The sequence below is a fragment of the Artemia sp. Qi Xiang Cuo genome, chromosome 11, assembly GCF_049724085.1.
Source record: "Artemia sp. Qi Xiang Cuo chromosome 11, ASM4972408v1, whole genome shotgun sequence".
NCBI lineage: Eukaryota > Metazoa > Arthropoda > Branchiopoda > Anostraca > Artemiidae > Artemia > Artemia sp. Qi Xiang Cuo.
Window position 1 is genome coordinate 29,822,537 of NC_142804.1, and position 144,179 is coordinate 29,966,715.

Here is a 144,179-nt window from a genome sequence, read left to right on the forward strand (position 1 = left end):
TGAAGAATTAATTACAAGTTGTAATTACACTGGCTTCCTTAGAAGTTTTTAACAGAATTTGTTGGCAATTTCATTTTCTGCTCAACTAACAAGGAAAATTTGATTGGAAAACAAGCCCTTATAGCAAAACAATATGTGTCCTGCTTGCTCTCCTATTAAACTGATAGCAAAACAAATTTAAACTTTATTTTGGCAAAGAAAAAGAAGTAAATGTAAGGTTATTACCTTGATGCAAAGAAAACAAAATGTATGATTGCAGGACAGTTCAACAGGATGTGAACAAGGTAAAAGGCATACTGGACACTCGTCTGACATTTCTGGAAAAAGAAAATTAAATTAGTTTAACTTCGATAGTTCAAACATAGAAAAACTATAACTTAACTTATAAGTACAAGTATGAACAGTCCTATGCCTGGATTGGGAAAGACACCCCAAATCTTTAATTTGGTAGGTTCAAACTCCCTCTTCTCAACTGTAAAATAGGTACTGTGGAAATCATTGCATCTTTGAGTGCAGCATCCAATCTACACGGAAAAAAGGGTTCAACTTACTTTTTGCAATGGATTAGGTCCCAGAAGCTAGTATTCTACTCCAAAATCCCGGTGGAGTGCAAATCTTTCCAAAGGTATTGAAACTGAAATACTTGTCTGTTGAAGAAGTCAAATGAACTTCTAATCAAACATTAGTTAAAATAAGAAAATTAAATAAGAGGGCTAAACAGTTTTAACTCAAACCCCCACAACTAAAACAGAAGAACCAACTGAAATCTTCAACAGTTTCCCTTTTTTAAATCTCACAAACAATAAATGCAAGTTGTTTTCTTATTTACTTACTAAGGTCATGGATATCCTCATGGGATGCTTTGGGGTCAGAACTCCTGCCAACTCATACACAAGAATTTGGTATATTGCTCTATCTGATGTAGTGTGTGATAATTGATCAATCTTGACATTTCTAATGTTTTTGTTCATTGTTTTCATGGCCTGGCTCCATAAAAAGGGCATGGAGAAATCATTCAATAACAATATTTGGGAGACAGTTTGAACCCATTTGCTGGACATGGCTAAACCAGTATTGTTTTGTTTCTTGATTCTGTTGAGAGTGATTTGAGCAGACTCAAGTCTTTGGTGTACTTCCATATTCAAGATACAGTCTGTGTATTTGATTCTTTTAATGTTATGGAAACATTGTATCTTAAATGCTAGAAGTTTCCTTTTGATGTTAGTTTTGAGTGTCACTGTGTCACCATAGATGCATGAGGATGACTAGGCTGTGGAATATGCACTGGTCTAGTTTGTTGGATAGATGATTATTTTTGAGAGTTTGGCTACTCTTTGGAAGCTAGAACAAACAAGTGTAAGTTGTTATTTTATATCAGAGGTATGGTAATCAGAGGAGTGTAGGCCACCTAGGTACAAGAGGTAGTCCACCATTTCAACTGGTTGTATGTCTACACTGCTAATGGGGGATTACCTAGTTTATGTCTTGTAGCTACCACAACTTTGGTCTTATTGAAATTGATCTCCATCCCAAACACCTTAGCAGCATTGAAAAGTTATTCAGCTTGTGCCACCAGTTCTTGTGATGAGTTAGCTAACTTACCTATATCATATGTGTAGGCAAGATTTTCTATCAACAGCCCTTCTATTTTAGCACCACATACCAAACATACCAGTGATATGTTGGCATTTTGAAAGGGGTTGAAGAGGCATGGTAAAAAGATGCAACACTGGAGTGCTCCTGACAGAGTTATGAACTCTTCTGACAACCTGTCAGAAGTTTTACTTGGCCTAAAAGCTGGTCATAATAACTCCTGATGATTTGGACTATTTCATCAGGAATTCACTAGAGAAGGAGAATATGCCACAGTGATTTGTCCCACTTCAGGTTAGATAACTGTTAAAAAACAACAAATAGTTGGTAGAGTTCTTGGTTGAATTTGTAGCATTGTTCCATGTGTTGTTGAACAACAAATATTGGGTTGATTGTGGATCTGGAAGGTCAAAAGCCACCCTGATGTTTTCCTATGGTAATATCCATAATTATTGATATTGGTTGGATAAGACTTTTTTCAGAGCATGTGGCTGGTGGTTTGTGAGGCTAATTGGACAAGAATTTCAGCATTCCTTTTTCAATCCCCATTTTTTATGAATAGGGACAATGGCTGCCTTCCTCTGTTGATGGGCATAAAACTAGTTTTGCACATGGCAGGCACAATGATAGGGTACAGGTCAGTCACAGTATACAATACACTGTTAATGACTTCAATAGTCAACTCAATCTGGGTTATGGGCCTTTTTTTAATTGAACAACTTTATTGCTGATTGGGTTTCCAACTAGAACAGGGGTCTAAGTTCTTGTTTGGATGAGGGGAATCTGGTCAATATTTTGGGATAAGCTGCAACAGGGGGTTTGAGTTTGTCTTTAAAGAAATCTGTCTATCTTTCAAGTTTTGTTTTTGAATTGGTAATCCTTATTCTATCTTTGTCCAGGATAACAGATATTTGTAGATTTTTTTTTGAACTCAATTCAAATGCTGTTCTAAAAATTGCTGTTCTGTTTCATCATGATTTTTAAGAGAGGTGGTTTCTTGGCTAAATGAGAGGTGGTAGCACACCACTCCTTTGTACCATCTTGCAGAAGCTGTTGTCCATAATTCTGGATATCCTGCCCTTCTATAGAGAATTCACATTCTGGCCATGTACAATGCCATTCCTAGTTTTCTTTGACAAGAACTGCAAATGAGAAAAACTTAAATCCTAGTTCTTGGATTTCAAATCAACAGTTGGTTGGGTTACAATTCTAGACAAGCTACTTTTTGCTATCTTGGAAATTGGTTGGATAGGAAAATTAAACTTTCATGAAATGGATCTACAGACTAAAGTATGTCCCACAAAGGTATTTTGAAGCACCTACATCCTCTCCTTCTCCCTACAGAGACAACTGATCTTTGGTGACCTTAAAAATCTTTGTGTTATAAAAGTGAAACCTTTAAAATAGATCTTCTGCTTAAATGAAGCACAAGAAAAGTATTTTCAGCTTAACAACTTTGCTCAATCTAAACTTTTTTTTACATATTTATTCAGCTATATTATTAAGCTCATTTACAATCAGTTGTTTTGTTTGTTGATGTATATCATTTTTGTATTGGTAAAATTCTACTTCAGCTAGTTTTGGCTATCTTGGAAAGGGGTTAGGTTAGGAAAATGAAATTCTACTTTAGAGCTGCTTTTGGCTATCTTGGAAAGGGGCTATGTTAGGAAAATAAAATTTTTAGGGATGGGTCTATAAGTTAAAATACGTCCTGGGAAGGTATTTCGAAGTACCTACCACCACTCCTTCACCCTCTAGATGTTCCTGACCTTTTAAAATCTGTGTTATAAAAGTGAAACCTTGCAAAATAGATCTTCTGCTTAACTAAAGAACAACAAAATTGTTTTTAGTTTCACAACTTTGTTCAATCCTAATTTATAAGGTTTTAAAGATATGAAAACACATTTCCTAAATGGTAGTATTATTAGTAAAAATGGTGGGAGCAGTGACAATGTTAAAAGTAGAATAGCCAAGGTTCAGGGTGTTTTTTCACAGTTAAAAAAAGTTTTAAAGAATAGAAAGATAAGTTTGTAAACCAAGATTAGAATATTAGAAGCTACAGTGATGACAGTGGTCAAATACGGCTCTGAAGCATGGGTGCTCCAAAAAGAAGATGAAGATTTGCTAGATGTTTTCCAAAGAAATTGCTTAAGGATTGTTCTGGGTACCTGGCTGACTGACTGTATTTCAAACAATAAGCTGTATGAAAAATGTGGTTCAATACCACTCTCTAGGGCTATAATGAAAGAAAGGTTGAGGTAGGTAGGGCACATTGTGCAGATGTAGGATGACAGATTGCCAAAGATTGTTCTTTTCAGCCAATCATTTAGGGCTAAATGGAAAGCATGTCATCCTTGTCTGGGGTGGAAGGACATCATAAAGAAAGATTTAAAGGAAATGGGAACATTGTGGGAGGGTGTATAAAGGGAGGCTTTGAATAGATTGGGATGGAGGAGGAGCATGCATAGCTGTGTTGGCCCCAGGCAGCTTGGTGCTGTAGCAAGTTGTTAGTACTAGTAGTAGTTTCCTAAATTTTGAAAAAAATGATATGGCTTAAAATTCTGCTCAAATAATAGGAATTGCATTTTCAGGACTAAAGCCAGAGGAAAAGAAACTAATAATTGAAAATTAAGGTAAAATGTTGTTTTGTCAAAATTTCAATAACTATAGACCTGTCATGTAGGCAATTTTCAGGACCCTCTAGAGGGAGAAGGGGTGGATGTAGGTACTTCAAAATACCTTCCCATGACATAGGCTACTTTAGCCTGTGGACCCATCCCTGAAAGTTTCATTTTCCTAACCTAACTCCTTTCCAAGATAGCTGAAAGTAGCTATAGTAGAATTTTAGGTAAATTTTTACCAAATCATATTATTGACTAAAAAATAAAGTGAATATACCACTTGATGCCTTTTGGTAAAGTTCTATGAAATCATATTATTGAGTTAGGACTAAAGTGAATACACTATTTGATGCCTTTTTTATGCTGATTACAAATACAATAAGCATTTCTATCGGAAATGAATTTCAGCCCCCCCCCTATATAGGCCAATTCAGGGTTAGGTTAGGTATAGCATATATAGGAGGGGGGCTGAAATTCATTTCCGATAGAAATGCTTATTATATTTGTAATCAGCATCAAAAAAGACATTGAATGGTGTATTCACTTTAGTCCTAACTCAATAATATGATTTTGTAGAACTTATTTGCCTTTTTTTATGCTCTTTCCAAATATAATAATCATTCTTGTCAGAAATGAATTTTAACCCCACCCCTATATAGGCTATACCAATTCAGGGTGTATATTTACACATTAGGGGGGGGGTGTTGGCAAATTTTATTTCAGATGTAAATGGGAGGTAAGTTTAAACTTTACCCCCACCCCCCTAATGTGCAAATATATACCCTGAATTGGTATATTGGGGTGGGAGGAAAATTTATTTCTGACAAAAATGATAATTATATTTGTAAAGAGCATAAAAAAAGGCAGGTCAATATCTACCAAATCATATTATTGAGTTAGGATTAAAATGAATATACCATTCGATGCCTGTTTTTATACTGATTATGAATATAATCAGCATTTCTATCGGAAATGAGTTTCAGCCCCCCCCCTATATAGGCTATACCTAACCCAACCTAACCTAACCCTGAATTGGCATAGCCTATATAGGGGGGTACTGAAATTCATTTCCGATAGAAATGCTTATTATATTTGTAATCAGCATAAAAAAAGGCATCAAATGGTGTATTCACTTTAGTCCTAACTCAATAGGCCTAATATGATTTGGTAGATATTGACCAAATAGGCATCAAGTGGTAAATTCACTTTATTTGTAAGTAAATAATATGATTTGGCAAAAATTTACCAAATTTTCCCAAAATAGGGCCTAATGTCAATTAAAAAAGAGTCTACATAAATAAAATAGAAAATCAGCATAGGGCTATATTTAGTCCAATTTCCGTGGTAGCAACCATTTTACCAATCCCAGTAGACCTAGCAAAATTAGGCTGGATGTCTTAGAAACTGCAAATCCTTAAATAAATATTTTATTCTTCTTCTTATTCTACTATTCAATTCTATTATTAACCTACTATCTAATTCTCCTATTCTTCTATCATTAAATTCCTTAGAGCCTTCTGTTTCTTCTGCTAATAAGTGATCCATAATGTTTTACTGCGTCACTAGCGATCACCGTTTTGGATAAGAATCGTGAATGGAATGTAATATTTGAGAGTATTATATAGTAGAAATATGATATATGAATAATATTACATGCAAGGTATATATTAGGTATAGATAGTATGAGAATTAACTGTGAATGAGATTTATAAGGCAAGCCTCTGGTTATATCCACCGGGTTTGACGTCAATACTCACTCAATATATCCACCAGGGTGACCCAAGACATTTGGAACTTGGTTGAAGTCTAAGCCAGGGTTGCCACCCGGTGAGAAGAAAATCAATAGATACTTGAAACAAAGTCACTAAATCAGCACATAAATCACTAGATTATTGACCAGAAATCACTAGAATTTTAAAACTCGTTATCATTGTAATTAATAACTGTTTCGTTTCTTTAAAATGTTCTATTCAGGCACACCTACGGGAAGAAGGTTAAATTTCCCCCTAGATGTGGAAAAATACCTTTAGGTTTAGATTTTATTTTTCTCAAGCGAAATTACCTTTAAAATTATTATGTAGAGAATGGAACAAAATCCTTGCTTCCTCCCTTGTGCCGAATTGACACCAGCGACAATTTTGAAAATAGCCTTTATATAATTCGATGGAAAAAATGTGTCCCACTCTTTACAAATTTCGATAAGCATTGATCTTATTGCTTCTTAAAAATAAAAAGGGTTTTTAATTATACGGAAGACACCCAAGAAATAAAGTTATGTTAATCCTAATGAAATATGCCAAAATATGATGAAAATATAATACTTTAGTTTGTATAATAATATAATTTGGGCCATATAGTTGCACATTAGGGGGACGTGGAGGTAAAATAACTTGACCTAATCTTATCCCCGCTCTCCTAATGTACAAATATACAGCCCAAGTTATACAAGTCCAATGCATTCTGTCACCCGTTATTTGTCTTTGTGGCTATGAAACTGGTTTTTATAAATCGTATCCTTATTATCCTTAGCACACTTCCATCCCAAGACCTATCCTCAGTCGCTGCGTGGGTCATGTTAAGTCTAAAGATATAGTTTTGGAACCTTTCAACTATGCTAAACAAAATGGCTATCTCAAATTTTTGATCGAACAATTTTGGGAAAAAAAGGGACGTGACAGGGGGGGCCAGTAGCCGTCCGATCTTTTTGGTGAAATAAAAGGGACACCAGAAATTTTAATTTACGTTCAAATGCACCCTCTCCCGATGTTCTAAAACCGTTGGTTCGATACGATCACCTCTGGGAAAAAAATTAGCATGCATCCATGCAATTTCTTCTGGCAAATAATACAAAATTCAACACTTTTGCAGATAGGGGCTTGAAATCTCTATAGTTGGACTCGCTGATACCCGAATCTAATGGTTTAATTTTAATTAAAATTCTTTAAGTTTTAGTGGGTGTTTCCTTCCTCTTTCGAAAATCAGGCAAATTTTCACAGTTTCTTAGCCTTTTATGGGTTAAAACTAAGCTTAATGAGTCTTATAAATAAGCCGATGATGTATTGATTGATTTCAAAATTCTGTTTCTAGAATTTCAGTTACTATTGAGCCTCGTAGCTCCAGTCCTACAGTTCGTTGCCACAAACTGTTTGATATATTAGCAGATAAATCCAAAAACTTAAAGAAGTACCTTAATTACCTTAATTCGCACTTCGGAGCGATTAAGGTCCATACAGGATCTGTTGTGCTCCGGGAAAAGGATGTTATCTGCGCTTATTAGGTGTTTTAGTTACAAATAAGAGAATTCGGAGAATTATTGGAGTTTTGATTAGACATTAGAAGTAGAAATTAAGTTCTTTAGACCATTCCCAGAGTTGATACCTCTCCCTTTACTCACAACCGACTTCAATAATCAAACTACAATCGATTTAATCTATGTATTTATATTACAAATCCCATTATAAAAAGCACTAGGTACTATTTTTTTCAATGATTTCTTTTTTCATTTAGAAAATCACATTAAATGTATACCTACCTTCTTATTTTTCAATTACTCTATTACTGTTCTATTTGCAGATGCAGAGGGTGTATTCATATCCACCATTACACTCCACTTTAAAAGATTTTAACAGAAGAAAATCTGATTTAGAACTGATAGATTACAGAGAAAAAAACAACAACATAAATATGCAGATAAAAGTTCGACCTGAGCAAATGTTGTAAAATAGGAAGTATAAAACATTTTCGCAATTTTGCGATTAACTAGTTCGCCTATTAGCTTGATGATAAGGCTCTGGGGTTATATTTGATATAGACATATGGTGGGAAATCGGAAGTTTCAAAGGCAGTATATTTGCATAAATGCTAATATGGAACATATTAGGAACTGTAGTTAATCACTTTTTGTGTTTTTTTTATTAGTTGCTTCCTATATGCTTTATTCGACTGAATTATGATTATACGCGCTATATCGTGAAAAATCACTAAATTTAGCAAAAAAACACTAGTTTTAGAACGAAAATCACTATAAATCACTAGCTAGAAAAAAATCACTAGGCAACTTAAAAATCACTAGAAATAGTGATAAGTCACTAGGGGTGGCAATCCTTGTCTAGGCTCAAGTAGAGGTATGCTCATGCCTAAACAAAGCTTGAAGCATTTTGTCACTCTCAAAGAAGAAACAATTGACCCCGATTAATCTGGTCGACTCCCTAGATATCACTTGGTCTCCTCAAAAAGTCCTGTTCCATGAGCTAAGTCACGAGCCTAAAATATTGATTTACAACTTGGCTCACAAGGGTGCAAAGACTAAAGGGTGACGTCAGGCAGAGGTGCAGTCAAAGGTGAGGAGAGGTATTTTCTCCCAAATTTCCAAGATTTTGGTGCGAAGCGCAGACACCTTGGAATTTGGGTGATGTTTTTAATTTAATTTAGCCTCTGTGTCAGCATTTGTTGGCACACTGGACAATTTTATCGGCAAATTCTTCATACATCCCCCTCCCTCTTCCAAACTCAAAATCAAGCTGCTTCCCTGACGCTAGGTGTATACTCGAGGGTGCCTTCGGGTCTGTTGAAGACGAACAATGAAATAAAAAACAACACAGAAATAAGAGGGATGGAATCCAATGTACAACACAATGCTTTACGACCGAGTAGTTGAAGTCTGCTATGTATTTTTGTCATGAAATAGTTGGTACATTTTCTAAGAACAAGATTCTTGTGAAGAGTTCCGTTTGCAAAGCTTGGGACTTACGACCAGAATATTGAAATTCTAATTTCAGACTGACCCTCCTCTCACGAAAAATTTCTCAAGGGTTTACGTATGGCAGCTGATCTTCTTTCATAAATGTGGAGAACAAGAACCAGAAGGTTAATTTCCATCTTGTAACGGTATCAAAATTCAAAACCTCAACCCTTCCAAATTAAAGTTACCCATGTAAAATAGAATCACCCAAAATATGAACCTAAAAATTCAAGTAACCCAGAGATCGAGTAAGGCTTGATCGTGCAATTTAAAAAGTAGCAAACAAATGTATCTTGATTGAATAAACTTTGTATAATCTTTCCCACAGCAAATGTAGAAGCAATAAATAAATCTATCTTGAAGCACAAGGACAAAGTGTCACAAAAATATGCAATAACTATCAGGGTGACCAAATGTTGCGCGACAGGCGACCAACAATGTAGTTTAAATTTAGGAGCTTGAATCTCCAAACTGTCAAGAGAAGGTAGAATTTATTGGACAAAAAAATAGCCACGAGAAATACAAAGTATTTTCATGTAATATAGTTACATTGTTCTGAAACTAAGTTTAGATTTAGGTATTCCAATATAACTAAGTTGTATTGTCCCACAACGAGTTTCACCATGATAAATTATAAGCCGTCTGGAAACTGAGGTACAAGTTGTTAGCAATAAATTTACAAAAGTAATACAATAGTGGTCAGAAAAAATTCCAAAATGAAATCTCATAGCTATAAATCGTGTGAAAGTTCAAGCAGCCAATTGGTGTATTCCCTGTCCAGTAAGAATATAGGACACACTATTTGACCAATAGGTCCAATGTAACATACTTTTTAGCAACGCCTTAATATGACCTCTGACGAAATTGGATAGTATAGTTAGTTAGGACTCGGCAAGTTCGAGTCAGTCTAGAGCAGTTTTCTGAGAGTTCTTGACCAAACGTATGTAAGTTTAAAGTGAATCTATTATCAGCCCATTTGACAATTTTGAAAATATTATGTGAGTTCTTTACCATGTTCAACCCAATTTTTGAACTTGTATTTTAAATAAGACCCGCGTTGGTATATATATCTCAGTATATAATTTTATCAAAGTGCCTATGACACTAAATTGAAGCGTAGATTATCCGATATTCCTGATCCAGTTTTTGTATCGCAAATGTGAGTAAAAATAAATACATTACTTTCTTATGTTTGATTCTCGTCCTTGTGTCTTTGTGTCTCCAACCGCTCTCTAGGGAACCTGAATCCTTTTAATCTGATTTCAACTCAGTATGGCCATTAACATACGCTCCCCGATTGACCCGCTGTTTTAATCCCCCGTCACACGAAGTTTCCCCTCAAACTATGGTATAAAGTTTACATAACCTCACCACAAAGAAATAAAACCCCCTGTTTGAAAACACAAAATAAAATCCCCCCATTTGAATTGGCTAATATAACCCCCCCCCACCCCCCCCCCATTAGAATTGATGCGGCTCTGTTTAACGGAGTAAAACACAGAAACAAAATTTTCCCTTAGAAAAAAAGGGAAGTGATATATATATAAATTATTGAGAAATACTACGCATAGAGAAAGTGCAATATTTTGTTAGACCTAAGCTCCCCTAAGATAGTAACAAAAAACACTCCTAAGAAAGAGATAAGAATTATAATCCCCCCATAAGCCAAGTGAAACTTGAAGGTGTAAAATTGAAGTTCTGTCAAAAAAAACCTTAAGTGCCGAATTTATAGTGTTTTTGAAATAATTACCAGTATGTCGTTAGATCCAAACAAACAATTGTTAAAACAAAAACTTATTGCTAAAACAGTGGAAATTTTAAAATCCCTTCCATCATACAATGGAGATTCAGACGTAGATGAATTTAGTATACAATTAAACCAATTCGTAGAAGTAACCCAAACGGACTTAAAATCATTGGTGGGCATTCTGTTAATGAGACTAAAAGGGCAAGCGTTAACATTTTTAAAACAAATAAAGAACACCATAGGGGAAGATAACAACCTCCCAATAAACTCCATAGAGAAATTACTAAAAGCGTTCCGAGAAAGTTTCGTTGAGACCAGTTCAATACACAAATTAAAGCACGGTACAGTATGTTTTGATGAAACGCAGAATGTAAGGGAACACCTATGCATAATGTAATGGTATCTATAGAGGCAAACTATAGGAAAGAATCTGGTAGCTTATATGATAAAATTGTGCTAAACGCTTTCTTACAGGGACTGAGCCCTAAACTATACCGAATGATAATATCTAAGAATATTCAAACATTAGAATTAGCAGTTCAAGAAGTAGAAAGAATGGTTGAAATCGACACGACTGTGGCGAACCACAATAAGTCAAGAATAAATAATGTAGGAGAATCAATGCCGGGACGATCACGAGAAATCTTACCCGCATTTTTCTCAAGAGATAATTCCTCAAAACCGAATCAAAATAGATCCTCAACCTCTACCAGGCAAATAACTGTGCGTTTCGTACCCACAAACACGAAAAGCTACGTAAATAACCCCAAATTGTATGCTACGCTTGTAATAAACAAGGGCATATTGCCAGGGAATGCCGTACTAGAAACAACTATGCACCAGCAACCCCCAGTTTTAATAACCGTTTGTTCGGGATAACAAACTTAAATTCCAATGGGTCAGGAAGCTATATGAGTAACCCCCCACGCCTGCCATGTTTCCGCAACCCCTACCAACAGGGATTGGAGTATGCAAATCTTCCCCCCAACAGACAAAATAATTATTGGTTTCCCAACCCAAATACGCGGCAAAACATGTACCAGTTTAATTCACGGGCAGTGTATCCTACAAGATTTAATAGGAATATAATAGGATTTTCACTTTACTGAAAAAATATAAATGTTTTTACTTTTATAACTTTAATAAATAAAATAATATTAACATTTTGATTACTACATATCAGTATATGTATATTAAACTGACAGTGCAAATTCATTTGTATTTTCTTAACTAAAGTGCAAATTATGTTCTGACTTTGGGAAGGCATATGGGCTTTGACCCCAACTTATGTTAATTTCTGCTCGTTTTGCGTTTGACTCGGTTATCTATTGTAATTTCTGTTCGTTTTGGGTTTCATTTATTAATCAATGCTGATTTGTGGTAGTTTCACGCTTGGTAGATTATTTGATTTGAATTTTGCTCATTTTTGGTTTCATGGAGCTCTTTAATTTTCTTTGTAAAAACTTATTTTTTGGAAACAGTTTTTTTAATTAATTTCTGTTCGTTTTATATAGAAAACCCAGAGGGTAGAAGCAGAACAAGAATTGTCCAACCCCTCCCCCAAAAACCTGGTGCCATCCCGTAGCCGACGGAAGAACGAATATGCACCAATTACTTCGGAGGCGATCGAAACTCCTAGATGCTGCTGCACAATTGATAAAAGAAAGATTGAAAATCTAAAACATGATAGAAGTCACGCTCAAACCTCTTAGTAAAGTTAAGGCCTCCAAGGAAAAAATAAACAAGGAAATAAATAAAATCCTCTTGGCAAAAAAAATAAATAACCTAATCGAGACTGAATTTATGGATTGCAAAGAACAGGGTTCAAGAATACAGAATGAAATAGAATTAGTGAGCGACGCCAAGTTTTTTAAACGATCACGATCACTTTGATAAACTTTAAAAAATATTGTGTTATTAGATGCAAGAAATCGGTAGAAAAGTGAAAGAACATAAGGCCAATACTGTTGTAATTGCCAAAGCCCTAGTACGAAAAGTACTGGTGCCAGAACAAATCGAGCTCCTGAATCTACAGCATGAATATGACCGTTTAAAAGCACAAAAAGAAATAATCAAACTAAGACAGGAAAGCCTAGAAATAGAGTTAGAAGAAAAGAAAACAGAAATCAACAGAGAATTGCAAAAACGAAGAGAATTTTGTTCAAACTTAGAGAAAAGGGTGGAAACCTTATTTACAATTGAAGTCAATATACCCCTCAGCCCACAACTGGAAAATATTCTTGCTAACACATATAACAAAAGACCACCACAACCCCCATATTTTACGATCCCCAATCAGGCTCAGTATCCCCTTATAAACCCCCAAACGGAATCTACTCAACAAAACCCTCCAACCTATGTTAGCATGACTGCTAGAACCCAATACCCCACTACCCAAGTAAATGATGCAACTGGTCAAGGCCCCTCAAAGATCTCTCCACCACAAGGAACGCCCAAAGTTCAGCCGTTACCCTCCGATACAGAAAACTAAGAAAATATTGAGCACGGCAGCTCTTTAATTAAAAAAAAGGTAAAATTCTTTTTTCTCGCTTAAATACCTAAACAAAAAAAAATAATTTTTTTTTTACAAGTATAGTATAATAAATTGTGCAAAAACGGGGTATAACGGTAATCAAATACCTCGTGCGAGATCACGTTAAAATACAGAACTCATATTTGCATGGTGTCGGCAGTCATATGGGACGTTAAACTAAAAAGCTTACATTATTGCTAACGCCATAGCAAACAATGTTTAATACTTTTAATGCTCTTCATTTCTTTCCTGGTTCCTTAAATAATCTCGTCTATACCCGCATTTGAAGAGGAGTAGAATAAAATACTGCATTTTAGATTCTACCGTAGAAGCTAAAGTATAATTGGAGCAGCTGTCCTAGTTTTGTCTGTCCCAGTTAGCCCCTGGAGTAGGTAGATATGTGGTTAGTTAGGGCTCTCCATGCATTGAAATATAATTAAACTCAGGACAAGCTTTTGATCGTAGTCGAGATATTCAAAATGTGGATCTAAAGAAACTCTTTTAGTATTTCGAGGTTTGATATATTTCGGCTGGAAAATCATCTTCTGCAAAGGTGACTCATTAATCTTAAGTACCAAAGGGTATATTCGAACTAAAGATTTTATTGATGTAGCTACTACTTTAAAACATATCGGAGCGTCATTGCCTTGTTAGTGGCAATGTTAAAAAAAAATTAACCCTGTGTTAGTAGTTAATTTTATCTGATGTCTTACCCAAATTCGGAAAACTGCACGCGATCAACATAATCGAACATTTTATTATAGAATATCCTAACTTTTTTCTTTTACCTTCATCATAAGATTAAATTAGTACTTTTATTATTACCAAGGAGCCTTCTTTTAAAATACTAAACACAGTTAATCCATTAGATTTGATCGTACTCAGAGACAATGTACCGAGATTACTTTCAAGATTTCCAATACCATTTTGACAATAGGTCAAAAGTAAAACCGTAATTTAGCAATATTTTTTTATCATTATTAGTATTATCACAATAGCGAATCATAAGAGACGCAGTGTTTAATTGCTCAAATAATTCATAACCACTCCTCACTATAAAACTCGAAAGAGAAAGCAGGCTTTGGTGCAAATAGCAACCAAAAGTACTCTTTCAAGCATAAAGAAAAATTCAGCTGAACGAAAAACCCCTACGGACTGCCTTAATCACCCCCCTCCCCATAAACTAAATAGACAAACAACATTTTGGCTTTCCCTAAAGCCACACCTTTCCCTTTCGATCTTGTTAATTTGAAACGTAATTCAAATAAACCCATGCGAAATATTGGTTCGACTAACCAACATTAGCGTATACAGAAAAAATGAACCGCAAGTCAATCGATTTATCGGCGTATTTCTTCTCCTAAACTTCAAAAAAAACTTTCCCTTCTACCTTGCACTTGCAACATGAACGATTGGATTAATTGACCTGTGTACTGTTTCATGTTCTGAATTATTTTAATATTCTTATTAATAAGTAATCTGTTTGCCTAAAAACAAACAAAATATGAGCAAATAATTCATTATTCTAAAATGCCCATTAAGTACCAATAATAGAAATGCCAATTTCAGCGAATAAGAGGAAACTGCCCATGAAAAAAATGAGAAAATTAGAAAAGTTTTATAGTCTTAGTCTATTGATCCCTTTGGTTTGATGTATTCTTTTGTGTGGAATAATCCAACGTTAGTTCACATACCTTTTAAGTCAAGTGCGACAATCACCTTGAATAGAAATTTTTCGACAACCAGTCCTCGCAATCTAGCAACTAATCACGTGTTACTCGTGAAAAATAGACAGTTTTGAAAAACAAGAAAAAAGGGAACCTGCCGTAAGTCCAAAAGTACATGAAATTAGCTATCAAAGTTCCAAAAAATTGTATCTTTGAGTCACAAATAAGATAGAACTATAGCAAAAAATAATGAATCGAAAATTGTAGCATTTAAGACACAAGTTTGGCCCGTAAACTTAACCAGTAGGAAAAATCATAGCTAAAAAATATAAATAACCGGTAAAAAATAACCCGTAGAATGCGTAGAAACCTAGAGGAAGTAAACCATAATGCAGTAATTATTATGCTGGATATCATAAAAACAAAATAAATGTACAAATATAATCTTAGTTTTCCAAAGAACGCATTGGAAACCAGTAATAGACATACCGACACAAGCGAGTCGCGAGCCCCTTGTCAATAAATGGTCAATTGTAACAATGATAAGCCTAATATCTTCAAAGGTAGGAAGAACCCCTCCCCCTTCGTTAACGAGAATTTCCGAAACTAAATCCGCGCTATGGTTCTCACGACTGCAGAATAATGTCGTGATTTTAGCCTAATTCTCGAGTGATTGTGTAAAAAAAACGTAATCTAAATTCTGTATGTCTTCGCAAAAAATACGGGTTCTGCAAGGTATATTGTTAAGGCAGGTAGGTGGAAATTGGACAAATATAAGCCTGCCAATACGCAGACTAATAACCCAAATCAAGTGCGGAATAGCATGATGAAATAAAAATAAACAATTCTCCAAAATATTGCCGTAGTTCATAAAATTGAAATCAAGGACACGATATTGAATAATGTGCACTAGCCTTATGAGTTGATCGCGGCACGCGTTGCTCGCCAAATCATGTTCCCTCAAAGGAGGAGCGTAACGTAATCAACTATATGTTATCCATGAAAATTCAGTTTTACACAAATATATGCTATTTAAGAGTCCAAGACACTATGTATTCATTAGGGCACTCATAAGTTTGAACTAAGACTGAGAAAAATGAAACAGACATTTATAAGAAAGTATGAGTGACCCAAAAGTATTTTCTAATACAATTGAACAATAAGGGAAGCCTTAAATTACGAAGATTTGATGAATACATGAATAGATGACACCCTTTTGATGTCCTATAACCAACACCTAAATTCAAGCTTTCTCCCTTGTTCAAAAAAGTGTTTGAATATAACCTGCATTAGAATGTACCACGATAAATCTAAATATCGCAAGAACTTTCTCTTCAAGACAAACCCCTGTAAAATACTAAGCAAGGAAAAAAATATATACAATATTTAGGGTAAATAATAGTTTGAACCTTAGGGACTGAATTGGTTCAAAAATCAGAACGAGTCTGCCCCAAGACCATTTCAACGCTCCAATAACGTCAAACTTAAAAAATATCACGATAAAACTCAAAAAAGTAACAAAGAATATAGGGGATATTGTACTTAGATCTAAGAATCCCCCCCTAGTCGCGGGGCACCTTTTCTGCCACGAAACCAGAGTAGTGAAATCGGACAGATTCCTTTCAGAAATGTAATTAGTCGAGACATGGTACTAATTGAATGATTTACAAATAAAAGGGAAGAGGATAGTAGAATTAGAAAATGTGACAAATCTAAGTCTTGTGTAAACAAGACTAGCCCACGCTAAACAAAATAAGAACTCCAGTTACGCAGGCTAATTTTATGCTTAAAATAATATAGGGCCAATAAATTTTTATGCCTTACTCCATGCGTCCATTCAAAGGAGGTAGGCTACCTATTATCCATGCAAAATTTTAGGTAATATCGTACCTCTGCCATGTGACACTATCTCTGCCACAAAAGCAGAATAAGCCGACACATTAAATATTGATACGGTTTTTAATTCGTTTGAACTGGAAAATTTATTCTTTATTAACTAGCTTTCGTATTCCATCAATTTTTTTTGCGCATTTCTGAAATAGCCTAAAATAAAGAGTTTATCCCTACATATTGTAATGGTATTGTTTGAATAAACGTCAATGAGCAGCTTTTTATTCGTGCTAACTTAAAAATTAGCCATCAAAATAGGCAATTAAGGAAGAATAGCCTTCAATATAGGATAAGCTAACTCCCTTTAAAATAATCAAGTGCGAGACTGAGGAAATAAATTAATAAGTAATTTAATAGCAGGAAATTATGATATAAAAAAAGAAAAAAAACCTTTAGGTAAAGCTGACTAAACTATAACAATAAATGAAAATGCTTAACAATTTGACGGCTTACTGTTTTCTTGTAATAAGTATTAAGGCCTTAGTTTTCTGGGGTCTTAGAAGATAAGTTTGTATTTTCAAACTTCTGTCGTGAGGAAATTTGGTTATGTTGGGAGGATACGTGACAACTATTTGTGCTTAAAAAATTGTTGGGTGTGAGGAGCCACCAATTATTCTTATTGGGCATGGAAAAAGGGATTGAATGCCAACACTTATTTCTGAATAAAAATTTTTTTTAGCTTTTTTAAATTCGTTGTCGATTCCTGCGTTAACTGAATCCAGCTCTTTCAGAAATATGCCGTTTTTTTGTTGATTTTGCGTTTGCATTTACTCAATACAATACAGTACAGACGCAAGAATCAACAGAAAATAAGGCTCTATACTAATTTATCACGACTATAACTGTGATCGGCCCAAGCCCAACACTAACTTTTACCATACTTAAGTTGATAAATATGACAAAACCGCACTTAATCGGTAAATTTTTACATGAGTACCATATAATATTGTCGGGAATAGAGAACTTTTCCGTCACAAAATTTAAGATAATCAAACGAACGGTCAAATGAACAAAAATATTAATTTATGCCTCCGTAAAAAGTACTACAATTCTCTCTTTAACAATTTACGCTCGAGAACCCACTCAAAACTAAGTAAAAAGACACTTTTAGCTAAAAATAAGTACAGATATTCCTCACACTCCGGGAAGTAATAACAATAAAAATTTTTTTGCTCTCGATAAGTAGTGAAAGCTCAATATACACGGCGAAACTCTTATAGAACAAAATAACCAAACAATCAGCAAAAAACCCAGTGAAATACATGGAAATCGACACAAGATAACTTATTCAAAATATCCATTGCAAATAAATTGAGACTCATGACAATGGACTGACCCCCAGTCATGTTAAGTTGTGGCCAAGGGTTTGCGTGGTCTCTGTTGTCCCACTACATTAACACTTGGTCCTCGTCTTCCTTTGAGAAACAACTATACAAATACGAGACGTGATTACATAACAAGGAATCGCTTAGCAAGGGATTATAACCGTAGTTTGACAAGATTTTTTTTTAAACAGATGGACTCTCAGTTATGGGAAGCCATGGCAGATGGGAATGGTGAATGCTGCCAATATTCCGTTCCCATTCCCATTTGGCCCTAGCTCTCTATGAAAAACAACTATCCAACTAGGAGATGTGATCGATGAATAATCAAGATTTATAAACTCTAGTTATATGAACGAACCCTAAGTCGTGGGGAGCCGTTGGGCAGCTGTCGTGACCTTTGGTGCGTTTTATCCCATCGGTCATCACGGTCTGCCCAAGGAACTCTCATGAGAAAATCAACTCATCCCTCTATGAAGAGTGACCCGCAAGAATTACCGTACATTACCCCTACCATTAGAAAAATCACTTTAACAAAAGTAACCACACGGAAGGAATCCGGAACGAAAATAGACAAAAAGTTTGAGTCGTGGGGAATGCATTGGCAGGGCGCGGGAACACAGTCTGATTATTTTGTGGTCAGCGCCGTGCCCAATTAATTTCCTTACGAAGAATAACTTGTACAGGAAAAGGAACCCAAGAATACCAGGAAAAATTAAATAACATAAAATTAAAAAGACCAAATAAACAGCTATTATTTATGATAAACAGCATTAAATTGAAAGTGCATAGCTATTACGTAATCATTACTATACCCTAAACTACTATAACTTAACATAATTATTTTTTTTAAATTGAAAATATATTACTATTATGTAACCAATTACTATCCGTTAACTACGGTAACCTATCGCAAACCTTATTAAATGAAGGGTATACAGCTATTACGTAAATACTTTTATTCCACAAAATATTGTAACTCAAAATAATTGTTATTAAGCTAAAAGTCTACAGCTGTAAGTGATCATCCCAGGTTATAACAAATCCGAAATCTATAGAGTTAATTCATAATACACAATAAGGTGTACCAACGGAAAAAAAACGTCCATAAAAGTAAGAAAACAAAAATGATTTTTTTTTACAAACCTTTCCCTTTCACCTCAAATATCTTAACCTATAGCAGTTCCTATTAAATATTAAACATTATATAATGACAAATTTGCAGATACCGGTACGCGAGTAGCCGTCAACCACTGTTTAAGTGAAACGTCGAAACAAGCGACTATATGGTACGTTGCTAACATTAACAAAAAATCTAAAATAATAAATCCAAAAAAAGCAAACTTGATGAGATTCCCGAGCCAGCCACAATTAAGTAATTGTAGCCTGGCAAATGCAACGTCATGGAAACTCAAGAAATAGCCAAGTGCAAGGTGGCACTGGTGAACAAGTAGTTCAACCTCGACCTGAAGTTGCCTTACATTCCATTCAAAAGTAAATATTCATTATTGGTTAATATGGAGCCTTAGAAGTATCGAATTATGTCGAAAAAACAAAAACCCGAGTATGAGGAAGAACCGGCGGAAAAGTAGTTTGATCTCAACCTAGACTAACAATAGATGTAACTAATCTTGAATAAAAGTAATTAGACAAATACCAATTGTAAAAACCATACATTTCAGAGTAATGAGAAGGGTAATTTTTGATGCACAGTTTGTAATTATCAAGCATGTAAGAGAAAATGTATTATACTCTGCAGCAATCCTTATTGTGAATAAATCAGAGGAAGAAGTTTTTGCGAAGAGGTAGAACGTCAATTATGATTTAAGGAAATATAACGCAGATTCGTATTGTTTTCGACTATGATTGTCAAATGCACCCAAATATTGTCCCGCGAAAGGAAAATTGGGATAAAATATAACGGGAGAAAGGGCAAGTACCTTCAATATATTCAACATGAGATAGGAAGCTTTCAAATACAACATAAAATTCGGTACTGGTTTGTTAAAGGTCCGTGTCAGACTGATTTATTGCTTCCAGACAAATGCAAAAAAAAAATGTGTTACAAGATTGAGAAAAATCCAAACTGCGTAAAATATCAAGGTCAACATGACCCACTCCAAGAGATAAGATATTATAAACAATACCTCTACAACCCAAAAAGCGTAAGATATAGTGCGAAAAGAAAAAAAATTATCGTTAAAAGAAAAAAACCAATGATTCAAAATTAAATGCAACGAAAAATTAGTAATACCTTCGCTATTGAAATAATTTTGTGCTGCACAAATCAAAGTCAGTCCACACACCCCTTAAGTGAAACGTGACATTCATCTTGAATGATGCTATCCGAAATAATTATCCTCTCACACTTAAAAATAAGTCGTACGTAGTCAGTGCGTGCATTACGAGACGCAAACTATAGTAGTTCAAGGGTATGATACTAATAGCAAGAAGAAAAACTCAGAGAATGAGAAAAAAGAAAAATACGTACCCGAGAAATGTTGGACAATTGACGGCAAATATACGTGTGCCAGACTGGCCATGGCCGACGAGCCAACCAAAGATTACGTCGAATCATTACCTGAACTAAATGAGAAAAACACCTTAAGAGTAACAATTCACCAGTCCTTGTTAATATTGTATAGGCAGAGACTACAAGCATTATTCGAATTGTTCAATACAGAAATACAAAAAGTTAAAACAAAGTACCACAAGAATCTTCGAGGTATTTTTTCGAAAAAGCAAATACCACAGGTCTACTAGTCTAATAACAATTGTAGGAGAATTGGCTTCACGCTTATTTGGGCTATCAACAGAAGAAGACCTGGATATCCTAAGGGAAAACGTGAGAAAACTAAATAACGCTATGAACGTGACCTTATATGTCAAAAAAATACAAGCCAGCATAGCCAATTATCAGAGAGACAAAATTGAGGCAATTTCAAAGAAAATCTCAAAGACAGTAAATATAATGAATTATTTGAAGAACGAGGTAGATCGCGTGATATCAGATTCGAGCCTCACCATGGTATCACTCGACATAGTGACAATGTCGTTACTTAACCTAGCAACTGATGTTAGCAAATTTGAATTCGTGTAATTTGCCCTTACTGGAGGAACCCTATCCTACGACCTAGTAGATCCTTCGAACCTAAAAAGCATCTTAGACGAAATAAAACACATCTAACATTCGGTCTACATCTACCCACAGAACCAAAAGTAGCAAGCCTATTCCACTATTACACCAAGCTAAAGGTTCACATCACGGAAATAAACGAACAACTATTTGTAGTAGTAACAATTTCATTAAATAAATCAGCAATCCATATATGCCTTATATAAAAATTCTACATTTCCAGCCAATATAGGCAAATCCAATTCATTTATGACTATCACACCCGAAGCGGAATACTTGCTAGTCAATCAAGATAGAAGGAAATATACCTTAGCCAACCCACAGGACCTTAAGGAATGTGTAGCATTCAAAAATCTAGTATGTCAACTAACCCTGCCTATTTACAATGTGAAATCTGGATCCTGTATGTTAGATATATTTTTAACAGAAACCCAACAGGAAGAAATTCCCAATTCGTGCGAAGCGTTAGTAGGAAGTAAAAAACGAGAGATATTCATTCATCTTAGAAATGATCTGTGGCTATTTTCAGTTCCAAAGGAAACAATTGGGACCATATCATGTTATAATAACCCAGGAAGAATCAATCCAAGTTACAGAACCGAATTACTACTACAAGACGTGGGAACAGTAACCATAAAACAAGGGTGTCGATTAGTAGCCAGAGAAGCCACAGCACAAACACCATTGATAACCACAAGCACGAATATAATAAGTCCTAAGATAATCGATTTCGAACCGGTCAACTTATCGTACACCTTTCCAAATATTAATAATGAGAAAGTAACATCCACAATATGGTCAAAAATATAGAATGTCAATGGAATTTTACAGCTTGCACAAAAAAGAAAAGCTTTAGAGTCCCAAATTCCGCTATTCTCTAACGAATACCAAAAATTTACATATGTGGAAAGTAGATACGGACTATTTTCCAACAAATTTTTGGTTGAACATACTCTTAACAATAATTTATGATTATTATTCATGATTTTTCTGACTATAAGAATGCTATTAACCCTGGATTACGGAAAAATTATTAGAACACGTAGAAAAAGAGTAAAGACAGATCACATCGAGTCGAGTGAGATGCAAAACCTAAACCCGGAACTCCTTGATAACTCTTAAGCCAAAAAATAAGGGAGGACATGATCGAGCGAATGGGAGTGAAGGTCCTCATTCGTGCCATGTCCAGTCCCACCTTTCTAATTATTGTTTGCGTGAACCCATGCAGCTGTAACGATAAGATATGCATTTCATAGGCAGCACGGATGCGCGTAAACAGTAAAGGCTTGAAAATTTATAGTAAATTAAGACCTCTCATAAAACCCTGTAGCCTACCTCATGTTTAGTTAGATTGTTGAAAATTAAATGCAAAAATAGTTGAGAGTTGATTAAAATTTAAAATGTATTAAACGATGAAACGTGTGCTGAAATATATATATATATATATATATATATATATATATATATATATATATATATATATATATATATATATATATATATATATATATATATATATATATATATATATATATATATATATATATATATATATATATATATATATATATATATATATATATATATATATATATATATATATATATATATATATATATATATATATATATATATATATATATATATATATATATATATATATATATATATATATATATATATATATAAGTATTATTCTTGGAATTTTCGTATTATATTATTTTGTTATACTTAATCATTTTTCTTATGATTACTGAGCTAGTCTCACAGTAATCCAGTGTCGCTGCAATATGCAAAAAAAGCATTAAAATTGCTTTTATTTGTTTTATATTTAAATTTAACTTTACTCATATTAATTTGATATCGTTATTGTGATTAATCACGACTATTACTTCAAATAATAGTCCCTTTACAATATTCTATAACTTATGTACTATTGCCTAATGTGTTTTGATTTCCGTAATCGTAAAGAGCATATGATTCTGCCGAGATATTTATATTCTAGGAAGCGGAGTAATAAGTGGAAATCCAATCATGGTATACCAGCACGCTACACTAATACAGCCTAGTAGATTCTACACTCATCATTCATCAACCACGGATAAGTACTACAAAGGATATCCCTGAAGACGATACCCTGATGTCAATCCCAGTTACCAAAACCTAGTGTCAGGTAACTCTACCTCAAGAAATATCGTCAAACAGGAAACCCCCATATATATATATTAATCGACGATTATCTAGAGAACCACCCCGACCCAAGCATGTCGTAAAACTGCAAAAAAATCTGTCAAATAACTACCCTTAGACGGCAAGGTCCCAAACATTAAATACCAAAGACCAAGAATAATCCTGAAGGTTAATCCCTCAATGATTATGTATCTTAAACCCCAAGTCAAAGACAATAAGTTGATACGAAATTCCATATTTAAGTCTTGACCCTACCCAATCATTATTAGAAGTCGCAAAAACAAACCAGCTTCCATAAAAAGAAGAGCTAAACATGAACAATTTTGTGGGAAACATAAACTGTCCTTGCTAAATTTTCCCGAAATGAGGTGTCCAGAAAAGAGACCAAACCCAGTTATTATAATTATAATCCCAGTGATTAATCCCTTAATGATTGTGTATCATTGAATCAGGAATCAAAGACAATGCGTTGAACCAAGACCCTAGGATCAAGTTTTGATCCAACAGTGAATAATTACCTTTACATGTCGTAACCCAGCCCTTTATTCAAATAAAAGAAGGACCGAACGTGAACAATTTACGGGAAGCATGAACTGTACGAGTATTAGATTTTAGCGAGGATAAAAGTGCCCAAGAAGAGATACCCAGCCCAGCTATTAGGATACCCATTTCATGTAATCAATACCCCACGGTATATGTACCTTGTAAATATGTCAACGACTCTATAACACCAAACCCTCGTATATGATGCAAAAAACGACGCACGGACAATTTTGTGCAAGAAGTCGAACTTATGAACATCTTAAAATGTTTATCCTAAGCAATAAGTGCCAAAAAGTGAAACACCAGGAAGAAAAACCATAAACAATTAGCCGACTCAGTAATTAATTCAACGGAAGCCCAAAATAAAGTGACAACGTATGTGAGCATTAAAGAGACACGTAGAATGATGAAGTAATTGTGAAATCTTATGTATCTAACATGTAACTTTAATGAATATTGAGAAACTTTTCATAGAACAGTTGAAACAAATGCAAGCCACATTATTCCAGTGTTTGCAATCAGATGTTAAATTAAAATCGATAAATCTGTGAAATTCTTTTCTTTGAAAGTTGTTTTAATCCATATATGTTAGTGTGTTAAAAAATTAGATGTAATAATCTGCTCTTAGAAGTTAGTTGTTTATAGTATCCTTAAAGCTTCAGGTGGAAGCAATATATAGAATTAGAAATAATGAATGCATAATTTCAATATAAGTATTATATCAGGTAGTAGAATAGTAAAGCGTCAGGTGGAAATATTATATAGAATTAGAAATAGTGAACGTGTAATTTCAATTTACGGGATACATAAACTGTACGCGTATTAGATTTTCCCGAGGATAAAACTGCCCAAAAAGAGATACCCAGCCCAGCTATTAGCATACCCATTTCCTGTAATTATTTCCCAAAGGTATATGTACCCAGTAAATATATCAACGACTCTATAACACCATACCCTCGTATATGATGCAAAAAACGACGCACGGACAATTTTGTGCAAGAAGTCGAACTTATGAACATCTTAAAATGCTTATCCTAAGCAATAAGTGCCAAAAAAGAAACACCATGAAGACAAACCATAAACAATTAGCCGACTCAGTAATTAATTCAACGGAAGCCCAAAATAAAGTGACAACGTATGTGAGTATTATAGACACGTAGAATGATGAAGTAAGTGTGAAATCTTATGTATCTAACATGTAACTTTAATGAATACTGAGAAACTTTTCATAAAACAGATTAAACAAGTGCAAGGTACATTATTCCAGTGTTGCAATCAGATGTTAAATTAAAATCGATCAATTTGTTAAATTTGTTTCTTTGAAAGTTGTTTTAATCCATATATGTCAGTGTGTTAAAAAAGAAGATGTAATAATATGCTCTTAGAAGTCAGTTGCTTACAGTATCCGTAAAGCGTCAGGTGGAAGCAATATGTAGAATTAGAAATAATGAACGCATAATTTCATTATTAGTATTATATCAGGTAGTAGAATAGTAAAGCGTCAGGTGGAAATATTATATAAAATTAGAAATAGTGAATGTGTAATTTCGTTCTTTATATCATATCAGGCAGTGGAGTAATTGTCTTATCAGAAACAAGACGATTGAATCATATAGAAATATTTGCATATTAGGTGAAGCTATTTTCAGTGTTAGGTGGAGGAAAGTAATATTTACATACTTAATCATATAATCAAATGCATTAGTCAGTAGAAAGTCTTTGGCCCTTTCGTCAAATAGAGTGAATAGGTGATGGATCTTTAAGTAATGTTTTAATATATATAGTCACATAAAGCAATCAGGAATACGAAAAAAAATATACGTCTTACTAAATATGAGTTAATTAAAATAATAAGTGCCGAATTTTAAAAATTAACAATGATAAAAACGAGATCAAAATTCAAAAAAATAAAAAGATAAGTAGTAAACACAACGATGAGGACATCGTTAACAATGGGAAGGATGATATTTAACGGAATCAAAATTCAAAACCTCAAACCTTCCAAATTAAAGTTACCCATGTAAAATAGAATCACCCAAAATATGAACCTAAAAGTTTAAGTAACCCAAAGATCGAGTAAGGCTTGATCGTGCAATTTAAAAAGTAGCAAACAAATGTATCTTGATTGAATAAACTTTGTATAATCTTTCCCACAGCAAATGTAGTAGCAATAAATAAATCTATCTTGAAGTAGAAGGACAGAACGTCACAAAAATATGCAAAAAATATCAGTGTCACCAAATGTTACGTGACAGGTGATCATCAATGTAGTTTAATTTTAAGAGCTTGAATCTCCAAACTGTCAAGAGTAAGTAGAATTTATTGGACAAAAAAATAGCCACAAGAGATACAAAGTATTTTCATGTAATGTAGTTACATTATTCCGAGACTAAGTTTAGAGTTAGGTATTCCAATGTAATCAAGTTTTTTCGTCCCACAACAAGTTTCATCGTGATAAATTATAATCCGCCTGGAAACCAAGTGAAATGGCATTAGATATAAATTTACAAAAGTTATAACTTGGTTGTCAAGAAAAATTCCAGAGTGAAATCTCATAGCTATAAATCGTGTGAAAGTACAAGTAGCCATTTGGTGTATTCCCTGTCCAGTAAGAATATAGGACACACTATTTGACCAATAAATCCAATATAACATACTTTTTAGCAACGCCTTAATGTAACCTCTGGTGAAATTGGAGAGTATAGTTTGTTAGGACTTGGCAATTTCGAGTCAGTCTAGAGGAGTTTTCTGATAGTTCTTGACCAGACACATTTAAGTTTAAAGCGAATCTCTTATCAGCCCATTTGACAGTTTTTACAATATTATGTGAGTCCTTTACCATGTTTAACCCAATTTTTGAACTTGTATTTTAAATAAGACCCGCGTTGGAATATATATATATATCAGTGTATAATTTTATCAAAGTTCCTATGACAGTAAATTGAAGCGCAGATTATCCGATATTCCTGATCCAGTTTTTGTATCGCAAATGTGGGTAAAAATAAATACATTACTTTCTTATTTTTGGTTTTTCATGTTATTATTTCTCAAGATAATTAGTCCTTGTGTCTCCAACCGCTCTCTAGGGAACCTGAATCCTTTTAATCTGATTTCGACTCAGTATGGCCATTAACATACGCTCCCCGCTTGACCCGCTGTTTTAATCCCCCGTCACTTTAAGTTCCCCCTCAAACTATGGTATAAAGTTTGCATAACCTCACCACAAAGAAATAAAATCCCCCCGTTTGAAAACACAAAATAAAATCCCCCCATTTGAATTGGCTAATCTAACCCCCCCCCCTCTAGAATCTTATACTTGTAGTTTATCACTTCATCTCGTTGTTTTTTGATTCTGGAGGAGCTTCATTAAACTGAAAAATGCCTTAACTGTTGAGTTCCTCTAACTTTCTTGCACCTGAAAAATCCGCGATCTGGATTTTCATGGTTGTAAAATCTAAATGAAAGAGACAATCCTGATGGCTCACAGTGACGTTTATATGTGCTAGTTGGGATTACACGTATTTGATTTCAGTTTGTCACACATCTCAGCAAGCTTTCCCATTGTAAAGAGGATTGCTTAGGTGTAAACTCAGTTCTTGTGGTTTGTGCTGTTGTCAATCTCAACACATCTATTTTGTTTTTAGCGTAAATTATTGGGGTTATGTTAATAAACGATAGGGCTCCTGGATAGAGTGCCGTGGTAAAAGCAGGATAGAGTGCCCTGGTAAAAGCATTCATAAAATATATTTATTTTAACCGTATAACGGCTATAAAGAGACTAATTTAATATAAATTCGGACCCTATATGATTCACAGCTTTCCTGAAAATTAACAAAAGTTGTCTTTACATAGTAAACAAATGGATATATTTATTATTAAAACGAAAACAAAATCAAACATCCCCAACTTTAAACGATAAAATTTCTTTGAGCACTATTTTAAGAGTCTCTCTTGAGGATTTGCTTTCAATACCAATTGAGTTTCCTCCACTCGAAATATTTGATTCCAGTCGAGATTCGAGCCATTTGGATGCAACCGATGATAATTTTGCTTCATTTGACTTCCAAGCCTCTTCTAGATCAAATAGCTCAACTGCTGGTGGGTCAAAACTAATGAAAGGAGGAGGAAATACCTGAAATAATGAAAAAGATTTTCAAACTCATACTATATCTCTCTATTCACTTATGTAATAATCAGTGACGACTTTAGCCAATATACTGTGTTCAGGGTCGATAAAACTATTGCGGACTGACGGGGATAAATCTGGAGAGAAGGAGGAAAGAGGGGTATAAATAGTGAACCGAAGATAAATTGAGCTGCCTGTTTTACGGCTCAGAATTATTGTTACAACACCTTCCTCTGTCCTTAACAAATTATGGGAAAAGGTAATAAATTTGAAAATTTTTGGGTTTTCCAAGGAAGGTAACACTTCACCTGAATTTAATATTTTCGCCTACTTTCCCATGTCTAGTAAAATAATTCGATTTCCCTTATTTAGGTTCTAGCTCAGAAAAGAGAGGACTTTAAAGCCAGATGACGCTTTCAATTTATTTTATTTCCTTCTTTTTACTTATGACATGTTAAGTTGATAGAAAAAGTTAATACGATTTAGTCGGAACAATAAAAAACAAAAGTAATTTAAGTGTGAATTATAAGATAACATGGCCAAGATTGTAAAAAATAAAAGATTTCGTTGGTGGAAGGCATTTGGCCCCAGTTATGTACATGCTTGAAAGCAGAAAATCTAAATAAGCGTTTTGGATGTATCTTAGGTGAAATTTTGGGTTATTATCATTAATTCATATCTAACCTAGGTGCCTAGACAGGGATAGACCGAGTATGAACTCACCCCTTCCTTAAAGACAAGAGTGTGTAAAAATGGCAAAATCTTACAATATTCTGGGTAAAATACGAGAGTTGTGGAAGTGCTTTTTACCCTTTGCCCCTATCCCAACTAGAAATAAGGGTAAATCCCCTGTCCTCCCTTGGAAAATTTTTATTGAGCGTCCCTGTCTCTAGTATATTCTATTTAATACAAGAAGCACTTCATGCACTATTCTGTTCAACCTTAAAATGATTTAGATTTCCCCGAACCTGCTTTAACGGATATATTTGAAGGTAAACATCTCTCCACGGCTGAATAAATAATATTAGGCATAAAAAGGTTCTTGATATCTGACTTAACATTGCTTAATAACTGTAATCCACTTTTATTGCGTTTTGGTTACCTGTTAGAATAAAGTATCACATAAGGAATCCAATATGCTCATCTAAATGCGAGAAAAAATTTCTTTTCATATACAAACTGCACAAGGGAATACTTTGCTCTACATTTAGAAAGAAATTACGTTGATAAAAAATGGAAGATTTATTTTCAATGGATAATTTACTTTCTACAAAGGTAACTAGCATACAAGGTAAGGATTTTAGAATATAATTTTTATCAATTTTACTAAAGTAGATCGTTGGGCTGTTGGATATATTGGAAAATGTCTGTTTTACCAACCAAAGGCGGCTTTGATAATTAAAAGTACGAAATATACCATTTGGGTTGAAAATGAGTTATGTATGTGCCATGGGTAAACTAAGCACGAGGAATTGAATTTTTCCGTCAGAATTTCCCTATCTTGTACCGTCGCGAGGATAAAAAGAGACATAAGCCTCTAAGTGGCGTGTACATCTTTTGTATCAGGTCTTCTTGCAATTCAGAATGACAGAAGTGCATTATGTTATGAAGCCATAACATGGGGACCTGGCATTTGTGTCCTCTTTTGTCAAGGAAAAACGAGACATACGCTATAAAATGGAATAATTTTGAATTCGGTCAGAATACTTAGATTTAATTTATACCACTGAAAAAGGTATAAGAAGTTGGTTTAGAATATGTTCCTTTTATCCCCATTAGACTCATTCTTCAGAGCGACCATAACCGATAAACTTTTTTCCGTTTTTTGGCTCTCCTGAAAAGTTACAAAAATGGCTTATTTTGCACTTTTAATTATCACGGGCGAGGGTTTGAAAGATCTGAGCTGAGAATTTTTATCCACAACCCTGCTTTTCGCACCCTATTATTGACCGGATTTCTTTAGAGAAAACAAACAAAGTTAATCATCCTAGTACGGGGGGATCTAAAAAACTTTGGACGTTAGATGTCTTCACTTGTAGTTTGTCATGTCTTTTGCTAACTTTCTCTCTCTTTTTAGTAATACCATTACTATTATCTATTGCAAATGCGCTCAATTTGACTAACCATGTCATCTAATAGTGCTTTGTTGCCTTAGCTAAAATCACGTCGTTTACAGAAAAAAACGGTCTAAATAAATTTCAGTTAAGGAGAAAAATTAAGCACACGGAAAAATCATTTTTGGAAAGTTGCGAAATTTCGGCATGGTTTAGTGGAAAAGAAACTTACAGCCATTTGAAGCGGTGGAAGTGGTATATCAAATTTTGGTGGTATAATCCTCAGCATTTCATGAACGACGCCTATATCTTCATAAGTTCTCAGCACTTCAGGAAGAAGGTTAGTATCCAGTGAATAAAACTTCGTATCAAATAATTCCATATAGTCTGCTGGAAGAGGCTCTGATTGGCTAAGTACCACTTTGGGCTCTTCTGCTAGGGAAACAACATCAGGGGCTGAAACATATTCTGTTACCTGAAATGAAGCACAATATGTATGTATGTATACATACTGGTAATTTGTCTCCAAATTATCGTGATAATTTGGATCCTCGGTTGACAATCCAGATTGTAATTATTGCATTTTCTGTGACAATCTTCTGTGTCACATTCTATAATTACAAGTAGAGTAGAAATTAACTCTTACCTTACGGCCATTTATTTTTGAATAAATACAGTAAAAGAAAAATTATCTAAAACAAGCAAACAAGGGAAAAATCCAGAAACAATATATGACAAGGATAACGCCATCGCAGAAAGTGTCATAATTTGAAAATAAAAAGTTGAAAGTGTCATAATTGGTAAGAAGTCCAGTCTTGCCAAACTCTGCTTAAAAAATTATTTTAAATTTCATTTTGATGAAAACCAATAAAGTTCCTTTCTAAATAAGTTCGGTACTGAACAAGAAATAATTAACTAATTCGCCTCACTAAAAATTATCTTACCATTTGACTAAGTAAGACATATTTTATTAATAAAAATTACCGATCATCACCAACATGTATATATTCTCATATGATTTAAAATGACAGATCTGCTACCCGTCCCCCAAAAAATTGGATACATAGTAATGTAATTAATTTGAATACCTCAACATTCAAAGAAAGTTTGTCATCGTTTATCCGTACATCTGACATGCAAAAGTCAAAAAGCGACCTGACTACTTCTTCATTGTCATGCTTCTTTACATAGCTGTCATAAAATAGCTGAATTGAACCGACAACAAGCAGTTTTCCTCCACTCTTAGGATGCGAATAAGCAGCAACAATGGGTCTTTGCAAAGGATGGCAGAAATGGCCAGTTGTGAAAATAGTTACAGCGGGCTTTGCGACATTTAGTGTTGCTCCGTACGGAAAGAGGAAAGAGACTTTCCTGGAACTTGAGTGAACATAATTAGTAACAAGAAAATAAAATGATATTTATTATGTTCTTATAAATTAAATTTAGAACCAAAGCCTGATGGACAACAGGCATAAAAAGAAAAAAAACCGTAGACTACAGCTTTTTTTGGTTGGGAGAAAAATTATGAAATACGTGCTAAGTTTTTTGTGATTTTCAAATTCTATTTATGTTTATTTAAATTAAGGGACTGGTTTGACCTCTTTAGAGGAGGACCAGGGGAGCTATAAGTTTTTTGTGTTAACAACATGGGTGACCGAAGGGGGGATAGATAGGCAAAGGGGCTGTGCCCCTTGGAAATCAGGTTTACACACTAATCCTAAAGAAAACAAAAGAAGGCGAGCAGAGAAGGAAAAAATCATGGAAGTATAACAAGAAATTAAAAAAAGAAAAGCGTGTGTGCGCCCATAGATGGCTGTCCACCGACAAGTTTTGACCCTTTAAAGGGACAAAGTTCTAATTTGTGACTGAATGACCCCTTCTCGGATTCCCACACTCTTTTTTTTCTATATAACGAGGTTGAAAAAAAATCAAATTATTCACAGAAATGAACGGTAAGTAAAGAGCGGGGCTTACGTCAATAGGAAAAGTATAAAAGCTAAATTTTGATAGCGTTATATCAGAGAATCAGCTTTTTATGGTGATTCTAAATATGTAAAATTCCCCAGTTTGAAGTTAAAAATCAGAAGTTATTAGTATATAATGAAGTTTGCATAATTTAAGAACAAGAAAGAAAAGACCTTCAAAAGGTGGAAATCTCAATAAAAATGCAGCATCAAATGCGGCATATCTGAGTACCAATGAATCGATGTCAGAAACCTCGAAAAAATGTTTAATCCTGTTTTTTCGTTTTACTTGTTTTTTTTATTAATATTATTTTTTTGCCGAGAATGATTCCATTGAATAAAACTTATTTTTTGTATGGTTAAAAAGTCTAAAGGCGTAAAATATATTGCTTTCGATAATCATAATTAAGTTTGAGAATATCAATCACTGTCCAACATTTACACCATTGCCAGCGCTAGAAATTCTTATTTGATTATTCTTAATCTTTGTTTCAATGCTCTACTTTGAACAAGCTACTTTGAAAAGACTTTATTTTTTACAATTATAGAGTCTGAGGGCAGTAAATATATCTCGGTTCGATAACCGGATTCAAACTATTACTCTTGCTCAATGATACCTAACCCTTACAGCATTGCCAAAAAGAAATTAACTGTAGGAATTCCTATCCTATTTTTTATAAGTAGACTATCACTTTGTCCTATTTTCTGTAATTCCTTAAATTTATTCATTTTTTATATAATTTTAATTTACTTGACATACTTATTTCATTACTTTTCAAAATGTTTGTCACAATGCTTTACAACACATCAAAAACCAGACAGAGAATATTGAAATATGGATCGTTTTTATCCATCCATCAGGCCATTTTATGCAACTCATACATAATGAGTAGGAGGTAATAGGATCGAGATTGTCCGTCATGAGTCAACCTAAAATCTCGGTCATCCCTAAAGTTCTATGACTATCTACCTTAGTTCTGCCCTAAGATGGATGGATGGATGATAGACTATCTATCAACAAATGAAAATGACATCATTTTCATAAATTTCTGAAAAAGGCTTATGTACGTTGCGCCTCTCACTCAGACCATCTGAGGCTTTTTTCCAATTAGCCATGGATTGATGGCAACTTGATTTTATTTCAAAGAAACTTCCTATGGAAGAGGTGGTGCATAAACTTCAGAGGGAAATCTTTCGATTGGAAATCGAAAGTGCTATTGCCCTTTTTAAGAGTCAATATTGATCAGAGGGTACCTAGCCCCCCACCCCCCTCACACCGTCTTTTCCCCAAATGCATCACTTTCAACTCTTAAAAAAGCACTAGAACTTCCGGTCGTCTACACTTCGGAGGGGGCTCATTCGACCGGAGATCGGAAGTTCTAGTGCAGTTTTAAGAGTCAAAAGTAATGGGAGGGCAACTAACCCCCCTCACGCCCTCCTTTCCCTAAAAGTATACGATCAGTTTTTTAGATACCTACTTTGTTCTAAATAGTCCAAAGATCAGATACCAAAACTTCGGGGTCGACATCCCGCCCCCCCCCCCGATCCCGGGGGTAAGGACTGTAAATTCTACCCGAGGGCATATAAAGTTCTTATTGAAGAGGTGGTCATATAAGCTTCGGAGGGGGCTCCTTTGATTGGAAACTGAATGTTCTAGTTTCGTTTTTAAGAGTCACAAGTATTTGGAAGGAAACTAGCCCCCCTTCCCTCATACCGTCTTTTTCCCAAATAAATCTGATGGAAATTTTGAAATAATCATTTGGACCAAAATAGTCCAAAGATCATATAACAATGCCTCTAGGGTCGACACAACCCCCCAGAGCCCGGAGGTAAGGCTTATAAGTTATACTCCGAGGCAGAATTCTACTTCCCTTTTTAAGAGTCAAAATTTATCGTAGAGCAACTGGCCCACCCTCCACGCCCTCTTGTCTACAAATGCATCCAGTCGAAGTTTTGAGATTGATATGTCGTTCAAAATAGTCAATAGATCATATAAAAACGCCGATCGAGCTTGGGAACGAGGGTTATAAGCTATACCCCGAAGGGGTATTAGGTTTTTGTGGAAGGTGTGGTCGTATAAACTTTGGAGGAGGCTCATTTGATTGGAAATTGAAATTCTAGTTCGCTTTTTAAGAGTCAAAAGTGATCTGAGGGTAACTATCCCCCTCCACGTCCTCTTTTCCGTAATGGAACTAGAAATTTCAAGTTTGCTTTCTAAGAGTCAAGAGTGATCTGGGGGCAGCTGTCCCCATCCACGTCCTCTTTTCTCTAAATGGATCCGATCAAAATCCCTGGACAAGGGCTGTAAGTTAAGCAAGTTGCTTATTGTTAATTTGATACTTTGTTTACTTTGATACCTTTGATTTACTAATTTACGGGCCAAGTGATTTAAGTTATGCAAGTCGCTTATTGTTACTTTGATACGCTCTTTACTTTGATACTTTGTTGCTTTGATACTGTTTTTGACACTTTGATGAAACTTTGATGTTGAAAAAAAAAATTGATTTTGGAATTGGAAATGTTGAAAGACTTGAAACTTTGGAAATAAAAAACGAACTGAAATTAACAAAAAAAAACTTAACAAAGAAAAATAAAGCCATATTAAACTCAAGATCAGCAGAAATAAAATCCTAGAATAATTCAAACTCAAGCCACCATAAATTACTGTTAAAGCATAACGAGACCCAAAACGAGCAGAAATTAAACAAATAATCATAGCAAACAAACATACAACAGGTATTAATATAAATCAATAAAGAAATCTTTAAACGAGCAAAACTTAAAGTGAATAAGCAAATCAAGCTTCAAGATTTTATTTCACTGCAATTTTCAAAAATCCTAGAATAATTCAAACTCAAGCCACCATAAATTACTGTTAAAGCATAACGAGACCCAAAACGAGCAGAAATTAAACAAATAATCATAGCAAACAAACATACAACAGGTATTAATATAAATCAATAAAGAAATCTTTAAACGAGCAAAACTTAAAGTGAATAAGCAAATCAAGCTTCAAGATTCTATTTCACTGCAATTTTCATTTTTGTATCAATGACATAAAAAAATACTTCTAATATAATTCGTTTTCAGCAAAGCACCAATGACGCAGTCGGCTTTAGATTTAGACTCTAGTTAGGGAAGGAGGCAGTAGCCAAACTCTTGTTTTTAGTGATTTTTTTTCTTTTTCAGCTAATTTTGCATATTCATTTTAAGTTTTATTCGTTTTAGGATTTATTTATTCATTTCTATTAGTACCTGTTGTATGTCTGTTTGTTATGATTGTTTATTTAATTTCTGTTCGTTTTAGGTTTCTTTTATTCTTTAATAGTAATTTCTGGTCGTTTTGATTTTGAAATATTATAGGTTTTTATTTCTAATGATCTTAATTTTAATATAGCCTTTACTTTTCATTTAAAAACTTCTATTTCGAAAGTTAAAAAAAAAAAACTTGAAAAGAGAATCTTTAAGGAAGAATAATTTTCAGTCATCCAAGATCTCCTAAAATAAAAACCTAAATTGGTGGGAACCTGCTCTTTTTTCGAGGGCCTAGCAATTTTAGAAATTCAAATTACATAAAAATTTCTTGCTTAATGTGGTTAGGTCATGTTTTATGGATATAGGATTAGAGACTTCCAATAATCATGTTTTTTGACAAGTCATCTGAGGCTGAAGGAAAAGCAGGATGTCCCCGAGTAGGTAGGAAGAGATCATAAAATAGACAATATGGGAAATAAAAACTACGAATGGAATAAAGGGGCAACTACCCCTTCCGGATCTCGGTTTGCCCCTCCATACCCTAGTCCCCCCACACCCCCCAGCTGAAATTAAGTTCAATTTAAAAGCAAAATCTTTTCAAAACTAAGATAAATCTGCATAATTCAAGCATCAACAGAAACAGATCAGCTTTTTTAGTACACATTTACCTTTATAGTACTTTTATAGTACTAAATAATACCAATATGGTAACATAATGGCTTATTTTTTCGTTTTTACTGTCATTTTCACTTGATTAGGAAAAGTTGGCCCCAACTTTGCCCCCCCCCTCCGCCAAGATTTTGACGAAATTACGCCACTGAAATTAAGCTCCTTAGATCTCATTCTAAGATCAAATGGTCCTGTTTTAACCCAAATCCTCATGAATTCATAAGAGTTGACATACGCAGGGTTTTTTTCTAGGAAAACCAATGATACAACGCTACATTAATTTAAATACTAAATTATTGTTCTTTTCTTCAGTAATGTTTTACAGTAGATTCCGTTCAACTTAAATCATATTTAGCGCCTAAATACATTTGAAATATGCCCTTTGCTTGTGTGAATATTTATCATTTATGCTTTCCATGGTTTTGAATGAAGAATCTATGTACCTGAATGAATCATAGGAAAATTAACTGTAATAATTAATACAAGTCCTCATAATCTGAATTAAATCAGTGCTTATTAGGCCCTTTTACACGATGTGGAATTATTGTTGAATTTTACTGACCTTGACTAGAGGTGCCTGAGATTCTTGCTGAAATACTGGGTTAGTAAAGATCATAAGCTAGCAATATATATGCACAAAATTAAAGGAATCTGTGACAGTTTTGTCAGTGTAAGGCATCAAAAGTGACATACCTATTGCTAACAAAAAACTGCTTGGTACTTTGAATATTTCTGGAGTTTTTCACAATAGATACTTGAGGCAATGGTATATTAGATATTAAGCATTCCTTTGGATGGAGTAAGCCACTGGGAGAAACTCTTATTACGCAATCTGCAAAGGAAAAAAATGTGACACTGAAGACCTGATAAAGCTTAAATAAAATAAAAAATAAAATCACAAAAATGCACAAATAGATTAGCACTTAAAATGCATATGAGATCACAGAATGGTTCCATTAGCGTTTAAACGATTTAGAAGCATTAGTAGCCAAATCGCAATTTTCTTTCAAGGGACAAAACTAACCTAAAACTTAAAAGGATGAAGATGAAATCTCAATTTGTGTTCTGGGAGGTAAGGAAATTTTAATATTAGAATCTAAGAGATTCTTCTTATGAAAATATTGCGCGGCAATCCTCATAATTTGCAGTTTGGTAAATTATATGCTGTTTTTGGGGACAAAGTTTTAAGAGAAGAGCAGTGCGGTTTTAGAAAAGGTAGAGGATATGTTGACCAAATTTTCACTCTTAGGCTAATAATTGAGAAGTGCCTAAGTTTTCAAACACCTTTGGTCCTCAGTACTCATTCAGTACTCATTCAGTCTCTGACCAGTTCACATCTTAAAATAAAAGTACATTTCATGGATTAATTTTTTACTTGTGGATAAACCTAGGCACGGAGCCAATTGATTTTGCGTAAGAAATTATTAAGCTAAAATCTGATTACGCAAGTGACTTGCATGTGATTACGGCTTAAGGATTATTTATGGATTGTGGCTTTGGATTACTTGCAATTACTTGAAATTATTTGCAAATTACTGGATTAACTGGCCCACTCAAAGATAAGTAATTATTTATTTTCAGGACTAAACTTCAGTAGATATTCAAGCCTTCTGATGGTGTTCTTGCTAGTTTCAATAGTTACCCCCCCCCCCTTGGCCAGCCATTTCTTTGAATTTAAAGAGTAACGTTAAAGGATTATGGCTACATGCAGTTTTTTGTTAAGGTAACCATTCTGAGCACCAAGTGTCAGAGTCTAATTTGAAATTACTTTCGGATAACCCTAGTGCTCGCAAAAGAACGGAAAAAGATGTTGGTAAAGCATTTACCGAATTAGATTCGTTTCCAGACATTTATAAATCGTCGTCACCTACTTATCTAGCATTAAACCCAGCGAGCGTTATTGCAGAAGACTCAGTGGCACCTAGCATAATGCTGCAAAAAATAGCTTTTACCCAGGATGAATTAAATCGGACACAAGTGAATCTTACAGCTGAGATTTCCCGTCAAGTTAAGGCTAAACTATCAGACCCTGATGCAGCGAATCAAGCAATTGATATTATAGTAAAAAAATTCATGATGCTATTTCCATTGATTACAACCCAAAACTCCAAGAAATAGAAAAATCACTCAAAGGACTATTTGCAATGGTTAAAAGCTTGGAAAGTAGGATTTTGTCATTGGAATCGACAGTGGATGATTTTGAACAAGAAAAGAGGTTGGACTGCTTAGTGATGAATGGAATAAGGCAGAGGCCGGGAAATGATCTAAAGAAAGAAGTATCGGTTATCATTAAAGACAAGATGCTGGTCCCTGGTTTTGAAGTCAATAATATTGTAAATGTTTATCGATTTAGTTTGAATGACTCTAATGATCAATATAAAGTGTCTCCAGTGCAAATACGCTTCGAAAATGTGGATTTAGCTCGAATTGTTTTCAAAGCAAAGCCTAAACTAGTAAAGAAAGGACTATTTTTATCAGAATTGCTAACAAAAGAGCGTCGTGAAATTTTAAATACGGCGAGAGATTGCTTAGGTAAATTTAATGTATGGACTGACCGCGGGCAAATTTTGGCCAAACCATCTGGTCAATCAATGATACGAAAGTTTCGATCATTCGCAGATTGTGCTTAGATATATATTTTTTTTTTTTTTTTTTTTTTTTTTTTTTTTGTGTGTATGTATATTTTATGATTTAATGCCATATCTAAAATCGATTGTCTTTTTTTTTACTGGCAAATTAGAAACGCCCCCAGTTGTAGGACGACTTTTTGAGCTTGAAAATAACCCGTTAGATGTTTTAAGCATTATCAATAATACTATCGGACATGTCAACAGTGATTTGATCACAGTGAACCACACAGTACTAAGTAAATATGTTTCTAGTCTGAGGGAGGCTGTCAAGCGGTATGGATATTTTTCAGTGCTCCAGTTGAATATCCAGGGTCTTTGTTCTTCAATTGACCATCTAAAACAGATTGTTTCTGATGGGCTACCTGAGGCTGTTGGTTTATGCGAGACTTTTTTAGGTTCTAAAAATGATATGCTTTTGGATTTGCCAGGTTATAAAATGGAACGAATGAATCAACAAAAGATGGCCAAGGGTGGTCTTGCTTTTTATATCTATAATAGTCTCAAATATTCTCTAAAATGGATTTATACAGAATACTAAAGGTGTCTATGAGTTATTTTTTGTTGATACGAACTATGGAGGTAATGGCTTTATTGTTTTTACTCTTTATTATTATCCTACCGCCTCCATTCAATTGTTTCTGCACGCTCTTAATGATATACTGGAGTCCATTCTCAAACAGTCGACTGAATTGATTATTATGGGAGATTTTAATATAAACTTGATGGATATAAAGTCTTCTGTATCTTTGGATTTTCTGTCGTCCATGTTTGTCGCAGGTACTTTACCTTCTGTATGTATCCCATCTCGCATAACAGAGAGTACGTCATCTCTGATTGACAATATTGTCTGTACGGCTACCATGATCCAAAATTGTGTTTTAGTGAGTGATATGTCCGAACAGGTTGCTGTGTGCTATTGAGACTGTTTTAAGAAGAAGACTCGTGAGAGGACTAGCGAGTCTGTCCAAAGGCTTGTGATGGTTGATGACGCAGAATTGTTACCCCTCAGGTTAAGATTGGCTGAACTTTCTTGCGTTGAGGTGGAGATTAATTCTGACTATTGTAATTGATTTGATACTTTTTATGAGTCTATTAAAGACGCTGTTCTTGATATTTGTTCTGTTTCACCTTCTAATCGTAAGTCTAAGAATGATTTTCCTCTAAATCCTTGGATGACCCCTGGTCTCCTTAGGAGTTGCAGGAGAAAAAATAATCTCTGGAGGGCCTTTAAGTCTGCTAGCCCTTCAATGAAAGCTATTTGCTTTCAGCGATTTAAAATTTATAGGGATATTTATAATTCTGTGTGTCGAAAGGCCAAGTCCCAGTATTATTTTAATTGTTTTTCAGATTGTGGTAAAGATATACAAAAAACTTGGCAGGTTATAAATTCTGTGCTTAGGCCCTCTTTTCAGTCTCCATCAACCCCTTCTTTTTGGATCTCGATGGCAAAATCATCGAAGGTGAACTGAATGTTCAAGATGCATTTACTTCATATTTTGCGAATATTGGTAAAAGGACCGCTTCGGCTGTTGGTTCTTCTCCTTCAGGATCCAACTTCAGGTCTTATCTTGGGCCACCTTGTATGAAGTCAATGTTTTTTGGAAACTGCGACGGAGAAAGAAATAGCTGAAATTGTTATGGGATTGAAAAATTGTTCGGCTTCTTGCCTAGATAATAGTCTTAGTAAATTAATAAATTTCATACGTCCTGCTATTATTTCTCACTTAACAAAAATGATAAACCTCTCCTTTCAGCATGGGCTTTTCCCAAGTAGTCACAAGCGTGCTCGAGTCATCATATTATATAGGGGGGGACACGAAATGATCCCCAATTTCTTTGTTGTCTGTGTTTAGCAAAATATTTGAGAAGGCGATGCTTTCTCGTCTTAATAATTTTCTTACTTCTAAAGATTTTTTTCACAATTTTCAATTTGGTTTTCGAGCACATCATTTGACTGAGCATGCTTGTGCAGTTTTACTGAATTATCTTCATTCTGCCATAGATTCCCATTTGATTCCTGCTGCTTTGCTTCTGGATGTTCGTAAAGCCTTTGATTCTTTAACCCACAGTGTTCCTCTATTTAAACTTACTCATTTTGACGTAAGAGGTAGTGCGTTTGATTGGTTCAAGTCTTTCTCGTCTGGTAGAATAATTTCTGTTGATCCACTTTTTCGCTCACCAGCAAGTGTAGACTAGGGGGTCCCTCAAGGGTCAGTTTTAGGGCCGGCACTGTTTTTAATTTATATAAATGACCTAATTTTTGCAGTTAGAAATAAAAATCCTCTTTATTGCTGTCGTCTATGTCATCCAACGGTCTCCCTTACCCGCAACTATAGTTTGCATACCTCGGATTCTCTTGTTACTTTTGCCGATGATACCACCCTTATTACTTCTGGGAGAACTGAGGAAGAAGTTCATACAAAGTTAGTGGACCTCTTCAAAAGAGTTTCAATTTGGTTTGATGCTAACTTTCTTGCCTTAAATGTTTCTAAAACTAGTTTTTTAGTTTTTTCTCGTATATCCCAAGCTTGTCCTCAATTATCTGAAATTCATATATCCAAAGGCTTTATTAGTAAACCAAAGAAGGGCCATGTCCGTTTCCTAGGTATCCCCCCAGATGAAAATTTATCTTTTAAACACCATATTGATTTGATTAAAATGAAGGTATACAGAAACATCGGTATTCTAAGAAAACTAAAACATATCTTTCCAGGGCCAATTTTAAGAATTCTATTTCATAGCTTAATTCATTCTTATGTTTCCTATTGTTCAGTCATATGGATGTCTATTTTCCCTTCTTTTCTCAAACCGCTTTCGAATATTTATGATAAAGCTATAAATCTTATCCAGGATGTAAATCGTTCGGCAACTAAACCGTTACTTGATATTAAAAAACTTTATATTCTTCCCTGTGCGTCTTTCGCTTTTCTTTAGCTCCATGGTGATATTCCTAGGTCCCTTAGATTTACGTTTTCTTTTGTATCTGGTCGGTCAAATTATCAACTCCGTAGTTCTCTAAATATCCAAATTCCCCATACACCAACAATAAGATCTGATTTTAATCCTTTTGTTGCGTGTCATTTGACATGGAACACCCTTCCCAATTCGGCTCCAAAATGCCACTCGTTTGGCACCTTCAAAAGACTAGTAAAAACACATTTGTTTTCATGTGATTAATTTTCTTTAATTTTGCCTGCTGCCAATAGTTTTTTTTTCATTTAATTCTTCTTTTTTTATTTTTTTTTTATATATATAGATGTTGTGATTCACTGTGGTTTGATAAAGCTTATTTAGTGAACTCTCTTCTTTTTTTTTTTATAGATGTTGTGATTCACTGTAGTTTGATAAAGCTTATTTTGTGAACTCTCCTTTTTTTTTTTTTTTTTTTTTTTTTTTTTTTTTTTTTTTTTTTTTATTAAGCAAATGCTTTACATGTTAAAAGTTAAAATGCTTATGTTTAAATATTAATTTTATGTTTATATTGTTTAAATCTTAAGTGTTTAAATGTTTAATGTTTATTTGATCTTTTCATAATCCCCCTCCTACAGGCCATGGAGCCTTTGTGGGGATTTGTAGATTGTTATGTAATTATTTTACTGGTATATGGAAAATACATCTATCTATCTATCTATCTATCTATAGATTATGAGCAAGCGTTCGATTCTGTTGATAGAGGAGCTTTAGTAAAGGTTTTATCCTTGTATGGTATACCAGACAAATACATTAAAGTGATTAGTGCTATGTACGAGAATAACACTGCTGCGGTTAAGGTAGGAAATGAGGTTAGCAGCTGGTTTTGTATTAAATCAGGAGTTAAGCAGGGTTGTGTTCTATCCCCCTTTATATGGATTATTTTGATGGACTTTGTTTTGAGGAACACAGTAAAGGCAATGGGAGACCACGGGATCAAATGGGGAGGAAAAAGTCTCCTGGACTTGGATTATTTACTTGATGGACTTGATGATTTAAGCATCCTAGATGAAAGTGTGAGCAAAGTGAAGGAAGTTTTAGAGGTTTTGCTAGTTCAGGGTGCTAGAATTGGTTTGAAAATTAATGTTAGGAGGACTAAGTCACTAAGGCTAGGAATAAGTGAAGATGAAAAGGTGAAGCTGGGTAATGAAAAGATTGATCAGGTGCGCAGCTTCACTAACCTTGGTAGTATTATTAGTAAAGAGGGTGGGAGCAGTGAAGATGTTAAATGTAGAAGAGCCAAGCCTCAGGGTATTATTTCACAGTTGAAAAAGGGTTTGAAGAATAGGAAAATAAATATGAAAACCAAGATTAGAATATTAGAAGCTACAATGATGACAGTGATCAAATGTAGCTTTGAAGTATGGGCGCTCAGGAAAGCAGATGAAAATTTGCTAAATATTCACCAGAGAAATTGCTTACGGATTGTTCTGGGTACCCGGCTGACTGACCGTATTTCAAACAATAGGCTGTGCGAAAAATGTGGTTCAATACCGCTTTCTAGGTCTATAATGAAAGAAAGGTTGAGGTGGTTAGGGCATGTTGTGCGGATGAAGGATGACAGATTGCCGAAGATTGTTCTTTTCGGACAACCATCTAGGGATAAACGGAAAGCAGGTCGTCCCCGTCTGGGGTGGGAGGAAGTCATAAAGAAAGATTTAAAGGAAATGGGAACTTCGTGGGCGGGTGTAAAAAGGGAGGCTTTGAATAGATTGGGGTAGCTGTGTTGGCCTCAGGCGGCTTGGTGCTGCGATGAGTTGTTAGTAGTAGTAGTAGAGGAAAAAAGAAGAGGAAATGAAACAAACAAAGAAAAAAAATCCCTCAAATTATCCCTTAGACAAATACCGTCTGTTCAGCGTTGGTTTTAGCCCTGGGTTCTCACAAATGCTCAACCACTGTTTGATTGGGCTGACAGTCCAAAATATTTCATGATGCGAACTTCTGTACCACTTAGAAATAAATTGTAAGAACTTTGCATATCTAAAATGGAACTTCTTGATTTTATTGGTGCCTCTCCCAGTAAGTAGACAAAACGAATCCACTAAGTAAACAACATGAGCATGACACCCTGAACAACAAATAAGTATGAGATTTCTTAGACCCCCCACCCCCCGATTTGGCACTACAGTCCCGTAAGTATCTTTAATGGCAGAAGTTGTTTAACTCACAACGGTTTGACTGGTTTTGCCAAACGGTTCGACTGGTTTTGCCAAATTTCTTTTCACAATCGTTATACCAAGAATGACTAAGGTCTGACTATTCAGGAACTGAATGATTTCCAAGGGTAAAATTTCGCTTCTTGCTAGTTGATTATTAGAAACTCACACTTATCGATATTGATGGAAATTCCGAATGATCGAAAACAATCTGAAGTCAGTTTAAATGGATCTAATATCAATAGGTTGCAAATTTGGGATTAGATTGGAAATGAAGAATGGCAAATCTGACAATTTCGCTACAAAAGTTATTACATGTCCTGAAAACTCTTTTTTGAAAAAAATAAAAACAGCTTTATCATTATTCTAGCTGATGTGCAACTAAACACTTTGGACATGATCAGTTGCAAAAGTGTTCTTTACCCCCCCCCCCTTGTCGTCAGTTTTGACCTACACTTGATCCCAGTCAAAATATTATTTTATATTTCTATATGAGAAACATTTGAAACGATTATTTTCGGTTATTATACTGTAATTTCATATATCGTTCATCTAAACAACAGTGTTAAACCAAGGAAAAAGAGCAGACTCGATGATTTCACTCGGTAAGTCTGAATACGTCCGATATTCCCTTAAAATTGCGGCTCGAATTTCGTATCAATGTAAATCGCATTATAACTGGTAGAATATTATCATTTTTTTACTCTTAAAGTTTCACCAAGTTCAAATGTGCAAGTAAATTTGTCTATTAGTTATTCTCAAGCTTAACAGGATTCGTGAGAAAAAATCCCAAGCCATCCTCCTTCCCTCCATGCTCATAAAAAAAATACTTAAAAATGTAATGAGTAATATAAATTCGTCGAGAAAAAGGTGACGCAAAGTGTGTGGTGTGAGCTTAAGTAGACTTATTACTTCTAATTTGGCCGAATATTTGGTCTTTTAGCAGTAATAAAAAAAAAATCAAAATGAAAGTGACATATTTAAAATTGAACCTTTTAATTTTATCCTTAATGTGTAGGTTAAACAGCTACCAAATGGCCATCTTAACTTGTTTCCAGTTACCGTTGAATACATTGTATCTTTTACAGTAAGCAATTGAATCATTAAATCGGTCTGGAAGATGGTTATTTGCATCACCAACTGAGAAAATAACAACGATGTTTCCATAGAGAATAATAATGTGAAGGCAATATAGCCTGGCAAAAAGGAAAAAAAAATATCATGCCAGGAACCATTTTGTTATTTTTAAACAAATTTCCCTATAGGGATTACTATATCTAAGAATATTTCCATTCCTTTGAAAGAGGACTGATCATTTTATATGTGCCCGGTATTATGAATTACGTGAAAAAATCATAGCTTCTAACTTTTTATCCTTTTTCCTACAAATTTCTACATATTTTCAAGTTTACCTTGATTAATCATGATTCCATATTCTTCTAGAAGAAAGTCAATGTTTGTTTCTGTTTCTTTATCCATGTTCTGTTCGGCAATAACCATAAGTTTTCCTCCATTTTCTATATGCTGTCTCAGCGCATTGAATTCGATTTCAGAGAATTTCTCTTTTGGAGTAGGTAGCACAATGAGGCGCTCACAGCCCCCGGTAGTACCAGGACCAATTCTATCTTTTTGCCTGAAAAATTTATTAGGAAGTCTGCTATACTACCAAAAACATCCGGTTTTCGCCGCAAAAATTGCACCTAAGGCCATGATTTGTGATTTAGGGAGTAACTGAACCGTGTGATAACAAAAAAACCCTGAAACTAATAGCAGTATTTTATTCTAACAGCAAAAAAATTATTAAAGTTTGAACAAGTCAGACCGTGCCAGAGGCTATTTTCCAACAAAAATTAAATAGCTCAGATACATAACCAAAGTAATAGACCTTCGAGCAGGGCCATTACTTATTTATGAAAAAAAAACTGTAGAAAGCAAAAACAGAAAGGTCTTTCTCAGTTCTTTCACTTTCCTGTAAAAATCATGAGAACAATGTACAAAAAGATAAATTCATAAAATTTCCATCAAAATAACGCCATGCATTTACGATATACGTGAAGTTACGATACACGATATACGTATACATTTACGGTGAAGAAGGGGCCATCAAAAACTCCGCCAAGTGGCCTTCTTGCTAGACACCAACCCCATTTTTTGTCTGATAATGCTTGAATCTGATAATGCTTGAATTTTCTCAAATTTAATAAAAAAGAAATCTGACTTTTTTTTTATGGAGAATCAGTTATTAAGCTGAATTTTTACTGAGAGAATTGTGACAAAAATAAATTATCCCCAAATTTTAGTATTTAACTAGAATATTTGATTTTCCGTTGAACAATATCACAGTACGGTACAGAATTATAGTAAAAGTTCCAAAATATTACAGGAATATGGCTAAAAAGCATAACTTAGATGAAACTTATGGCTTATATTAACATTGTATTAAGTCAAATATTGTTATTTACCGAATCACCCTCCTCTGTCAGTCGATTTTTGTAAACAACTTCGAATAGGTTTTATAAGGTATGCAAATCCTCCACGTTAAGAGTGCCTGAAGCCCCAAAACATAAATTTCCAGGCCCAAATCTTTTGAATTTTGCTAGAACTCTCTTCAATCAATAAACTAACCAGCCGTCAGTAGAATTAATGACTGAAGACCAAGTATTACGAGTGGGTGATGTGATATAACTTCCCCATCCGAAATCAATTTTGAACATGAAATAGAAGATTGCATTCTTATGCTTACAAGCGCAGAATGGGGGGGGGGGGGATTGTGTCCGGAATATAACTTTTTCCGAAATTTACAACGAAATTTAACTCCGCCAAGTGGCCTTCTTGCTAGACACCAACCCCATTTTTTGTCTAGTATGTACATAAATAGTCTTGGCTGTATTACTGTCATTACATTTTGATTGAATTTGTTTCATCTAGCCTCGAATCTTGTTTTTACGAGAACTCAAATAGAAACTTGGAAAGGTTAAAACAATTTTATTTAAAAAAAAGTCAACAATATTTTTTTTCACTCCTATTCATTTTTTTACTACACTGCGGTCAGGGGTTAGGGGTTTCAATTTTTTGCGGGGAGGGGTAGTTACACCCTCCTAGATTTTGAAAACATCTTTTTGATGTTTTGATTGAAGAAGCCCTTTTTGGTATTTTTATTGAAAAAAGAACTAAATTATCCCCCTCCCCCCGCATGTTATGAAAAATATAACCCCCCACCCCCCAAAACATTTTCATGAATTGACACTAATGACAGGAAGGGAGAGTAATTAATTTGTTTATTCTTACAAGAAGGCTAATATGTAAAAATTACAAGAAGGTTGAGATGTGAAAAATCTACCATTAGTAAGAAAGCAAAACATACCTTTGCCTCAAGAAAGTTTTATTTCACTCCTAATGCAGCTCTTTACGCTAAGTGCGAAATGCAGTAAGACCTTATCTTTTATCCTTATGAAAAATATTTTTTAGTTGTTCTTTTAACGGGCAAATAAACTTGTTCAAAAAATACAATTTTGTATTTTAGGACTGATAATTAAATTTTTTATTTCCCACGACGTTACCTGACTCTGCTTTTAGTAAGACATTGATTAATCGAAAAAGAAAATGCTACAATATAAAACTTTTTATTTTAGGATAGTAATCTATTCTTCTGCTTTAAAATAGGGTGCAATAAAGATACAGTAAAGTGTGCCAAAAAGTGTACGTGCGTATTATACGTACAGTAAGACCTTCCATGATGCTTTTAAATACTTTTGTAGTTCTTTAAAATTATCCTGTAGTGTAAATTCTTCGTTTTTTGATATATTAAAGACGACAGAAGGAATTAATTCTCTTTCAGCTCCCATGTTATGAAGTATTTTTTGAAGTAGCTATGGAAACACATAAATATAGATGGCAGTAATTAGGAAACTTTCATTCAGAATATAAGTTTGTATCAAGTCTAACTTCCAGGCAAAATCTATGGTGGTCTTTAAAATCTGATAATGCTTGAATTTTCTAAAATTTAATAAAAAAGAAATCTGACTTTTCTTTATGGAGAATCAGTTATTTAGCTGAATTTTTACTGAGAGAATTGTGACAAAAATAAATTATCCCCAAATTTTGGTATTTAACTAGAATATTTGATTTTCCGTTGAACAATATCACAGTACGGTACAGAATTATAGTAAAAGTTACAATATCACAGTACGGTACAGAAATATAGTAAAAGTTCCAAAATATTACAGGAATATGGCTAAAAAGCATAACTTAGATGAAACTTATGGCTTATAAACATTGTATTAAGTTAAATATTGTTATTTACCGAATCACCCTCCTCTGTCAGTCGATTTTTGTAAACAACTTCGAATAGGTTTTATAAGGTATGCAAATCCTCCACGTTAAGAGTGCCTGAAGCCCCAAAACATAAATTTCCCGGCCCAAATCTTCTGAATTTTGCGAGAACTCTCTTCAATCAATAAACTAACCAGCCGTCAGTAGAATTAATGACTGAAGACCAAGTATTATGAGTGGGTGATGTGATATAACTTCCCCATCCGAAATCAATTTTGAACATGAAATAGAAGATTGCATTCTTATGCTTACAAGCGCAGAATGGGGGGGGGGGGGATTGTGTCCGGAATATAACTTTTTCCGAAATTTAAAGACCCGACTCCAGATTGTTTAAGGATTTAACTTTTTTAAAGGGTAATTGTACCGAACCACGGATCACAGAAAGTAAAAACAACAGGAGACTATTTCAATTCCAGGTGGCCTTTTAGGGAACAGTAGAGCATATGGTTCATGGTACAGAAAGTTGTCTAAAAACCTACCAGTTCTTGAGGTCCTATCCAGAATACTGGCATATTTTGTTCTTAATTGGAATAATCTGCAACTGCTTATTTACTTTTCGTAAACAAACTGAAAGGGACATGATTAAATGTTTTCTTTTTGTTTCATCATAGAGGTGAAGAGCGGTGTTACAGCATAAAACGGACATATAACACCTGCTCTTGATGATAGGTTGATGACCCCCCCCCCCAACTCTTATTCAGACTGAAGTTTAGTTTTTACGCAACTAAAACTTAATACAAGACGGGAAATATAACCGGTCAGTAATTGGAAAATGTTCAGTAATTCCAAACTTTTGAACACAAAGTTTTTGCCTTTTCTGTCTTACTGAGAACTTTGTTAAATTAATGTAAACACAGACAATTGAGGACACTCATTCTCCAAGCGTTGAGATGACAAAATATACGTTTAAAAATGTGCAGAAATTAAACTTCAACAAAAAGAGGTTGGTCTTTAGTTTATATTTATTTGTGTGTGTTTGAAGCGTTAACGTCACTTCTTTAAAATCAAAAACTTACTTTTTTTAGAATTATAAATCTTCTCAAAGGGAAGGCAGCTTTGATTGGCTATTAGCAGCTATAGCTTTTGAAAAATAATTATATTATCTTTGTTTCAAAAATTTGACGGTGACCCTTATTTTACTGTATTATGCTTTTCCATTTATTATTTTTTACAAAATCTTCCGAAGCTGCATGATTCATTTTCTTTTCACTACTCCAAAAAATAAACGATTCATAATATGACCTAATGAACTGAAAACTCTTCTATAAAGAGAGCCAATGTCAAATAAAGGACGATATATAAAAGATGCTTTAAAGAACCCTGCTAAAAGTGAACGGGAATATTCGTACCCAGAATGAATCAAAGTGAGCTTGGTATAACACCAGGCTAAAAAAAAGAAGAGAGAAAACCAGATTTGAACCCATTTTTAAGCTTTTTGATATCAGAAGATGATATCAAATCTCAGAAGATGCAGGATGTCGCCTAAGAGAATCTAATGTATAAAAAAACGTCGCGAAATGAGAGCTAGTACAAAAGACTCCCTCAGTAGCGGCTTATCTATGAGACACATATAGTGCGTTCGAGCATTCCAAGATTACTTATCAGACAAGCCCGATAATTTATCCTTAGCGTTTTACGAGACGTAATGAAGTTAGTAGCATCACTACTTAAAACGGTCTCGATTAGTTGTCAGATAGGTTACAGCTGCTAACCCCGGAAAATGTAGGAGGATAAGTGACGTCATATATAAACGAAAATTTTATCTTTTTAAAAATGGAAAAACATGTTAAATTATATGCAGAGAACAAAAAGGGACAGTAATTACGAAATGTGGCACAGCTTCAGCAAAAGAGTTATGATTACTGAGGAGTGGACATGATCAATGTTGTTATTCGCTTAGTTGCCCATAGTGTTTCAGTTGACAAGTTGCCGGATATGTATTTGTTGTTATCTTTTAGATATTACATCCGGGGAAGTTAATATTGAGTGGATAAGGGATGCTCGAACGCACCTATAGATGCTTGTCAGTTTTGCCCACAGTTCATATAATTATCCAGTATGATCATTCCCTATCTCACCCATTATAAAAACCCGGACCGGGGTGCGAGTGCTCCAGAGAACGTAGAAACATAAGCGGCGTCAGATCTTTTCACGGGTAGACAAGTCAGACGCGAAACAAGTGGAAACCCGCTATTACGAATAATGCACTTTACGCGAAACAATCGGAAACAAGTGGAAACCCGCTATTAATAAATGCACGAAGAAGTGGGAGGAGCTTTTTGTTCGCACCGAGAACGAAGACCAGAAATGATCTGCGATAAGCTTACTGGATAATTATATGAACTGTGGTTTTGCCACAGAAGCAACACTAAAGAAGCTTACAACCAGCACTTTTTTTTACCTACCTTGGAGTGAATAATTGCTTTTCAAGCTGTATTTCGAGTGCTGAAATTTCTGCATCCCAGACGTTTAGGTACGTCTTATCTCCGCAATAAACCATGACAACAGTTGTACTTGTTCTTCCTTTAATTTTTTAAAATGTCTTTATGGCGTATTCAAAATATAAAAAATTACTTCAACCGGCTTATTGTCAATATGTTCATCTCTAAAACTACAGGTCTGTCTGTTATAACTAGCAAGAAATAGAGAGCGCTGTTTTGTCTCATGTTTTCTCTTACTTTGATGAACCCCCTTTGCTATTTTACAACTCGACCACAGATTTTACCCCGAAGGGTTCTTCCAAGGGGGTCAAACAAGCAAACTTCTTAGAAAGTAGTAACCTACATGCAATGATACATCAAATATACACACAGAGCAAATACTTCTTTTTCTTATTAGGGTTTTTTGGAACTCTCGGCTTCGCTTTTTCTGACAGCAAAGGGTTTTCAGGGATCGATAACACTAAATAGTTTCAATTACTGAAATTATTTGTAGTTAGAGAGGACAAAATAGAGTCCTTTACGTCATCGCCTAACTGATCTGCATAAGATAAGATAAAATCTATTTCATACAAATATAAACAACACAAATAATTAAATAAAGCCAAAAGGGAGCTAAACTCCCTGTTGGCTTTATTTAATAAAACTAGGCTCTCTATGCCAGTAGGTGCTTCTGGTTTTAAGAAGAATAAGCGTCGTAAAAATGTTGGTCATATTCTCCATAAAGTTAAAGCATACAAAGTAGTTACTTGTAATATTTTTAATTATTGTGATATACCAAATCATTTATAAAATCGCAAACAAAAGGATTACTGAGGCAAACTCAATAAAGTTTTCTGGCCAGATGGCAAAAAGGTAACATTTCTATTTTTAGCCAACTGATAAGCAATATCTTCAGCAGCCTCAATGCGCCTAAGTTCGACCAAACCTTCTCCAGCATCACCAAAAGCTTTAGCCAATAGAGCTGCAGCTTCAGAGTCACCTTGAGCAGAAATGACAGCAGCTTTCTTCTGTTGCTCAGCCTTTTCTACAACAAATCGGGCTCTTTCGGCATCTTGTTGTGCAACCTGAAATACAAATGAAGAATCACAGAACGAACTAAAAAGGAAAGTCTTAATAGGAGCTTTATGCTACAAAACTGTGCTTGTTTTGTTCTTCTTGTCTTGGCAATATGAGATTTGGACGGTGCTTTCAGATATGTTACCTTCGCGTTATTAGACACTAAATATTATTCATCCTATAGTTTTTACAAAAACTCAGAAATACGAAGTTCAAGTAGAAAATATTAATCGAAGTTGCAAAATCCATTTTGCGGTTTCATTTCTTTTTTTATAGCAGCCAATATAAAAAAAAAACTAAAAAAAGTGAGAAAAGTAATTATTTCGAAAAAAATAATTATTTTAACTGATTGAAATTCGTCTTATCTTAGCAATAATTATCCAACTTATAAATTGACCTCCCTTTAAACTTGAACTCCCAATTTCTCACTACATTAGGCCTCCTCTTTTACTGCCTACATTTAAACCGAACCTCTTACTCCGAAGCTCTTATCAAGGAGTAGGATATCGTTTATTCTTGCAGAGGAAATAATAAGGATAATTACCTGCCACAGAAGATAGTGTCTCCTGGTGGGAAATTCAGGGTCTAAGGCAAACAAGTGGCTATTAGCTTGCTCAACAAACATTATACGACAATTGTGAGAAGACTGCTTTGCTTTCTGCTTATTCAGATTTAAGACGTTTTTCAACTTGCCTACCTTCCTTCAGCCAAGATTACATTTTTTTTATCCCCAGTGATGGCGCAGGAGCTTATTAGCACAACCAAGCATATTAAGATTTTCTAAGAACAGACAGGTAATCCATGAAATTGTTGGAAACGGTACTTTCCGAAAAAAAAACCAAAATACTCAACTGAGAAGACTAAGTCAGTTGCAACCCAATTCCTTCATGATACCCTCGGTATAAATGAAATCGATGCCATCGGCTTTTTTGATCTAAAGAAGGCACTGAACAACATTTCTTACTTTATTTTACTGCTTAAGCTTGATAGCGGCAGAATTGGGATAGAATTTATAGTTTTTAATTATGAGGCGCCCTGGTAACAAACTAGACAACAGCCTATCACTAAAAACCGCACAGGTAAAATGAAGCTAAAGATAAGCCATAATCTTGCCATGCCTTATCACATGAAATTTTTCCTAGCTTGTCATATCATTTGTTCTACGTGTTTTTTTTCTTATTCTGTCGTATCTTCTTATCGTCCCCTTGTCTTTTTGGATCCGTTTAAGTGTCATCTAGATGCTTTTCTGAAGCGACACAGATGAATGCATGAAGGCATACTTGCCATCTCTGCTGTCGCTGCCAGGTTCCTCTCCTAAGAAGAGTGCCTATAGGTTTCTCAAGATTTTCTTTCTCAATTGCTATATTTGAGACTATGGGTGTCAAAACACCATTATTAAGCTGATATTACACAGAATGATTATAGGGGAGATTCTATTGATTCTGATTCTAGAGAGGGGCACTCAAGCAACAGAAATTTTCTGAATTCCTTGGAGCACATGAAGGCCTATGCTTAGTCTCTGACTACTTCACCTCCAACAGTTTGGCAAAAAGTAAAGGAAGCTCATACTGCAGCACAGCAAGTGATTAATCACTCATCACTGCACAAGGCTGTTCAAACTGCACGTTTGCTTACTATCAAACGACATCGTAAAGAAAAGGCTTTTTCGAAAGCAGCTACCAAAAGACTGCTTCTTCTGGGTGACTAACACCAAAACAGACATGACTCAAAATGGCGAGCTTATTGTACTTAATACCTTACAGAGTCATCTACTCTCAATACCTCTACCCCAAAATAGTTGAACATACAAAAGAAGGTTCCAAAGGTACCAACACTGCTCAGAGTAATTGAAATGCAAAGAAAGCAAATATTCTGGGTAGGATGGTGTCAAAGTTTTGGTGACTTTCAAGGAACATCCTGACAGAACTTATACTTTCTAGGCATTCAATAGCCTTATTTCTCTCATTAGCTATAAATAAAAGGTGCAGTGATATACAGCTATTAATCAACTGCAATAAATGTGGATGGAATTTTCGTTTTTGAAAGAAAAATAAAAACAAAGAAAATCAAACACTTGATTATTTAATATTTAATATGATTATTTAATATTTAGACGCAGAATATTGCCCTGTGTAGGTAGTAATTTAGTCTGGATGCACCACCTCCACATAGCAATAAAAGACGCCTTTCCCTTCCTATTTTAGATTCATCAGGTCAAATGTAGTCAAAAAGATCTTCACGGGTCAGAAAACTTGTTGAGGAGTCAAGCTAAAATAGAAGGTTCCATGAAACTTGATCAACTGTGCCTTCATTCCGTTTTGCCCTGAAGCATAATCTGCAAGATGTGAAAGAAAACGGCTTCAAGAAATCTCCTTCCACTTTGACGTGCTTTCATTAGAGATGAAGAGCATACAGAGGGACTTTTGCCCAATTGTTGTAAAGAGGATCTGTTGATACAGAGGGGAACTGCCCTATTTTTGTAGCCCAAGCTATAATCCATTAATAAAAATTCACTCACTTTATGCATCTTTACGCAGGGGAATAAATAGAGGGAACGGGACACAAGACCTGGGAGAGCGAATAAAAAAACAAACAGTGAGGATCCCAGCATACCGCTCCTTAGTTCAATCCGGGTGGGAAGAGAAAAAATAAACAAAATAACTGTTCTTCCCAAGACTTTGTCCTGTAACCAGAACACACTAACTTTTATCTGGCATTGGAATCAGGCACAAGGGACGGCACCATGCGGCTTGGGGATTTGCCTTCGAGAATCTATTTTCCATAAAAGGAAACAGCTCTAAAATATTACTAGAAGAGAAAAATACCGTAAAGGCAAGATTAAGAAATAGGAAACGGTAGAAGGGGGAGGAGGGTATGGTGAAAAACACATCTGTAGGGTATGAGGTGAGAGACAGGGCACTGAATGTTGATAGGGGAGAGAATTTTCAAGAGTTTTCTATCTGGGGAATATTACATCCTCGGTAATAAGGCAGTATTGGCCCTGCTAGGACCAAAAAAGGTGTAGGTTGAAGGGTGCAACTTTCTGAAGAACTCTTCTTCTAATCCTTGGCTGAATCGATTACCTTTGATATTATCTAGATGGCTTAAACATGAATTTCAGTACGATACATACTCTCTCGAGGAATTCATCTTCTTCGTCCACTGAGGCCGTAATCAGAATCAAGCTGGATCGTCTTCCGCAGCTAATTCATTACCCAAAGCCCAACTCTCACTCTTGAATTTGCTCATGAGGTTGATGTGCCAAATTTCAATCACCTTCCTATGCCCGTCCAGTGCAACTCTATAGTTGACGTCTTTCAACTCCTTCAGTGCTCGGTGCGGTCCTTCCTAACTTATTGGTGACAATTCCTGTTTCCCTCTTTCATAATTCCTAATTCCAAAATTGTTCCCCCAACCTTGAGTCTGCTTGATCGACCATCCAAATTTACGTTTGCAAGCGAGAAGAACCAAATTCGTCAGAAATATGGTTACATTTTGCCACTACAATCGTAATTAATATTCTTTTTATCCACAGGTCTGGCTTTTGCACAGCAGAAAATCTGCACAAAATAAAGAAAAACATATAATAAAAACACATCCTTAAAATGTCACCTGTTTTAATTCGACAGCTTCTGTGAACTCACGACCAAATGTTAAGTGCGTAATGGAGATATCATCTAAAATTATGCCAAATTGGGATGCCCGTTCTGTTAAATCATCACTAACTTTTTGCGACACGAGCTCTCTCTGAGTGATTAGTTCACCTGCATCAAATTGGGCCTAAATAAAAAAGGATAAACATTACAAGTCAAAATAAAAGATATACTCTTAACGGAAGTAAATATAAACACAGAAAAAATAGAGATAGGGAGCAGTATATTCGAAGGAAAGGAAAAACCAAGATTCAGTAGGGTAACAAACATCAAATAATAGGACCTTTTAGCAATGGTAAATAACGGGTTAGAACTTAGAAGTTACCAAACAAACTTGATGCAAATCAAGAAACTGAAAACAACTTATTAGGCTGTTTAGCTGATTTTTTTTTTTAATATTTTTATATAGTTCCTCGTATGTTGTAAGATGTAAAAGCTATTAGGGGATGTTGGGGTTTTTTTTTTTTTCTTGTATTTCCTTAGTTCCGGATAATGGCTAATTTAATGAGTAAATTAAGAGACCTTGGAGGGAGCGTATTAGATGTGTATAGATTAGTTGATAGTGTTCTACATCGGGATTATCAGGTAAATGAGAATTTAGGATGTGAAGATTCTCGGTATGCTTTTACGTGTGAGATAAATGATAGAAAGAGTATGACGGGACTGAAAATCTATAACATGAGCTTTCAGGAGATAAACACATCATACGATTTCATTGGGGAGCTATGTTTTAAAACAGCGCCACACATCCTTGCGCTAATGGAAACTTGGCTAAAGGACCCTAAATCTGCTTTATTAGACATAAAATTATAATCAATTAAAGTTAGAATAGAATTACAAAAAAAGAAAAGATTAATAGACAAGAAATAGAATTATAATATTAGAAATAGAATTATACGCAAAAAAAGACAATACTACTTGGTACTTTAGTCGTATATGTAAAAATGGAGTTGTTGAATTGACTAGGTTGGCTTTGACGGCCAATTATGAGATGAAATTTGAATCTACTGATTTAGGTAATAAACGTAGGGTTGCAGTAACACATCATTATAAGGTAAAGTCTAGGAGTTCATAGAGTTGTCGGAAATTTTTTTGAGAATGTTGCCACATTTAAGAATGCCACACTTCGTTTGTAGAAACTTTAATATTGATTTAAATATAATTAATAGAAAAAGTGAAGTAAGCATTTTTTTTTAATGCAATGCTAATTATTGGTTTTTAACATGTAAATATCATTTGTACACGAGTACCAGGACGTTTAGAGTCTATAACTGACATTGTTTTCCTAAATAGTAATCACCAATAACCTAAAATATTTATTAATAATGTGTCCCACCACTTTGGTACTGCAATATTCGTGCCTGGAATATTTGGCCCTAACCCCAACAATAAAATTACGTCTTTTGTAGATGGGAATGTACTTTTGAAGTTTAAAAGTGCACATTCTGAGTTCCTTCAGTACATTACAGTCACTGATATGAAATTTGGCAAATGGTATGAACAAGGAAATTTACTATTTCAACAGTGTTTGAAGTTTAAGGAGTTGAAACAAAGATACAAATTGCCAATAAAATATTAGATTATAAAAGGATTATTAGTCTCATTGAAAAAAAAGGCAAGAGATGTACAAAAGGTGTGCGACTGTGGATTCAGTATTTGATAAAGAACATTGTGCAAAAAATTAAGTAGTCTTTTAGAAAAATCAAAAATTGATTACAGCGCAAAGAAATTTAAAGACTATGAATGAAGTCCGAATAAAACTTGGTCAGCGATGAGAACGTAGTTCGTTCTTTACTAGTTTCTACTAAAAAAAAGTCGAAGAATTTTGCCTGTGTGTAACATTCGCTCTTAAAATAGATCAGTGCTAGGGCGAATGAAAATAAGAGGAGTGTAAAGAAATTTTAACTAGCATGATAATATGAAAGCCATGTTCTATGAACGACAAGGCATTTTTGTTTAATTTTATCTCGCATTTGTAAATCAGACCTCGGAAACTAAACATACTAGATTAATGCTTCATATAGACATTTATCATAAAGCTTCATTTAACTAAGTTGATTCACTTAATCTTTCAGAAAACAATCCTATCATAGGCAGCGCAATAGCGCTGCCTAAGTAAAGAAACGATGTTGGCACAATGTATTATTATTTTTTTTCCTTCAGACCAGGGCACTCCGAATTGAAGGAGTTGCCATAGAAACTTCGAAAAGGGCTCATTCGATTGGAAATTGGAATGGTTAGTGCCCTTTTTTATAGTCGAAAGTGATTTGAAGGCAACTAACACCCCTCCCACGCCCACCATTTCCACAAAAACATCCAAACAAAATTTTGCGATAACAATTTTATTCAACCTAGTTGATTTCCAGATAGAAATTATGCTTTTAGGAGGACCCTCCCCCACAGCACTCAGGGAAAGTATTGTAAAGTTATGCCCTGGGGGCATATAAGGTTTTTTTTTTTTTTACAGAAAACTTTGTCGTAGAAACTTCAAAAAGGGCTCATTCGATTGGAAATTCACAGGGCTAGTGCCCTTTTTAATAGTCGAAAGCGATTGAAGGGCAACTAACTCCCCTCTCACGCCCACCTTTTCCCCAAACACATCCAAAACATTTTGAGACAGCCATTTTGTTCAACGTAGTTGAAAGTTCTGAAGATTAGGTCTTTGAGGGTGACAACCCCGCCACAGTCCTCAGGGCAAGTGTTGTAAGTTATGCCCTGGGGGCTTATCAGGTTTATTTACAGAAAGCGTTAGCGTAGAAACTTCAAAAAGGGTTCATTCGATTGAAAATTGAAATGGCTAGTGCCCTTTTTAATAGTCGAAAGTGATTCGAAGGCAACTTTAAGGATGACAGCCCCCCCCCCAAAGCCCTAAGGTCGAGGGTTGTAAGTTATGCCCTGGGAGTATATAACGTTCTTCTAGAAATTTTTGTCGTAGAAACTTCAAAAAGGGCTCATTTGATTGGGAATTGAAAGAGCTAGTGCCCCTTTTAATAGTTGAAAGTGAATGAAGAGGCACTAGCCCCCCTCTCACGCCCATCATTTCCCCAAACACATTCAATCAAATTTTAGCGATAGCCATTTCATTCAACATAGTTTAAAGTTCGGGTAATTATGTATTTGAGGATGGCAAACCCACCGGAGCCCCCAAGGCAAAGGCTGTAAGTTATGCCCTGGGGCATATAAGGTTTTTTTATAGATAGCGTTGTCGCAGAAACTTCAAAAGCAGCTCATTCAATTGGAATTTGAGAGGGCCAGTACTCTTTTTAATAGTCAAAAGTGATTGGAGGGTAACTAACCCCCCTCTCACGCCCCCCATTTCCCCAAACACATCCAATCAAAATTTTCAGATAACAATTTTGTTGAACGTAGTTGAAAGTTCTGGAAATTAGGTCTTTGAGGATGACACTCCCCCAGAGCCCTCAGGGCTAAGGTTGTAATTATGCCATATGAGGTTTTTATTGAAAGCTTTGTCGTAGAAACTTGAAAAAGGGCTTATTCGATTGGAAATTCAAAGGACTAGTGCCCTTTTCCATAGTCGAAAGTAATTGGATAGCAACTAACTCCCCTCTCCCACCCACCATTTCCCCAATCATCTCGAATTGAAACTCTTAAATAGCCATTTTGTTCAACGTAGTTGAAAATTCTAAAAATTAAGCTTTCGAGAATGACAATCCCCCCCCAGCCCTCAGGGCAAGGGTTGTATGTTATGCCCTGGGGGCATATAAGGTTTTTTATAGAAAGCGTTGCCGCAGAAACTTCAAAAAGGGCTCATTCGAATCGAAACTGAAATGCTTAGTGCCCTTTTTAATAGTCGTAAGTGATCGGAAGGGAACTAGCACCCCTACCAAGCCCGCCATTTCCCCAAACACATCCAATCAAAATTTTGAGGTAGCCATATTGTTCAACGCAGTTGAAAGTTCTGGGAATTATATCTTTGAGCAGGACACTCCCCCCCACAGTCTTCAGGGCAAGGGTTATAAGTTATGATAAAGTTTTTATGTAAAGTTTGTCGTGGGCTCATTCAATAGGAAATTGAGAAGGCTAGTGCCCTTTTTAATAGTCGAAATTAATTGAAGGGCAACTAACCCCCTTCTCACGCCCAGCTTTTCCCCAAATATATCCAATCAAAGCTTTTAGATAGCCATTTAGAAAGTTCTGGAAATTATGTATTTGAGGATGGCAAAGTGCCCTCAGTGCCCTCAGGACAAGAGTTGTAATTTATGTCTTGGGGGCATATAAGGTATTTATAGAAAGCTTTGGCAAAGATTGTAAGTTATGCCCAGGGGGGCATATCAGGTTTGTATAGATAGCGTTGTCGTAGAAACTTCAAAAGGGGCTCATTCAGTTCGAAATTGAGAGGTCTAGTGTCCTTTTAATAGTCGAAAGCAATCTGAGGGTAACTAACCTCCCTCTCACGCCCACCATTTCCACAAACACATTAAAATTTTGATAGCATTGTCAAACTTCAAAAGCAGCTCACTCAATCGGATACTGAGAGGGCTAGTGCTCTTTTTAATAGTCAAAAGTGATTGGAGGGTAACTAAATCCCCTCTCACGCCCACCATTTCCCCAAACACATCTTATCAAAATTTTGAGATAGCCATTTTTTTAACGTAGTTGAAAGTTCTGGAAATTAGGTTTTTGAGGATGACACCTCCCCCCCCCCCGATCGGCCTCAGGGCTACGGTTGTAAGTTTTGCACTTGGGGCATATAATAATTTATAGAAAGCGTTGTCGTAAAAATTTCAAAAAGGGCTCATTCAATTCGAAATTTAAAGGGCTATTGCCCTTTTTAATAGTCGAAAGTATTCGGAGGGAGAATCCCCCACACACCCATCATTTCTCCAAACATTTCCGATCAACACTTTGATATGGCCATTTTGTTCAACGAAGTTGAAAGGTCTGGAAATTATGTCTTTGAAGATGACAATGCTCACCAATAGCCCTCAGGACAAGGGTCGTAAGCTATGCCCTTGGGGCATATAAGGTTTTTTAATAGAAAGCGTTGCCGTAGAAACTTCAAAAAGGGCTCATTCGATTGGAAATTCAAAGGACTAGTGCCCTCTTTAATAGTCGAAAGTGATCGGAGGGCAACTAACCCCCTCTCATGACCAACTTTTCCCCAAATGTAGCCAATCAAAGTTTTGAGATGGCCATTCTGTTCAACGTAATTTAAAATTCTTGAAATTAGATCTTTGAGGACAACGATCCCCCCCAGCCCTAAGGGCAAGGGTTGTAAGTTATGCCCTGGGGGCATATAAGGTTTTTTTTTATAGAAAGTGTTGCCGTAGAAACTTCAAAAAGGGCTGATTTGATTCGAAATTGAAATGGTTAGTGCCCTTTTTAATAATCGTAAGTGATTGGAAGGCAACTAACACACCTTCCACGACCATTATTTCCCCAAACACATCCAAACAAAATTTTGAGGTAGCCATATTGTTCAACGCAGTTGCAAGTTTTGGAAGTTATGTCTTTGAGCAGGACACTCCCCCCCCACAGTCTTCAGGGCAAGGGTTATAAGTTATGCCCTGGGGGAATATAAAGTTTTGTCGTAAAAACTTCAAAAGGGGCTTATTCAATAGGAAATTGAGAGGGCTAGTGCCCTTTTTAAAGGGGGCTGATTCAGTTCGAAATTGAGAGGGCTAGTGCATTTTTTAATAGTCGAAAGTAATTTGAGGGTAACTAACCTCCCTCTCACGCCCACCATTTCCGCAAACACATTAAAATTTTGATAGCGTTGTCAAACTTCAAAAGCGGCTCATTCAATCGGATATTGAGAGGGCTAGTGTTATTTTTAATAGTTAAAAGTGATTGGAGGGTAACTAAATCCCCTCTCACACCCACCATTTCCCCAAACCCATCTTATCAAAATTCTGAGATAGCCATTTTGTTGAACGTAGTTGAAAGTTCTGGAAATTAGGTCTTTGAGGATGACACCCCCCCCCCACCGGCCTCAGGGCTACGGTTGTAAGTTATGCCCTTGGGGCATATAATGTTTTATAGAAAGCGTTGTCGTAAAAATTTCACAAAGGGCTCATTCGATTGGAAATTGAAAGGGCTATTGCCCTTTTTAATAGTCGAAAGTATTCGGAGGGAGAATCCCCCACGCCCATAATTTCTCCAAACATTTCCGATCAACACTTTGATATGGCCATTTTGTTCAACGAAGTTGAAAGGTCTGGAAATTATGTCTTTGAGGATGACAATCCTCCTCCCATAGCCCTCAGGACAAGGGTCGTAAGTTATGCCCTTGGGGCATATAACTTTTTTATAGAAATTTGTTTCACAGTAGCTTCAAAAGGGAATCATTTGATTGGAAACTAAAAAGACTAGTGCCTTTTTTATTAGTAGAAAGTGATCAAAGGGCAAATGTCCCCCCCTGCGACCATCATTTCGACAAACACTTCCAATCAAAATTTTGAGATAGCCATTTTGTTCAGCGTATCCGAACGATCTGTAAATTATGTCTTTGAGGATAACAAAACCCCCAGCCCTTATAAGGACATATAAGGTTTTTATAGAAAGCATGGTCATATGAACTTCGGAGGGGGCTCATTGGATTACAATCCCCAGAGAATCAGACGCTCTAGTGTTCTTTTTAAAAGTCACAGTGATCGGTGGGCAGCTACCCCCACCCCCCCCCCCCATCCCCACAAAAACGTCGTATTGTCCCGAAATGCATCTAATAGAAATTTTGAGGTAGCTATTCTATTCAAAGTGGTCAAAGTAATGGCTATAACAAGGCCATTGGGGTTGAAACAATCCCCAGAGATTAGGGAGCAAGGGTTGTAAGCTATTCCCAGGGGGTATTTAAGGTTTTTATAGAAGGGATGGTTGTTTAACTTTGGAGGAGGCTCAGTCTTTCTCCCTGTAAAAGACTATGTCAAAATAAAACGAACAGAAATTAATCAAAAAAACTTTTTCAACAAAATGAGTTTATAAAAGAAAGCAAAGAACTCCATTAAACCAAAATGAACAAAGATAGAATCAAATAATCTACCAGGAATACTACTACCACAAACAGTATCAATAAATAAATGAAACCCAAAATAAACAGAAATTAAAATAAGTAAGAGTCAAACTCAAAACTAGTAGAAATTAATATAAGTAGGGTTCAAAAATCAATTAAGATTTTAAGGAATATTTATCAGCATATGTATATTAAACTGACAATGTAGATTTTTTTTCAGTAAATTCTTTTGAATTTCTTCAGTAAAGTACAAATTATATTCTGGCTTTTAGAAAGCTTGGTTGACTAATCCATTAAATCTAAAATAGAATCAGATTCATTTGTTGGGGCGTAAGCAGCTATGATTGTAAATTTAGTCTAGGAACAAGCAAAACCGACTTTTAGCATCCTTTCATTACATAAACTCGAGCATCGACTTCTTAGCTGATTCGCTTACAGTTAGAGCAAATCCAGCTTCACGTCTTCTCTCCTTTCCTGAGAAGAAGACTTCATTTGGAGCCGCTATTTGAACTTTATATGATTGGATGGTGTTAATTATACCCTCGAAGCGGCCAGGCTGGGTATCAGGATTAATAGCCCTTACATTCTAAAATGCAAGGTGGGAAGATTGTTTCGCTGTTAGAAAACGCGTCCGGAGGCGGTCCATGGTCACCATCTTTGAAGTCAAATCACTGTCAAATCAACCGTTCTCGATTCGAAAATAATTTTTACGGGGATAGGTGATTAGCCCATTGCCCAAACCCCCTGCTTTCATGACTTGGGACAGGCCACTCCCCAAGGCCCCAAGAAGAAATAATAGCCAATTGAGTCAAAATGAAATTTGCTTTTACATGACGAAACAAGCCTGCAGTTTCAAAGGAATTAGACATTCAAGCCCAAAATTTAAATTTGCTTAGTATGGGGATAAGAAATTATACAAAACAATAAACAAAACCGAAACTTTCGTCCTAACAAGAGATGAATCAAACAATTCTCTGGAATTTGATATTTGTGACTAGACCCCGGCACCGCGCCGATAAGGGAAGACCGACGGCGGCGGGGCCAAAAATAGGAGCGGCGGCGCGCCTCCGATGATTTTTTTTTACGCCGCCGCCGGTGAGATGTCGGCGAGATGTGTTTTTTTTTCCTTCCCAGGGGTGATCGTATCGACCCAGTGGTTCAAAAATATCGCGAGTGCCCTTTTTAAGTGGCCAAAAAAATTGGAGGGCAACTAGGCCCCCTCCCAAACGCTCCATTTTTTCCCAAAGTCACCGGATCAAAATTTTGAGATAGCCATTTTGTTCAGCATAGTCGAAAAATCTAATAACTATGTCTTTAGGTGTAAAATGACCCGCCAAAGTCCCCAGGGAAAGTCCCAAGTCCCAGGCTGCAAGTTGTGAGGTTTGCTCATTGCTTACATATAGTATTTGTTATTGGGAAGTATAGAGCCATTTTTTTGGGGGGGGGGTGATGGGGGTGGATTTCCAAGGGGAGAATCTTCCTTTGGGAGGGAAAGTTCTGATTAGTGATTATTCTAGGGGAAATATTACACTGGGGTTTTGGACAGAATTACTATACGAAATTCCTTTTAATTACCGTACATTCTCTTTGCCAAATTCTTATATGGAGATGTTCCGGGGGATCACCCGAGGGCTTTTTTTCTCGCGTTTTGTTTTCTGGGATATAATTTCCACGGAAAAGGGCATTTCTGGAGTGAGCAAGAAACCAATTATAGATTAGTCTTATTCCAATGGAAAAATACTAAGGAGAATTTTTCAGGGTGAATCGTCCACAAGCAATTTTACAGAGAGGGGAAATTCTCAGCGAGGAAGGAACTGTCTAAAGGGAATTTGGAGGGATGGGGAGCACTTTAAGTTGGATGAAATTTCAACTGAGGAGTTCCGTGAGGGGGAGGGGTATACCTCGTAGAGGGTGAGCCAGATTTATCAGCATTATTTGAAACACGAACAGAAATTATGCCATATATGAAGGGTTGCCCCTCCTCAATACCTTATTCTTTACGCTAAAATTTGACTGTTTACTAAAATTGAAACACATGGGCTGTTTAAGGAGAATAGGAAGCTTTTTTTAAAAGTACTAACAGCTTTAGGGTAAAGAGCAAGGTATTGGGAAGGGGCCACCCTTCATATATGGAAAAAATCTGCCAAAACTAATATGCAAATTTTATTTTAATTTTTAATGCACGGTGAGCCAAAATCGAACCTGCATTAGTTGAAAAACGTTCAGAAATTAAATAAAAAACAAGTTTCAATTTTAACTGAGAGTCAGGAGTGACATTAAAACTTAAAACTAGCAGCTATTATTCCGTATATGAAAGGGGCTATCCCCTCCTCAATGCCTCGCTCTTTACGGTAAAGTTTGACTCTTTGTCACCACTTCTTTTTAAAACAATAAATAAACTTTAGCGTAAAGAGCGAGGCGTTTAGGAGGGGACATCCCTTTTCATATACGGAATAATTGCGGTTCGTTTTAAGTTTTAATGTCACCCCTTACTTCCAGTTAAAAAAACTTGTTTTTTTTTAATTTAATTTCATAAAGACGATACTTTTGTCAAAATATGAAGAACCGTGTATTTGTATCTGTCTGGTTTATATGCTAAGTAACACAAGAGATGAAAATTAACGAACAAGATAGTAGTGAAGAATTATGGTATACAAAGTAATATTTGGCAGGGATAGTTACTAGTGATAAATTACTAGGGGTGGCACCGTGATTGGGTGATTTTGGGCATTCGGGGAACCACATTTTTTTTCGGGGTAACACATAGATTTTCGAGGAAATCCCCGAATTCGTGGATAGTGCAAGCCCTTCTAATCAGGAAAATCGAAACACTTAACCACACGAGAAAAGAAAAGCTCCAACTCTGCGGTTGACGCAATAAAAGATTGCCGCAAAATTAATTCAAAGTCAACCAAACGCCGCCCCCTCTGCCGACGGCGGCGCGCGTTCTGTGCGCCGACGGTGTTGTGACACTTCGGCGGCGGTAAACGGGACCTCTCGTTGGCGGCGTTCGGCCAATGCGCCGGAGTCTATTGGTGACGAAATTATGCGAAAGCGTCTCCCTGACAATCAAAACAAGATGAAGATGAAAAAAGAATAAAACACACAATCCAACTAAAGTTTAACCAACAAGAATCAAAATATGAAACGTTTAAAATCGTATTGGTTCAATTCTGTTTTATAGCAGGGGTAGTAGCCAAAAAAATTATATGAAATTTTCATTGCTGAAACAACAAAAAATTTTTGCCATTAGTAATGAAAATTGACTAAAGCTTGAAAAATATGGTATTTAACGGGATGAGGGAAGGCTATTTCTTCTCTAATTCCCATGTTAAATGTTAGATTATAATTTGGCCTTTCAAGTGTTGTAGCACAGAACAACGTTCCTTAAAATACTTAAGATTCGAAGCAAAATAAATTATCTGAATTCTAACCGCGAAATAATGGATTCGGCGCATGATGATCCTTGCGTAGAAACCTTTGTCGAGTTATTAATTTAATTAATAATTTGCATAATTTTGGAAAAATTGAGGATCAGCTTCGTAAGTTTAAAGACCTATGGAGAAAAAGTTCAGAATTTGTTAGAAGTTTTTCTTGCTATATGTATAAGTATTTTTCAATTCAAACAAATATGCATGTTTTTCCTATTGGCTATATATTTTTAAAGAGATTTCAGGATATTTTTTCTTGCTCTTCAATATTGCAAAACATTTTTCACTTTTCTTGTAGACACTCCGATCCAGGCATTTATTTTTCACATGGTAATTTACTTACTTGTGTAAAAGAGTGTTGTTGCTATAAAGCCAGAGGAATCTAAAATATAAGAAAATATGACGCCATACCGAAAAAGATATAACGTCATAAAAGTGAAGAATTAGTGACGTCATCAACGATATATATATATATACATATATATCGACTCCTCTGCATATGGTACCAAGTTTAAGTGAAGCTCACCAATTAAGAAATAAAATAATATCAGAGATGTATTATCAAGATATATTAGAAATGTCGCCCTCGCGTTTAGATACAAGTGAAGATGCTTCCCCGCATAGAGTAAGAGAAGAAAGAGCTCATGAGTTGAGTGTAACAGGTTCTATTCTAGAAATAAGGGAATCAACGTCTAGCAAGGGAACTGCACGTGTCAATGTAAAAGATCCTCGGGCAACTAATACTTCAGAAAAACTCAGAATGATCAAGAAAAGAAGAAAAATGAAACATATACAACAGCTTTCATCATCTCTCTTCAAAAAGAAATATGACTTTGTTTTTCCAGAACGTGCAGTCTTTCCATCACGTTCCGGTAGGTGGGTTGAAGGTTTTAGAAAAACTGACCAACAGAAGATACTCATGAAAAAACTAAGGGATATAGACTTTAGGAAAGTAGAAGCGTATTTTTATCAATATGGTAAATCGGAAGTAGACGTTGGATTGCCGCTGGACGTGATAATCTACAGAAAACTTCGGGGCTTAAGCTGCACTCTTGACTTCAAAGATTTCTACGACTTGGGAAATGTTGGCTTTCTAATTGCTGAGCATCCTGAGTCGAGTTCCGACTTCAATTCAAGAAATAATTCTGGAATCCGAACGTTTTCAGAAAGAAAAAGGAAACTCTTTTGGCAGAGTTTGAATAATACACTTAAGCGTATAATGGAAAGAGGTGTCGTCTTTGATGATCTAGATTTAGAAAGTGTGTATTGTACTACACAAAATCGTCCAGTAATCACAAGTTTTGATTTTGCTCGAAGTCTTTACAAAGGAAGGTCTCCGACAGACTATCCAAATTGCTTGATTTTGAGGCTCAAGCGCCGATTCTCAAGACAGTGGAATTAGCCATGTTTCAACTCAGTTTTTAGCGCTAACCTGTTGCCAAATTTGTATGTTGTTTTTGCCAAATAACTATTTCGGAAGGAAACTTTCGTCATCAAACTAAAATCTTAATAAGTATTTTCAGAAAGGAACATTTTCAGAAATTGCTTAAGTTTTGGTCGAAAATTAATGCAGGAACTTGACACCAACACCAAAATTGGCCTAGGACAAAATTGGAATGGCATAATTAACCACCTATTATACTTGCCAGTTGCTAAATTTGTATTTTTTGTGCATGACCACTTGCGTTGACAAGTCCCAGTGGACAGATTTTGCTGCTAAAAATTATTTTGCGTAATAAATGTGTGCTTTTTTGTTTTTTGAATAAAAAATCAATATAGACCTGAAGTCCAAATTATAGTAAGAATAGAGAATGAAAAAATAGAGATTATATAGCTTTTGAACATTTTGCACCCAATACAAGTATCTGTTAGATTTTTTCTTGCGTAGTTGAGGCTAGACACGAAGCCTACGAGGATTGCAGACATACCTCTTTATCTATAAAAGAGGCCGTTTCATGAGCTTGCGTTGCATCCTTCCGCTTGCTTTACTCAGGCCTTAGATCCTCGCAAATAGCTATCAGATGATGTCATTTTCAGTTTTTTTTCTGTGATAATTTTTTAGACTATTATAACCTACAGTAACACCCAGGGTTTCGAAATTATTTTGCGATATTTTTTTTCCAGCTTCATTGGTCTAGTTCTCTACTCAGGAAATAGAAAGATAGCAGCGCACACAGGCAGAAGGCAAATCACTTTGGAATACAAAGGAAAGACCCGACTTCCCCAGCTTTTCAGCTAACAAAAGACTGGCTTTTCTACATTTTTTTTGCCTCTCCACTCGCTATGTCCACAACCGTTTGCGGCTAAGGCATTTGGCTCTCGCACATCATGACATCAAAGTTCAAATTTTTCAGTTAATTTGTTTATTTTCAATGTATATTTTTTTAATTTTTATACCGTATGTCTATTTTCATGGTTCATAGCCTATGTGTATTCTCATGTTCTGTACGAACTTTCACATTTCTACCTTGCATAGTTTAGCTGTGAATTCAGTGAACAGAAAAGAAAATATATAGAACGTGATCTCAACATACTAGTGTGCAAGACGTAAGTTACCAAACGGTAAGTTCAAGTTTTTGATGAACAAAAACGTTCTCAATTGAAACAAATCCATCCCTAAGAGAGCTGTCACTTCATTAAAATCTATTGTAAAAAATTTTCACTTATCAGATTCAATGCATGAGTCATACCCCTTTGAGCTTATGCTGATATCGCTCTGTCGGACTACCTCTTTGTCATTTCCTGCCTGAGTAAAAAAAAGGGGAACTACGCAAAGAGTCAGTCGGTCTGAATAAGACGTTCGTAACAGAGGTCAACTTAGTTTGGTGAGTTTTTTACTTTTGACTCAAATTTTTTGACTGGCTATCTTTAACTATAGAATAAATAATCAATGAATTATATGTCCGGCTATAATGCGGGTAGCAAGACCTATTAATAAAACATATTCCTATCCAATCTCTTCTTATCTAGTATTTCGATGGTGACACAGCAGCAACTAGTGCCCAACCATAAATCTTTCCCATCATCCCACTAGATTTTTAATTAGGAAAGTAGGAAATCAACAAATAAAATGATGCTAAAATAATATATTTTCTTATCAGTCTGTCAGAGAAGAGAGAACATTTTCTATTAAATTCATGAGTATTTGAAACTTACCACTTATGCGGTAACTTATTCGGTAAGAGTAAGTTTCGAAACTTACCGGTAAATCTTGTTCACTACAACATACGTATTGATAATTATCGATCAGTATTGATATTGATATCCATATCAGCCAGTATTGATATCGGTATGAATATTTGCGTCTTCGTTTTACACTGATACAAGCTGAACTAATTAAGCTATGCCCATAAAAATATATGCAGATTAAACATCTTGCTTACACCAAAAGAATAGTTTTGGAACCATGAGAATGCACACAGGCTATAAAAGTCTTGAAAAAAGGGGACTCTCATGATATCAGCGTCCGAAGGTAAAAAAAAATTGACAAGCTGGTAGGACGTCACAGACATAACTCTTTTGTAAGCATAATGCGAAAAAAAAGATTATAAATGCGTAGACAGAGTCCTCTGATAACTAAAAGAATCTTCGGCGACGAAAAAGAAAGCGTGATCTCTAAATTTTGTGAATTTTGTTGAACGAAAAATTAAGCAATTATACCAGAAAAAGACGTCGGATAAATTTCAAACACATTGAAAAGTATGAACTAAGCTCGTAATTGGTCTATTTACGGCCTGGACCTGATTTAATCTTTCAGGGGGGGGGGCATCAACAGCTAATTTAATAGGCCCTATTACTAGGTTGGCTGGTAGAATTCGTTCAGCAAAAACCGGCCAACGGATGTCCGTGCTCGATGGACCTTTGTATGTGAAGGAACGGCTGAATCATTGTCATGTGCATCCATAAGATTGATTTATCTGATGTGAATTAAATATGCTTCGTAAGTTCAATTTTCAATTTGATAAGAATTTGCAGCTATGACTACTGTTGCCACTTTAGGGGGTTCAAGCCCAATTCGATTGGAATTGTCCCTTCTGTTGGTCTGCAACCGTGAGCCGTGGGTCACAGTTTTTGTAACGTTTCATTAGGCCCAGGCCTTTTGTTACGCTTACAGAAACAGCAGACATTTGCAGTTATAGAGCAGACAGACAATTTGACATAAATTTTCCTTTTAGCACAGAACACTCGTATACACATAGGAAATATAATGAAAAAGGATTGTGTGTTTTTGTGGAATCTTAAAATAGCATTTCAATTCGTCTTTTTCGTCAGATATCCCCCATGTTCATTTTAGACAAAGCAAGTAAGATTTCCTCGAGGTTAATTAAAGCGAAACATTAAACGAGGTTAATTACTCATGTTTCGCGCCACCAACAAAGAAAAAATCAAGCCACCAACAAAGAAAAAGTATATTATTTTGCTAATTATCCACTTATTGACACCGATAATATGTACTAGTATGATTGCTGCTGGAGAATCTCGAAAAATTTGGGGGTAATGGAAGCATTGCTTTTATTACAATAAGCTGGGTACTTCATCCTTTAGTCAGTCATCTTCTATTTTAAAGATGATAACTGGCTTTCGTTGTGTAATCTGTGACGCCATTTTCATTCCTGAAACGGACTTAAAACACACTCATTTACTGTATGCGCTTCAATATAAATTTTGTTTTAGAACAGCAGTAAGACCCCGGTTATTTTTACTTATCCTGTTATTTTCTGTTTGTTTTATTCCGAGGCTATTGATTGCGGGGATAAGTCCTGCCACTTGTCCCCGCTGTTTAAGAACCCATGTCTGACGTCAAATGCTTTCGCCGGCTGGCTCTACTTCAGTTTGATCGATAGTTGAGATTCCTAGGGTTCCAGAAAAGATGAAATCGAGTGTTAAATTTAATTAATGAGGAAAAGCAAGATTAGACCCTCTATGTTTATTTAAAGTGATCTTTATTTTTACGGAAAGACTAAGGATGTGTATATTAAAATATCAGCAAGATTACAATCTTGCTGATCAGATACGTAACCCTTGCAAGTGAAAATATGCCTTCGGGTTGCCAACACGAATCAAAATTTTCTGCAACTTTCAAGTGAAATATCAAGTCTAAGAGGAACTTCTTTTTTCCGAACAGCATTTACACAGTATAAAATTTACGAGATACATTTATATTCCAAGAGCTCTAAGGAGTTATCTTGATCTCTATCACATGCTCCTTTTTTCATATTTCAAGTATATCATAAGCTCATTTCCTTCGGTGATAAAATGTTAGTTTAGTGTTTATAAGGAAATAGATTTATGTTGCAAGGCCCTGGGCATACTGCCCAGGCCGTGCCAGGATGATCTCTTTTTTTCAAGTAAAATTTTTTTAGTGAGTTCCTTGCTTTTATATTGCAAGTATGTTACAGCTTCATTTCTTTCAGTAATAGTTTGTTAGTTTTACCTTTCTTATCACGTCGCTCATGAGCTCCTATTCTTTCAGTGATAAATTGTTAGTTTAGTATTTATGAGATTATACATCCATGTTGTGATGGCCATTACGAGCTCCTTCCTTCCTTCCGAAGGCTATTTTGAGCTTCTACCTTCCTTATCGCATCTCCCATTTTCAGTGATAAGACTGTGATTCTAATATATATCAGATTTGTCCCTTTAAAGGTAGCTTTGAGCTCCTTTCCTTCAGCTGTAAGATTTTCAGTTTGGTATTTATGAGGAAATACATTTATACTGCATGGGCTACGATGAGCTCTCTTCTTTCAAAGTATATCATGGGTTCCTTCCATATCCTAAGTCCTTCATAAGCTAATTTCTTTCAGTGATAAAATTGTCAATTTGGCATTTATGAGGCAAATACATTCACATTGCAAGAGCTACAAAACCTGCACTAACCCTAGAATCGGCTGACCTTCTAGCTGAAGTGTATTCCCATCTTTGTTGATTTGAAACAGAGAACACAAATATCGTGAGGGTAAGTTAATTCGTGTTGCGTGCTCCTGTACGAGCACACTTGTCTTTTTCGAATTGGATTTATTATGTGTGCTATAACTGAAATTGAATTTTTCTTCTAGTGTTTTGAAAGTTACCTTGTCTGAAAAGGATGCCTCTTTTTTGGGTTAGTTTCTTGTTGTGTTTTTAAAGGGGGGGGGGGGGTATCCACGGTTTGTCTCTTTTGCATCTTCACAGTTCATCAATATTTTCTTCCTTTAAATCAATTCCTTCCAATTTTATAGAAAATAAATTGACCAATCCTTTATTGTTCTGCCAATTAAAATATTAGCCTCAGCATACAAATCAGAGTGTTCTAAGATTACCAATAAACGTTTAAAAGGCTTATTTAGTTACAAATTTGCTATGATTTTGATTGAAAAGGAATAAAAAGAAATACAGCGACAAAGTATTAGCAAAAGTAGTTCATTCAATTAGTAAAACTAAACTTGCAGATATAATCGTTCTTGTTTTTTAGAATTGTTATTTTCTTTCTTAAAGTCGATTAGTATCTATGTTATTTTCTGTTATAACAAAAAAAAAAACACTATTCAAAATATATGTAGTTTTTATTTAAGGGCAAGCCTGTAAGTGGTTTGACCTGGGTGACAGCTACATTCTTACTTCTGTTTGTTTAAGTTTGACTTAATTAGTCAGTTAAATTTTGTTTCGTTTTAAGTTACATTTATTCGTTCATAGTAATTGTCTTGAGGGAACCACATGTTGGATTGTCTCTATTTTTTTCTTCTTCTCTTTATATATCATCACTTTTAGTTAACTAAGAGAAAGTCATATGGTTCTAACCTCTCCAGTTTTTACTGAGTGTGGGTATCGCCATTATCTTTTGGAAAATTTGCATAATTTTTTCGTGGGGCCAAAGAGAAAGGTTAATGCTTGTTTTGCATCCAGAGCCTGCAGATTGAATGTTGAAGTGAAGTATTACAATGTATACTGAAAAGGACTATCTGAAACTGTTCTGCCAAGCTCTGGCTTCTTCGAGCCCTGTGTGTGCTTTCAGGTGGAAACATCCTTTATAGAAGGCAAGCAGACATGCACTAGTTTCAAACTGAAATTAAACTTAAATCAGAGAGTGATTAAGTTATGTGACGGCTCCCTGACCCCATTGCCGAATATCTTCCAAGAATTGAAAATAGAAACATTTTGAGATGCAAAGGGGAGCAATTCCCAACGAGTCCACAGCTGCTGCCACCTACGAAAAGTCGCCATTGGTTTTGGATAACTTTGTCATTTCATTTTCTGCATTTTGAATTGAGGCAGTGTGGTATCGCACGTAAACTAAACTTCTCCTATCTGTACAAATGCTTATTTCTAATATGAACCCCGAGTTAAAGAAAGTTGCTAATAACAAAAAACTTTGGCTCCAAATCTGGATTTTCTGCGGTTATCTGTCTAATGGTAATGTTTTTTATATTAAACAGAAAACTTAAATTGCATTCAATGGTCGATTAGTTTGAGAATATGATGCGGAATTTCCAAAAAAGTTCCAAGGAATGGAAGCGTGTTGTTAAAACGAAAAAATAGTAAAAAAGAGAAAAACGAGGAAAATACAAGCCAGTGAAAAATGTGGACTAAAATGCAAATATTTCGGTCAAGTCCTTCGCTTGACCGTCCTCAGTGCACGATAATAACATAAAAAATACTAATAAAAACCCAAGGATACTATAAAAAAAAATTCAAACCTTAAAACAAAGCACAACTAAGATTTGACGACCTTTCCATGTAACGGTGAAAGGGTAACTGAATAAAAAAAATACAGTAGGAATACTGAATGGGAATTCAATTTTTCAATTTATACAGAGCATTTTTAAAACCTAAACGTTTTCCAGGTAAAACATCATCACAGGTTAGTTTTGGTTGCAAAATGTGAATTTTTTTTTTTTAATATTCAACTAAAAGCGATACGAATCAATTAGTTAATTATAAATTGGGCTTAAATAGGTTTATCTAGTGTCTCTATTGAGAGATAACTTTCGGTGAATGTACTTTTTTATCTCAACTGCCTCCCTGAAAACTTGGATGAGACCTTTAACAGGGACAATAATGGAGGTGTTATTCGATATCACATTTTGCAACCTAACCTAATCTGTGATGATGTTAATGGCCCTTAGAGGCAACACCCACCTGCAAAGGTTTTTGCTAGAAAAAGAGCCAACAAAGTCAGGGCTTTTGCTTTCATAAAATAGAAAAATATTCAACAGTTGTTGAAGAATATTAAAATTTTTCTTACAATTTTTTTTTTCAATTTCAAAAAAAATGGAGATTTCTTTACAATCAACAGTTTTTATAGTTCATTCTTTCCTAAATCTGAAATCTTTTCCGCTTTGTCTTTTACCAGTCCTGCTACTTTAATTTAAACATATCCTTTTGCTCATTTTCTAAAAGACTTTCTAAGACAGATCACCAATGATTAAACAAGGAAGGCAAAATTAGCTAGTAGCATTATGAAAACATTATGGAAGATTGTTGAATAAATTCCACGTGTTTACTCTCTTGCAAAAATTTGAATAGGCAAACTTAACACCTCGTGGGTTTAACCACGGTTTTAACTCCGTTGAACAAGATACAACCCTAAATCTTCCCATTTCTCATCTGCCATACCAAAAATATACCTAGCGTCTTGGCAGCAACAATGAAAAGCATAAATAAAATAGAATTTTAACATACCACGGTTGCTTTTAAAACTTCGCTCGTAATAGAAGGAAGAACTCTTTCCTCATAGTCGACGCCAAGAGTAGAATAAAGGTTTGGAAGTTGGCCAGGCATTGGTCTAAACAGGATTCGAAGAGTGATATTCACATTCTGAAGATCTATAAAATATGAACCATAATGTTCAAATGACACCTTTACCTCTTTTAATCAGACAAGTGTTTTTTGTTGTTGTTTAACATTAAAATTGATATTGATGTTAAAATTAAAATTTAAGAGAATTAATTAAAATTATTCTTATTGTAACTTACATTGACAAAGCTTGGCCTGAACTTCCATCCTAAAACTTTTAACGAGAGTATCGCCACCCTTCTGTTGTAGCAACAGATAAGTATAGCAAGCCAACTTAGTTCAAAATGAATTATAAGTGTTATAATGTTGTTATGTTTACACTAAGGGGGTAAAGTACATTTTTTTTTTAATTTGGGACTATATCTGCAGAACGTTTATCAGGAGCAGCGTTTGAATGAATAAAGATAATGGATAAAGGTTTTGAATAGATCTAGACAAGAGATGCCTGACTTGCAATGTGCCTTGTCCCTTTTTCACCCTCATCATCAAAGAATACATTATTTTGCGAGCAGCATTCACAGGTTTGGTGCTTGGTATGTATAAAGTCAAATTTAATAGGGCTGATGTACTCGCGTTGAACTGATTTGCACATGTGGCATGTAGGAATATATGTAAAAATTTGTTGTTGTAAATGTTAATCCCATAAAAGCACTTTATATTTGACTTTTTTTACATTAATATTATGATTTATATTTCTTATAAAGCATATAAGAAATATATGCTTTTCCTTATGCCCTTTCCTTATATTGAAATTAATTAAAAAAAAAATTTTTCCACAAATTAAGTTTTTCAAAGAAAAGTAAAGAACTCCATTAAGCCAAAAATGAGCAAATATAAAATCAATTAATCTACCAAGCATGAAACTAGCACAAATCAGCATCGATAAATAAATGAAACCAAAAACGAACAGAAATTACAATAAATAACTGAGTCAAACTCAAAACGAGCAGAAATTGACATGAGTAGGGCTCAAAACCCCTATTCCTTCCCAAGGCCAGAACATAGTTTGCACTTTCAAGAAAAAATTATAAATGTTTTTACTTTTATAACTTTGATAAATCAAATAATATTAACATTTTGATTAATAAATATCAGTATATGCATATTAAACTGACAATGCACATTCATATGTATTTTTTTCAGTTAAAGTTTTTTCATGTTCTTGCTCATAAATCTTTATTCCAAATGAAAATTATTTTTGTGAAAGATTATATCTATTATAGAAAAATATGAACGAATAAATCCTGTTAAAAGATATAGAAACAAACGCTAACCTTTGCTGCCAGTGATAACTGGTACATTCCTGGGTCGTGATCTAATATCATAAGTGATAGGCTTCTGAACCCAAGGAATGAAGAAATGTGTGCCTTCTCCAATCACCTTATTCTTGACACCAACAAATCTGTCAAATATTACAGCTCTGTGTCCACCTTCAACTAAAAATGCACACATTATTTTTTGTTCTGAAACTGCTAAGTTTATACTTGACAAAGAGGATGCAGCATCTTAACTTCCTAAATAGGAATCAACTTTGCTTTTTGTTTTTCCAAAGTCACACTTGCTTATAAAATAATAATCTTTCATTGCCAAAAAACTTCAAGAAATTGGTGAGTATACTCTTGTGAAGGTTTTAGGCATACCCCCCCCCACAAGACCCTCTTTAAACTTTTTGCGTTGACTGAAATTAGAGACCCCCTCAACGCAAATAATTGACAGTCCCTTCCCCAAAAAATTCATGTTCTCTGGATATTCAAATAATGGGCTAGTTAATAATTTATTCTGTCATCTACCACACTTGCTGATTTATAAAACTCCGTTTTCAGTAAATTTTTTAAACTTGGTATTCAACAACGTTTTTCAAATTTAAAAATGGGCTACTATGGATATTTTACCGATGGGGAAATTTTTCCACATGGGAATTGTTCATATTCAAACGAATTTGATTTGCATATCTTTTTCTGACTCTTTGCAAATAAAATCAAAGTTAATTAGGCAATATATACAAATGTGGGGCAAATGATAACACTATTCAGTATGTGATTAACCTTATTATGGAAAGCAGGGTGTTTGATAAAAAAAAATTGGTGAATGTGTTTTTTTATTTAGTGCATTATTATGTTTTTTCGATTTATGGACTTGATTCCCCATTGAAGGAGAATTTTTCACAGGGAGTCAGGAATTTTTGCTGGCAGCAGGTTTTTTGCTTTTTAGGGGGGGGGGGGGGTATTTCTTGTGGAAGAGGAATATCCAACAGGAGGGAATTTTCTGGGAGGAGAGCCGTGTGCAGGGGAACTTTTACAATACTTTTAAAGTTAAAAATACAATTATTATTAATATGCAGAGGGTATATCCCTGGGAGGAATTTTCAATGCATGGGTATTTTTTGGGATATGGGATTTTCCTTAAATTTCCTTTCTTTTAATATTGCAGCAATGCATGATGGGTAAAATAGTTAATACATGATCACTAATAAGGCATTGGCTGAATTCTCAGGGAGCTTAAAAATTGGAGAGAAAGCCTTTCAAAATGGTTGGCCAAATAACAAGGCCGTATCCAGGGGCGGGGGGGGGGGGGGGTTACCCGGTTTGAACCCCCCCCCCCAAAAAAAAAATTTTTTGACCGAGTCGAAAATTAGTAAACCCCCCCCCCCGAAAAAAATCCTGGATCCGCCCTTGCCAAATAACTCCTCTAGAGAATTGGTTTCCCTACAAATTATACCTGTGCAAATAGCATACCTAACCACAAGAGGAGGAGAGGAAGTTAAAAGAATACTGGGAAACTTTCAAAACATGTAAGCTTGGAAAAAAAAAATCTATCAAAATCCATTTTAATTTAATTGTTTTGACAAAAAAGTATTTAAAAACAAAAGTTGAACTTTCATTAAGAGTAATTAACTAAGTATTCAAGATCCATTTGTCAGCTGTATCTTAATGTGAAATTGAGAATTGTGAGTACATGGATAAGAGACAGAGTAATTCCACATCAAATACTGAAAGCAAAATTTGGCATTTTTAAGATCTATAGATTGCACTTTTAATACAATGATTGGAGAACACTTGATTTAACAGAGATGTTGAATAGATGGATAAGAAATACATTTAAGGATCTATTTTTACAATACAACAAAGTTGTACTGTACAAGGTTTTGTTGAGAAATTTCAAGCACAAAAAATGCAATATGATAAATAATGATGAATGGAAAGAAAATGACACAGCACAAGACTTTATAGTCCAAGCCAGTGGTGCTGATCTCTGTTTTGCGGGTAAGGAGGCCAGCCATCTTATGCTTTCACATAACCTTCCTGTTTTTCCTCTTTGAGCCAGGGGACAACCCTGGTTGAACTTAAGAGTCATCACACTGACTCCTGTCTCAAACCAAATAATCAACAGCACCAGGACTCAAATCCCAGCCCAAAAAGGCATAGGATTGCAAGTTCAGCATGCAAACCCCTTGGCTAAAAGGGTGAATAAAAGAAAAATTAATTTCCTACCATTAAACAATGCTGAGTTTACTACACTGCCAACCACAGCTACTCCTAATCCAACTTGACCAATCTTGTTAAAAAACTGTGTTGCCATCCTTTTCTTATTGAGCTAACCTTAAATAGACAAAAAGCTATAATATATAAATGATTATAAAATAAACCATAAGATTTTAATACACACCATAAAGCAAGCTGTTTTGGAAGAGCAAATTAAAATTATGGACCTTGAAAAAAAAATGTAAACCAAAACAGATGTATCTAAATGATATGCCCTAGGATTCTCCTATATTGTCTAGATTCTTAATCACTACTTGTCATTTGCTGATGATCATTTCTCAGGGACAGCCAGAATCTCTTTTCTTTTACAAGGTGCTTCTTGCCAGTTGACAGTGGCTTGGAGGCTAAGACAGTTTTTTTTTCATGTTCTGATAAAATCTTTAAACTTAAAATGCACAGAGAATTCTAGCTTGAAAAAAAATATACACCACCAAAGAAAAAAGCTCCATGCACTTCTACCAAATTTCTTGTTTTGTAAAATTATTTGAAATTTTCAGCAAGAAGTAATTAAGCCTTAGACCTAAGATATCTGCACCACATCATCTATTTATGTCTTGATAATTTTTTAAATATTGCTTAATCACCGGGGTGTTGTCTGCGGGGGGGGGGAGTTGCCCCCCCCAATAATGTGGAGAAAAAATTATTACATATCCCATGCCCCTTGACCATCTGGATATGGACCCAACCCCTCTTGCCCCCCCCCCTAATAAAAATGCTGGAGATTGGCCCCCATTAATCACTTGTGAAAAAACCACCCATTTTTCTGCTGTAGTGAACTTATACAATCTAAGGATAGATTCAGATAAGAATGAACAGCAATGTGTTATTTTGAAAGTGTATTCCACCCAATGAAAGTGCATTAGCCATTTTTTACTGGTAAATATAGGAAATAAGGTGTTGCTTTTAGAGCTCAAAATGGATTCACAAAGGAAGAATTTTGTATATTTGGAAAGATCAAAGTAATTGAAAAAAACTGTATTATTTGGTTACCAAAAGTGGTAGAGCTAGGAGAATAAAACTTTGAAGAATGAATTATGTGTATAAATTATGCTCTGGTAATATATTTTAACTGCAGAAGCTAAAAAAGGTCCTTCATATCCTGGAGAACTGCCAGTCAAACTTCTAATTGAATGTGCACCATTCATGGCTAAACCTTTGGCGTCAGTAATAAATCAGTGCTTCAGAGATCAAATCTTCCCTCATGAATGGAAAAGAGCATATGCCCAGGTTAAAATCATGTGAACAACTCTACCCATTTCAATAACTCCAAATCTTGCTAAGGTCAACAAATCTTTTATATATTTTGAACTCAAGATTCAAATCAACCCTTACCTTGGCCCTTTCCAGTTTGGGTGTTTGAAAGGAAGCAGTCCTACACATTACCTTGTGCATCTCTATCCCCTGATAACTGAATGGCTAGACAGGGGAAACACCATAGTAGATCTTCTCCTTGCTGATTACTGTAAAGCATTTGATTTAATCTTCCATATCACTAAAACCTGAAACAAATGGGGGCTAGAAAACAGACTCTGCTGTTGAGTCAATTTCCTTGGAAGCCATCAACAGTTTGTAATTGTGCTTTTTGCTGGAGATCTCAACTCTGAATTGGCTGAAATAACATGTGGTACTCCCCAAGGCACCAAGCTGGCTGCTTCATGGTTCTTGGCAGTGAACAACTATGTTCTTGTTGACTTTGATGAATGGTTGAAATATGTTGATGATCATATTTAATATGATCATCCTAAATTTGACCTTGCTCAAATTTCTCATGGATGAATCCCATGCAATACTGTACCCCAGTTCCAAGGTGAATTGAAAGACAGTTTCACTGATCAGTGCAGGAATAATGGACTTCAAATTAACATAAATAAAACAAAAGTAATGTGTTTTAATCCACTTAAAAGGGACATAACTTGTCTTGAACCCTGGTTCCCTACCACTTCAATTACAATTATTCTTGGTGTGACTTTCAGTACTAACTGTTCTTACAGCTACCATGTTTCTAACCTTGTGAAAAAGGCAATTATGCTTTGCAATTACTGACTACACTCTGACAACTAGGTTTCCCAGTGAATCAGTTACAATTAGTGTTTATCTACCATATACTTCCCTTGCTAGAATACATGTGCCCTCTTTTGGGACCACAGGTGCACAACATTAACTACTTAAGTGATGATCTCAAGGATGTTTAAAAACGTGCAACAAAAATCATACTGGGCCCCAAAAATGACACATATGTAACTGCAATTGCAATGTTAAAAATACCAATGCTTCCATCTCATGTGCGAAATTGGACAGTTGTCCCTCACTAGTGAAAAACACAGTACATTGTTGCCTCCTCTTATTGTCCCCAAAGCCAATACTTGACACATAAACGAGTTCCAGCCAACAAGAAGCAGAACAAATCGATTCAGCAATTATTGTATTCCATTTTATACAAGTGTCATTAATTGTGCTTAGTTTTTTTTTTCTGTTGTAAGAGATAGCATTATTTAGTTGAGGCTCTTGCTAATACTATGAAAGCTGTTTTAAATAAATGAATCTTGATAATATAGGAAATATATTTCCTAAGTACACTCAATCCCTACTTATAAGACTTAACAAATTGTAGAGAAAAAACTTGTCATAACTCTGGAAGAAATTTTCTTTTGGCAAACCTGAATCACAGGGGCACGTTTGAAGGAAGCCTTAAAAGACTATGAAAACTACTTTCAAAAGAATCACAAAAGCTTACTTACCTTAAGGATTTAGATAGACTAAGAGTGTTTAAGATTTTTTAAAAAGTAGTTTTCAGAATTTTTTAGGGCTTCCTTCAAATATGAGTAAAACTGTAGTTACTGCCTCTCTGAGGAAAACTTCATAAAATATAAGCATTATCCTTATAGTCCTTATTTTATATTCTTCCCAGAGTATATGCTCTTTCCAAAAGAAGTACTCTTACACAGTTGCTCTTCTAACAATGAACCCCCTCCCTTTAGTGGCCCTATTAATAGCCCTAACAATATATTCCTTCATTGTTTTTCATCTCATGAACCAATGAATCTCATGTATATGTTATCAAGCAACTATCTTTACCCTTTTCTTATTTTAGGTAAAAAAAAAACTGCATGACAACAGGTTTATCTAAGTTTTGAAAAAAAACAACAAATCATCTCAATTTTGGGCTTTCAGTCTTTTTTGAAAATGCAATTCTTGTAATTTCAGCAAGATTTTAAGCCATATAAAGGATCTTTTGCCTTGTATTAAGAAATAGATGATCAAATCCTTAAAACCTCACAAATCAGGATAAAAACCATGGTGTACATTAATTGTTTTTTTTTTCCTTCAGAGTATAACATATAACATTTTAAACTAGTGAGAATGGGTAAAAAAACTCCAATAAAAGTAATCTCTAGCCTTTCATTGCATGTAGGATTTGCCCTTGTAGTGGTAAAAACAGGCCACAGCCAGGAGCCATTGCCCTGGTTAATGGGACAGCACTTTAAACATCTGTCCTCTTCCTGTATATAGTGTAAATATAGGGAAAGTAACTGAAAGTAGTACAAAAGAACAGAGTTGTGCTAATCAAAGCAAGAATGGTATACTGTAAAGGTAGAATGGTAGAATGTGTAAAGCAAGTATACTGTTCCATTAAATGATTTGTTATAAGTGCTTTATAGAAACTAACATGTAATTGTCCCAGAATTAAAGCAAGTTTGTTTAGAACTGAGCATAGATGTTTTTTGTCTTTGAGAAGTTTATCCTAAGAACTCTATGATAAGATTTGAAGCATCCCTCATTCAGATTTCTGAATACAACTTGAATGACCTGCTTTGTCAGAGAGAAGTTGTGATCTGCTGCAGGCAAGGACTGAAAGTGGAAACTGTAAGTTTATTTAGTATTCATTCTAGAAGCTGTTTGGTTGAGAGTGCTTGTGTCAACCTTCATCTTGGTCTGGAGTCATTTATTTTATGTGTTTTATATCACAGTCCTTTTAACCCTCATTAATTTGTTTCACATCTTGCCTTACTTAACATCATTTCCAAAGCCAATAGTAGGAAACATTTTGCCATGTTCCTTTTTGGTGACTTTAACATGCCTGATGTTAGTTGGGCAAATGGTTACAGTTTCCCCAACAGAATAGTCCCCACTCTATCACATAAAATACCCTTGCTGTCAATTTTATAACCCAGATTATAAACCAGCTAACTCATTTCAGGCATTTACAGGAGCCTTCACTTCTATACCTTATTTCTACTAGTGATCCTGACCAAATGCAGTTGGTACTAGTAACCAAATCTGCATTCTAACTGAAATATAAGTCAGCCTAAAAGTATTAAGTAAGGCCAAAATGATTTTTTACAAATTATCAAATGATTTGCCAAGACCTTGCAAAGGTTGAATGTGAGGTATCTACCATTTATGATAATATTGAAAAAAAAAACTGGAACAATTTCAAAACCACTCTGGTTGATGTAGATAAGCAGTACACAAAAAAGAATATTGGTCAGTTACCCCAAGAGCCTTCTCCACTTGCCACAAAATGTAATGAAAGCAGAAAAAGAGAGCACAGAGAAAGTACACACAACATAAATGTGATAGTCATTACAAAAATGGTGAAAGAAGTTGAGAAACCTCACCAGAAAGGTAGTAAATAGCATGAACAGTCAATTTACTGCTGAATAAAGAACAAATCCCAAAAATGTTTGGTGTTATGTCTATTTTGGAAACTGATTAAGGCACTGCATTCCTCACCTCAGCAAAGAGGACAGCAATAAAGTAACTAACCCTAAAGACATTATGAAAATGCTAAATGGTAGCTTCAGCAGAAAATTTTCAACTAAGACATAGCCCAATCCACCATCTACAATACTGTCACTTTTGATTCACACACCTATGTCTCTCCTAGTTATAACAATTGAAAATGTCCTCAAAAGAATCAAGAAGCTTGATGAGAATCAAGCTGCTGTGTCAGACAATATTTGTCCATGATTACTCAAATATTGACAACTCATGATTACCATTTATAGGAGAGCCTATTGTTAAGAAATACCAGACAACATTGACTTCAAAAGTCCTCCCTAGTGACTGGAAACATGGGATCAACCCTATTTAAAACAAGGGACAAAAAGACCTAGCTAGCAACTACTGCCCCATCAGCTTTACTTTGGCACTTTGCAAGGTTCTGGAAAGTATAATAAATTATGCATTGACCAATCATCTAGATTGCAGCCAGTTATTCAGCAAAAGTCAGCATGGGTTTCACAAAGGTTACTCAATTGAAACTAACTTCACAGCATCATATGATATTGTCACTAAACTCCATGACAGAAACCTTCTAGTAGGCATCATTCTTTTAGATTAAGCAAAGGCTTTAGACAGAGTACAACATGACTTTCTGACACTGAACTTAAATGCATATGGATTCCATGACGAGTTTATAGGTTGTATTTATGCTTTCTTGTCAAATAGAACACTGAAGGTTCTCATATATACCAAAAATGGTCCATTTTCTCCAAGTCAGCCATAGTATTCAGTGGTGTCTCACATGGAACCATCTAGAACCTACAATGTTTAGTATGGGTTTGTACACCAATGACTGCTTAAAAAACCTGAAGAGTCCAGTGACATTATACTGAGATGACTGTAAGCTAGGGAAGGTCATATATGACAAAGAACCCTTAACTGTTCACAAAAACCTCAACAAGCATTCAAGATAGTCCAAAGAGAAGTTCTTTAAGATGAAACTTCTTCATCTTAGCCAAAATTACCCCATCCAACCATATAAAATTGGGAATGACCAACTCAAGATGATAATTGAAGAGAAAGACTTAGGTGTTGTTATTAACAGGGAGCTTGAGCTCCATAGCTGTACACAAACTCAAGCTGCAAAAGCAACCCATGCCCTTGGTCTCATTGAGACAAATTTTATCACCAGGAGGCTTAGTGTGATAAGGAAACTCTATAAGGCATCAGGCTGCACACATTTAGAGTTTGGTATGATATTTGCATGTCCCCAGTAATAAAATGGATGACACACCACTTGAGAATGTTCAGTGCCTTGCCACCAAGCTTGCTCCATACCTGCAAGAAAAACCTTACAAAGAGCATCTTAGATACCTAAAACTCTCAACACTGGTGTTCAGAAGAAAAAGGGGAGATGTCATAATAGCTTACAGGTTGTTTAAACACACAATTCTAAGTTCAGTTTTCTCTCCACCTCACTAATGCAACCACAGGACACAGGCAGAAACTGCAGGTCCCAAGAAGTCAACAAAGTGTGCATCAGAACTTTTATTCTGTCTTCTCTATGCAGCTATGGAGTAATTTCTCAGACACTACTGTTCAACCTAAGACTAATGAATCATTCAAAAAGGGGATCAATCATGACTCGATAAATGCAGAATAGATGCTGCCAAATTTTGATGAAGTTCACACACCAGCAAGATTCCCTACACGAGAATTAACACCACCTTATCTCACTGGCCAATGTGATTTAAGGTAATTTTCTTTTAGTTTTGTATATATTCTAGGGCTCAAGGACCATTAGAAGGAGGGGGGAGCATTGTCAGCATTGGGTCTTTGAGATGTGAGCCTCTACCCTACACGGGTTCACCCTATAATTGCCAGAAAAGCAACCATGATGTTGGGAAAGATTATACAATAAGGAATCTAATTATGGTGCAAATTAAGGTAATAATTGTACGCATATTTTATTCACACGTTTCCTCCAAATGAGGCTTAACACTAGGGTGTTATACAGAACTACTTTAAACATTCTAAAATACTTACTTATATCATTCCTTAATATACTCTGCTTCACTTTGTCTCACCCCCCTAATGGACAAATATATAGCCTAAATTATATGTACTCACTGCATTTTTATCAACACAACTCTTTCTGTCTTATTAATTTAGCGGCAAACAGTAAACAAGCAGCAGGAAATGATTGACTATATGAAAAATACAACAAGTAGGACATGATACTGAGTTAGACAGCTAATCATCACAAATAATATTACAATAAAATTTGTCTAAGATTAGGCACTGTCTGAGTAGCCTCCTGGGGGTTTTACCCAAAATATAACTTAGGTGGTAAATTTCTAAGTGGCACTATAATTTAGCTAGGATGAAAGTGAAAACATCATTTGATGTCTGTTTTATGCTCCATAATTCAATAATTGTTTCTGGGGCTAGTTGCATCTTGAGCCCTTAAAGGGGCCCTAAAGGTATTCATTTTTGTAATCACACAAAGAAGTTATCAACACTAGTTAAGTTATTGAAAAGTGGTTAAAAACGTATCACTAGTTTATAAATAAGATGTTCAAGAGTAATATATTTAAAAAATACTTATTTACAACAATTCAAACCTCATTTATTAGGCAACTCAAATATAAACTGTTTTCCTATTGTTTCAAGTTTTTCAAATACCATAAGATCTGAATCTTGCAATTCAAAACTTTGCTGTTGACAATTCAAGATATAGGCTATTCTAATTCAAAATAGCCTATTTGCACATTAGGGTGGTGGGTAGATTTTATGGTAAATTTGCAGTTGGCCATATAATTTAGCTAGGATGAAAGTGAAAACATCATTTGATGCCTTTTTTATGCTCTTTCATAATTCAATAATTGCTTCTGGGGCTAGTTGCATCTTGAGCCCTTAAAGAGGCTCCAAAGGTATTTCATTTTTGTAACCACACAAAGAAGTTATCAACACTAGTTAAGTTATTGAAACATGGTTAAAAACATATCACTAGTTTATAAATAAGTTGTTCAAGAATAATATATTCCAAAAATACTTATTTACAACAATTCAAACCTTATTTATTAGGCAAGTCAAATATAAACCATTTTCCTACTGTTTCAAGTTTTTTGAATGCCATCAACAAAAATAGCACTGAGTTTTGTGATTCAAAACTTTGCCCTTAACAATTCAGGGTATATATTTTCACATTAGGGGGGGGATAAAGTTCATGGTAAATTTGCAGTGGGCCATATAATTTATCTAGGATGAAAATGAATACATCAGTTGATGCTTTTTCTATGCTCTTTCATAATTCATATAAAATACCTTTTGGGGCCCCTTTAAGGGCTTAAGATGCAATTAGCCCCAGAAGCAATTAGCCTATTGAATTATGAAAGAGCATAAAAAAGGCACCAAATGATGTTTTCACTTTCTTCCTAGCTAAATTATAGTGCCACCTAGAAATTTACCACTTAGGCTATACACTTTCAGATCAGGGTTGCCACCGAGGTTACATTCATACCATTTTTGGTATGTTTTAAATACAATGGTACATTTTACATTATGGTATAGTCCTAAAAACATTACATTTTCATTATGTTTTTGAATTTATGTTACAATTATGTTATGCTTTTCAATAATGAGTAAGTTTCACATTTTTTTAGTTTTTTTTTTCCCCGTGAAAAAATCTGCTGTTCCTATTTTAATTACACTGACATGAGTATCAATGTTTTTTCATATTGCCGTCATTTAATCTTATCAAACAATCACTCAGTTATTAGGATGAGAAAATACCCACTTTGCTTACTTGCATAGTAAGTTAAGATACCATTCTCTTGCATGAGCATACAATTATCATTTGTTTAGTGACAAGTAACAATAGTCAGTTAGTCACCTCACCAGCTTTTAATTTCATCAGTTGACTTTGAATCTTGTTCCGTCAACAGTTATACTAAAATTATATGGAGAAGGGTCTAGTTTCATTAGTTAATGCTAATAAAATAAAACAAAATATGATAAAAATATAAAAGTTTAGAACCAAATTTGGGCTATATATTTGCACATTAGGGTGGGGGTGGCGGTAAAGCATAGTATATATTAAATACATAACCTAATCTAGGTACCTTTTCCCCCTTAACCCCTATTTTAAACATTGTAAACACAATGACTAACAACGCTTTGTTATCCAATTCTCTACTGACTGATACCCATTTGCCTAGTTTCCTTTAGCATCTATATTGTATGTGTATCAGCTAATTGACAAGTACTGACAATATATGTATTATTCTTTCTGTAACAACCTCACCCCCCCCCCCCTTCAGATTGGTTTGACATAATTACAGGTTTATACAAAAGTTGCTCTTTTTACATGGGATTTTGAACAGCTGATGGTATTGACAAAATATATGAAACAGTAAAAATGAGCCATTTTTAGTTATATCTAATCATTGCTCACTTTGGTCACTTTTTTGAATCATTGGTCACAAAAATTATTATTATATTTGGAAAGAGCATCAAAAAAGGCATTGAGTGGTATGTTTACTTTATTTGTAAGTCAATAATATGACCTGCAAAATATGGTCAATATCTACCAAATCATATTATTGAGTTAGGAATAAAGTGAATACACCATTTGATGCTTTTTTTATGCTGATTACGAATATAATATGCATTTCTATCGGAAATGAATTTCAGCCCCCCCCTATATAGGCTATACCTAACCTAACCTAACCCTAAATTTGCCTATATAGGAGGGGGGCTGAAATTCATTCCCGATAGAAATGCTTATTATATTCGTAATCAGCATAAAAAAAGGTATTAAATGGTGTATTCACTTTAGTCCTAACTCAATAATATGATTTGGTATATATTGACCAAATATGGTCAATATATTGGTATAGGCTATATGGTATATATTGACCCAAAATATTTACCAAAACACAATAGCCTAACCCCTAGATATTTAGCCTACCTGCCCCTGAACTTCAGACTGACCTTTTTATTGCATAATACTCTTTGAGTCCACATTTTTTGAATTCAAGTAGGCCTATTGAAAGTGCTAGCCTCCAATGAATTGAGCTGGATTTAAGCCTATGCAACATTAGGATTACCTATTAGTTTGACATATTCCCAAGTTCTTTAAAAACTTATGAATCAAGAATTCGCAAATGGATCATGCTTCCTAAGCCTACACTTTCCTAGTCAAATTTATTTCTGAACCTAAGCTAGTTACAATCTATTTTCTTCTTCCTGCTTATTTAATAACCAAATCTTTTCTTCAAAAAAGAAAATATCTCTGGGCTAATTATTGCGGGCTCACACTAGCATAGAAAAAAATTGATGGCGCGTTCATACATACCCTATCTAACTTATCGACTTAACTGCTGTTTGGACTTAATAGTAACTTCCCCGGAATTAATATGTGAAAGATAACAATGAATGTCTATGTGCTAACTGTTTAACTGAAATGGTATGGGAAACTGCAGGTATAAACATTAATCAAACGTAATCCATTTTAAACATAGTATATCTACAAATCCTTTAAAGTGTGTCATATTTCATAAATACTGGCTCTTCTTAATTTTTGTATGTGATTTCATAATATTTTCTCCGTTTTTGAAAAGATTGATTTTTTTTTGTTTACATACGACGTCAATTATCCTTGCTTATCATGCATTTGTATTTTCTGGAGTTAGCAGGTGTAACTTATCCGACGACTAATCCTGACCGTTTGAAATAATAAACCTCTTAACCTCTGAAATATTTGGTCTCCTGAAAAGATAAGGATACGTAATCTAGCTAGTCAAATAGGTAATCAAGGTATTCTTGAGTATGGCAAACAACGTGTTGTGTCACTCTAAATGAAACATTTTGATCAAATTGAGGCCAACCCAAAACACAACCTGCACAGTTGGATGCAATCCAAATCTGGTCACAAAGGCATTGTCGCAGAGATAATTTAATTCCGGGCAGATTACCATTTTTAAGCAATCGAAATGTAGCCAAATTTTAGCTACACAACACTCTGGCTATTAGAGTACCGCTCAGTTAATGCATAGTTTATTTCAAGTACTAAAAAGGGAGGAATCACGGAAACTCTGACTTGGTTACAGTTTAATCATATCGAAAATACAACGAACAAAAACCAATTTTCGATATTCTTTGAAGGATATAAATTAGACAACACAAAGAGCAGTGCTGCTTTCTTCCTAAAATAGAAGGTCATAACAGCTGAAAGACTCCCTCCCCGAAGTCGGGACATCATCTCTGTCGATATTGCAATAAATACTACGGGGGTATGGAAACAACCTAATGGGATCCTCGGTGTCAATCCAAGATCTTACTTTATTTAGAACCCCTTTCGACGTTGCAGCTTTTAAATAAGTATAGGACTAGAATAGAGGGCCATAAACGATATACTGTAAACAAATCTTATTGTTGATATTTTCTTAAATTTATAATTTTTGAAAAATAAAAACATTGAAGTGAGAAAAACCTTGAATTGCTGAGTTTCCAGGGATTAATATCATTATCAAAGGTAACGCTACAAAGTTGCCAGGCCATACAGCTCCAATGTTTTATTTTAATTTTTTTCGCAGAGGCACTTCATATTGAAGGGATTGTCACATAAACTTCAGAGGGGCTCATTTGATTGGAATTCAAGAGTTCTAGTGCCCTTTTTAAGAGTTAAAAGTGATCAGAGGGCAACTAGCCCCCCATGCTCTTTTTTTCCAAATGCGATAAAAGTTTTGAGATAGCCATTTTGTTAAAACCAGTTCAAAGATCATACAACAAAAACTTCGGTGTCGACACAACCCCCCCCCCCCCAGGGTCCGGGGGAGGCGTTTTAAGCTATTACCTGGGGGCACATGGAAGGGCGTATGGAATTTCTTATGGAAGGAATGCTCGTATAAACTTCAGAGAGGGCTCATTTGATTGGAAATTAAAAGTTCTAGTTCACTTTTCAAAAGTAAAAAGAGATTGGAGGGTAACCAGCCCTTCAGTCCTTTTCCCCAAATGTATCAGGTAAAAACTTTGAGATAGCCATTTTATTAAAAACCTTTCAAAGATCATATAACAAAACTCCGGTGTCGATTAAGCATGGGCACTGTTTCTGTTCTTTTTTTAAAGTACCCGTTTCTCTTCCTACAAAAAAGTAGAAACAGAACAGAAACAGATGACCTGTTTTTGTTTACTTGTTCTGTTCTGTTTCTTATTATAACTATTTTGTCATGTTTTGTTTTTTTCTACCTGTTTTTCTCCTGTTCTCGATTTACGTTATTGATTCATGAATGAGATATTCAGAAATTACAAACTTACAAAATAGTGTTTTAAATCATAATTTGAACTTTTGAAGAAGCGTGGTTACGCCCCATAGAGTTTTTGGAACTGAAGTGTCAATATAAAGTAGCAATGAGTAAAATGATGGCACTCAGTGTGTCGAACATATTAAATATCGCTGCTAGATTGTTTCAGCTAGGTAAAATTAGGGCTTAGGAGTCAGATCAGAGTAGGTATGTGTGTAAATGGGAGAACGGTAAAGGTGCAGTTTTGTTCTACTAAAACAACTTATTGTTTTGTGTATATTATTTAGTCAATTGAGTAGCAAAGTTGCACATATACTGTCTAGGTGAAGCAGGATACATGCAAATCACTTATTACTGTTTATTCGGGTATTGAAGTCGTGTCCAGTAGAAATATTTGTTTTTGCTGGCACGTTTTATTGCATCAACGTAACAAGATACACTTTTTCAAGATGCCAAATATACTTTTTCTCATGTTAATAAAACCATTTATAAATAGAATCAATGGAAACCCTTTCAAGTAAAAGCCTAGAGTTGAAACAGTGGCCTAACTAGCTGATTCTTGCCTAACTGGTCAAAGTCTTATAAAATACTAATACACTTTTCCCATTCTGTAGAATACCACATCTTCCGGTGAACACAGTAATTTATGCCATACAGCACAATAAATAAAAAAATTATCACTAAGCAGTATATTGTTTCTTGTATCTGTTTCTTAAACACCTATTATAGACAAGTAAATTCCCGTAAAAATTAATACTGTGCTACAAATGGTCTAAGTTTCTAGGAAACCGTAGTTAGGAGCTGTCATTTTGCTTTTATTTGCCGACAGATTTTCTTGGCTCATTGCGCAAATGAAACCGCTCAGGAGGCAATTGGCATCTTTTCCCCCAAATTACGCCACTGAGATGAAAGAGGTCAGATATTTGGTTGGGGGTGCAATTTTCAAAATGGTAGGCTACTGGAAGGTGCTTCTAACTTCGTGAAAAATCCTAAAATCAACCTTTGTTTCAAGACAAGCATGATGTCATTTTCTGATGATGACTTAGATGTTACAAGACATCTCTCTGGGTACCCTACGGAAAAAAGAAAGTATTAGATGCAAACTTCTGCAAAGCATCTCTAAAGGCTAAGGGAGGCTCTGCCATGACATTTATATACTATCTTAAAAGGAAGCACATAATTGATACGCACAAAGATAAAGTATTTGCGGCTGGTGCAGAAAATAACAAACCCAAACCAAAAAAAAAAAATATATATCAAATCAGGCTGCTTCCCTTAAGAAAGCTCCAGATAGTAAAGCAAGTGACACAGAGGGAAAGGGATTAGTGGTTCTTTATTTCCAATCGAACAAAAGATGCTACCCAGCGGAAGCTGTTTATTTTATAAAAACATTATTTTCTAGCGCAAAGCACCGTAAAAATATGCGAAGTACACTTAAACTATGAATTTTCCTTTTGATTTGTCTCTCATAGACATTGGCTAGAAGATAATTAATCTAAAAAGATTGTTTTAAGCCACGAGGCAACGAAAATTGTTGACTTGGTGGTAAGAAGTCATTTTCTCGCTCAATTTCCTTCTCTCATACATTGTCTCATATGGCTTCCAAACATAAGGATGGGGGAAGGGGAAAGCGTGGTCTGGAGGGGGAGACTGTCCCCTGCCAAAGCAACTATGAGTTTTACTTAAATACTAATGACTTTGAGCTGACTGCGTAATTTGACGATGAAAATTATTTTATTTGCAAAACGTCTCAAATAACTAGTATGTATTTCCGGGAAATTCGAGGAGATTCTGCGCATGAAAGCGCACTTTTGGTAAAAAGAAACGGAAAAATGGAAGAAAATAACCATAAAAAAGGATGGCGATGTTGTGTGCATAGACAGTTTCTTGTCCCTTTATTGAAAAACAGTTCTTTCTGGAGGAAATATGCTGCAATAGTACTTATAATTAACCAAAACTTATCATTTACAATTTTTCTTCTTCTCTAAGCTTTAGGTGTAAAAAACAGCTGTCTAAACAGCTGTTTTTTGAACGAAACCCGCTGTTTTTACCAAAAAACAGAAACAGAAACAGGTCTTCTGTTTTTTGTTGACCTGTTCTGTTTCTGTTCTGTTTCATTTAAACCCTGTTTATTATTTTTCTGTTTCTTCAGATAAACAGAACAGTTCCCATGCTTAGTATTGACGCAGCCCCTAGGGCCCGGGGCCAGGCGTTGTAAGTTATGCCCTGGGGGCATATATGGTTCTTATGGAAGGGATCCTCATATAAAATTCAAAGAGGGCTCATTTGATTCAAAATTGAAAGTTCTAGTTAACTTTTTAAGAGTCAAAATATATCAGAGGGCAACTAACCCCCCCCCCCCCCCAGCCCCAACCCCTCCACGGCCTTTTTTCCTCAAACTCGTCCGATATGAACTTTGGGATTGCCATTTTTTAAAAAATAGTTGAAAGATCATAAAACGAAAACTCCGTGGTCGACACAACCAACCCCAGGGCCCGAGGGCAGTCATTGTAAGTTATGCCCTGGGGGGATATATTGTTTTTTTGGAAGGTATACTTGTCAAAACTTCAGAGAGGGCTCATTTGATTGGAAATTGAAAGTTCTAGTTCAGTTTTTGAGAGTCAAAAGAGATTGGACGGCAACTAGCCCCCCCCACGCTCCTTTTTCCCCAAATGAATCCGATAAAAATTTGAGATAACTATTTTGTTAAAAACAGTTCAAAAGTCAGATAACAAAAACTCAGGTGTCGACACAACCCCTAGGGCACGGGGGCAGGCGTTGCAAATTATGCCCTGGGACATATATGGTTCTTATGAAAGGCCTACTCGTATAAACTTCAGAGAGGGCTCATTTGATTAGAAATTGAAAGTTCGATTTCACTTTTTAAGAATCAAAAGAGATCCGAGGGCAACTAGCTCCCCACTCCTTTTTTTCAAAACCCATCCGTTGAAAATTTTGAGATAACCATTTTGTTAAACATAGTTCAAAGGTCCGATAAGAAACACTCCGGTGTCAATACAATCCCCAGGGCCCGGGCGCAGGCATTCTAAGTTATGCCCTGAGGGCAAGTATGGTTCTTATGAAAGGGATGCTCGTATAAACTTCATAGAGGGTTCAGTTGATTGTAAATTGAAAGTTCCAATTCACTTTTTAAGAGTCAAGATATTGGAGGGTAACTAGCCCCTCCCCCACGCCATTTTCCCCCAAACCCATCCGCTACAAATTTTGAGATAGCCATTTTTTTAAATAGATCAAAAATTAGATAACGAAAACTCTTGTGTCGACCCCCCCCCAGGGCCCAGGGGTAGGTGTTGTAAGCGTTGTCCTGGGGGCGTATAAGGCTCTTATGAAAGGGAAGATGGCGACGAAGACCACACTGCCTTTCCATAACATTATGAAAGGGATGCCTGCATAAACTTCAGAGAGCTCTCATTTGATTGGAAATTGAAAGTTCTAGTTCACTTTTTAAGAGTCAAAAGATATCCGAGGGCAACTAGCCCCCCCTCCCTCAAACACACCCCTTTATCTCCAAACCCAGCCAATAAAAATTTTGAGATAGTCATTTCGTTAAAAATATATCAAAGGTCAGATAAGAAAAACTCCTGTGTCGACCCCCCCCAGGGCCCAGGGGGTGTTGTAAGTAATGCTCTTGGGGCATATATGGTTCTTATGGAAGGGATGCTAAAATAAACTTCGGAGGGATTTGGTTTGATTGTAAATTGAAAGCTCTCGTTCACTCTTTCGGAGGGCAACTAGCCCCCCCCCCTTCACACCCTATTTTCCTCAAACCCATCTGATAAGAACTTTGACAGACCCATTGTTTTCAGAATGATTCAAAGATAATATAACGAAAATTTTGGGGTCCAAAAGAAATCAGAGAGCAAATACCCCCCCCCCCCTCACGTTCCTTTTACCCCAAATGCATCCGATAAAAATTTTGAGATAGCCGTTTTGTTAAAAATAGTTCAACGTCAGATAACCAAAACTCCGGTGTCGACACAACCTCCCCCCCAGGACCGGGGGCAGGCTTTGCAAGCTATGCCCTGGGGCCGCATATAGTTCTTACGAAACGGATGCTCGTATAAACTTCAGAGAGAGCTCATTGGATTGGAAGTTAAAAGTTCTAGGAGGGTAACTAGCCCCACCCCACGCCTTTTTTTCCCCAAACCCATCCGATACAAATTTTGAGATAATTATTTTTTAAAAATAGTTCAAAGGTCAGATAACGAAACTCCGGTGTCGACAGAACCACCCTGGGCCCGGCGGGAAGGCGTTGTAAGTTATGCCCTGGGGCCGCATGTGGTTCTTATAAAAAGGAATGCTCGTATAAACTTCAGAGAGGGCTCATTTGATTTGAAATTAAAAGTTCTAATTCACTTTCTCGGGGTCAAAAGAGATTGGAGGACAACTAGCCCCTCCACGCCTTTTTCTTCCCCAAACCCGTCCGACAAAAATTTTGAGGTGACCATTTTGTTAGAAATAGTTCAAAAATCAAATATTAAAACTCTGGGGTCGAAACAACCCCCCAAGGCCTGAGGACAGGCGTTCTAAGTATGCCAAAGGGTCTTGTATGGTTCTTATAGAAGAGATGCAAGTATAAACTTTAGAAAGGGCTCATTTGATTGAAAATGGAAAGTTCTAGTTCACTTTAAAAGAGTCAAAAGAGATTAAAGGGCAATTAGCCATCCCTCTCCACGCATTTTCTTCCCAAAACCATCCGTTAAAAACATTTGAGATAGCCATTTAGTTAAAATTGTTCAAACATCAGACAATAAAAACTCCCGAGGTTGACACGATCCCATTTTTTTACTTTGATATTATTACTTTAATATTAGTTTTGATACTTTGATGCACATTTGATTTTTAAAAAAAAGTTTGATTTTGAAATAAGGTATTTTTAAAAACTTGGAAATTTTGTGCAATAAAAAACGAACAAAAAGTAGTTAAAAAAACTTTCCAAAAAAAAAGTTTTTCAAAGAAAAGTTAAGGCCATTTTAAACTTAAGACCAGCAGATACAAATATCTGTTAAAATTCTAACTCGAAACAGCCAGAAATTACTATTAAGTCCAAAATGAACAAATATTAAATTAACAATTATAGCAAAAAAACATACAACATGTAATAATATAAATAAATGAATAAATCTTAAAGCGTGTAATGCTTAAATTGAATATGCAAATCACCCTTAAAACGAATAAAAATATTTTGCTATTGAATTATAAAGCAGCGTTCACAAGCGTGTCTAGCTAGAATCCCCAAACCCATCCGATACAAATTTTGAGATGATCATTTCTTTAAATAGTTCGAAGGTCAGATAACATAACTCCGGTGTCGACACAACCCCCCAGGGCCCGACGGGAAGGCGTTGTAAGTTTTACCCTGGGGCCGTATATGGTTCTTATAAAAGGGATGCTCGTATAAACTTCAAAGAGGGCTCATTTGATTTGAAATTAAAAGTTTTAGTTCACTTTCTCTGAGTCAAAAGAGATTGGATGGCAACTAGCCCTTCCACGCCTTTTTCTTCCCCAAACCCATCCGATAAAAATTTTGAGGTGACCATTTTGTTAAAAATAGTTCAAACATCAGATATTTAAACTCCGGGGTCGAAACAACCCCCCAAGGCCTGAGGACAGGGGTTCTAAGTATGTCATGGGGTCTTGTATGGTTCTTATAGAAGAGATGCAAGTATAAACTTTAGAGAGGGCTCGTTTGATTGAAAATGGAAAGTTCTAGTTCACTTTTAGAGATTCAAAAGAGATTGAAGGGAAATTAGCCCCCCCCCACGTATTTTTTCCCAAACCCACCCGATAAAAATTTTGAGATAGCCATTTAGTTAAAATTGTTCAAACATCAGATAATAAAAACTCCCGAAATTGACAAAATTGACGAAATTGATAATAAAAACTCCCGAGTTGGTCGTAGAATATCGTGGGAGGGCTCATTGGAACGTAAATTAAAAGTTTTAGTGCCCTTTTTATGTGCAAAAAAAATGGAGGGCAACTAGGCCCCCTCCGACGCTCATTTTTTCCCAAAGTCACCCGATCAAAATTTTGAGATAGCCATTTTGTTCAGCATGGTCGAAAATATGATAACTATGTCTTTTGGGATGACTTAATCCCCCGATGTCTCTGGGGTGAGGGCTGAAAGTTTTTAACTTTATCCAATGTTTACATATAGTATTGGTTTTTGGGTAGTATATAGATGTTTTCAAGAGCGATTTTTTTCTGGTAGTGGGGGGGGGATCGGGGGTTACGTGGGAGGATCATGCCTTGGAGGAGGTTCTAATGGGGGAAGGGACATTGCTATGAAGGGGCGCCGGATTTCCCAGCATTATTTAAAAAAACATCAGAAATTATATATTAAAAAAAACAGGTTTTCAACTGAAAGTAAGGAGCAACATCAAAACTTAAAACGACAGAAAACATTACGTATATTATTGGGTTCACCCCCTAGTCAATATCTTGCTTTTTTAGCCGAAGATTTTTTAATACTTTCATAAGAGCTATTTATTCTAATTAACGGCATTTGTGATTAAGGGGTCATTTTTAAAGAATTGGAGCAAAATTCGAACTTTAGCTTAAAAAGCAAGGTATTGACTAGAGGGTGAACCCCCTAATATACGTATTAAAAATATATGAGTTTAATATAAAATATATTAAGTAGAAATATATAAGTTACGTATATTTATTGCTAATAACAACGTTCATAAATAAAATTAAACAAGTTTCGAGAAAGCCATTTAACCGAATAAAAGTAAAATTAATATTCAAATTTTGTTTTAATTATTCATGTACGGTAAGCCAAAATCAAAACCTGCATTTATTCAAAAACGTTCAAAAATTAAATAGAAAAAAACAAGTTCTTTTTACTGAAAGTAAGGAACGACGTTGAAACTTAAAACGAACAGAAATTATTCTGTATATGAATGGGGCTGTCCCCTCCTCAACGCCTCGCTCTTTACGCCAAAGTTTGACTTTCTCACAGCTCTATTTTTTTTAAACAATGAAAAACTTTAGCGTAAAGAGCGAGGCGTTGAGGAGGGGCAGCACCTTTCATATACGGAAAAATTTCTGTTCGTTTTAAGTTTTAACGTCGTTCCCTACTTTCAGTTAAAAAAAAAACTCATTTTTTTATTTAATTACAGTTAAGGAGGGGACAGTGTCCAAACTCTTATTTGTTGTGAAATTATATTCGTCTTGAACAATTTTAGAAGGAACTAATAAATTAAACTGAATATTTGATGCATAACGATATTAATTGCTGAAAGCTCATCAGTTCCAAATTTTACTGTAATTTTAATGTTTATTTCCAATATTAAGCACAAAAGAAAATATTTGAAATACAATTCGTTTTCAGTAAATCGCTAATGACGCACCATGTTTTAGAGTGAGAGAATGAGACGATACCCAAACTCTTGTTTGTAGTGATTTTTGTCCGTTTCAAGCTTGATTTGCATATTCAATTTAAATTTCACTCGTTTTAAGATTTATTTATCCATTTACATTAGTAAATGATTGGTCTTTAAGTTATAAAATTTGCCCATTGTTTACGTATAGTATTCGTTATTTAGAAGCATACAAACATTTTTCCGGGGGGGGGATTTGTGCTTGGGGTGAATTTCCACGGGGAAAATTATCCGTTAGGAGGGAAATGAGGTGAACTCTCCAGGGGAAAGTTTACCTATGGGAGGATTTGACAGAATTCCTATACGAAATTAGTAGAGTGTTATGTTCCATTTCTACGAGGCGTATAGGAATTACCATGCTATTCTACGAGACCTCTACACCTTTTCAAAGAGAGTGAGTATCCCCTCGCATGGCCTTATACTTTGTATAGATGACGTTCCTTTCCAAGCAAAGTGATCAAACACGTTTTGAAACTATAGTTGAGATTGTACAGTGCATGCAGAAAAACACTAGTTTAGAAATTTAGGACTTTTTTCTCATGAGAAAGATGGAGTTCAAGGATGATTTACTCTCTCTCTCTCTCTCTCTCTCTCTCTCTCTTTCTATCGCACTCAATTTGTTGTTGTTGGTAGCTCAGTTTCATTGTGGCAGTGAGAGTGTCAACGCAAGAAAAAATGTTCCATACATGTCCACTATGCATGTAAACACTGGGCAGCTGGACATCATGTGAGAATTGTACAATAATTGATGAGTATGATGAAAAGTGCAGATTATGCAACCTGTGTAAATTGCATAGAGGATATGCTGTACAAATTAAAGGTTGTAATTCCTGTCTTGAAGAGGTGTGTGACTCTCATCCTAGAGGGCACCTATGCTCCAATTACCACTATGATAAATGCGATCAGCGGGATAATACATATACTGGTATGATTGTACAGAATCCTAGGCGTGATTTTAATTTATTGCTAAGAGATTGGTATCGTCGTGGTTTTAGATTGTCCTACGAGGAGGAACCGGGTCGGCGATTCAACTGTTGGAGCAACAAAAGAATTTGGTTTCTACTTCAACGTTGGGAAGACAACGGGTAACATGATTACAAGACCACTGATTTTTATTTGTCTGTGACGGAATGTGATTCGCCTCTTGAGGACACAGTGTGTGACATTGCTTCAAATAAGCAAATTGAAACATGTGACTTCTATAAAATGAATGAGAATAGTATCATTGACTATACAAAGAGATATAATAAGAGTGAAGTTACACTCTATTGTAGAAAATGCGACCCTGGCATTGCAGCACATCAAGATCAGTAAACTGTGAATTCAGATAATCTACCTGCATTAGTTGTTCTCGACAAATACATATACCTAGTAGAAGATTAAATATAAGGAGTAGAAAAAGTCGTTTTTATAATTTATTTATATTATTTTCATTAATAAACAAATGAATAAAAATTTTTGGAACATTGTATTCTTAGGTCACTAAAATTCATTAAACACGCTTATCAGTGCTTTTAACATTAGAAAGTCATTCAATCGAAGTAAGTCAACTTAAATGTTGAGAAACTGCTTGTAGGTATAGCCGCGACATCTGAACATGAAAAAGAGTAGTGCATGAAAGCCACATGTGTTAGTCATTAAATCCTGTACTCTCCATTGATTTTGAATAGTAATTTTCCCACTGCTCTGAATAAAGTTGCTAATGTATGGAGTGTAGAATTTATACGATAGGCCAAGAGGATAAAAAAATCCAATATTCTTCGCTGTATGAAAGATACATAGCCAATGGCCTGTCTTCAAAGTCGATGGACTGCTATTAACAATGATTAGGGTATGGTTAACGCTTGGAATTTTTTCAATGAAGTCCGATGGTATGCAATAGGACTTGTAGTGGGACATGTATGGATCCATATTAAATACATTGATTATTTGGTTTGTGTTCATGGTGTAGGTCTAGCAGAACACTACCGGTGGGTGTGATTTCCCAATTAGTTTCAAATAGACTCATGTATATTAGCATTATACTGTTATACACAACTATGGAAAAAGTGCGCACTACAAAAAAATTCCCTATTTATACTAAGGTCATATCCTTATTCCCCAAGAAGTCAAAAACCTATACCCCATAATTTTTTGAAAACATTGAATCGGTTATTCCATTTTCAAATAGTTGGGAGTCATGATCTGGGGATTGCATGGTCAACTCATACAGAGTTCTATAAGACTTTTTGTCAAATGATAGAGTGTACAGTGGAATACCATTGACTTTGCACACAAGGCTAGATAGACCGAAAAAATTAAAATCATGGGGGGATTTAGTCCAGGATCCAACGGAACTACTACTCTTTAGAAAGGCTGAATCGAGTTTTGATGGGATATCTCCATTGATAAATTATAAATTGGTATAGTTGCGAGACCCGGTTTCAATGTGACGTTGATTGGCAATCGTATGAGGGCAAAAAATTTAATGTTGTTGTCATTGGCACTTAGCTCTTCCACTACCAATGAAAAAGAGCTCACAACCAGTTGTTTTCGGACATGTAGAATTTCCGATCTGATAAGGACATTTGCATCTGGTGCTGCAGGAAGTGTTTTCCTCAAAATGAAATTCGACGGGGCCAGTTGCAACTTTATGTCAATCTTGACATTGGGGGTAACCATTGGGATATATTGAATATCTCATGATTTAATTTTCCAATCAGATGATACTCCTTGGTCACTGCAATAGTCAACTCACCGTCAGTATCAAACCCTGATCGGTATTTATAACCCAACGACTGTCGTCTCCACTCCTTGTATACCTATGGTGTCATCATCATAAATTTTATGTAGTTTTCATAGTTGGATTAATTATTGCTACTGCTTAACAATGGTCTATTAATAACCGCATTATTATGTCCCAACATGCTGTACATAATTCAGTTACTAGCGGATAGGCCATCGGCTGTAGTTGGAGCCGTGAAGTCCGACTTTTTACTTACTACAGTTTATAGGTAATAAAACGTCAATTTAGATTAAATTAGATGGACTTTATTTGTAAGTGTCTAAGAGCGTATTTGTCCTGAGACGGGTTGCTGGGGATGAAATTGTTGATGAGTGAATTACGCGCACGCATCCTTTTCAACCCCTCCCCATTTTGTTGATATTTTAATTGCTCACCAATGGCTCTTGCTGAAGATCTAATGTTTTCTTTTACACTCTTCTTGTGAATCTGACCCGACCCCCAGTCCTGTTATGTTGAGGCAGCAAAATTTAATGCAACAGATCGAGGATATTTTATAGCAAGGGGTAGTACAGAATGAAATAGCCTAGCAAATCAGCTACCAAGACCATAGCCAGACATTGTAGTACGCCCCTTGTGGTAGTTCAATCCGTTGCCTATTTGACGTGGAATCAGAGCACGAACAAAGTAATTAATATTGAGATACACGATTTAAATTATTGTATTGCTCATTTTAAGAGGTGGTGTTGTTGGCGACAGATCGATAATAACTTGCAAACTCAACTAAGTCTTATAGTACGGCCAAATATTCGCCTACTTAACTTTGTAGTGTTAGATAAACAAACTCTAAGTATGAAATGCTAACATGAGCATACTGAAGATGCTTCATATCAGAGCGATGAACTAGTTCGTGAGTTGTTTTTCGTTCAAGAACACGTAGGAGGGGGACATTTGAATTACCAACTCTTGACGTTTCCACAAAAGATGAATAGAAAAATGTGCAAGAGTCCGAGGTGAGACCACGTGGATAATCAGCAAAAATAATTTGATCCATCCCGTAAACGGTGCCAGCGTTTTTCCCAATCATCATATTCTGTTTAAAGCCAAGAACGGCTCTCAGATTATCATTGAAAATAATCATTTCAGTGTCAACAGGTGAGGTAATCTAAATCCTATCTTGTTCCAATGAATAATTAAAATGGAATGTACCATTTCTACGATATGAGATTTTTCTATTGATTGTTCGACACAAATCTGTCATACTATCATATTCTATATATTTCAATTTGACATGTGGATATTCACTAGATTTAAGTGCTTCAACCCATTCAAACTCGACAAAGAGTGACCAATCGAGTGGTATAACTTTTATATCATACACACTATCTTTTCTCAGGATGTCATAGGTATTTCTGAGAATACAGTCGACAAGAGCCACTTCATACTTTCCGTCATCGAGTTTGATGGCGGGGGAGAGTTTCGTCCAAAAATCACTTGTTTTATTCAAATAACTGTAGAGAGGATCGGAAAGGTTGAACATAAATGTTACATAAAAATCATTAGGCATTGTCAATATCTTCAACACTGATCCAGGAATCAAAATCAGAGTTGTATCCTAGCCACCGAACAAGTAACTGTTTCTTACCCCTGCGAGTACGAGTCTTTAATATGTTTTCAATTTGATAGATTTCACTATTATTTTTAACTTTTTGCAGTTCATAGTCGTAAAAGCCGCCGAGAATTTCTTCATCTTTGGTATCGTGCAAACGATAAGTTATGGGTTTAGTGTCTAGTTTTTTGCCACTTTAAAAAGTCTGTGGACCACAAGTTATTATCCTTTTCAAAAACATTAGTTGTTCTTTTAATTCGAACTACATCACCAGCATTAAATTGTTTCTTCTTGGAAATAGTTCAATTCGAATATTATTTAAAAAATTTACCAATTTTATCGTGATCGGAATTAGGAACTTTTATTGGGGTTAAGTTGGACAACGATGGATGAGGTCGTTGCTCATAAACCAATATGATTTTATCTTAATCATGAATAAAAGCAGATGTATTTTTCAATGTACAATTTCTTGAAATTAAAAGTCGAATGGTTCTTATCAATCGTTCGGCCAATATAGCCTTTATAGGACTATGACTGTGATAGAGCAGTGTATTAAATTTCGCTAGTACTTTTGCAACATAGGGATTAACAAATTCACTACCGCGATCCGTTTGAATTTTTTTATACGAATCTTGTCCGAGAATACTTTCAAGGGCTTGAACACTTTTAGCGTGAACACCAGTGACTTTCGAAAGAGCTGTGGGGGAACTTAAACTTCCCACTTCACCAATATTTTCATAAACACGTTTCAGAAATTCAACCATTTTGAACGTAAACACGTAGTGTAACGTCCGTTACCCTTTTGTATACTGGTGGCTGGCAGTGGTGGTGATGGTGACATTTATTTGATACGTCCTCGCTTTTGTGTAGGTATCAACTTTGTGCTGTTCCTCCTCTTCAGCATATTAAAGTTTCCACTTAATGCGCTAGTATTTTCCAAGACTGATTTAAAATCTTCTTCTTCTTCAGTTTCATATTTGATTTCTGTTGATGATGGTGCATGTTCATTTAATTTTTTTAGAATTTGCCTATTGCTAATAAGGCTTTTGGGGAAGTTTAGTGTATTTAGAAAGTTGTATAGATGAGCGTCAAATGATAATAGTCCTTTACGATTTGCAACCATATCGTAGATTAAATAGAATAGATTACAGCTCTTGCCTTGAATTATAACCCCCTTTTCGCTCATGTTAACTTGAATAAGATTCTAATCATCTTTCGTGAAATGAGTTTTGATTCACTTAATTTTTTACCGATAAGAGTGGGGTCTTAGAATTCCAATGCCCGACAATGATGAATCCAAATCCATTTTCTTTTAATGAGTTCCAGCAACAGCAGAAGCAGAATCCTGAAAAGATTATTCTTTTTTGTGATTAATATCGTCGATTCTTACACTATAGGGCTTATTTTTTACCACTCGGAAAAGTGCATCTTGAGGTAAAAGCAGTTTCTTTTCATCCTCAATATTTTCGTTGTCAATGAATTTACTCAGATTGTCCTCAAAGTGTTCCACGGGTGAGAGAGCGAGTTCTATTGGAGTCAATTTATAGGGTTTGGCCAGTCTCTCTCTGTACAGAAAACTGTTCACAAGTCCTGCAATTATCGGTAGTAAAAGTGTAAAAAAGTTAGCTCCGGCCCGAAGAACTTGTTCCCTTTTTAAAATTATTTCGTTTGTTGTTAGAGCCCAATGTACGTACAATGGTACGATGTTGCGTTACCTGCTGCTTAAATACTTCTGGCAGTTGAACATTGCCCTCGGTCAAATTTAAACAAAGTTCGGATATTAGATTAATGAAATCATTGTCAACACAATGTTTGAGTATGGCTTTCCTAAGTGGGGGTTTTGAAGTGCTTAGAACTGAAAATAAATGTCTATTTTCATGTAGTTTCTTCAGTGTCATGATAGCAACTAATAGGTCTTTTTACTGTTCACGGGGAGATATACTATAATTGCCAAAAATATCTCCGACTACACGCAAATCCTCGGGTTTATTTTGATTAAGATCCAATAGGATATAACCGTAGGGTTTATTAGTTGCCTGATTGTACGTTGAGAGTAAAAATTTAGGGGCCCCGGGGTATACTCGTTTATTGATGATTATTAGCGAGCTAGAATCACGAACAACTCTGTAGATGATGTAGTAGTTGCAGTTAAATGCAAATGTTCGCATACATTCGCTCTGATGGAAGAGGTTGTGTAGAACCAGAGTAATGGAAATCTGTTCATAATGAGAGCAAACGGAGAACAATTTCAGCATTTCCTGGGACCATTGTTCAATAGATAGTCAGCCAAGAGTTTGGTTCAATAATGTTGAAAACATCAAGTTCCTGTATGAATTGCATCTGCACCAATCCCGCTATTCCAATTGCTTTTTTTTATTGTAGGACTCCTGCCAAATAATGTAGCAATGGTAGATTTTTTTGGCTATTCCACAAACATTTTATCGTAATTTTTAATTGTTTCAGTTAATAGTTTTGTTTTGCCTGACATTGATGGTCCGCAAAGAAACGATCTGAATGGTATATTAAATCGATGAATATTTCCTTTAACAGTTCACTTACAACGAACTGTAGACTATAGTTGTTTAATGAATCTATACTTTCCCTACTACTTTGTACAGTAATAATGGAAAGAAGAAGAACAAAATCAATAAAGAATCATATTTCTTGTATCATTAACATAAAAAAACAGCACTTTACAAATAATACATTACTACTACTACTAACAACTCATCGCAGCGCCAAGCCGCCTGAGGCCAACACAGCTACGCACACTCCTCCTCCATCCCAATCTATTCAAAGCCTCCCTTTTTACACCCGCCCACGAAGTTCCCATTTCCTTTAAATCTTTCTTTATGACGTCCTCCCAACCCAGACGAGGACGACCTGCTTTCCGTTTAGCCCTAGATGGTTGGCCGAAAAGAACAATCTTCGGCAGTCTGTCATCCTTCATCCGAACAACATGCCCTAACCACCTCAACCTTTCTTTCATTATAGACCTAGAAAGCGGTATTGAACCACATTTTTCGTATAGCCTATTGTTTGAAATACGGTCAGTCAGCCGGGTACCCAGAACAATCCTTAAGCAATTTCTCTGGAAAACATCTAGCAAATCTTCATCCGCTTTTCGGAGCGTCCATGCTTCAGAGCCATATTTGACCACTGTCATCACTGTAGCTTCTAAGATTCTAATCTTGGTTTGCAGACTTATCTTCCTATTCTTTCATACTTTTTTTAACTGTGAAAAAACACTCTGAGCCTTGGCTATTCTATTTTTAACATCTTCTCCCACCATCTTTACTAATAATACTACGGAGGTAAGTGAAACTGCCCACCTGATCAATCTTTTCATTACCCAACGTCACCTTTTCATCTTCACTTATTCCTAGCCTTAGTGACTTGGTCTTCCTAACATTAATTTTCAAACCAATACTAGCACCCTGAACTCGCAAAGCCTCTAAAACTTCATTCATTTTGCTCACACTTTCATCTAGGATGCTTAAATCATCAGCATAATCCAAGTCCAGGAGACTTTTTCCTCCCCATTTGATTCCGTGGTCTCCCATTGCCTTTCCTGTGCTCCTTAAAACAAAGTCCATCAAAATAATCCATATAAAGGGGGATAGAACACAACCCTGCTTAACTCCTGATTTAATACAAAACCAGCTGCTAACCTCATTTCCTACCTTAACCGCAGCAGTGTTATTCTCGTACATAGCACTGATCACTTTAATGTATTTGTCTGGTATACCATACAAGGATAAAACCTTTACTAAAGCTCCTCTATCAACAGAATCGAACGCTTGCTCATAATCTATAAAACTGAGGACCAAAGGTGTTTGAAATCTTAGGTACTTCTCAATTATTAACCTAAGAGTGAAAATTTGGTCAACACATCCTCTACCTTTTCTATACCCGCACTGCTCTTCTCTTAAAACTTTGTCTACTGCATCTCTCAGTCTAAAAAGTATAATATTACTAAGCAATTTGCTACCTGCAGAGACCAGACTAATGCCTCGATAATTACCACACTCACTTTTATCACCTTTCTTATAAAGTGGCTTAATTAAGGTTTTCCTAAAAGCGTTAGGTACTTCCCCTTTTTCAAAAATCATATTCATAATCTCTAATAACTTCTTTCTAACCTAAGAGCCACCATATTTAAGAAACTCATTTACTACCCTATCAGCACCTGAAGCCTTATTATTCTTTAATCCTTTTAGTATTGTTTCTAATTCCTCCTCACAAAACAAATCTTCATTCACATCCAAGGTATCACAAACTTTTTCATTTTCCTCTATATTTTTTCCAGCAACTCTATCTTGGTTAAGCAAATTCTCAAAATGCTCCGCCCATCTCGCTTTAGCTTTTGTCTTATCGCTAATTGACACCCCATTCCTATCTTTAACTGGGACAAGTCTGGATTGACTACTACCTCTCAATTTGTTAACGTGCCAGTACAATATTTTACTATTATGCCGTCTAGCTGCATCTTCTAAATCCTCGGCAATTTTATCCATGGCCTCCACTTCACACCTCCTTAGTTCATATTTCAATGCTTTCTCAACTTTATTTACATTTCTTTTGTTTTCATGTGATCTATCACTCAGATAATTCTTGTACAAGTCCTTTCTCCTTTCTATTAAACTTAAAGCTTTTTCACTAATGTTCTTAGCTGCAGTCCTAGCTTTCTTCCCTAATACACCTTCAGCAACTTCACAAATTATTTTTCTAAAATTATTCCAACCATCTTCCACATTATCAAATTTTAAACTCTCAAGTTTAGTATTCAACTGTTCCTGGAAAGTTTCTCTCAAATTCTCATCCTGGAGTCTACTAACATCATAACATCATAACATCATAAATTACCCTTCCGATATTTCAGCTTTAAATTAACCCTTGACACTACTAGATGGTGATCTTTACTTTTAACATCAATAACAGCACTCCTATATACCCTAGTATCTTGTATTGATCCTGCTAGTCTTCGATTAACTATAACATAATCAATAAGGTTTGCTGTCTTACCATCACGTGAATACCATGTTAGCTTATGAGCCATTTTATGACCAAACACCGTATTGTTTATAACTAGATTGTTATACCTACAAAATTGCAAAAGTCTGTATCCATTACTGTTTTCTTTTCCTACACCAAATTCACCTAAGCTGGGATACCATTTATCCTTATTTCTACCAACCTGGGCGTTAAAATCTCCCATCAATAACATCATATTTCTACGTGGGACCTTGTCTATTTGCTCCTGTAACTGTAAGTAGAATTCATCTGAGTCACTAGTATCTCCATCAGTCGGTTCTACAGGGGCGTATACTACTATAACTGATACCTTGAACTTTCTAGTCATAAAATGAGCAATTAGTATTCTATTATTAATACCTTCCCAGCCTAAACAAGAATTAGCAGCTTCCTTATTCATCATGAGCCCTACTCCCTGTCTATGTAACCCATCCTTCCTGCCTGAGTAAACAAATTCTATATCACCTAATTTCATGCTTCCTACCCCTGGGACATGAGTTTCTGAAACTCCTAATAGATCCAGTTCGAATCGTCTGAATTCGTCAGTCAAAATGTCGATACGATAGTCATTTTTTAATGTCGTAACATGCAAAAACAACATGTATATTTACAAAAAAAAATCTGCTATAAGTAAAAAAAAGGTACCTTTGGTAGTGGCGGCACCCCCCGCTGGTGGCCTGCCGGGTGCCTCCCCGGGCCGCGAGGCCCCCCCCACCCATGGTTTTGGGAAATTTATTGGAATTTACTCAAACCGAGACTTTCCCTATGGCTAACACATTCGGCTCGGTCGGAAGTTAAATAGTGCCCCAGGGGGAGGGTAGTCACAGCGTCTTGACAAACATAGACCTTGTCGGAAATGGTACTCATGGCAATTTTTTCTATATTTACAGTGAAGTTCCTGTAGTTCAGCAAACGAATTGCCAAAAATTTTGCTCGTGGAATTGTATTTTCAACAATACAATTCCTAAAGATTTCCATGTCGAAATTTTTATCCGCATAGTGCTTGGGTACTCCTTTGCAACGTTTTTTTGATTTCCTCGTCGTGTGTCAGTATAGAGTACACCTTTGGACTTACAAACCTACCACAGGAAATTATGTCCCTTCCCGTTTTTGATTTAAAAAATAAAAGCTGATTTGGTGCCCGACGTTTCACTAGCTCTGGGTAAAGCCCACTCCAATTGGTGTAGTCCATCCGCGAGCTGATGATTTCACCGTGCGCCAAATCATCAAGTAGGTTTGGAGTTATTACTTTTAGCAGTAGAGAATCTGTGTCCCCGTAGCAGACCTCTACTTGCCCCTTCTCCGGCCACTGTACCCTAGCCACATTGTAGTAGAATTCCAACATGAGATTTTAAGAGACCTCCAAGATCGCATTGCCTGCAGCAATATTTTTGTTCAATACAATGCTTCTTTTTTCCCTATTCAATAGTACCATGTCCGGGACAATGATTGTAAAGGAAGTGTAATTTGGATCGGCAATAATTCGAGCACATTGTTCGGGATCGGTCATGACGTCACAACGATTTCTATTGCGAACACTTTCACACATTTATCCGAAAGCCGAATTTAAAACGAGCTTATAGATTTCTTTTTCGGCTTTTGTCTGCGCTTCAGAACGTTTCTTGACAAAAGTGTCAACAAACGTTTTCAGATAGGGTTTCTGACTAAACTGGAGGGCTCTTTGAACCTCTGTGACGTTGAAACCGTTGTTGACCTCGACCAAACGTCTGTTGCGGGGACTCTAAGAGTCCCTAGACACAGGTCTATTGATGCATGGAAAAACAAAATCCTTTACCGAATCGTGAAGCTCAACTGGTATCTCCCCATCAATTTAAAAAAACCGTCCAACCGGCACATTCTCCTCAACACTGTCAATGTTGGGGAATTGGGGGGCTTGAGGGTCATTGAGCCAATTATAGTCATCGCAGGGTAGCGCATAATGAGACATGGCCGAGGGGTAGAGGGAATTCATATCAAGGAAAACTGCATCTGATTTTGTCCCCGTCTTCTCTCCAGTTGGATCAGTTTCCAAGATACGATCCCCGTTGAAAACGTATCCAATTCTCATTGACTTTTTTAAAAATAGCTGCTTTTTATTTTTAGTGATCATGCCGATTTTTTCCCCGCCAATTTTTAGGACGAGGTCCATTATCATATGAGAGGATGAAATATAATATCAATAATCAAGGTTTAATTCTTCGTAGAATTTGTCCGTATTTTTACATATAATGACTAACAAAGTTAACACATCATTTGACAAATACAGCTTGCAGTAGTCAAAACTATTTTTACACCCTCCCTCTGCCCACACTTTTTTAGCAAAACTGTATTCATCAGGGGTTTATCTAAAATCGTGCAGACTGTCGTAAAATGATTCGATCGAGGGAATAGTTTCCTCGGCGAATCTTGACATGGAGCAGTAATAATCATAAGGATATATGCCCTTGACCGTCAACAAATCATATAAATCATTTGGAAATCGTTGCTTGAGAAGGGGGAAAGCGTTGCAGCCATCATCGTTTTTCTGCACTTAAATTAATTCGCTCAATGATTTGGAGAAAAACTGTGGGAATATAAAAAGCGAATTTTATTCGTGTACTCAATGTTGTTTTCAACATATCTCCACATAAATTCCAAAACAAGCAACTTTTCCGACGACTTAGGAATGATTTTGTAGGAAAAGCTGTCTATCACCTATGCATCATCCACAGCTCCATTTCTTTGAAGATGTGCCATTGCTGGTAGCACATACTTTAGATCGTAGTTAGAATTATGTATAAAAACCGGAAAAAAGAGTTGCTATTAAATTTTTAAATTACATGAATTGTGAGCCCACCCCCGAAAGTTACTTTTCCCCGTTGAATTGGGGTCAATAAGATGATAGTGATCCTGAACAGCGTCTTTTGGGGCAAGAGCACCCCTACAAACCCAAAAAATTGTCCCCTTTTCTAGTGCCCGTTGCTGCTTATCTGATAATGACATTGGGTAGTTGGTGTGACGCAATCGTGAAATTGCACCGTCTGCTGTCTCTATTAAACACACCAATAACTTCCCCATGCCACCTTTCTTATCCATAGTAAAAAAAAACTCTTACAATAGCATTTCATTGTTGGAATCGGGATGGACCTGCGCAAAGTAACACGCAACTAGTTTGTGGTCCTTGACTTTGATTGGTCTTGATGGGTCCGATATCTCAAACAGTATTGATTCACAATCTAAAGATACTTTGTCAGCCTTTAGCAGGGAATCTTGGAATTTTTTAAATTGTAAAGTATCTTTGCTTTCTGCCGGCATTTCTATTCTTTGATTGCCATGAATTTTACAATATCTCATATGATCCGTGAATGTTCGTTCAGATCTAAATGAGGAAAGGCACATGGACAATAGTGACGTTCCCCTTTCTGAACGCCTTGAGATAAGAGTCGACTTATTGCCGTAACGGGGAAAAAATTACCATAGGAGTTTACATCTTTGGGAGGCTCTTAGATAATCCAAACCCAATTTTTAACATTATCTACCAACGGTGTCCTAACTGAATATAAAACCTCTTTTTTATTCGGTTTCTTTCCCCCATTTACAAATTCTCTGTCATACTGGAGAACAACCACCCCCAACCCGAGATTTTCATTTGCTTTTTCACGTATAGTTATTTCTTTTAAGGACACCGGATATTTTCCCTCTAAACAATCAACATTTACTTTAGGGAAATTGTCTCCACCGTTACGTGCAATTCTGTCGAGATTTTTTATTCTTCAATCATCTTTCAATATTTTATGGGCTGCTGCTAAAAATTCATATTTAAAGCATTGCAGCCCCGTGTCAAAATTGAAACCCTGAACCCCTTTGGTAGCCGACAAATCTGGGTGGCATTTTATTTTTTACCCCACCCTTCCCTTAACCTAAAGTTTATTTTTAAATTTATTCAGATTCAGATCCATATTTTCAATGTATAAAATGGTGGAACCGCTCCCCCTCTCGTTGACTGTGTCCAAAGTTGATATTAATTTATTGACCCAATTGAAAAAGTTACCCTCAAATTCATTTAGACCAGGGTAAAAAGTTTGGTTGCCAGTTGAAAAATGAAAAGAAAAATGTCCCCAGATGTCTCTTTTTGTAAATAAACTTTTTGATTGACCGATGCCTTAATCCCTCCCTGACCACCCCAAATCTGAATCTGAATCTCCATACGTGCTTGAATTTAGTTGATGTATGTACGAAGAACATTTGATGGATATGTTAGAATGATAATCCCGTCAACCAGGTTTTCCTCGGGGGGATTAAAATCTACCCTATGTGTTTACAAGTGACCTAGAGCAGACTCTAACAAATAAAATTCACGTAGTTCCGGGGACGCGACACTATTTTCATGTCCTGCACCTATTTGCACAGGACCCAATTCACTAATAATAAAGTCATCGTCAAAAATGTCCCCGGGAACAGTAGATCCAGCAATTTCCATAATGCTATTCATTTCTTCCATTGTAAGCGGGAAATCCGGGGGAATAGTAAACGATGTACCTTCACTAACATCATCCGATTGTTCCGGCGAGAGGGGAAAATTAATATTTTCAAGTCCTGAGCCAGGGAAGGCAGTTGTTTTTGTAGCTTCCCCCTGAAACTAAAATGAATGGATTGAATTTTTTTCTTTGAGGAAAGTTTTATCACAATTATAGCACACTATTTATTTTTTTCTTAGTCGGATTTATCAAACAAATTTTTTTTCTTAATTGGATTCGTATTTATCGAACAAATGCATAATAAATTACAAATTTTTGCTTATAGCATTATTTATAAAACAAGTGCATAATAAATTACAAATTTTGTCAATAGCACACACACACATACACAAACACACACATATATACACACACACACACGACACACACACACACACATACACACACACACACACACACACACACACACACACACACACACACAAACACACACACACACACACACACACACACACACACACACACACACACACGACACACACACACACACACACACACACACACACACACACACACACACACACACACACACACACACACACACACACACACACACACACACACACACACACACACACACACACACACACACACACACACACACACACACACACACACACACACACACACACACACACACACACACACACACACACACACACACACACACACACACACACACACACACACACACACACACACACACACACACACACACACACACACACACACACACACACACACACACACACACACACACACACACACACACACACACACACACACACACACACACACACACACACACACACACACACACACACACACACACACACACACACACACACACACACACACACACACACACACACACACACACACACACACACACACACACACACACACACACACACACACACACACACACACACACACACACACACACACACACACACACACACACACACACACACACACACACACACACACACACACACACACACACACACACACACACACACACACACACACACACACACACACACACACACACACACACACACACACACACACACACACACACACACACACACACACACACACACACACACACACACACACACACACACACACACACACACACACACACACACACACACACACACACACACACACACACACACACACACACACACACACACACACACACACACACACACACACACACACACACACACACACACACACACACACACACACACACACACACACACACACACACACACACACACACACACACACACACACACACACACACACACACACACACACACACACACACACACACACACACACACACACACACACACACACACACACACACACACACACACACACACACACACACACACACACACACACACACACACACACACACACACACACACACACACACACACACACACACACACACACACACACACACACACACACACACACACACACACACACACACACACACACATACTAAATTGACAGGAAAAGAGATGCAGGGACCTTGATCCTGCACCCGCTATGCTGAATAGTTTTACCATTGACAAGTATGACATTAAAAAACCATCCAATGAAAAGAAAATGAAGATGAAACTCTTGAGAAAATTTTGGGCGATAGAAGGAGGGCTTATTGTTTAACTTTGAAAATGATCTTGAATACTAGTCGAAGATAAATACAGTATATGATTAAAAATGTACAAAACTAGACTCGAAGTTCATTAAAAGAAAAACACAAATAAAATAATAATCGGAACTGTTGAAGAACTTTGTCAAGTATAATTTTGTCTCATATGTATGTCTTTGGCTTCTTTTTCATTGCAAAATCTCAGGACATTATCTTTAGCCTGCAATTTTATAGATAGTTGCATTAATAACGGCCGGTCTAATTTCTTTTCTTTGACTTTGTCGTTCTTGTTGTTCTAATTAAAATTTTGAAAGCTAAAAAAATTTTGTTCTCATAACTAATATTGAGAATTTATATCTTTTTGAAGCTTGGAATTGCATTGTCTTAAAAACATTGTATAAAGAAGTAAACTTTGATGTCACTTACCTAAATGACATTTTGGAGAGATTTGACCGTCGAGGATCATGCTTCTCTTCAGTTATACATTGGAAAATCCAATCTATTAGTTATCTTTATCAAATGCGCATTTAACTTCCGCGTTTTTGTATAACTTATCTATACTGCAAGACCAGCATACTGAGTACCTATTTCTTTTTTTATTTCTTTAGTCATAATTTTATTTTTTTATTTCTTGAGCCAGAAAGTAATGTAAAATACCACCTTAGATACAGTGGCGTAAATTCAGAAAAATTCTGGGGGGGGGGCAAACTTCAAAGATTTTTGCCACCTCACGTCTTCTTTAACAGAATATTCTACCCATGGTTTTTTCTCATAGGCGTTAGCAGAAAAACGGCGACCGTTTGTTTTGGGGTATTCGGCTAGCTTTGGCTGGTTGGGTGCCTCCCTTTTATGGTGGAAGATGTCAAGATTGCCCCTCAATATCGTATCCGATGCATTGGCTACACTTTCACCCTAGAAAAAAAATCCAGTGCTTTCGCTTTTAAACGTTTTAACTTTATTCAGAGGCCGATAGCTCTGAAAGAGTTGTTCCCTTAAATAGGTGTCTAGGAGACATAAGGAATAATAGACTTTCTTAGTGAAATATTTCTAGAATTTCCAACGCTCCGCAGCAAAAAAATACTGTTTTCAAGCCACTTACTTCCATTTATACAGAAACTTTCGCCACTCTAAACATTTTTTCCGTCGGTACAGTTTTGGCTTTGTTGGAAAACTTTTGTCGTGATCGCCCCCCCCCTCAAAAACTGATAGTGACGCCCCTGATCCTAGCTTCTAATTAGCTTTTCTGCTACCGTTTAGTGTTATGTATTGGCATTTTGCCCTTAATAGTTTTCGTTTTTGTTATTTCATGATTAATAACGGGGTGGTCTATTAAATAGGGTGCTTTTTCTCTCATTTATAATAATAGCTTGATTTCCGCCAAAATTGACGATAGCATACAAATATCTTTCGACTGATCATTTAATACGCTCTAGCATCTTCTGCATGTTTAAGCGCCTCCAAATGCTCAAATTCTCAGTTTTTAGAATTCGGTAAAATAGTCTAAGCTAGTCAACTGAAATTTAAAAGGGTTAAAACATATATATCGTTTTTTCTCAGTTTAACTACGAGTAGAATTTCGTAAATTAAACAATAACATAATCCGAATAAGAAACTTAGCAACTCAATACAATAAAATTCTCGTACTAATCTAGCTTATCAGCAAAATCTAGGAGGGCAAGTCGTAAATTTTGTTTTGGATGAAGCACGCTGACGTGAAGCGAATGCCTCGCAATAACAGCCGATTTAACTTTAAAAAGTAGAAATTTTGTCACAAAGCAGCAATTTTTATTTATACTAAAACTGTCAATTCAAGTGTATTTTAGCTCTTTTTCATTCCCTTTTTGTGCCATACCCAGTTTCTAGGGAGAGAATATAACAAGAGGTATAAATAATGGTGAGCGGCCGCCTAGCAAAAATGGCTGGGCCTTAGGAAAGCATTTAATGTTCTTACATTCTCTTAAGTTCTTCCAAAACTCTTTGTTGTAAATTATATCTGATAAATCAGGCTGTAGTCCCTGTAGTCATCTCTTACGTGCTAGCCTGCCCCCCCCCCTCCTTGTATGTCACCGCAATATGAATAATTGTTTGTTATATGCTCGGTTATATGATTTTACCCACAAAATTTGGGTTTTATACATTAATCCAAAGTTGTAGCGCGAAATTAAGATCTTACTTCTGTAGGCTAAACTTTAGTTCGCATGGAATTTATTGCATGAAGGAAAGGCTATAAGTTTATATTAGTCAAACCATAAATGGCAAAATTACACACCTCACTTGGGCCAGCTTCTGTTGCTGCTACACTATCCACCAACTTAGCTTTTTTAGGCGGTTGACTAGGTTTAAAAATATTGATTATTTTTCTCTGACTCATCGCACACTCTTATTTAACTCAAAAAATTAATTCATTCAATACTATCTTTACTTGACAGTGCTAGAGAAAACATGAGGTTCCGGGTTACTATCTTTACTTGACAATGCTAGAGAAAACACGAGGCTCCAGGTTACGCGTCATTTCGTATAAGATTTTGTATTCGATAAAATTTTTATTTTTTATTCGGATGAAGGATAAATAAGAGTATAATCCAAAAAAAATCTGGGGGGGGGGCAAAATCAGGTCGGGGGGGGGGGGGGCAAAACGAGGTCTGGGGGGGACAACTGCCCCCCCCTGTCCCATAGCAATTTACGCCCCTACTTAGATATTAGCAAATATTTTTTTAGTTAGATCTTGTTTAATTCCCTTTTTTCTTTAATTCTCTGACATACCAGAGAACTGAGGAAAATATCTTTCCTGTCAAGCCAGAGACTGAGAACAGAAAATTTTGACCACAAAAGCGCATTTAATCAGTCGAAAAATGCTTCACTGCTTCAGATTTTGGAATATGGTGCCGAAATCTGTCAATGAAGACTGAATCCTACCAATTTTGAGTTCTAATATTCTGAAGAGCAAAATTCACACAATCTGGTAACAATGTTTCTGAATTTGCGTTTTTTTTTTTGTTTTTTGTTTTTTCTTTTGCACTTATCCCTGCAAGATCTAATTTACCCTGAATTTCGAACTCCACCCAAAAAATATATAGCGAAAATACGCCGATGGTGCATTTTCGCTTCCCTTCGTACGCTATCTAAAGTCAGGGACCTGGTATCACTGGTTCTGATACCCGTTCTGTAAACATCTGGTGAAAACGATGTAAATTGCGTTCGAGTCTCGTGCTACGGACACACATAGCCATGAATGTATTTTACTAGTGTTTTTTTATAATGGAAAATTTATCAGATAGTCCAACTATTGATGAGACCCTTGTGCAGTTAGGTGTAGAAGATGAAACAAGTATTGCTACGCTAATTAGTGCCCTAAAAGGAATTCTCAGCAAGGTTAAAAAAATTCCAGGAAGTAGGGACTATGCATTTGAAGTTTGTGAGGGAGTTCAATTCATATATCATCATCTTTTAGAAGAAAACGCAAATCTCCTGCGCAACGAGGATGTTAATCTTCAAAATATAATTAAACTACAGCAAAAATTGGAAAATAAGGACACAGTGGCTCCACCCTCCTCTGTGAATCGTAGACCATACTCTAGCGTCGTGAAAGTTCCTGAAACCTTTAGTATCATTCTTGAGCTTAGTGGCAATAAAGGTATTGATCATATAAAAAAAGAGGGACCCCCCAGCAAAAATTGTGCAAGATATTAGCGAAATAATTAGAAGAGATATTAGTAAATTCTCGGCTAAAAAAAAATCCTACCCGGATACGAATTTAAAATTAGGTTTTAACTCACTTTAAAAAAAGATTTTAGCAATGCTCTGTTTTAAATGAAATTTCTGCAGCCCCAAAATATCCTCCGAATTACGTTACAAAACTCCGGCAAAGAATTCTTGTGAGTGGTACTCTTTCATTTAAAAGTAAATTAGAGAACAAAGAGTTTATAGGACAAAATAATTCAGATCTTATAAATTTCGTTACTACTGGAGAAGTGGTTACCATTATGGAAAAAGGAAAAAGCTACAGCGTAATATTAGAAATGAGCCCAAAGATCAGAGTAGAAATTTTAAAATGAGGAGGCCTCAATATTGGATTTTTACGCCTAATCTGCGAGGACTATATCAACCTTATACAATGCACCAATTGTTGCCTTTTCGGACACAAGAACTGTGAGTGCAGGGGTGATTTAACGTGCCGTTGGTGCATGGGCGACCATAATTACAATGACTGTACTAAATATTTCTCTCAGTGTTTCCACTTCAAATTTTTTAAAATCCCTAAAAGGCTAGTGGAATATCCCTAGAAATCCCGATTTACAATACCGAAATCCCTATAGGTTTCCCCATTTTCTGACTTATTTCCAGGTCACTAGTAAAGCCTTGTCATGCTGACTTTTAATAGCATTTGTAAAGACAACTTATTTTGCAACTCAAGACATATTACTTGCACCAGAATACCTTCTTTTGAGGCTTTTGAGGTTCATAGTGAATGTATCTGTCATAAATTGCATATTATCAAACCAGTAAGCTTTTTCAGTGAATTATAATCCCAGTGAAGCTATTGGATTTCACAATATTTGTCAAAGTATTATAATTCGTGAATTATGAAAAAACCATGGCTTAAAGTACTAACAAAGTTTATGATCAAATATTTATATTTGATAAAACTTTTATGACCTGGATATTTTTTCACAGATAATATGGAAGGTTGGATACTAAGCAGTGTGATTATAAATAAATAGGGCATCTGGTATTTAGAGGCATTTTCGCTTCAATTGAGGTGGGGAAAGAAAAGTGAATTTAAATTCTTAAATTTAATTGCGGGGACAAGGTAGACAGCCTTCAACGCTTCACTTACTTTTCTTGCAAGGTAACCACCAGAAAAATATTGAATATATAGTTCAACCCTTAAATATCTGCCTAGATTTCTATATTATTAATTATCAAAGAAATTGGTGAATATATTTTGGACTTAATCCAAATTAATGAAATGAAAACTATGCTGGTATTGAACCCAGTTTTGAACTATGTATATAGATGTATGACGAAGGGTATTAAGACTGATATGTTCGTTAACAAAGGAATAGAGTTTTTTGATCATGCCAGTATTATGGAAGCCAAAAAACTGCTGTGGATTTACTATGAGGTTGAACTCGGATATGAAGAACGATTACGCGAACGCAAAGAAGACTGTGATAACTTGACGGATATCGCAAAAGCCATATGACACTGTGCTAAGGACGGTAAAGAGCTTCCGACTTTCGTTATTCTCAAACCGGAGTCTGTTCCCACCTGTGGTGACGAAATTGCAGTCTGTATTACTACCAAAGTGAACGAAATGACGAGAAAAATGGACAGTGAGCTGCAACAGTTTTCCTGCAAGTTAGGTACTCTGAACAATGAATTGAAAATTATTGCTGATTCCAAGAATCGGGCTACAGCATCCTCGTCAGTATATAAAACGTCAAGCATGGAAAAACAGCTATTCTCGGTTGTCGTGAAAAATATACCTCCTGAGTTAGACGATTCAGGACAGCGTAAGGCCTTTATACCAATCTTGGAACCGGGCGATACAACATTAACGGATGCAGTGCTCAGGCGGAGAAATAAGGAATGGTAACTGTCAGTCTCTTCGAAGCAGGCCGCCGAAAAAGTCTCGGCTGCCCTCAAAATTAGCCATAAAATTGACAATCGACTTGTTAATTCCCAGTTCATCGGTATAGTGAAACGTCTCCCCAGCAACGTGACGGAGGACCTTCTGAAAAATCTGTCAAAAGACTGTGAAAAGCAATCAAGTGTGGCAATTCGCAAGCGTTTAAAATATATTACCCCTCTAAAAGTGCTTTGTCCGCTGCCTTAACGAACCCGATTAAAATTGGTTTCGAACTATTACGTCTAGAATAATTCTAATTTTTGCCTCGAATGTGTTATCTGTGTCCTCATGTGAGACACAGCGTGGTGGACTGTAAGAAAACTGAAACTTGTAGCCAATTTGGATAAATTGGCCACACAAGCTCTCCCTAGGACCCATGTTCAAATCCTACTTGATGCCTGACTTTAAATTTGAATAGGCACACATGCTATTAATATGCCTGTCTTGGTAACAGAAAAAACTTGAAAAGTGGATCACGCTCCCAAAATGTGTAATATTCTGTCTTGGAACATAAATGGGAAAGCACTTGACAAAACAGTTCTGCTTGATACTATGAGGCTAACAAATGAAGTAATTTGTATACAAGAGCACCTGCTTTCCGAGGATAATACTAACCTGCTCAAGTTCTCAAGTTCACTCCAGTGTTTTATTTGGCCAACTGAACGTGTGAAATCCAGAGGTCGGCCATCTGGTGGTTTAGCCACTTTGGTGAGAAAGTCTCTTCAGGCTGAACTTTTTGTATCAAGTAAACACTTCCTCGCTGTTAAAGTTTGCGATGTTGTGATAATTAACGTTTATCTTCCTACTATTTATAGATCTAGCCTCTCGGACAGCAAGTTCACGGATGCATGAACTCAGTTAAGTAGTTTCGTGAAGGCTCAAATTCCTGGGAATACAAAAGTTCTATTAATAGGGGACTTCAACTGTGACCAACTTAATACCGAATCTGAAAGGACTCAAATCGTTATAGGCTCCCTGCCTATAACACTATGCAGTTAACTATGCAGTTAACTATGCAGTTAAATGTCGTTGATAAGGACAAAGCTTACACATTTATCAGTGTTGCCAATACCGTCTCAAATCTTGACCATGTGGTAACGAACTTTCCGGTGAGTGACGAAGTAAAAGTTGCAGCTGATGGTTCTTACTCTGACCATTTGCCTTTGTCATTGTCAATAACACTGGACTGTCCAAAGTTGTCGGGTCCGTGCAAATCCCAATGGAGAGCATACAGTGACTGGAAACAAGTTTCGAATGATCTCTTTGCGGCTACTTCTGGGGATATCCTGAGTAAAATAAAAGTTCCCTTCCATCTGCTGCAGAGAAATGCAAACTCGTATTGCAGTGAAAGTGAAATACGTCTGCAGATAAACATGTACTGTGCAGAAATATCGCATGCTCTGAGTATCGCGGAGAGTGTAGCAGTTCCTCTGAAGCGTATCCGTAATAGATGACAGGTGAAACGGTGGTCTAGAAATCCGGAGCAAGCGGTGGCTTGTGCGTCAGCGAAGCTATAGCTGAAAGTTTGGCATGATAGCGGGAAGCCACGAAGTGGAATAGTGAACGAGATTCGAATCCATACTAAACGAAAGCTCAATAAAGCGTTAGATGCCCATCGTGCAACCCTCAAAGAAAATTTTGTGCAAAAGCTCAGTAAGAATCCGAACCTTATTTGGTCGCTTCGGTCTAAGCCTGAAGAAGCCAAGCCTACGTCTAATATTTCTGCTAATTAGTGGAGTGCTTACTTTGAGTCCGAGTTCAAAGCGCCTGATCCAGTTCTGCAGTCTAATTAAGAGAATGAGCTGACTTCTATGCTTACCGACACCTTCGACGATTTCTCAGTGTTACCGGTCACAATTTGCCAGGCCGTTAAAAAGCTAAAAAAGGTATACTCAAAAGGCTGCGATAGTATTTGTTCTCTACATATTTCTTTAGGAGGTTATGTTCTTTACCATCATATTGCCCTCCTGTTTCAGATGATTTTGACACAAGGGATAGTCCCGAGTTGCTTTAGTCTGGGTATGGTTATACAGATATTAAAGAAGGGGAAGCCAGCCGAACAGCCTTCTTCGTATCGGCCAGTAACGATATCTTCAGTATTTTGTAAACTATTCGAGATTCTTTTGTTTGATGAGATTTATGATAAGTGTGAGATGCTTCCACACCAGTTTGGTTTTCGAAAAGGCCTTTGGGTGCACCCATGTACTTTATCTTCTTGCTAACATATTTCTTGATGCTCATCTCTCGCGAGAAACTTTGATCTTAGGTCAGTATGATGTCAGGAGATCTTTTGACTTTGGGATTCATGCCCAGATTTTGGTTGAGCTGTGTAAGCGAGGCGTGCGTTCTTCTATTTTAAGGTCACTACGTGATATGTATAGGAACCTCAAGCTTCGTGTTCGTTTGCAAGATGGTGAGCTTAATGGGGAGATATCCGTACATAAGGGAATTAAGCAAGGGGCTATAACGTCTCCTACTTTGTATAATAATAGTGTTAATGATGCACAACAGGTTATCTCTCCGAGTTATATTTGCAAGCATATTGACTTGTCACTTCTGGGCTTAGCAGATGATCTTTTAAATCTGTCTCGGTTGCTTTCTTCATTAGAAAATAATTTTTCGCGTCTGCAAAAAAGTTATGCTGATATTGGTTTGCAGTTTAATGTAGAAAAGTCTGCTGTTTTGTTTTTTAATTGCCCTGAAGATAATGCTACAGTCAGGCTTGGTGGAATTACCGCAACACCGTCTAGTCACATTAAGTACCTTGGCCTCCCGATTGGTCGTAATCTTCGAGAGACCCAGTCTTTGCTTATTGAACACCTTTCTAAAAAAGTGCGCATTGCCTATGCGGGTGTTGTCACTAGCCGTCACAATTCAAGCCGTAAATATTTGGCTCGTCTTTATAATGCAGTAGCTTTGCCTCATGTCTTGTACCTGTCTCCTTTTTGGAAGCTCCTGAGTGCACGAAACAAGAAAGACATAAGGTCGGTATTTTTCAAGTATGCCCGATATCTTCTTCAAGTGCCACCTTTTGTTAGAAACCGCCATATTGTTGCGAAATATGGAATTGTTGAGCCTCTGAGTGCCGTGGAGGAGGTAATTCAGAATTACGTGAAAAAACTAGAGCTCCTGGATCACGAGTGGGCCCACCTTCTCAAATAGTTGTGTTATTATGTAGTTCTTTCTGTTTGTATTTGTTTTTCTTACAAGTTTTGGGCTTTTTCTTTCTTTTCTAGTTCCTGCTCTGTCTTTTTCTGTTTATTGTAAGACAGGTTATTAATAAAATTCATTCATTCAATACTTTGTATTTATTTATTAGTTAAGTTCAGTTTTGATTTATAGATTCCGGTGCTAGATTTTGGGTTCTGAACCATATAAGTATGTTTTATTTATTTTCTTTTCTTTGCCATTATTTTTTTTGTCTCTATTACTATTTTTGCAACATCCAAGTTTTATTTGAATTAGTGCGATGGATTGGTATGAGTGATATCTAACCAGTCGCTTTTTCAAGCATTATTCTTGTTTAAACATGTTTTGAATTGTTTTTATATCAAGTCGTGATTATGTTAAAAAAAATTATTTGAAACAGAAGAAAAAGTTATCTGACGACGGATCTGTCAAAAGATGACTGAAAATATGAAACTTAAGGATAAAAATTTACTTAAAATGTACTTTGAGTAATACAGGAAAGGTAAAATATAAAACATTACTTAGGCATTGTTCACGTTCGTGTAGTAGAGGACAGCAAGACGAAATAGATTAGGCAACAGAAATAGATTCAATTCTTTTTTCTGCTACGGATGGTCAATCAGAGTGCTTAATTTGTTGCGTCAGCAGCTCAATGGATATGGTGGGGAAAATAGATAAACATTTATTTTATACGGCTATTTTTGGTAATTTGAGTTATAACGACATACTCCTTGTCACACCAATTTCAAAAATCCATCAGTTGCCTCAGAATACAGTTAAATTGACAATAAAAATCAAGAAAAATCGATTTTTAGTCAGAATCAGATTCAACACCTTCTTCCTTTTTTTATAGTAGCTGAAGCCTTGACTCTTTTCATGCTAAGCAGTAGCTGCTCGTCTCCATGAATCCATGAGGTACTATCTTGGGCCCAGTTCATACTATGTTTTGTTTTAAGAATCCCACGTAACGTTTTCGTTATAAGCTTGTTCTGTCTGTCGGTTTTTATGATTTTTTTCCGGAAGTTTTTCATGGAAAAAACAACTAAACACAAGTAGATAACCGCATCCATATTTTTCAATATTTACAACATTGATAAGACATTGTTTCATTCGCTCCTGTTCGATTTTGTTTCAATCCTATGATAATCTCCCTAATTTCGAATGAAGGGTTGGAGAGAATCAGGCCGTAGTGACTGAGCTGATACAGGGTTAACCATTTCTGCATATTTGCAAATGTCAAAATTGAAACGAAATTGAGTTTGGATCTGGTGCACAGCTTCGATGTAAAAGATTGTGTGGCTCTGAGGATCTTTTCAACTGCGTCTTGGGGCACACCAGGATCTGATTTCAGCGCCAAGAAAGAGTTCTGCCCATTTGAATCCAAATAAATGGTTTCGAGGGGAAGGAAACACTTGGGTCATTCTCATTAAGTTGGAATGCATTTTTTGACTTTACACAGTCCTTCTTCATGAAGCTCAAAGACAGTTCCTTGAAAAGAGATTCAGGCGATAAAACGGTGGTTTATCAACTTGAGAAGCTACACTAGATTCAGTAAGAAATCCCAATAAAAATGAAGCAAATTCAAAGATGCACTTCATGACAGAGTTGAGATTTGTGTGTACAAGCTCATTGAGCTGTATTGGATCATCAACTAGTAGAAGTCTGCAGTAGGTACTAAGAGCATCCAATTGTTCCAAAAGACTGTCCACAGCAGCTTTGACTGAAAGATATCGAGTCTTCCCAGACCGCAGAATCTTATGCGTGTCAACTAGGCAGAACTTTTGAAATTCAAGGAAAGCATTTCGCCTCTTGTGACTAAGTAACTATAAGGAACAAAAGAGACTGCCACTTTTGGAAGATTTTTACATACAGTAGCTGTCTTTTCTCAAGTTTATTTTTTTAAGTAAAGTAATGTAACCTAGTTTCATATGACAAATTTACAGATACATAGTAAAGAAACCAGGAGGCTATCAATGAGTATCAACTGGTATTCAATCACGTGAAAAAAACCATCCTGTAAATGAAAGCATTCCTTCTTGACAAGAAAGTCATGATACTATACTATTGAAAGAACAAACTGTTTGAAATGTCAGTAAAAGGTGAAAGATCACCTGGTATCCCAAATTTATTCTGTTTTTGGTGTCATTAGAGGGTAGCAGCAGCTATTGATTACAGTTCAACTATCAAGAATCAGAATGAGGCAGGGACGCTGTGGAAACAGGAGAATGCAGAGAGGTTTTAATGAAAATAACACGCACATTACTCTCATTTGGATAACTAACCAAGTTTTTGGTAAAGGTGTAGAAAAGGGATTTCTGACAAAAACATCTATTTATTACTATACATTATTCAGTCTAACGTGCTCTAGAGGTAAAGAGGGCTGTCCAGTAGAAGCAGAATATAAACAATTATTTTTTTACAGCATGTCCTGGTTTAATTGAGCAGTACATCTGCACCTTTGACTGCAGGGGCCCTAATTTGCACCTTTACCAGGTTTTTTTTCAGACTATTAGTAGTGTTAAAAGAGCTTCGGACCCCTCTTCGCTTGACTTCTCGGTCAATTTAAATGTTATCGTCGTCTAGAACACTCCATTTACCAAAGGCAATCATACAAACTTATTGAACTTCCAAATTGATTGTGCAAAAGATCCTTAACTCACTTTATGGCGCGTTCAGACTATCAGCTTTCTGGAAAAGTGGGATAAAAAACTACTTCCATCCATCTTCTTTTTTTGGCTTTTTTTTCGGCCCATCTTCTAGGGCCGAAACCCTAGAAATGCCTTAAAAAATCCAGAAGACTTGTTAAAATCCCTAAAAATTCCCAAATCCCTAAATGAAAAAGTTTGCCCCTAAAAGACCTCAAAAATCCCCATAATAGGGGGAAGATCCCTAGAATTGAAAAACTGCTTTCACTGGCCGTCTGTGTTGTCGTTTATGCTATAAACGACAGATCAAAAGGGAACCACCTCCATCGTACGACTATAAAAACTGTCCAATCGCTCGAGAAATAACTGATCAATTAAAAAAAATATCGACTACACAACTTAAATGCAGAGCGCATCACAAGTAATCATTTCTTCAGATTAATTTACAACACTCGTATGTAGCTTTATTAGAATTGTTTAAAAACATTGAAATAATTAAACCAGATGTTATTTTAGTTCAAGAGCCATACGTGAATAAAAATTTAAAAGTCTCCTCAGTACCACCAAATTACCGGTGTTTTTCTAAATTTGATCCTTCGAAAAATTTTTATAGCGCAGCAATCTTTGTTAAAAATACGCTGAAAGCAGATTTACATTATGATGTTTCAACAAATGAATGTGTTGTAGTCTCCATTTATATTAATTAAATAAAAAAAACAAGTTTTTTTTAACTGAAAGTAAGGAACGATGTTAAAACTTCAAACGAACAGAAATTATTCCGTATATGAAAGGGGCTGTCCCCTCCTCAACGCCTCGCTCTTTACGCAAAAGTTTTTTATTGTTAAAAAAAATAGAGTTGTGAGAAAGTCAAACTTTAGCGTAAAGAGCGACGCGTTGAGGAGGGGACAGCCCCTTTCATATACGAAATAATTTCTGTTCGTTTTAAGTTTTAACGTCGTTCCTTACTTTCAGCTAAAATATTTTTTTTTTTTTTAAATTTAATTTTTGAACGTTTTTGAATTAATGCAGGTTTTGATTTTGACTAACCGTACATGAATAATTAAAACAAAATTTGTATGTTAATTTTACTTTTATTTGGTTAAATGGCTTTCTCGAAACTTGTTTAATTTTATTTATGAACGTTTCTATTAGTAATAAATATACGTAACTTATGAATTAACTTACGTAACGAACTTCTATATTTATTCATATATTTTCAATGTGTATAGTAGGGGGTTTGCCCCCTAGTCAATACCTTGCTCTTTAAGCTAAAGTTCAAATTTTGTTCCAATTCTTTAAAAATGAGCGCTTAATCACAAAGGCTGTTAATTAGAATAAATAGCTCTTATGAAAGTACTAAAAATCTTTGGCTTAAAGAGCGAGGTATTGACTAGGGGGTGAACTCAATCATATATGTAATATTTTCTGTTCGTTTTAAGTTTTGATGTTGCTGCTTACTTTCAGTTGAAAAACTTGTTTGTTTTATTTAATTTCTGATCTTTTTCAGTGTCCCTTCCTCCATGAAACCTTCCTTCGTGTAAAGATCCTCCCACATAACCCCCACCCCTCCCCCCCACTACCAGAAAAAATCTCCCTGAAAACGTCTGTATACTTCCCAATAACGAATACTACATGTTAACATTGGGTAAAGTTTATAACTTTCACCCATCCTCCCGGGGACTTCGGGGGATTAAGTAATCCTAAAAGATATACTTCTCTTATTTTCGAACATGCTGAGCAAAATGGCTATCTCAAAATTTTGATCGGTGTGACTTTGAGAAAAAAAGAGCGTGGGACAGGGACCTAGTTGCCCTCCATTGTTTGGTCACTTAAAAAGGACACTAGAACTTTTAATTTCCGTTCCAATGAGCCCTCTCACAATATTCTAGGACCACTGGGTCGATACGATCACCCCTGGGAAAAAAAACAACAAATAAACACGCATCCGTGATCTTTCTTCTGGCAAAAAATGCAAAGTTCCACAATTTTGTAGATAGGAGCTTGAAACCTCCACAGTAGGGTTCTCTGATACGCTGAATATGATGGTGTGATTTTCATTAAGGTTCTGTAAATTTTAGGAGGTCTTTCCCCCTTTTTTCGAAAATCAGCCAAATTTTCTCAGGCACGTAGTTTTTGATGGATGGGACTAAACTGGATGAAATTTACGTATTTGAAATCAGCATTAAAATTTGATTCTTTTGATGTATCTATTGGTATCAAAATACCGGTTTCTAGAGTTTCGGTTACCATTGAGCCAGGTCGCTCCTTACTTACAGTTCGTTACCACGAACTGTTTGATAAGAAGACCTTTACAGTTGTGTTAGCTTATTGTCCTCCTTCATATAAAATCCCTCCTTATGTCTATATCCGATTGAGACATTAGGAAATACGTCTGCATTATTTTTAGGTTGGGATTTTAATGCCGGAAGTCCTCTTTGGCTTTCTAGAATCACTATAGACGGGAGAGGGGCTGAATTGGAATTGTTTTTCGCAGGTACGCCATTTGTTGTAGTAAATGATCCAACAGTAGCAACATATACAAGATTTAATACCACGAGCCCGGATACAGCCGCCGTCGGAAATCGTTTATCCCGTGATATTTATGATTGGAATGTATTAGCTTGCCCCAGTCTTTCAGATCACGGCTACATTTCTTTTAAGTTATGGTGTACCACTCATGACTTTTCTTTTATAACTTCGACTGATCCACGTTTCAATTACAAGAAAGCGAATTGAAATGTATTTAGCAAGCATATTTTAGATAATATCGACGACATTTTTGCCATGCCTTTGGAAAATAAACAAGAGATTGACAATTGTGTTGAAAGCCTTAAAAATATAGTACAAGTCAGAATTAATATGGCAATACCTGAGAAAAATACATCATTCACAGCAAGTACACAAGATGGTGGACCCCAAAATTAACTGAATTAAGGTGTAATTATAGAAGAGCATTTAAAAAATTTAAAATTCACTCAACTGATGAAAATTATCATTCTATGAAAATGAAAAAAAGAATGTATTCAAATGAAATTAAAAATTCAAAACTTGAAGACTGGAAGAAATTTTGTTCAAATAAAGGTAGCTTTGATCCCTGGAATATAATGCATAAAATATGCTCTAACCGCCCTTCTATAGTATCTCCAATCCATGTTGCAAAAGACTATGCTCTGAACCGCTTTTTGAGTTGATTGCGCCTTAAATTTTTCGAATTGGCGCATTACACCGATTTTGCGCATGTCAAAAAATTCGGCGCAAAATGGGCTCATTTTGCCTTCACAATAACAATGACAAAACTCCGAATCTTAAAGTCTAGTGTTTACTGACAACTTCTACTGACAGATTCAGGAATCTGTCTATTAAGACGGGTTGAATTTTTAGAGCCCCCTAGGTATTCTCATATCGCATTCCAGGCTCCATGACGACCTCAATTTTACATTATTGAAGCGGGCATTATCCTTAGCGTGAAAAACCAAATGGGAAAGTGGTCAAATTTCGATAAAAAAAAAAAAATGCAGAAAAGAGTGGGAAAAGCTGACCTTTGTTTGACATAACTCAAGCAGCTCTTTCTGTCTTAAGCTTACCCATCCGAAACCCCTTCGTCGAGAGAGTGTTTTCTGTTATGAATCTTGTCGAGTACAAAAATTCGAAACAGGATGGACCTTAAAATGCTTAACTCTTCTGTGACCATCCGACTTGGGCTAAATTGCCAAGGGAAATGCTGCAGACTTTGATCCTACACCCGCTATGCCGAATAGATTTACCACTGACATGAATGACATCAACAAACCATCCAATGACAATGAAAATGAAGATGAAACTCTTGAAGAAATTTTGGGCGATATAGAAGGAAAGTTTGCTGTTTAACTTTGAAAACGATCTTGAATACTAGTCAAAATTCATTAAAAGGAAAACCAGTCTAATTTCTTATCTTTGACTTGGTCGTTCTAATTTATATTTTGAAAGTTACGAAACTTTTTATTCTCATAACTAAGTTTAAGAATATATATCTTTTTGCAGCTTAGAATTGCAACGTCATAAAAACATTGTATAAAGAAGTTAATTTTTATATCACTTACCTAAATGACATTTTGGAGAGATGTGACCTTCAAGGATCATGCTTCTCTTTAGTTATACATTAGAAAATCCTATCTATTAATTATCTTTATCAAATGCGCCTCTAAATTCCACGTTTTAAGAGAAGAACAGTGAAGAACAGTGCGGTTTTAGAAAAGGTAGAGGATATGTCGACCAAATTTTCACTCTTAGGCTAATAATTGAGAAGTGCCTGAGTTTTTAAACACCTTTGGTTCTCAGTTTATAGTTTATGAGCAAGCGTTCGATTCTGTTGATAGAAGAGCTTTAGTAAAGGTTTTATCCTTGTATGGTATACCAGACAAATACATTGAAGTGATCAGTGCCATGGACGAGAATAACACTGTTGCGGTTAAGATAGGAAATGAGGTTAGCAGCTGGTTTCGTACTAAATCAGGAGTTAAGCTGGGTTGTGTTCTATCCCCCTTTATATGGATCATTTTGATGGACTTTGTCTTAAGGAGCACAGGAAAGGCAATGGGAGACCACGGAATCGAATGGGGAGGAAAAAGTCACCTGGACTTAGATTATGCTGATTATTTAAGCATCCTAGATAAAAGGGTCAGCAAAATGAATGAAGTTTTAGAGGTTTTGTGCGTTCAGGGTGGTAGAATAGGTTTGAAAATTAATGTTAACATGACTACGTCACTAAGGCTAGGAATAAGTGAAGATGAAAAGGTGACGTTGGGTAATGAAAAGATTGATCAGATGGGTAGCTTCGCTTAACTTGGTAGTATTATTGGTAAAGACGGTGGGAGCAGTGAAGGCGTTCAATGTAGAATAGACATGGCTCGGGGTGTTTTTTCACAGTTGAAACAAGTTTGAAAGAGCAGGAAAATAAGTCTGCAAACAAAGGTTAGAATATTAAAAGGTACAGTGATGACAGTGGTCAAATATGGCTCTGAAACGTGGACGCTCCGAAAATCGGATGAAGATTTGCTAGATGTTTTCCAGAGAAATTGCTTAAGGATTGTTCTGGGTACCCGGCTGACTGGCCGTATTTCAAATAATAGGCATACGAAAAATGTGGTTCAATACCGCTCTCTAGGGCTATAATGAAAGAAAGGCTGAGTCGGCTAGGGCACGTTGTGTGGATGAATTATGACAGATTGCCGAAGATTGTTCCCTTCGGCCAACCGTCTAGGGCTAAACGGAAAGCAGGTCGTCCTCGTCTGGGGTGGGAGGACGTCATAAAGAAAGATTTAAAGGAAATGGGAACTTCGTGGGTGGGCGTAAAAAGGGAGGCTTTGAATAGATTGGGGCGGAGGAGGAGCGTGCCTAGCTGTCTTGACCTCAGGTGGCCTGGTGCTGCGGTGAGTTGTTAGTAGTATTAGTAGTAGTATCTGTATTGCAAGACCAGTATACTGAGTACCTATTTCTTTTTTTAGTTCTTTCATCGCAATTTTTATTGTTGATAGGGAATAATTCAGCTTATTAGCCAGAAAGTAATGCAAAATCCCGCCTTAGATATTGGCAAGTTATTTTTTTTTTTTAGATCTTCTTTAATTATCTTCTTCATTTAATTCTCTGATATACCAGAGAACTAAGGAAAATATCGTTCTTGTCAAGCCAGAGACTGAGAACAGAAAGTTTCGACCACAAAAGCGCATTGAATCAGTCAAAAATGATTCACTGTTTCACATTTCGGAATATGGTGCCGAAATTTATCAATGAAGACTGGATCTTACGACTTTTGAGTTCTAGTATTCTGAAAAGCAAAATTCAAAATATCTGGTAAAATTGTCTCTTATTTTCGATTTTTTTTTTTTTTTTTTTTTTTTTGTTTGTTTTTTTTTTTTTTTTTTTTGCACTCATCCCTGCAAGATATGATTTACTCTGAATTTCGAACTCCCCCGAAATATATATAGCGAAAATGCGCCGATGGTGCATTTTCGCTTTCCTTCCTGCGCTACTGGTTCAGAGTTACCGACAGGCTGTACAATACAAGCGGATGCTGATGATATCTGTATAACAATATCTTCTAAAGATATCAATTTCCTAAATCATACTACAAAAAAGATATTTACAATATTAAAAAAACGGGCTGACGAAAATAAATCAAATTTCGATGTTAATAAATGCGAAGCTATCATCTTTACGAAGAAAAGAGAAATTTCACAGATTTATCTTTGGTTTTTAAGCCATAGACTACCAGTAAGCGATAAAGTGAGATACTTGGGCTTAATTCTTGATGTAAAATTACAATGGAATAATCATGTTGAAAGTAAAATAAAAGTCGCCAAACAATATTCAACAAAATTGTCATGTGCCGCCAGAACCACTTGGGGTCTTAAACCATTTTCCCTGAGAAAATTATACAAAGCTGCAATTGATCAACCATTTCATATGCAATATACGTATGGCTCTCAACGCTGAATAAAAAAAAACTTGTAAAAAAGTTAGTATCTCTCCAAAGAATTTCCATGGTTTTAATTTCCAAAGGTATTGTGTCCGCTAAAAATGAGACAATAACGGTTTAGCGGGATGCCTTACTCACGATTTTTAGAGCCAAAGAGATATCTATCACCAGATATCTAAAGAGAGGAAGGCCTGATTACTCCCCACCCCTATATAGCTTAAATAACTATAATTTAAATGATCATTCACATTATACGGACTCGCAAGTAAATTCTCTATTTGGTAATTCCCTTTCTACTTCTAATAATTTAAATGAAATCCGGAAAACCTTACGTAAAAACCTATATATGAAATGGTATGAGTTATTTTGCCAAGCTGTTAAGCCCTGGACCCTTCAGTTTTTTACTGATCATACTGACCTTCTTCAAGTCTCAAAAATTATTCCTAATTATGAGATGACACAAACTGTAACTAGTCACTTTAAATTAAATTCATTTTTATGTAGAGTTAATAAAAGTAATTGTTCCAATTGTGACTGTGGTGACGAGGAGGCTTTATATCCTTATCTTTTTGAGTGTAAATTTTTTGAAAACGAAAGAACTAAAATGCAATTTAAATTTCATGGTTTTTCTTACTCTAATAATTTTAATATTGATGTTATCTGGTTCATCAAAGAGGCTCGGTATGCCGTTTTGGAATACTTGAACCGAACAAAGAGATTAGATATTGTATAATTTTTTTTTTCTTCTTTCTCCCTTCATTTAATTACTATTAAGTGCTAATAATTGTTGTCAACTTGTTGTTTTTCCTTTTTCCTTGTTTCTTTGTGGTGTTTAGTATTTTGCTTGTGATTTTCAGTTTTTGATATTTTATGCTATATTTTGTAGATTAGATAGTGAAATACTCTGTACGGCTTTAATCACTGAATAAAATCATTCATTCATTCATGGCAAAACTAAACGAGTAATGCATAGACACAGAAACAAAACAGCAAATGTTTTCAAGTAGCAGGATCAATCTGTTATCATTCAATTGAGCTGTCATTGGAAGTGTTCTATTGCCCTTTTTGAGAGTCAAAAGTGATTGGAGGGCAGTCGGCCCTCCTCCTATCCTGATTTGAATACTTAGACCCTCCACACCCCCAAGATATCCGACAAAATTTTATGCTAAGAATTTTCTTCAACATATTCGAACGGTTACATAAATAGACCACTGGTCAGGAGATTCAACTGAGATTCAACTTTTTTTGCGTATATTAAGTAAAAACAGCTTTTTATGTTTTATCTATCTCTGTATTTTTATTAAAAATTCAAAAAATTACCTTCCCTAGATTGTGGAAAGTTCATTTGTCCTCCCTTGAATTTCTGGAAAATGAATCCACAGTCTCACAGTCTACAGCCTCTGGGGCAAGGGTAGTGAGTAATGATGGTGTCCATTGTTTACACATTGCTTGTATGATGAAGGGGATTTATGTGATGTTGGGTGTGTGACTGGCTCGAAATTTTCACGGGGTCATTCTTTAAGTCAAATGATTTTTCGAAGGAAATTAGTCAAGCCTATTTTCCCCTGATTAGTTTGAAACTTACATTCATAAGCCCTTCGACCAAGAAGAACCTAATGTACACAAAAAACGTTCAGTGGAACGGCCCCAACCTCATAAGATGGGGAATACAAGTGCCCAAAATTTTTCCACATTGGCTCAAAACTTGTATATTTAAGTCTTTAGACTAAAGGGAGCCCAACACAGAAAGAAAAGGTTTTGGTACTGTTCTATTAGCTAGGCAATACGCGAGACAGCACTAGAGAAAAGCAAAGATGAAATAAGCATAACTCGGTAATTCCTATGAGATGCTGAATGAAAAAGGGGTTCCTCATTCTGGGAACTATATTTAAACTTTAGTTTTTTGGGGTTTAGGAGGAAAAAAGGTACCTATGTCAAGTTAGGTTACGTGTATAATATACGCTATGTTATGCTTTATCCCCATCCCCCCCCCCCCTAATGTGCAAATATATAGCCAAAATTTGTTTCTAAACTGTTATATTTTCATCATATTTTGTTTTATTTCATTAGCATTAACCAAACTTCACTTCTCGTCTGTTGCCTAGCTAATATAACAATACCAAAGTATTTCTCCCTGCGTCAAGTCTTGGAGATAGGGGGCAGAGTTGATATCAAATTTTGACTTAGTGAAGGAGAAGGAGATAACACGAAATGCATTGTTTGTATCCAGGTATTCAAAATATCATATTTGGAATATCTAGAGAACAGGTTGGGATTAAAGGTACTTTATGGGAAAGGAAGGAGCAAGACGAAGAAAAGACTTGGAACTCTTGTGCTGGAAAAAGATGAGGGGTAAAAAAATTTCTCTGATCCGATAAAAGGTTGTATTATAATCTCCTGTGAAACTCATATTTTCTCCTCAGTTACGTTGCAAAATAAACTGAAAGATATTATTTTTTTAAGATTATAATATGGTGTATCTGTCATTTCTCGGGAACAGCTTGAGGTATCAAATTGAAACTTTTAGAGTGTAGGGGAGTGGCCGTTGAATTTTGACTTTGGGATAATGGTGGAAGCTAAGGCTCTAAGAATTTGGTCTCCAACCTATTTGAAATTTTTGCTACTAGGAGCCCCTATTGGAATAGAACCTATTTCCAAAGAAATAGCTATATGGACCGAAAGAGACTATTAGTACACAGGCTATCCAATTAGCGTATCTGCATTTTCTTAGGAACAGCTTGAGGGATCGAGTTGAAAGTTTTAAAGCATTTTAGGGGACCAAATATGCATCAAATATTGACTTAGGGGTGGAGCAGATATAGATCTAAAGAAACTATTCATCTAGGTTATCAAAATGGTACATCTAAAATCAAGGGAACGACAAATGGAGATTGAGCTGAAACTCTTGTAGAATAAGGGGGAGGGGGAAGCAAAGTGACTCGATGTTTTAAATTTAGAAGTAGAGAATGTGGAGACTTTAAATGTTTGTTTTAGATGCACCTTAGACTTCACCTCTTCAATCACCTTTAATGTGGACCTTCATAATTTTTGTAGCCATAACTTTTGTAAAAAACAAAATTAAAGCTAATTTTGGTTGCATTGGTCTGTAGTACCCAAAAATGGGCTGAAAAGGCCATTTGTCTCTGATACATTTATAACTCCCAGAGCATATCGACAAATCCAGGTAAACCTGAATGAATAAAATATATTATGAAGCCATATGTGACACCTGAAACAGGGCCAATAAAGTTCGTTTTCTCATATCGGCTAACGTGCAGGGCATGTAGACAGAGACAAGTAGATTTCAAATCAATGAACAGGATAAGAAAAGAGCTTTTAGTGACTGAAATTGAAAAAAAAATGAATAAATGTTTTTGTTTGAAACCTTGTTGACTCTTTGTTTTGTATTTTTAATTTTAAGGCTTAATATAGTATAATGCCAGTGAGAAAAATTATTATATAAAAACTTAAGTCCCTGAAAACATAAGTGAGCTGTCTCGATTCTTCTAAAATCCGGCAAAAGGCTGGGGAAGCCTAACCGCAAGATATCTGGGAGGCTAAAATCCATAACATACTGAATATTTTAGTAATATACCGATGTTTCTTAGAATTAATTAAAAAAAATTTTTTCACAAAGTATGTTTTCCAAATGAAATTAAAAAGCTATGCTAAACCGAAAATGAGCAGAAATAAAGACAAATAATCTTCCAAGCGTAAAAATACCACACATCACCATCAATAAGTACATGAAGCTCAAAACGAACGAAAATTGCATGAAATGAGAGTAGAGTAGAATATTTTTATTTATAACACGTACATAAATAAATGTCACAAAACAGCGCAAATGCCTGGTGGCATACTTTAGCGCTGAAAATATTGCCAACGAAAATACACAGCCATTTTCTAACTAAATTTTACAACAACGAAAAAGAAAATCCTAATGAACAAAATGCTTAGCTTGTCATAAGATATTTCTTCACCAGTCTTAGAAAATGTCGCTTGTTGCTGCATTCTCGAAACTGATGCTGGAATTGAGTTCCAGATTTTTTTGCCCAGTGTGACAGATGCTGAATCCCGCTCTCGATGTCGGGCAAATTTCGGACGAAAAGTCTGAACGATGCGTAGTAGGATAATTATGAAATTGAGAATTAGTTGAGAAAATGCCGTAGAAATTTACAGTTAAATTACTATATTGATAATTGTGACAAATACTATAGATAAAAACTAAATGAAGTTGGTCAAAAGAGAAAATTACTAAATTCCCAAATAGGGGTCGAAGTGATGATCTGCAATCAGCATTAAAATGAATCCTCATTGCTTTATTCTGAAGTCTTTGGAGAGACTTGAAAACGGACGAAAAGGTAGATGCCCAAACCAAAATGCAATAGAGAAAATATGGGTGGACGAAAGAATAATAAATAGATTTTAGAATAGCTTTAGGAAAGAAATGACGAAGACGAGTTAGCATGCCAATATTTCGGGAAATTTTCAACGACAGTGTTTTTACATATTTATGAAACGACAAATTTTTATTTAAAATAATCCCACGATATTTGAACTGATCTACCCGTCTTAATTCAAGACCATTCAAGAAAAGAGAAAAGGTATCTGACACTATTGATCCAGTTCGCGAAAATAACATATATTGGCATTTTTTCATTAAGAGCTAGTAAATTCTTCAAATACCAATCAGATACAGTTAGTAACGTACTTTCGAGGTTCTGGAAAAGAACTGATAGGTCCCGGTGAGAAGCAAAAATTACTACATCATCAGCAAACATTATAATTTTACAAAGAGACAAAACTTCTGGCAAATCATTTATAAAAAGAATAAATAGAATAGGCCCAAGGACAGAGCCTTGAGGCACTCCGTAATTAATTGGAAAAGTTTCGGAACGGAGATCACGAGATTTATCAACACAATCTAGTCGTCTCCCAGAAAGGTAAGATGAAAAAAAGTTTACAGCTTGTGTTGAAAACCCATAAGACTTTAGTTTAAAAAGAAGCAACGAATGATTTACGGTGTCAAACGCCTTTGCGACACCAAGAAAAATCGCCAACGCGTGTTGACCATCATCTAGCGAATCATTAATATTTAGTAAAAGCTCATGAATTGCCAGTTCAGTTGACTTTCCTTTTATAAAACCATATTGAGACGTGTGTAAAATCTTACTATCAAATAAATATTTTTGTAATTGACTATTTGCAAGTTTTTCCAAAATTTTGCTGAAAACCGAAAGTGGAGAAATGCCTCTATAATCTGAAGGGTCAGTTGAACTCCCACCTCTAGGTAAGGCTATAACATTTGCTTTTTTTAAAGGTTCAGGAAAAACCCCATTCATAAGTGATAGATTAAAAATATGTGCCAGCAAAGGTGAAATGCTTGACGCTATTCGCTTTACGATTTGAGCCGAAAATCCAAATTTGTCCTTAGAATAACACCGTTTAAGCTTCAGAATAACTTTATCAATCTCATGAGACTCAATCTCTGAAAAAGAAAACGAATTTTCTGCATGGCGCTCATTAACTGAAATAAAAGGGGAATTTAGTTGCATATCCATTGTCGATTCAAGTCTAGAACCAATATTACTGAAATAATCTCCAAAAGCATTTAAAATTTCATTGGGCTCTGTAACATTTTCTCCATTTAAAACAAGGCAATTAACACTAGTGTTCTTTCGACTATGAGGACGTATCTATTCATTTATCAATTGCCATGTTTTTCTCATATCCGATTTATACTCCAAAAATTTCTCTTTATAATATTTTCTCTTCTCATGTCTGATAAATGAATTTAGCTTGTTCCTATAAGCTCTTAATTCTTCAAACGACCTAGGTATCTGTAATTTTAAACAATTCTTTATTTTTCTATTTTTATGTTTTAACGATGTCAAAATACCTTCAGTAATCCATGGGTCAAATTTCTGCGCAAACTTTCCATGCGATACTCGTTTTGAAGAAGCCTGATCCCGCAGTCGCATCATTTGATCAATAAAATCTGAAAACGCAGCATTTGCGTCATCTGAGCCATAAACCGAACTCCAATCATGGTCACCAATTAACTGACGTATAACTTTACAATCAATCCATGTATATCGCTGTTTTGAATTATCCATTGTTGAATCTCGATGTTGTTTATTACTATTATTTAAATTTAAAAGAACACTCACTGGAAAATAATCTGACATATCAGACAAAATTACTGACGATTTTTCAGCATCAAATAAAACAGGAGAGAAAAATATATTATCTAATAATGTAGCTGTGTTAGCTGTAACTCTTGTCGGCAGAGAAATACTTGGAAGAAAATTAGAACACAACATCATAGTTAAAAACTATTTCCAACATCGAGATTCAAAAGATCAAAATTAAAATCACCCGAAATAATAACCGGTTTTTTCAACACTTCCAGATTTTCCAACAGCGGTTCAAAAACTTCAAAAAATATTTTTGGGTTACCCGACGGGGATCGATAAATAGACCCGAAAATAAATGGATTACAGCCCGAAGGTATAACTTCAACAAAAATAGTCTCAAATAACCCTTCATCAAATACAGACAAATCACTGAGAATACTAAAAGACCAGTCATCATGAATATAAAGCATCTGACCTCCTCTCGCATTCTGACACCTTGTACGCGAAATTCACTTCATCCCGGGCAGATCTAACATTGTAAGGGGTGTATTAGCAGACAGAAAAGTTTCGCAAACTCCAACAATGTCTATAGGACTAGATGCAAGCAAAAGCTTCAGTTCATTGAATGCACTTTGTAGCCCCTGGGCATTTACATGTAACGATTGGATCGGAAAATCACAACTTTTTGTTTTATCCGATAGAAACACGCCTGAAGAATAATCACATTCAGGTAGATTAATTACATAAGGCATATCTTTATCACTTCTGGTAGCTGAATTAAGAATAACCTCTAACTTTAAACGAGAATCGAGAAAACACTGAAAACAATCCATAAACAAAAAAAGAAAATCAAAATTTACCGCTTCTTAGTTTAGACGACAGGTTCATATGACACCTTGCGACTCTGAACTAAGTCAGACATTGTTTAACACGGAAGGATTTGCGAACCGCACTTGACATAAACAACACCTCGTAAAGTCCATACATTTTTCAATTCAAACTTATTGCGCGCAAGCTTGTAGATTTCTTGCCTTTCCCTGGTTAGAGCCTCATTTACATAGATTCGGGTACCTTTCAAATTCTTGCGATTGCGCAGGATCTCAACTGCAGATGCCTCAGTAAAAAATGTAAGTTCAATCGAAGTTTTTATTTCCGAGGCACCTCCCAAACGCCTTGCACCCTTGACAACGGATTTATCAAGATTGAGTCCCATTTCACTGTTAAGACGAGCTAATACTTTCTCACCAAGGTGAGGCAAATCACACGTGGAAGAGTCTATCCCAGATACAATGACCTTAGTCAGAAGAGAAGACTGGTTTATATCATCCAGCTTATTTTCAAGCTTTTGGAGCTTTGCGCAATTTTGAACAATTCTTGCCCGCAAATCGCCAAGTGATTTCTCAAGCAGTTCAAATTTACCCTTGAATTGCAGATCGATCGCCTCAAAGACAGCTTGCATAACAGTATCAAGAAAATCTGACTTAATCTGTGTCACCGGAGAATTCCCTAATCTACTGCACTGCTCTTCCACTCTCCTACGAATTTCATCCTGTATGCCGTCACGAAGGTTAACAATTTCTGACTGCATCAAGTTAACCGACTCAGATAAATCCCGGGCTAAACCTTTCGAATCCTCCGTACACAGCCTTATCGCTCTCTGAACATTTTTTCTGCCATCTTTCAGCGCTTCTTCATATTTCTCCGCGTAAGCCCATATGTTCTCTGACGTTATTGTTTTAATTTCGTCAGTTCCGTAACAGCAAACTTCATAATTACTTCCATCATCTTTGACAGGTATCACCCGCGTAATTTTGCAAGGCCACAGCTTGTAATATTTAAATTGAGCAAACGCCCGGTTTCCCACTTGCATAGCTTCGGCAAATGACAAAATGAAAAAAAGCAAAAATTCTCTCTCAATACGTTCGCACACCTTCTGTGTATGAATGTCTAGCAGCAACTGATGACAGTGGGCGGGATCAAGAAAAGGTAGAGCTGAAAACAGCCAATGGAAAATTTACCAAGTATCCAAGTTAAAATATCCAAAAAAGTACGATATAATTCTCTTGTGTTAACTAGTCAATGACTGAATCTATACTGAAATAACCGAGTAAAACTCAAAACGAGTAGAAATTAACATGAGTAGGGCTGACAACCCCCATGCCTTCTCAAGACCAAAATATAATTTTAATTTTGAACGTGGATTGTCACTTTAATATACTTATACTGATACTTATTCCTTAAAGTCTTAATAGTTTTGTATTTATTAAAGTAAAAAGTGAAAACCTTTAAAATTAATTTTGTTTCACCTTCATACTCTTAGGCATAGTCGTAATAGTAGTCACAGTAGGGGTATTAATATTGGTAGTACGAGTAGTAATGTTAATAGTAATATCACTAGTACTAATAGCAGCATTAGTAATAACATGTTTCCTTTTGGTCAATTAAACATCCCTCTCATCAAAGCTCTGGAAGTTTCAACTTAATACAATTAGCCATTGCTAAGACATTGTCAATATGCCTTATTGATAACGTGTATATTCATATACTTCTAGAAATTTTCGTCTTGATGTTCTTAGCCTTACAATTAGTTGCAATAGAAGTAGTAGTTAAAGTAGTAGTAATAGTAATAGTAGATCTAGTAAATGTAGCAGGAGTAGTAGCATTAGTAGAAGCGTGCACATATTGCCTTTTGGTCAATTGGTCTCCCTTTTAAGCATTCTCAGAAAGTTCCAGCTTAATGCTCAAAAACATTCTTGAGACTCGCCCTTTTGATAATTTACATGCATATAGTATCTTTTTATTTAGCTCGAATTTCCCCTCAATATTCTCTCAAACTTTAACCTTCTTAGACTTAGCCTTAATAGCACTAGTATCATAGTAGTAGTGGTGGTAGTAGGTGAACTAGTAGCAGTAGTGGTGTTGTATTAGTAGTAGTAATAGAAATAGCAACAGTATTAATAACAGTAGTAGCATGTACATGTTGCCATTTGGTCGGTTGAAAATCCCACTTAGCCCTCATGATGCCCCGAAAGTTTCACCTTGATATGGCAAGCCGTTCTAAAATATTGATGATCTTTCCATTTGACGCCTTTTTCATCTTGATAGTTGCAATTAAAATAGTTGCAATTGAAGTAGTAGTTGGAGTAGTTTAGTAGGAGTTGTAGTAACAGTAAAAGTAACAGAGGCAGTAGTGTTAGTAGTAGCACGCACATATTACCTTTTGGTCAACTGTTCTTCCAATAGTATTTTCTGAAAGCTCTAATCTAATACCCAAATCCATTCTTGAAATCCACCCTTTTAACAAGCTGCATTCCCGTAGAGTGTTTTTATTTAGTTCAAATTCCCCCTCGATATTCGGTCAAATTTTCACCTTCACACGCGTAGCCTTAGTAGTACTAATATCATAGTATTAGTAATAGCATTAGGAGTAGAAGTAGCAGTATTTGTTTTGTAGTAGTAGTTGTAGAAACAGTAGTAGCCGTTGCATTAAAAGCAGTAGTAGCAGGTACATGTTGCCTTTTCGTCTGTTGAAGATCCCACTCATGATGCCCAAGAAGTTTTATCTTGATACGATAAACCGTTCCCAAATTATTGCTGTAATGCCTGTATCAGCAATTTGCATGCAAGGAGTATGTTTTGATTTAGTTCAACCTTCCCCTCAACGTTTCCTTAGATGTTCAGTTTCAATATCCTCGACTTAGTATTGTTCACTATAGAAGCAGTGGTTTTAGTGGTTGTAGTGGTAGTAGCGATCTGTTCAGCATTAGCGATGATGTAACAGCAGTAGTAGTAGTGGTAGCAGTAGTGTTAATAGTAGAGACAGTAGCAGTGGTAGTTGCAGTAGTAGTAATAGTAGTAGCGCGCAAATATAACCGTTTTGGTCAATTGATCATCTCCATGACCATTTCCAAAGACTTCCAAATCAATATACTCAGGCATTCCTGAGTTACGCCCTCTTGACAACCTGTATGCACATAGCGTGTTTTGATTTAGTTCAAAGCTCCCCTCAACATTTTCTGAAAGACTCAACTGAATGCCCTTTGTCTGTTTGGAAAGTAAAGGTCAAACATTTCTACCTTTTCCTATAACATATACCGTATGTAAACAATGAACGAATTGCTTAACTTACAGCCCTTGCTGTAAGTTATGAGCGTGGGGAGGGGGAGGCTTTTTGGCTTCCAATCGCTTTTGACATTTGAAAAGGGTACTAGAACTTCCGATTTCCAATCAAATGAGCCCCATACAATGTTTATACGACCAAACATTCCATAAAAACCTTATATGTCTCCGGGCCAATACCTAAAACCCTTGCCCCTGGGAGTTTCTGTCAATCCTGGAGGCGTTGTCGTATGTATTATGGACTATTTTAAACAAAGTGGCTATCTCACAATTTCAGTCAGATACATTCAGGGAAAAAAGGACTTCGGGGGAGGACTAGTTGCCCTCCGCAACTTTTGACACTTGAAAGTAAAATAGAACTTTCAATTTCAAATCAAATGAGCCTCCTCTAAAGTCTATACCTTTTCCATAAAAAACCTCATATGCCTCCGACTCATAGCTTACAACCCTTTCCCCCAGGATCTGGAGGTTTGTTCCAACGCTGAAGGCCTTGTTATATGATCTTTGGACTAATTCAAATAAAATAAAACAACTTTGGGAGGGGAGGGGGGTTTACCCTTCAATCACTTTTGACTGTTAAAAAGTCCACTAGAATTTCTGATTTCCAATCAAAGAGTCCCTTTCAGAGTTTATACGACTACCCATTCCATAAAAACTTTATGTTAATAATGGGCAGCTAGTATAACTTATAACTCTCGCCCTGAGCGCATGGGAGGATGGGTTGTCATCCCCAAAGACATAATTACTGGACCTTCAACTATGTTGGACAAAATGGGTATCTCAAAATTTTAATTAGATGTGTTTGGGGTAATGATGGGCGTGGGGGAAGGGGATGGTTGCCTCCCCATCGAATTTGACTCTTTAAAAGGGAACTAGAACTTTCAATTTCCAATTGAATGAGCCCCTTTTGAAGTATCTACAACAATTTTGTCTATATGATGCACCTTGGTAAGAAAAACCAAAAAAAAACTTCGGCAATACTGTTGCGCTGGCTATGATCACAATATAGCTGGTGCCCGCCGTCTCCTCTTTGCTAATCGAAAGCGTTAAATGAAGATCGAGGTTTCCTCAGATTTATCATTGAAATCGCAAAAAATTCGAAATGTCTACAGCGTTCATGCCAGTAAAAAGTAGACCTCCTCCGTCTCCTGCCCTTGTTCAGAAGGTTTTTACTATGAATTCTAAAAATATTGTCTATCTAGAATTTTTCCATCATGTGTGATAGTAACCACTCCTCTAAAAAGTGGAAACAAATCATGACATGTAGCCTAGGTTAAGACACTCAGTAGCCTAGTTGGACAGCTAGGCCTAATCATTGTTTCCACTGTTAAGTCACCATAAAAACTCTGTTATACCAATTAATACATTGATTATTCACTCACTGAATCAGTCTGAAAATAGGTATGACAATAGTTTTAATATTTAAGCCATAGGCTAGGCCAAAAATGCTAATTAGCCTAGGCTATTCACCTGCTGGTAATTTTTTTACCAAATCATATTATTGACTTATGAATAAAGTGAAGGTAAAATTCTACTTTAGCTACTTTTGAATATCTCAGAAAGGGGTTTGGTTAGGAAAATGAAACTTTCAGGGATGGGTACACAGGCTAAAGTATGTCCCGGGAAGGTATTTTGAAGTACCTACCTCCACTCCTTCCCCCTCTAGAGGGCCCTGACCTTTGATGACCTTTAAAAATCTGTGAGTTATAGAAGTGAAACCTTGCAAAATAGATCTTCTGCTTAAATGAAATAGCCTAGGTTACAACAAAATTGGGTAAAATTCTACTTTAGCTACTTTTGACTATCTTGGAAAGGGGCTAGGTTATGAAAATGAAACTTTCAGGGATGGGTCTACAGGCTAAAGTATGTCCTGGGAAGGTATTTTGAAATACCCACCTCTACTTCTTCTCCCTCTAGAGGGTCCCAACCTTTGATGACCTTTAAAAATATGCGAGTTATAGAAGTAAAACCTTGCAAAATAGATCTGCTCAAATGAAGTACAACAAAATTGTTTTCAGCTTCACAACTTTGCTCAATCCCAATTTATAAGGTTTTAAAGATATGCAAATACATTTCCTAAATTTTGAAAATAAACTATTTATATGTCTTAAAATTCTGCTCAAATAACTGAAATTGCATTTTCAGAGCTAAAGCCAGAGAAAAAGAAACTGATAACTGAAAATTAAGGTAAAATGTTGTTTTGTCAAAATTTCAATGGGTATAGACCTGTCATGTAGACAAATTTCATGACCCTTTAGAGGGAGAAGAAGTGGAGGTAGGTACTTCAAAATACCTTCCCGGGACATACTTTAGCCTGTACATCCATCCCTGAAAGCTTCATTGTCCTAACCCAACCCCTTTCCAAGATAGCCAAAAGTAACTAAAGTAGAATTTTACCCAAAATTGTTTTCAGCTTCACAACTTTGCTCAATCCCAACTTAGGCTATAAGGTTTCAAAGATATGCAAATCCATTTCCTAAATTCTGGAAATAAAACATTGATATGCCTTAAAATTCTGCTCAAATAACTGAAATTGCATTTTCAGAGCAAAAGCTAGAGAAAAGGAAACTGATAACTGAAAATTAAGGTAAAATGTTGTTTTGGCAAAATTTCAATGGGTATAGACCTGTCATGTAGGCAAATTTCAGGACCCTCTAGAGGGAGAAGGAGTGGAGGTAGGTACTCCAAATTAACTTCCCAGAATTTTACCAAAGTGAATATACCACTCAGTGCCTTTTTTATGCTCTTTCCAAATATAATCATTTTTGTTGGAAAGGAATTTTACCCCCACTCCTGTATACCAATCCAGGTTATATATTTGCACATTAGGGGGGTGAGGGCAAATTTTGTTTTTGATGTAAATTGGAGGTAAGTTTAAACTTTACCCCCACCCCCCTAATGTGCAAATATATAGGCTACCCTGAATTGGTATAGAGGGGTGGGTGTAACATTAATTTCTGACAAAAAATGATTATTATATTTGGAAAGAGCATAAAAAAAG

At 35.8% G+C, this 144,179-nt stretch overlaps 4 protein-coding genes across 7 annotated transcripts in view; 1 reads left to right on the forward strand and 3 right to left on the reverse strand.

Moving 5' to 3' along the window:
• The window catches only part of LOC148946856 (E3 ubiquitin-protein ligase rnf146-like), a 16,729-nt gene extending 10,950 nt beyond the window's left edge, over positions 1-5,779 (reverse strand). Inside the window, exons 1-2 of one of the 3 annotated variants that reach the window (XM_089096671.1) lie at positions 5,687-5,779; positions 226-317 (exon numbers count right to left, since the gene is read on the reverse strand). In XM_089096671.1, the coding sequence (XP_088952797.1) occupies positions 226-317; positions 5,687-5,759 (165 nt within the window). In that variant the 5' untranslated portion in view covers positions 5,760-5,779. Of the gene's footprint in view, positions 1-225; positions 318-5,566; positions 5,632-5,686 lie in introns of those variants that run through there. The other 2 variants (XM_089096672.1, XM_089096673.1) reach the window with 2 other exon arrangements.
• A 22,096-nt stretch (positions 5,780-27,875) lies between these two features.
• IFT52 (intraflagellar transport 52) lies at positions 27,876-47,652 on the reverse strand. The gene is made up of 6 exons (XM_089096448.1): positions 47,528-47,652; positions 45,220-45,440; positions 36,745-36,883; positions 31,252-31,540; positions 30,396-30,638; positions 27,876-28,115 (listed from the first exon to the last, which is right to left on the reverse strand). The coding sequence occupies exons 1-6, from the start codon at positions 47,650-47,652 to the stop codon at positions 27,876-27,878; spliced, it is 1,257 nt and encodes a 418-aa protein (XP_088952574.1).
• Positions 47,653-51,322: 3,670 nt separating this feature from the next.
• Phb1 (prohibitin 1) lies at positions 51,323-87,981 on the reverse strand. Of its 2 annotated transcripts, none has more exons than XM_089096676.1 (6): positions 87,963-87,981; positions 77,954-78,061; positions 75,737-75,898; positions 74,349-74,491; positions 55,249-55,416; positions 51,323-51,644 (listed from the first exon to the last, which is right to left on the reverse strand). In XM_089096676.1, the coding sequence occupies exons 2-6, from the start codon at positions 78,039-78,041 to the stop codon at positions 51,387-51,389; spliced, it is 819 nt and encodes a 272-aa protein (XP_088952802.1). In that variant the 5' UTR covers positions 78,042-78,061; positions 87,963-87,981; the 3' UTR covers positions 51,323-51,386. The 2 variants fall into 2 exon arrangements, with proteins under 2 accessions (XP_088952802.1, XP_088952801.1); XM_089096675.1 differs by having other exon boundaries at positions 87,841-87,965.
• A 54,248-nt stretch (positions 87,982-142,229) lies between these two features.
• LOC148946859 (uncharacterized) overlaps positions 142,230-144,179 on the forward strand; it is a 45,812-nt gene continuing 43,862 nt past the window's right edge. Inside the window, exon 1 of the mRNA XM_089097166.1 lies at positions 142,230-142,343. Coding sequence (XP_088953292.1) covers positions 142,281-142,343 — 63 coding nt within the window. The 5' untranslated portion in view covers positions 142,230-142,280. The remainder of the gene's footprint in view (positions 142,344-144,179) is intronic.

Excerpts from the sequence above, each read along its gene's own strand:
- Phb1 (XM_089096676.1), bottom strand. The coding sequence starts at position 78,041 with ATGGCAACACAGTTTTTTAACAAGATTGGTCAAGTTGGATTAGGAGTA. Across the intron at positions 75,899-77,953 it reads AAACTCAGCATTGTTTAATG|TTGAAGGTGGACACAGAGCT; the intron begins GTAGGAAATTAA and ends GTGCATTTTTAG. Across the intron at positions 51,645-55,248 it reads AAGCTGTCGAATTAAAACAG|GTTGCACAACAAGATGCCGA; the intron begins GTGACATTTTAA and ends TTTGTATTTCAG.
- IFT52 (XM_089096448.1), bottom strand. The coding sequence starts at position 47,652 with ATGGGAGCTGAAAGAGAATTAATTCCTTCTGTCGTCTTTAATATATCA. Across the intron at positions 36,884-45,219 it reads TGGAATCATGATTAATCAAG|ATTGCGTAATAAGAGTTTCT; the intron begins GTAAACTTGAAA and ends TTTCCTTTGCAG. Across the intron at positions 28,116-30,395 it reads TTCCACCGCTTCAAATGGCT|GTATTTCCTCCTCCTTTCAT; the intron begins GTAAGTTTCTTT and ends TCATTATTTCAG.